Raw genomic sequence first — 144179 nt, 5'->3', positions numbered from 1 at the left:
ATTTCTGGGATGTCCCATTTAAATTGTTAAATAAGCAATTTTTGATATGGGGGAAAGAGACTGGGGCTGGCTATAAAGGTCTTGGGAATACTTACATAGCTATAATAGTTAAACCCATTGGAGCCAATGAGGTTACAGCAAAAGAAAGTATAAATGAGGGGAGGGCTCAGGAAAGAACCCTTGTGAATACCTAAACTTCACATCACAGTTGGGGTATGATGGTTAATGACCCAGTAAAGGAGAATGAGGAACAGTTGGACAGGTAGGAAGTGACCCAGAAAATAGTACTGTCATGAAAACCCAGAAAGGAGAGAGTATGTAGGAGGAGAGGGTGGACAACAGTGTAAAATGCAGTAAAATTCAAATTCTGGTTCTAGCATCTTGGGTAAGCACCTTACCTTCTCACAGTCTCATCTGTTAAATTTGGATAATCATTCTGGCACTACTATCACACAGGGTGGTTTATTTGTTATGTCCAGAGAAGATTTAGAGGGAACATGATATCTGTTTCCAAGTATTGAAAAGTAGCTATGTTGAAGATAGAATAAGCTTATATTTTTTTTGGCCCCAGAGAGAAGAACCATGATTAATGGGGAAAAGTTACAAAGAGATTTCTTTTGTTGCAGAAATATTCCTCAACTTTCTTATTAAATGAATGAAAACAAACATTTGGCACTTCCTGAATTAAATGCTAGAAATACAAATACAAAACTGAGGATGGTTCCTGCCATCAAGGGGCTTAATATTCTGATGCAAGGATATAATACATATAATGTTATAGTGACCAAGGAGGGATATTTTAGTTTGGAAATTTCCAGAAATGGTAAGTAGAGCCATAAGGGAATGGATTGACACACTTTCTGAGATCGGTGCCAGACATGATTTATCTTTCCAGAACTGGAAAGTAGGGGTACCTACATGATAACATGACTGTTCGTGAGACAGCCAAAATGTCAAGTAAAACATGGCAGGAGTTGGTCCTTGATGCAGTGGGTGACTTAAGCAATCAGCAATCATTTCCCAGGGTAAGTTCTGAGAATAAAAGGGTTAGGTGTTCCAGGTCTTATTTTCTCTTCTGGGCAGGATAGCTATTGATGAGATGGCCAGTGAGTGAAGAAAGTATTAATGATCTACAGATATGAGGCTTTGAAGTAGTCTACAAGTCTTTGGTCTTCCCTGTTCATTTCTTGATCCTGAACTATATTTTCCAGGGCAGTTTTTTCCATCCTTCTTTACGTCCATATTCTCACTGAAGTTTCCAGATATCAATATATATATAGAATCAAATAATCTGAAAATTGAAAGAGACCTCAGCTGTCACCTAGTATAAACTGTACCTGAACTAATTCTCTATTACATCTCTATTATATCCCCAACAAGTGGTCAAACAGTCTCTGCTTAAAGAACTCTAATGACAAAGATGTTTTTTTTTCTTTATAACAAACGGAAATCTACCTCTGCAATTTTTCCCCATTAATCTTGGTTCTTCCCTCTGGGCCAAAAAACAAGTCTATTCAGCATGACTACCTTTCCAATACTTGGAAACAGATATCATGTTCCCCCTAAATTTTCTCTTCTTTCTGAAAAACATCCTCAGTTTTTTTCATCAGCCTTCTTCTGGCATGATTTCAAATCCCCTCCCTATCTTGGTCACTCTCTCTTAGACATATGCCAGATTGTTAACATCCTTCCTAAAATAGAGCACCCAGATTAGCTAGATGTAGAGGAGAGAGTCCTGATTTGGAGTCAAAAGACTTCGATTGAGATTCTGACTTTATTCATTATTACCTGTGTGATCAAAAGCAAATTACTTAACTTCTTTGGGCCTCAGTTTCTTCATTTGTGTATTTAAATAGATCATCTTATGATGCAGATGATTTGGCTTAGTTCAGAGAGGATTCTTGTCAAATTTATATAATTTTCCTACTTCATTTTATACAACTGATGTTAGCACATGAGTTACATTGATCAAAATGATCTGTTTGCTTCTATTCATTCTGTAAGATTCCATCAACCTTGGTGCTCTACCTCATCACCACCTTCTGTCTCTTTGACTGGAGGGTGGTGGAGTCATGAACTCCAAAATCTCAATTTAAGGAGGGAGCCCAACTCAGAACATCTCATTTTTTACCTTGTAACCCTACTATGAGACTTCTCCTACTTTCCACCATGCCTTCCTTTTGGTTACCTTTCCCACTTTTTTTTTTTTTTGGTATTTGTATCCCTACTGCTTAACACAGGGCCTGGCACATAGTAAGTGCTTAATAAATGTTTATTGACTGACCAATTCATTGTGTGTACTGCTAGTCCTGATGAGTAACCATCCCATGAAATGATACTTTTTGTTGCATTGCAAACATCATAAAACCAGCTCCATCAATTCCTTTACTCATTTCTCCAAAGAATTCCCTTATGTCTTCTAGGTTGTTTTATCACAAAAAAAAAAATCTATTAAGAGCTTAGGTCTTAAGAGCTATGCATTTCTTAGTGTTCTCTGTCTGCTGTTTCATCATTCTAACATCGTCACTTTAGTTTTAGGAAGAAAAAAAGACTCATAGAAGACTGAGGGCCATTTTGCTGGTTTGGCATTTCCATGAGTGGTATAGACAAACAAACAGAACATCCTCACCTGGTGGTCAGGTACTGGTGATAAGCTTCTCTGAGGAACAGACTCCAAACCTTTGCCACTTGATAGGACTTCATAGAACTTATGCTCTGACATGAGAGAACCAAGGTCACTTCCATACCAGAATAAAAGAAAAGAATGTTTTTATAATATCAAGATAATCACTCCTTCAAGAGTATTTTAAACAAATTTCCCTAAAAGCAATGTTTTCTTTCATTATACCAACCAATTCCAAATCATTTTTAAGACTTAACTGTGATCCTACATGGCAAAATTTTTGTGTTATCTCAAGCCATGTTCTAAATCATCTATAGAAAAAGTAAGATTGGGCAAGAATCTTACTAGAGATTTGACCAAAATTTGACCCTAGCACTCGCCTAAGTTGGAAATGGATGGCCAATAGTATATGGTGCCATCAATGACAATTAGAAAATACCACAGTGAAGATCCTATACAAAAAGTAGGGCTGGGTTAGGGATTGAACTTGCAGTTCCAAGAGTATTTGGAACTCCTGGATGAGAAAACTATCTTTACCAATACACATCAGCACGTCCTCTATAAATTATTGTCTTAGAGTTGCCTATTGCATTAAGACATTAAGTCAGGTCAAGCTAAGAAACATTTATTAAGCACCTACTATGAGCCAGGCACTATGCTAAGTGCTATATAAATGATTTATGCAGGGTCACTCACACAAGCAGTACGTATCAGAGATGTGTCTTGAACCCAGGTCTACTTGTCTTTGAAGTGAGCCCTATTCACTACATTATACTGCTTCTCCATTTACCAAAAATAAGTGTAGAAACTCCAAAGAAAACATTAACCGAAATAAGTCATGTTCATGCTTGAACTCTTACTTCACCTTCCATATCCTTTCTCTATTTTACTCCTTCTTTGCCCAAAAATGTTTTGTTTTGTTTTGTTGTTAGGGCAACTTATTTCCCTCCTATTAAGGCACCTGGACACATACCTGATTTCCCAATGTCAATTCATAACCTGAAGCAGTCAAAATAACTTATTACTAACACCTAGATGAGAGCCACACTGAGTCAATAAGCAGAAAGGCAGGATTGGGAAGGAAGGCAAAAGAGCATGGGACACTGAATTGGTGGACACTTGGGTTGAGCACCAATATGGGGGTCTTGGAGTTGGCCAAAGACAATATGAAGCCCAGTGATCAGCTGGACCTAACACAATGATTCTTCTGTATTGAGTGGAGCCGCTGTGAATACTTAACTCCCATTGCCTTATGCTTTAAATTTTACTGTCTGCACACTGAAAACCAAAAGTAAAATATTGCCTTCTCACATTTGGGGGCTGCTGTAAACTCAAATGTTAAAATTATGAATCTACATTGAGATCTGGGTCCCTACACAGTACTATTAGCCTTTATGGCAGATGTTGGAAATATGTCATGCCAGACTATTACTCTTAGATATTCTGTCAAGGTCTCACAGTTTGCTTTTTAAAGCTTTATGTCTTCATGAGATTGGTCTTAAAACTCCTTGTATTTCCTAAGTGCCAAGCCCATTTCTTCCAGCAGCAGAGCTTTCGATTGTCGGTGTCCTGTCAGCATACATAAGCAAACAGAGGTATATCCACCCACCATGCATTATCAATCCTTCCCCACCCCAGGGCCAACATAACCTCATTTTATATTCCCTCTGCTCCCATGAATTCCCACTGGAATTTGATTGTGAACATCTATTTCCAAAGAAAATTTATGCACATAAGGATTACCAGACCAAAATTGCTGAGTAGACCTGAAATGTAACTGTTCTTTCTACAGGTCATAAGTGGGATGGGCCCAATTCTCAGGGGAACTGTTAAGCAAAATGTGAAACATATGATGACTCAGGGGATGCTTGGTAAACATCTTTTTTCTTTTGCAAACTATGCTGATTTGGGAGAGAAATCTTCCAGTCCTTGGTTAACTACCCACAACATTGGCCAAGAGGTCCTCCTCAATTCTTACTTAACCAGTTATCAGCTAAGAACAAGCTCCTATATTCCACTTTTATGCATTTATTGAAGGGTTGACAGATTCTCCCAAAAATAAGTATTCTGGTATGCTAGGTTCCCAAAAGAACTAAGTCAGCCAGGGCTGAGGGCATACCTACCCGCCTACCTCTTGGAAGGCCTCAAGAAAATAACTCAAACTGAAGAAGAAATAAGGGACTTTTGGAACCTAATGATTTATAGCTTACAGTTGGCTGCACATATTTCTAAAGTTATATCAGTGAATAAACCACACTGTAAATGTATCCAGACTCACAGAACTTTTCCTTTTTTTTAATAAATGCGAACCTTCAAATCTAAATATGTTTTGGTCATTATCATAAAACCCAATTGATTTAATAAAAAAATTATCCAAATTAGATGCCTTAATGAATACCACAGCTCCTCCCAATTGGCACAGTTCTATACTTCAGGGCCTTATGAATATCTCTGTATATTATTTAATCATTTTAATATAAATAATGCTCCTTGAGCTTCAGTAATCTGTCATTTCCATAATAAATGTATTTACTTTTTAGTGAAAACACATTTTCCCATTAGGAATTTTGTTTTAAATGAAGCTTCACCCCTCAAAGAGGAGATAAGAATCTAATAAAAGATTTCTGAAAATTCCTGCATGGTATTTGATCTGGTGGCATATTACCTACTCTTTAGCTCAAAATGCCTGGGAATCTATGAATGAAAATAGAGCTTCTCTTTGCTTGTCACATTTTCAACTTTAATCTCTGCTATTAAAAAAGTGTATTGATAGCCCTTAAAAGCTTCCATTGTGAAGAAGAAATATAATAACCTTTCCTGCTTCTACACCAGGTGTTCTCCCCTAACAAGCCATGGTGATAGAGCGGTGTGTCATCTTTGACAGTAATGCCCTTGCAACATTATTGAGTTGCAGCAAAGACACTTACAGACTCGGGATATAAAACGTATGGGCAAACCATATGAGTTCACAGAATGGAATCACACTATGAATGATTGTGCTATGGAGTCTTTGGAAATACAATAAGTTTGATCCCCCATGTGGGAAAATCCATGGTGTTTAATAGCTTCATAAAGTGGCATGCTTTTGTCCCTATATATAAAGTCAACAGTAAATTCTTGCATTACTGCCATTATAAAACATGGTAACAGAAACTCAAGTCATGCTATATGATCTCCCATAGCAAAGATTAGTGATGAGTCTCTTTCAGTGCCATTCAAGGAGGGTAGAGAGTATCCAAATTCATAACTTTTTCCCAAGAAAATACAATTAGAATGAAATTTAAATAGGCTTTTTTGATTATGATTTTCAAGATTATGCAGAACATGCCTTCATATGATACACACCCAGACCAAAACTGTAACACTTCAAATAGAAAAATGAAAGGAAGGAAAGGATGAAAGGTTAAAGGCAAAATGAGCAGTGTAATCACTTATGTTTATTGGCTTCATGGCACTACTTCAAGAAAGCAAACCATATGTTGTTGCATATGATTATATGATAATGAGAAATGTTCAATTCTCCATTTTGAAAGACCATCATTCTCCTTATAGCTATAATTTAGGCATGTCCCCTGTAGCCTATGATTTGAAGTGGATATGGTCATTTCCATTTAATTACCATGACAATTAATCACAGTAGCCACTTTCATAGATCTGGAGCCTTGCTAGTCGGTCAATCTCATTTTCCAAGCACTCCCAGTGTGCAGAATGATGATATGGTTGGATGAGGCATTGTATCAAAGTGATAACCTAGGACATTTCTGGTGCAATTCCCAGCTCCATCACCGACTTCCACTGTTACCTTGGTTAAACCACCTCATTTTCCAGTCTCAGTTTGTAATTAATAAACAGTGTTAATTACTATGATAATAGACTACCTTACAAAGGGTCTGGGGAGGACTTAGTTTGCCCAGTAAGGTACTATCCATAGAGTCAGGCAATAGGGTGCTATGCTTAGGCAAATATCAGATTGATTTGAGAGTTAGCATATGTGCCATCATTAAGAATTAGTATGTTATAAAATATACTTAATACTAAACCTATGTGGAAAATAATTTCATCTTTATTTGATGATTCAGAAAGTATGTCTGGATTGTTTAGTGCCTCAGGGTCATTATTAGAAATATCAAATATTCTTTTATGGATGAAACTCAAAAATTCTGGTGTTTTTTTTAGTTGAAAGAGAGGTTTACTACAAATATAAAGTTTTAGAGAAGAAAGACTAGACATGTGAAAACATTTTTCTTTTAAAATAAGGACTATGTACTTTGATGAAACTTTATTGTCGTAAAGTGAAATGCTAGACTTGCGCTCTCAAAGCAAGATTGACTGTATCTCTCCCCTTCAGTATTCTAGGGGCACCTCTGTAGAGTCAGGATGTCTTTCTCAAAAGCTCGCAACTTAAGCCTCCATTCTGGTATGTTGTGGTATGTTCCCCCACACCATCATTCCCCATGTTAGCTGACAGCATTTAGTACCCCAGTTCTATCTGACCACTTAATATAAATTAGCATTTATAAAGGGATATTTAGTATGAAGATAAAGCAAGAATAGAAATTGCAAACATTTCTTCCTAATATCTGAGAGCATAATCGTTCCTACATCATCTCAGTTCTGGTAGGAGTGAGCTCAAACTGAATGCAGTTTCTACACAGCATTTGCCCCACCTAGTTCAATTCCAAATGTGGTCTGACCCATAAGTTGGTGAATCTGCATCTGTGCTACTTCTGGACTGTGCCAGGCAGGGTACTCAGCAATTTACTCATTACCCAGTTTTTGCAAAATCTCACAATAAATTCCATTCCTAGACTTCTGATGGCTTGCCATTCTGACCTTCAGAAATTCACAAGGCCATAGTTCTCCCCAATCTCCTTAACCTAAAGTAGGAAAAAATGAAGGCAAAGGAGCCAAGATCAGAGGCCTGTTTCCACCTTGGATGGGAAGGACTCGAGGCCTCTCCTCTTCTACCACTGTTCTTGTCATGGAACATAGCCAGCAAGGGAAAAGACTAAACAAGGGCAAAGTCCTAGCTAACTAGTACACTTTGGATGTTCTCCAGGTTCTACTCCATAATCAATCAAAAAGACTTCTCCTCATCCTGTGGTTAGAAGATAGAATCCAGGTAAAGAATGTAAATTTATGCCCCAAAGTCCATGTGGGCTTTCATTAGCTGAACACTTTTTGCAAGCTGATGAGGATTAGGCCCTTTAAGCCAGGCACCATCATAGTTACAAACAGAAAACTCTTTTTAAAATATCATTTTATTTTCTCAATTAACTAAAATATGTTTTCTCTCTCTCCTGCCTCCTCCTCACCTTTCAGCATCAAGGTTGGACAATTCAAGGAATGTAGGGGACAGTGAGTATGCCAAACTGGATTGTAGGTTGGTGGTCAATAAGATTGGAAAGGAAGATTAGGGTCATGCTGTAGAGGACTATAAATACAAGAATTAGAAGTCTGAAGTCTGCAAGAGTCAGGTTTTGTTGTTGTTGTTTTAGTTGTTGTTGTTGCTGGAGGGTTTTTGAGGGTTATGTTTGAAGAAAGTGACATAATGAGAATGGTGTTTTAATTGGTGTACTCAATAGAGGAAAAGTTGGAAGCCAAGAGAAAAGTTAGAGAGATATTATTGTAATTAAAGCATGAAATTATGAGCCAGAACCAGGGATACAACAGTAAAGAAGTAAGACAGAGATGAGAGACATTTTTAATGCATAAAACTTGGCCAAGAAGAAACGGCACCTTAAGATAACTTGGAAGACTTGCGGTAACCAGGAGAATAGTGGGATCATTAGCAGAAGTAGTGAAGTCAGAAGAAGGAGACAGTTTTAGGGAAAGAAAATAAATAAAACTTTAGATGTGCTGAATTTGAGTACACTCGGACATCCAAATGAAGATGCCCAGCAGATAATTGAAGAAGACTACAGCTCAGAAGAAAGAATTGGGAACATAAACTGGGTAGTCATCAGGACAGAGATTGTAGTTGAATCCCTGTGATGGGATAAATTTGATAAAGGAAAAAGAGGAGAAGAGCCATGGGGAACAGTGAGAGTTAGGAAGAGGGACCAACTAAATAAAAAGAAAGAACAGTCATCAAATTAAAAAAGAAAACCAGAAAAAAGAAAAATTTTTAAGAAGGGGGCAGTAAACAGTGTCAAAAGCTATAGAAAATTAAGGGGAAATTGAGGAATGGAAAAACATGCAATTTTCAGGAAGCAGGGATAGGAAAGAGTGGAAAGACCTGTGTTCCCTATCAATGGCTAAGCTGAGGGATAGGAAATCCAGTCCAGGGAGGAAAGGTAGGGGCAGTAATTAGTAGACATCATCAGCAGGCAAGTTTTGGAGTTTGCTGGTAGAAAGAAAACAGTTCTTTGTCTTCTATTCCATCCCAGAAGACACAAGGAGGCTAGATGATTTGTGTGATCATGGAGCCACAGAAAGTCATTGGTGGCTTTTGAAAGAGCAATTGCCATAGTAACAATGGGTCAGAAGCGGGTTTGATAATTATTGGTGAGTCAAGACAAGATTGTGCTGAGATTTCAGGGATAGGAGTGGTAGGTATGTGCTTCACTTTATTCTACAAGTGTCACAAGAACAGGAAGGAGAGAAATAAAATTATAAGTAGCCAAGGGGACACCAGAAGGTTTTTGCCAGATAAGGGAGAATATGCATATGTGAAGAAAAAAGTTAAGAATCTTGTATAGAAAGAGACTGAAGATTCTGAGGTGGTGGAGAGAGACTGTGTTTTGAACCATTGTAATCCCATTTGGGTCGTTTTAATCCCAAGTGCTTAATGCAGTGACTGGTGCATTATAGACTCTTAATAAATATTTACTTAGTTGAATTGAATAATTGAGAGAGCACGATTCCCTCAATTATTGACATAATAAAAACTGATAAATCAGGGGGATGCTATATAGTTTACCTATAATTTAGCAAAACATCTGATAATGTCCCTGATAATTCTTGATGAAAAGATAGAAAGATGTGTGGACTAGATGATAATACAATGAAATGGATTTGGAACTCTAAAGGACTGAATTAAAAATAAAATCATTAATGATTCCATGTTTAATTTCATAAGTTTCCTAGTAGAGTACCCCAGGAATCTCTACTTGGTTTTGTGCTACTTAAATTTTTGGACAATGATAAAAAGATAAAAAATAAAAAATAAAACATAAAACATAAAAGAATGCATGACATGCTTATCAAATTTAGAAAGGCAACAAGGCTGGAAGGCAGAGCTAACATCCTGGACAACAATGTCAGGATACAAAAAGACATTGACAGGCTAAAGCACTGGGCTGAATATAATAAGGTGCAGTTCAATAAGATAAATGCAAAGTCTTTCACTTGGGTTCAAAAAATCAACTTCACTTGTATAAGATAAAGGAAGCGTGGTTAGAAGTAGGGAAAGGGGACAAATTTTTAAGCAATTACTATATGTCAGGTGCTATACTAACTGATTCACAATCATTATCTCATTTGTTCCTCACAACAATCAAAAAAAGAGCCTGGATAGCATCTTTCAAGAAATCATCAAGGAAAACTGTCCTGAGGTGCTAGAACCAGAATCATCAAAAGAATCCATTGATCACTTCCTGAAAGAGATCCCAAATTGAAAACTCCAAGGAATATTGTACCCAAATTCCGGAAGTAGCAGGTCAAGGAGAAAATACTGCAAGCAGCCAGAAAGAAACAGTTTAAAAATCATGGAACTACAGTCAGGATTACAGAGGACCTTGAAGCTTCTACATTAAAAGATCAGAGGGTTTGGAATATGATATTCTGTAAGGCAAAGGAGCTTGGATTACAACCAAGGATCTCAGCAAAATTTAGCATAAACTTTCAGGGAAGGAGATGGAAATTCAATGAAATAGAGGACTTCCAAACCTTCCGGGATGAAAAGACCAGGGTTCAACAGAAAATTCTATCTCCAAATACATGACTCAAGAGAAGCATAAAAGCAAAAAAAAAAAAAAAAACATGTTATTCAATAATGGTAAACTGTTTACATTCCTACATGATACTTATAACTCTTGAGAACTGTATCTTTATTCCGACATTTAGAAGGGGTATACATAGACAAAGATTGTGGGTATAAGTTGACTTTGATGTGATGACAAAAAATTAATTAAGAGGTGAAAAAAAGGATTGTGATGGGAGAAGAGGAAAGGAGGAGACAGAAAAGGATAAATTGCATCACATGAAATGGCGTAAAGACCTATTACAGTAGAGGGAAGGAAGGGAGGGAGGCAAGTATTGTTTAAACTATGCTCTCCTCAGTTTTGGCTCAAAGATGAAGTAACATGCACACTCACATGGGGATAGAACTCTATCTTACCCTGTAGGAAGGAAGGGTAAGAGGTGGGAAAAGGGAGTGGGGTAGATAGAAGGGAGGGCAGAAGGGAAGGAAGAAGTAGTAAGGGAAAGGGGAAAGAAAAGGTAGGGGGGTGATAGAAGGGAGGGTGGATTAAGGGAGGTGGTAGTCAGAAGCAAAACACTAGGGAGGAGTGAAAGGGAGAAAGGAGAGAGAAAACCATAAATGGGGTGAAAATAGGATGGAGAGAAAGACACAGGTAGAAATCATAACTTTGAATATGAATTAGATGAACTCTCCCATAAACAGAAGCAGAGTGGATTAAAAACTATAATCCTATAATGTGTTGTTTACAAGAAACACATCTGAAGCAGAGAGATACACACAGAACGAAGGTAAAAGGCTTGAGCAGAATATATTATGCTTCAACTGAATTAAAAAAAAAAGCAGGGGTAACAATCCTGATTTCAGACAAAGCAAAGATAAAAATAGATCTAATTAAAAGACATAAGGAACGAAACTACATCCAGCTAAAAGGTACCATAGACAATGAAGTAATATAAATTCTAAACATATATGCACCAAGTAGTATAGCATCCAAATTCTTAGAAGAGAAGTTAACTGAGTTATAGGAAGAAATAGACAGCAAAACTGTATTAGTGGGGGAACTCAACCTCCCCCTCTCAGAACTAGATAAATCTAACCACAAAATAAATTAGAAATAAGTTAAGGAGGTGGATAAAATCTCAGAAAAGTCAGATATGGTTGACCTCTGGAGAAAATTGAATGGAAATAGAAAAGAATATACCTTTTTCTCAGCAGTACATGGCACCTACACAAAAACTGACCATGAGCTAGGGCATAAAAACCTCATAATCCAATGCAGAAAGGCATAAATATTAAATGCATTCTTTTCAGATCATAATGCAATAAAAATTTTATGCAATAAAGGGTCATAGAAAGATAAACTAAAAATTTATTGAAAACTAAATAATCTAATCCTAAAGAATGAGTGGATAAAACAACAAATCATAGAAACAATCAATAACTTCATCCAAGAGAATGACAATGAGACAAAATACCAAAACTTATAAGACGCAGCCAAAGAGTTGGTTAGGGGAAATTTTATATCTCTTAATGCTTACATGAATAAAATAGAGAAAGAGGACATCAACGAAATGGGCATGCAACTAAAAAAACTAGAAAAGAACAAACTAAAAATTCCCAAATAAATACCAAATTAGAAATTCTGAAAACCAAAGGAGACATTAATGAAATTGAAATTAAGAAAAATATTGAACTAATAAAAAAACAAAGGACTGGTTTTATGAAAAGAAACAATAAAATAGATAAACCTACGGTTAATTCAATTTAAAAAAAGAAAGAAGAAAACCAAATTATCAGTATCAAAAATTAAAAGGGTGAGTTCACCAAGGAAGAGGAAATTAAAACAATAATTAGGAGTTATTTTGCCCAACTGTATGCCAATAAATCTGACAATCTTAGAGAAATGGATGAATATCTACAAGAATATAAATTGCCCAGATTAATGGAAGAGGACATAAAATATTTAAACAACCTCATTTCAGAAAAAGAAATTGAACAAGCCATCGATGGACTCCCCAAGAAAAAATCTCTAGGGCCAGATGGATTTACAAGTGAATTCTGTCAAATATTTAAAGAACAACTAATTCCAATACTATATAAACTATTTGGAAAAATAGGTGGAGTCCTACCAAATTCTTTTTATGACACAAATATGGTAAGAGTCAGGAAGAGACAAAACAGAGAAAGAAAATTGTAGGCCAATCCCCCTAATGAATATAGATGCAAAAATTTTAAATAAAATATTAGGAAAGAAATTACTGCAACTTATCACGAGGCTAACACACCATGACCAGGTAAGATTTATACCAGGAATGTAGGACTGGTTCAGTATTAGTAAAACTATCAGTATAATGATCACATTAATAGCAAAATTAACAGAAATTATATGATTATCTCAATAGATGCAGAAAAAGCATTTGACAAAATAAAACACCCATTCCTATTAAAAAACATTAGAGAGCATTGGAATAGAGTACAGAGATACAATTGGATAAATTGATATAAATTGTATAAATGGAGAATAAATTTCTTAAAATGATAAACAGCACCTATCTAAAATCATCAGCAAGCATTATATGTAATGGGGATAAGCTAGAAGCATTTCCAATAAGTTCAGGGGTGAAACAAGGATATCCATTACCACTATATTGTACTAGAAATATTAGCTTTAGCAATAAGAGAAGAAAAAGAAATTGAAGGGATTAGAATGGGCAATGAAGAACAAAGCTATCACTCCTTGCAGTTGATATGATGAGAATTCTAGAAAATCAACTTAAAAACTACTTGAAATAATTGACAATTTTAGCAAAGTTACAGGATATAAAATAAACCCACAAAAATTATCAACATTTCTATATATTACTAAGAAAGCCCAAAAGTAAGAGATAGAGAAATTCCATTTAAAATATTTGTAAACAATATAAAATATTTGGGAGTCTACATACCAAGACAAACCCAGGAAATACTTTTCGCACAAATATAGTCAGATCTAAATAATTGGAAAAAAATGTCAGTTGCTCATAGGTAGGCTGAGCTAATATAATAAAAATGACAATTCTACCTAAATTAATTTACTTACTTAGGGCCATACCACTCAAACTACCAAAAAATTAATTTATGGAACTAGAACAAATAATAACAAAATTCTTCTGGAAGAACAAAAAGTCCAGAATATCAAGTGAATTAATGAAAAGAAATGCAAGGGAAGGTGGTTTAGCCATACTAGATCTTAAATTGTATGATAAAGCAGCAATCATCAAAACTACTTGGTACTGGGTAAGAAATAGAAGGGTGGATCAGGGTTCATAAGACACAATAGCCAATGACAATAATAATTTACTGTTTCATTAATGCAAAGACTCCAGCTTCTGGGATAAGAACTCACTATTTGACAAAAACTGCTGGGAAAACTGGAAAATGGTATGGCAGAAATTACGCATAGACCAATATCTTACACCGTGTACCAAGATAAAGTCAAAATAGATACATGATTTAGACATAAAGGGTGATACTATAAACAAATTAGGAGAGCAAGGAATAGTTTTCTTGTCAGATCTATGGAGAATGGAAGGATTTACGACCAAAGAAGAGATAGAGAACACTATAAAACGCAAAATGGATAATTTTGATTATATTAAATTAAAAAGGTTTTGCATAAACAAAGTTAATGTAACGAAGATTAGAATGGAAGCAGAAAGCTGTGAAATAATTTTTATAGCCAGTGTCTCCGATGAAGGTCTCATTTCCAAAATATAAGAGAACTGAGTCAAATTTATAAGAATACAAGTCATTCCCTAATTGATATGAACAGGCAGTTTTCAGATGAAGAAATTAAAGCTATCTACAGTCATATTAAAAAATGCTCTAAATCACTATTCATTAGAGAAATGCAAATCAAAACAACTCTGAGGTATTACATCACACCTATGGGATTGGCTAATTTGACAAAACAGGAAAATGATAAATGTTCGAGAAGATGTGGGAAAATTGAAAAACTAATGCAATGTTGATGGAGTTGTGAACTGACCCAACCATTCTGGAGAGCAATTTGGAACCATGCCCCAAAGAGCTATAAAATTATGCATACCCTTTGACCCAACAATAGCACTTCTAGGTCTGTATCTTATCGCAAAAATGGGAAAAGGACCCACATGTACAAAAATATTTATAAGCAGCTCTTTTTGTGGTGGCCAACATTTGGAAATTGAAAGGATGCCCATCAATTGGAGAATGGCTAAATAAGTTGTGGTATATGAATGAAATGGATTACTATTATGCTACAAGAAATGATGAGCAGGAGCACTTCAGAAAAACCTGGAAAGACTTTCATAGTTGATGCTGAGTGAAATGAGTAGAACCAGGAAAACATTAATTACTCCATCTTATACCCACTCTGAAGGGCAGGAGTAAAGATTTGAGGGGTAGACTACAATTCCCTTTATGCCTTTATGTTATTCAAAATTTTTGCTCCAGTGAGGTCTTCAGTCCTGGCCATGGCTGTAGAACAGTATCATTAAATTCTAATGGAAACAGGGGCCACTAAACCACATGGAAAGATCCCTGCAGTCTGCATATTAACTTAGAAAACCACATAGAAATGTTATTTATGTTTTACTGTATTTTTGTTGTTGTTGTTGCTAAATGTTTCCCAATTACATTTTAACCTGGTTCGGATCCACTCGGGAATGTTATTGGCCAGGCCAACGGGTCCCGTGTTTGACAACTCTGCTATAGGACATTATAATATTTACCTCGGCTATCTACTCCCCATTAGCTATTTTTGTTCTGTTTTCTCCAGTCCAAAAATCATTTATCTTGACAGAGAAAACTGAAACACTATAGAGGTGATTAACTCTGTCTTCTTTCCTTCATCTGTTATCATCATTCCATCCATATTACCAAGTCATAAGATATTAGGATCATAGATTTAGAGCTGGAAAGGACTTTAGAAATCACAAAACCCAACCCGTCCCAGCCTTCTTCCTCCCATTTGCCCCAGCCCATTGTAACCAACAATACCCTGTTCTTTTTTTTAACCACCTCTATCATCGATCCAAGCCCAAAACAAGCCTGGAAGTGAAACAAAGATTGGAGAATCATTGATGCACTCTTACGAGCTGGGATCAGAAAGAGAGAATAGCAAGGACCAATAATAGGGTTGGAGAAGAAAGCAGGAGTGGGATCCAAATTTTCCATATTCACCATTCATTCTTGTCTCCAAATACAAATACACGTCAGTCTTCATCCAAAGTATCCATATGTGTATGATTATGAGACATCTACTGCAAAAATACCACTGTTGTTTCAACGTTTCCTTTTTCTTGTCTGATTATAATTTGTTTTGAGCTTATTCTGTAGCAGTTACTGAGTGGATTTTTACATTACCACTGGAAATAAAGAAGCATAAAATTCAAAAGCTTTTTCTGAAATGTCCTGGTCTTTTTGTCTTTTTACAGAGCCCCATTAATAGTCACCCTGAAACATTTGCTTCACTTCAAAAGTTATAATTCTGAGAGGAATGTTTTCTAAAAACTAAAATGGCTCATAACATTCAGATTGAGAGGGAAAGTATAAAAACTCTCCCTTCATGGTCCCAGGAGTTAGCCCAACTAAGGTCCAGAGTGACAAATTTGATTGACATCTGAAGGGCTTCAGTGAACCACTCATTCATTCATTCAACAAACATTAAATGACATGCTTAGAATGAAGAGAGGGGGAAAAGATAAATGACTTAGGGTCCTTGCCCTCTGCGTACTTAAAATTTGTGAACCAAATTTGTGGTTTTCATATCAATACTCAAAGACAGTTCTGTGATTCAGTTCAATTTTTTGTTTCCTTTTTTTTTTTTTCCACACTGGTCTGCCTATCTTGGGGCAGCTGGGCATGCAATAGATAGAGTGCCGAGCCTGGAGTCAGGAAGATTCATCTTCCTGAGTTCAAATCTGACCTCAGACACTTACTAACTGTGTGACCCTGGGCAAGTCACTCAACTCTGTTTGCCTCAGTTTCTTCATCTGTGAAGGCTGGCAAAGGAAATGGCAAACCATTCCAGTATCTTTGGCAAGAAAACCCAGGGGTCACAGAGAATAGGACATGACTTAAATGACTGAATAACAACTCCCTGTCTCAGCAGGATGGAAGTATATTGACCACTCTCAGGCCTAATCTCTCTACTAATCAATCTGGGAACTTTGTCCCGCTCTGTTTCTGACTTGGGCTGTTTCAACCCTTGTTAGGCAGTCTATTGGCACATCCCCCACCCCCCCACACACATACACCTTCCCTGGGAACCCACCAAATTGGTGCTGGACTTAGTGTGGACATCCAATCAACTTAGTCCACTGAAGCTCAGATATCCTCAGCGCAAGTGATCCCCTCAGCCTCAGCCTTGCTAGCACAGGTTTAATAGGCATATGCCACCATTCACACTTTAGTTTTAAAGTCTAACATCCTTAAGTCAAAGATGAAGGCAATTCATGCTACAGCCTCATTCAATGTATAAACAGAAGGTTTCAATCAACAGACCTCTCAATCAGTCAGCCTCCATAAGCACAAACTACACTTTTTAAAAAATTTAATTTTATTATCTTTTGCATGTATTACATCACCTACACTTCCCAATGTATCCCTATGCCTACATTTTCCACCTTCCAAAAAACCATCCCTCAAAATTAACAATAAAAAATAGAGGGGAAAAAATTCAGCAAAACTAAGCAACACATTGAAAAATGTTTGGCACGATCTAGTTTCACACACGCACACAGTCTCCAATCTCTGAAGTAGAAGGAGGGAAGTGCTGTCTTCTATGTCTTCTTTGGAGATGTACATTGTCCTTATAACTTCCCACGATTCAACTTCCATGATCTGTTGTTCTTTCCTCCTTCTTTCTTGTAGTCATGTCAAAACAAGTATTTATTAAGCACTTACTGTATATGCTGAGTGTTGGCGATACCAAGAAAGGCAAAAAAACAAGGCACTTGCCCCCAAGAGCTCACATTCTAATATGCAAACCATTGGGGAGGGGGCAGGATATAAATGGGAGGTATTCTCTGAGGGAAGCACTAGTAGTGATGGGGACAAAGAAAAGTCTCCAAAAGATTTGAGCTAGCTCTTAAAGGAAGTCAGGAGGTGGAGGTAAAGAGGGAGAGTATCCAAGGCATGGGAGAAATTTTGATAATAAATCAAAATAAAATCTTTGTGTTGCATATATAGTTTTCTTGGTTCTGCTTACTTTGTAACAGTTCAAAGGGGTCTTTTCATGCTTCACTATCATTTCATATTCATTATTTTTATAGGATAGTAATATTCCCTTCTATTTGTATACCACAACTTTTTTAGTTATTCTTCAATTGATAGAAATCTACTTTGTTTCCAGTTCTTTTGTACTATAAAAAGTGCTACTAAAATGTTTTGGTATGTTTGGAGTCTTTCTTTTTATTATTGACTTCCTTGGGGTATATACCTAACAGTAGAGTCTCTGGAACAAAGAGGATCAATATTTTAGATACTTTCTTTGAATAATTCCAAATTGCTTTCCAGAACGTCTGGACCAATAGTTGCACCAACAGTGCATTCATGTGCCTCTCTATCCACAACTATTTCAACATTAGTCATTCTGATCTTTTATCTCCTTTGTCAATTTGCTGAGTTTGAGATAAAACCTCAGAGTTATTTTAATTTGGTGATTAGGAGCATTCTTTCTTATGATTCTTAATAGTCTGCAATGTATTTTTTGAGAATTGTTTGTTCATATTCTTCGACCAATTATCTACTGGAGAATGGCTTCTAGTCTTATCTATTAAGCTGATCATATACCTTGAATATCAGACTTTTATCACAGATATTTGATACAAAAATATTTTCCCAGTCAACTGCTTTCTTTCATGTCCTAGTAGTATTAATTCTGTTTATACAAAATACCTTCAAAATGTCATGTAAAAAGAATTATTTTATCCCCGTGATAAACTCTGTCCCTTCTTTGATTATGAATTGACCTCTCTTACCCTAGGTGTAAAAGGTACTTGAAGGACTTTTTTGCATCTATTTATACTATCGTGTGGTTTGGGATATTTGTGTTTTAATATAAATATATGCATATGTTTATATTAAATATGGATCACATATCAAAATCTATACATACAAGTATGTGTTTACCATCTTTGTATCTCTGGTATAAATTAAATTTGATGACAGCGAATGATTTTAAAAATAATAATAGCTAACATTTAATAATAGTTATTATGTGCTAGGCACTATACTGATCACTTTTACAATTATTATTTCACTTGCTCCTCACTATACCCCTGAGAAGTAAGTGCCATTTATGTTGCTATGGAAATGTTTTACTCATCTTTCTAAAATATTTTATTCTAAAGTTTTTTAATATTCATTAATGATATTAGGACCAAGGTTTTTTTCTTTAGTAATTCCTTTACAATTAGTTCAATTTTCTTTTCTAAAATTTGAAAGTTTAAGGTATCTATTTGGTATTCTAATAAATTTGAGCATTTATATTGTTGCAGATAATCCTCTCTTTCCTTTGAATTCTTGGTTTTGCTGGCATATAACTGTGGTTAGGAAGTTTTGGTAATTATTTTTCTTTTTGTTGTGATTTCAACTTGTTCATTTTTAATTTAATTAATCTGATTTTATTCTTCCTTATTTACCATGAGGTTGGCTACAGGTTTGTTGATTTTGTTTATTATTATTTTGGGGTATTATTATAGGTTTCTTTTTTGTCTGGTAGAATGATTGGATCTTCTACTTCTGGATTTGCTTGAACTTTTATTACAGGCTCTCATTTTGATTCTCTCTGTGTTTTAGACATGTTTCTTGAATCCAACATATTACAAGGCTTTTATTTTTTAACTGTGCTGCTATTCTTCCTTTTTTTGGCTTGTTTAATCCATTCACATTTAAAATGATAAATGTTAGTTTTACTTTTCTTCATTTCTTTTCATAGTGCTTCCTTTAAAATCCCTTTTCTCTTTTAAATAAATTTCTGAGATTAGTTTTGCCTAATTTTCTCTGATGCTAATCTAGTCTCACAGCCTCTCTCTCACTTCCAGACATTCTCTTTGCTTACTCTTTCCCTAGTTTGGGAAAATCATTTAAATTATTGATTTCTCTTTCCTTTGTCTGTTTAGTTAGTTCTTCTCTGTCTCTTCTCTTCTCTTCCCCTTCTTAATTAACATACTAAAATGCCCTCTTATTTTTCCTGCCCTCCAACTTATTTTATTAGTTCTATTTAATTGTGACTTTTCTAAGTTTTTGTTTATTTTGTTTTCTTTATTAATTCTCTTTCCTTCCCATTTAGTCTGGAATTCTATTCTCTGGTTATTTGTGTATACCTTTATTTACTCTCTCAGTGTTCTTCATGGGTTTAAAACATTTGAAGTACCAGGCTTTTGCTAACTCTTCTAACCAACTTCTATGTCATTGAATTTTATATAACTTGCCCCATTATCCCTTTTCTCAGCTTTCCAAACCTCTGGAAGTATCATTTCCTGAGGGAAACAGTGAAGCAGCTCTGGGTAGTTGAAACTACTCTATGTCCCAAAGCATTCAACCCATCCCTACCTATTACCTTCACCATGATGTCTCCTTCACCCTAACATTGCTATCTCATCTGCAGGTCCATCTCTGCTGCCCCACCCCATCATTCTGGGTGCCAGCTGCCCCTAGAACCTCACATATCCTTTCTTCTGGATCAAGATATTGTATATTGTTTCTCATAGGTTATTTAGAAGGAAGCAAAGACACACAGAAATGTAGATTATCAAAGTTAGAAAGAGCTTCAAAGGCCCCTTAGTTCAACAGGTATATAAGCATGAATGCTCTGCATAATATCTCGAATATGTGGTTATCCAGCTGCTGTGTGAATGTTCCCAGTGAAGCAAAACATGTTATTCCTTAAGTCAGTTCATTATAATTTTTGATAGTTGTAATTATTAGGATGGTTTCCCCAAATCAAACTTGTAGGCAGTGTCCTAGGTTCAAATCCCAGCTCAGATATTTACTTGCTATGTGGAGTCACAGAATCTCATAGTTGGAAGAAACTTTAGAAAACATCTAGTCTGGGGAGTAAGCAGTAGATCACTGTAACTCACCCATATTCGCCTCCAAACAACCAAAAAGTAGTACCCCAAAATAAATCCTAGAACACTAGAATGAGCAAAAAAGCAGGTGAAATAATCTTTTAGCCCCCAAAACTTGGAAGATCTGCAGGAAAAGTCTTTCTCACTCAGGTGAAAGGGGAGCACAGTCCAGGAAAGGAAGTGTCCCAGAAAGCTAGCAGCATGCCCTGCCTCAGCACACCAGTGAGAGAGTCTGAGCCCCAGTGCAGTGGAGCAGGCAAACACCAACACCAGGGCACTAGGGGGCAAAAGCTGCCCATACGCCTCAGCACAGCCAGGGGACTGGGCAGACTCCAGCCCTGAGAACTGCCCCTTGCATCAGCATAGCCCTGGTCAAAGAGGCACCCCACCCCCAGCAGCCAGAGGTGCTTCGGTGTAGCCCCAGGGAAATGCAGAAACACTCTGCCAGTCTCAGCACATGCCAGACACCAGCACTACGACCTCAACTCAGCATCAGGTAAGCTGCCAGCTTCCTATGGCCTCCAGCAGTGTCAGTCACTCCCTACCCCACCCCCTCAGCACAGCACCAGACATGGGTGTCCTCCATGGGCCTCAGGGCAACGTCAGGGCAGCATGAGGTAAACAGCCAGGGCCAGCCAAGCCACCCACTGATAGAAGCCTGAGACAGTGCCCCTTCCACTCCAGGAAGAGAGTTCCAATTTAAAAGAAAAGAAAAAGGCCAAAAAAGAAGAGCAGAAAAACAACAACAAAATAATCTGACCATAGAAAGTTATTATGGTGACAGGGAAGATCAAGCCACAAACTCAGAAGAGGACAATATCAAAACACCTGTGGGCAAAGCCTCAAAAAAAACGAGAAGTGGTCTCAAGCCCAGAAAGAACTCATGGGAGAGCTCAAAAGGGAGCTTAAACATTATATGAGAGGTAGAAGTTAGGAGGGGTCTTGTCCATCTAATCTAGAATCTAGAAAAGATCTTCTGGATTACAAGAATCTAGAATCAAGAATCTCTTGTAATCTAGATCTTTTAGATTACAACCCCCATGAGGATGAGCTTTAGGGTTTGCAGAAACAAAAAGTAGCTCTTCCCCACAAAGATGTAAAAGATACTGTGTTCTATCAAATGTTTTACACGCTCTCCTGTAAAATATAGGTGGTTTAGAGATAGCCATCTTCATATTGACTGACAGACAAAATAGATCTGAAGAAAAAAAATTGCCATTTTGATCTCCAAGAGAATTACAATGAAGGAATGAAGGTGAAAAAGACCTGAGTTCAGATCCTACACTTCCTCTGATTTAGAAGCATAGATATAAAGTTGAAAGGGACCTTAAAAATCATCTATTCCAATTGATACCCACATGAGGATTTTCCTCACCTTAGGACTTGTTTTAAAAAATGCCTGTACTGGTGAAACTTTGGCAGTTTCTCAATATTGCAGGAACCTAGCAAAAACTTCTGAGAGAAGTCTTCCCCATTCTCAATCAAGTGCTCTACAAATGAATTGAATAAAAAATATATGACTTTTTATTTTAATAAAAGAAAGAAAAAAGAACAATTTCCCTATTTTACACAAAAGGCATTTTGAGTAGCTACCATGTTCGTGTTTTAATGCTATTCTAGATAAACTTAATTTCAGAATTAAGAAAAATTCAGGGAAGCCAAGCTCTTTCTTCACAGGATGGCTTCATTAATTCTTAATGAATCTTTTTATAATGATTTTTTTTCAGTTTCTAAGTATAACCTGATCCTTTGGAAAAGGAAATTCTCACCTCATGAGGGGATGGGAAATAAGACAAACATTTAAGTTAAAAGAATTTTAATTCTGAACCTAACAAATATTAAATAAAATGACTACTTCCATTTATAAAGTAGAATAGAAAAAGAGGACCGTACATGGAATTATGAATGTCTATTAGATGCAGCCTACTTTTCCTTTAAGCATATAATAAATTCAACATGTAATCTTCAAAGCTGTCCCGCTTCTCTGTTTCCTTCTGGCTCTCTTTCTGTTCTCTCTTATGCCTTTAAAAAATGCTTTGATGACCTCCTTTTCTATCTTTTCTTATACCAATACGCTCCCTACTTAACCTCCTCCCCATAATATTCCTTGCCAGTATGGAAAAAAATAGAAAAACAAAACCCTCACAACATATGTATAGTCAAGCAAGATAAATGTCTCCATAGCCTACGTTTGAAAACGGACGCCTTATTTTGCATCTTGAGTCTATCACCTCTTTGTCAGAAGGAAGGTCTCATGCTTCATTATTTGATTCTAGCATCATGGTTGGTCATTATGTTACTAACAGTTAAGCCTTTCGGAATTATTTGTATTCATAAGGTTGTTATTATTTGTAAAATTATCTTCCTTGCCCTTTTCACTTCATTCTACATCAATTCATACAAGTCTTTCAAGGTTTCTATGAAATCATCCCTTATGGCACATTAATATTCCATTATATTCATACACCATACTTTGTTCAGCCATTCCTCAACTGATAGGTACTCTTTTTTTCAGGTCTTTGCCATTACAAAAAAAGTTGTTATGAACATTTTATGCACATAGTTCCTTTGCTTCATTCTTTGATCTCTCTGGGGTATGGGCCTAGTAGTGGCTTCTCTGGATTAATCCACTTGGTGCTAAGTTCATTCAAACTGCTCCAGGTATCTCCATAATATCTTTGCTCACAACCTTTCCAGTCGGTGTTGTAGGAGACTGGTGCGGGTGGAGGCTAATTCAAGCCTCCTTGATTCTACCAGTATCCTGGCCTATGTTGTCGGAGAACACAGTCAAGATTTGAAGGAAAAGAAGATATCGATGGGTTAAGAGGAGTACTGTTAAGCGTATATACTCTACTTGCTGCATTAATGTTTCTGCTTTCCTACAAGAAGCATTTAATTTCAAGGTAGTACTTTCCATAGCCCAACTCAAAATAGAGTTGGGATGATTTAAAAAAAAAACATGTGATTTTACATGGCCTGGCCCTGAGAGAGGAAAGGGAACATTGCCAGGCAGCAAGGTGGCACAGTGAATAGAGCACTGGGCACAGAGTTAGCAAGACTTGAGTTCGAATCTGTCCTCAGACACTTAACTGTGTGATCTTGGGCAAGTAACTTAACCTCTTTTCTCCTCATATCCTGAACTGTAAAAAGGGGATGATAATAGCATCTGCCTTCAGGATTATTATGATACAATAATTGTGAGTCACTTAGCACATACTAGGTCTAGTATGCAGTAAGCACTTAATAAATGCTTGTTCCCTTCCCCCTCCCCTTTCTTGTTTTACCTTGTTCCCCAACTCTCAACCAGGCAGGCTAGCATTATCTATTTGACTTTCATCATTACTTTTTCTAGCTGTGATGTTCTTCCATAACCTAATGCCCAGCATCCCTCTACAGAGAATACTGAAGGGTTTCCTCTGTCCCCTTCCTTTCCTCCCTGCCTCTCACAAACATATCACCTTGTTTGCTATTTTCTGATTAACCAAATACATGACAGAGAACTAATAATTAATTGATATGAAAGCCAAGACTGCAGCTGACCTAGAAAGCTGTATCACCCTGTAGCTATTTTGTGAAGGGATATACTATAAAACACTACAGGGGGAACATTTGAGTGAAGTAGAGGTGAAAAGGAGAATAATATAACAGTTAAAAATGAATGACCATGGGCAGCTAGGTGGCATAGGGGATAGAGCACTGGTCCTGAAGTCAGGAGGACCTGAGTTCAAATCTGGCCTCAGACCAAACACTTGTCACTACTAGCTGTGTGACCCTGGGCAAGTCATTTAACCCCAACTGCCTAAAAAAATGAATGAACATTTTATAGATTGAAAAGCTTCTCATAGTTTAACCCTGGGCCTAAGCATGAACTAAGTAATGCTACTTCTCATTCATATTCAAGCTGCTATGCTTTTGAGCTCTAATCTCCACCTTTGACCCAGTACTCAAGCTCCCACCCTGGACTTCTGATTGTCAGGCAGTTACTTTTTGCTGGCCAGACCCAGACCCACCACATGTCCAGGACATCTTCAAAAATACTCTTATTTCAGCTAGGGCATGTCAATCACTTGCCCTTTAGGAAGTCATATTTCTCTCTCCACTCATCCTTCCCCTATTAGAATGGAAACTCCTGAAGAGATTGAGAGTATAGAAGCTGTAATCCTATAAGGAAAATCACCTTTTCAACATGTCCCTGATTCCCAGATTGCCTCCCCAGACCCTTTGGGAAATTCTCCCTTGGGCGATATTTCATCTACTCCCATCTAAGAGCTCATTCACTTTGTGTATTTGCTAGTATATTCTAATTTTTTATTATTTCGCTGATTTCTGTTTGCTATCTGTTGAAACATATTTACTTGCTTAAAAAAAAGGTAAATTCAAAATCAATTCCCCAAGTGTACACACACACACACACACACCATGAATCAGCATCAGTCCCCAAAACTTCACCTGCACATCAGTTCTAAGATCCTGGCTCATTCTTCCAAATGTCTGGTTCCCCAGGACCCAGAGAAGAACTTGATAAAAAGCCAAAAAAACACAAAACAAAACAAAACAAAAATACTGAGTTTTACAAGTTTGGGGTTTGGGCAGTAAATCCTTAATCAGGATCTTAGTAAGACCTAACCTATTCCCACCCTCTTTGACTGCCTCCCTAAATGTGAGCATTCCCTCTCAATAAAGTGGCTTGCTTAACTTTCTGCCAACTCCAGGTTCATGTCTATCCTGTTTACGAACATGTGAACAACATAAGGCAATTAATTCCAAGAGTAATGATGGTGGAAGCACAAATCCATTCCTTGAATTGCCATTTTTATTGCCAGAGTAATGGTCTAGTTCATAAAGCATTTCAGGCATAGTTACTTGGTGAACAGCTTACCATTTAGATCTGTTTCAATGCAAGCTAAAAATATAAAAGAAGAATGTTAATGAAATCAGTGATGCTTGCAAGTAACTTTGAATTTAAAATCAACCCAGGATTAATTTATACTGTTAATGCTATACCAATCGAATTACCAAGAAAATACTTTACAGAGCTTGATAAAATAATAACAAAATTCATTTGGGGGAAAAAAGATCTAGAATATCAAGGGAAATAATGAAAAGAAGTACTAAAAAGAAACAGCACTTCCAGACCTCAAACTATATTATAAAGCAATAGTCTTCAAAACCACCTGGTATTAGTTAAAGAACAGAGAGATAGATCAATGGAACAGAACAGACAAGGGAGATTCAGAAACAATAGAACTCAATAACCCAGAGTTTGATAAAGTGGAAAGCATAAATTACCTAGGGAAAAAAACCCCTATTTTATTAAAAAATGCTAGGAAAACTAGAAAACAGTCTGATAGAAATTAGGCTTAGACCAACACCTTACACCATACTCCACAATGCATTCTAAATGGACACGTGATTAAAGATCATACTACAAAAAAAAAAATTAGAAGAGAAACAGATCATATATCTGTCACAGCTATGAGTAAGAGATATATTCTTAACCAAATAAAAGATAGAGGCACTTACAAAAGATAAAGAGACTACTTGAAATTAAAAAAAAAAAAAACAACATTAATGTACCTAGGAGAAGAAAGGAAGTGGTCAAATGGGAAAAACATTTTTGTATCAAATTTCTCTGATAAGGATTTGGCATTCATATAAGATTCATATATGTATATATGAATTATTTGCGTGTCTTATTCATTGTTCATATATTATATATGTGTATGTATACATAAATGTGTAATTAATAGCCATTCCACTATAAATAAATGGTCAAAGGATATGAACAAAGAATTCTCAAAAAATTTGCAAAGTACAACCATATGAAGAAATACTCCAAATTACTAATAATAGAAATGCAAATCAAAACAACCCTGAGGTTTTATCTCATGCACTGCAAATGGGCAAAAATAACAAAAAATACCAACAGTCAATGTTAGAGAGGTTATGGAAAAATAGGCACACTGGATACATTGTTGGTGAAGTAATAAAGTGTTAGAGCCATGTGGAAAGCAATTGGGAATTATGCAAATAAATGACTAAAATGTCTATACACTTTGAACCAGAAACTCCATTACTGGGCTTATACCCCAAGAAAATCACCAATACGAAAAAAGTTCCTATATACTACAAAATATTTATAGCAGCACTTTTTTTTGAAAGCTAAGAATTAGAAACAAAGTAGATGTCCATCAACTGTGGAATGGTTAAACAAATTGTGGTACGTAAATGTAATGGACTACTATTGTGCTATAAGAAATGATGTTTGTGATGAATGCAAAGTAAAGATCTATATGAACTGAAGCAGAGTGAAGTAAGCAAAGCTAAGAAAATAATATACTGTATACAGTGACTATCACAATGTAAATGGAAAGAATGCTGCACCAAAAAATCAAAATGAAATGAAAATGAAATGAAAAAAATTATGAAGATAAAGTAGAATGCAAATGAATATATATGAGAAGATATCCTCAGCCTAACCCTCTGTGGAGGTGGGACTGCACAGGTGCTAACATACTGCACATGTTTTTGGACTTTTTCTATGTATAAATCAGTTGTGCTGACTTTTTTCCCCTTCTATAAAAAAATACTATTTGTGATATGGGATGGCTCTTGCGGAGGGGTGAAGAGAGGGATACATAGAATGTAAGAAACTTGAAATATCAATAAAAACCATAAAAATAAATAAGAAATAAAATCAACCCAGAAAGAAAATATGAATCATACTCAATCCTACAGGTACCAATATTATTTGCATATATTAAGAGACATCAATGCACTTGACCAGTGAGAATCCTGGTTCAAGGAGCATTTTCCTGATGTAGTTATGTCCTTGAAGTCACATCCAAAGTTTTAACAATGCAAATAGAATTTTATGAAATCCCTGCCTACGTAAGATTTTTTCTTCCAACAAAAGACTTCAAGGTCCAATTGAAATGCTAAAATAAATTACTTTTGTACCTTATAATCCTATAGGGCTCATTCATCCTCCTTATTTTCCTGCTAACCATGGATTAGAGTCAAAACAACCTTAAATGACAGATAGGAGCTATGCAACTCTGGGAAAGTCATATCTCTCATGTTCAGTTTCTTCATCTGTAAAATGGGGAAAATAGTAGCACCTAGTTGGGATTGTTATAAGGATCAAATGAGATAACATGATCCTCCTCAATGTGAGTGCTTTTGTATCTGTTGATTATCTCCAATTTATTCTGTATATATCTTGTTTTCATATTGTCTCCCCATTAGATCGTGAGCTCCTTGAGATCAGGGGCTGATTAGGGAGGAGGCTTTTTTTTGTATCCCCAGGTCTTAACATAGTGCCTGGCAAATAGTAAGTGCTTAATACATTTTTTTTTTCTTTGCAAGGCAATTGGGGTTAAGTGACTTGCCCAGGGTCACACAGCTACTAAGTGTCAAGTGTTTGGTCTGGTCACATTTGAAGTCAGGTCTTCCTGACTCTATCCACTCTGCCACCTAGTTGCCCCTACATTTTTTACTAACATAAGTAACATACCAACTGTAGACTTTTAGGTACTATGTTAAATGCTAGATATTATTATTGTGGTTGTTATTATTGTTATACCTCTAAGCATCTCATATAACTCCATAAGACTCATCTAAAAAATTATAGATGAGTTATTATATGCACTGGTCAGAGTTTCCTTTGTTGATGTCACAGACTCCTCAGTTAGTATGACATTTTTCTATTATCGCCATGATCTTTCTCTCTTGCCTTTTTCTCTATCTCCTTTTTCCTCTCTTCCTTTATCCCCCTCTCTCTTACCTCTCTTTTGCTTCTTCATTCTCTTTTTCTCAGTTCCCTTCCTTCTGTCTTTCTTTCTCTTTCCACTCATCTTTTCCCTTTTCTCACTTTTCCCCTTTCATCCTTTTTCTGAAAACCACTTCTTATTTATATTGTTTCTTCTTCTTTACATGGAATGGTTTTTACATCTAATTCAATTCTGCTCCCTATTTCCTGATGCTTTGGCTTTCTGTTCCTGCGGTTTCTCCAGTGACAGTCAGCGTGAAGGATGTGTCTCAGTAATACATATTTTTGCCGTCTTCAAACCTTAACAAATAATTTTACATTTCATCTTTCCTACTAATTTACATTTCAAAAGCATAATGTATGACAATCTCTCATTACTTTGACACTGAGCTTTAACCCAAAGATCAATACTTTCCTCCTTCATCAAATGCATAATTTAAAGGTCAAAGTTGTAGGACTTGAAGCAACTCTTTTATTCTTCTTTAGATCCACAATCTTTTGTTTGTGACACCCGATTTGCTTACCAGTCAAATCCACCCTCACCAATAGATTTGAAATGTTTCTTAGATCTCTTGGGCTGCAGTTACTATTAGTCCTAGAGCTATTTTTGATCCAACCTTTAAAAAAAATTAACCTAATGGCCAATCCCTACATAATATGGTAAACTCTATTTGATTTCTTAAACTGAGTAAAAACAGTGGGCTAACCATTTCCTGATTTGTCATTTTCACTGCATAAACATTTTGGCATTACTGTCAATCCTCAACTTTCATGGCAGTAGCATTTCTAGAAAACAGCACAAAAGTAAAAAAAAATGGGAATGCTGATGCATTGAATCTATGGTAAATGAGTGGTTAGGTACCCATGTCCACCAGAAACTGTAATTTTTCACTAGAGATTGCTGAAAACACATTTTTCTGCATATAATTCTTCATAACAAAATATTAATTCTGGTAATACTGTACTTTTCCTAACACAGGAACCATGCAATAACCTATAAAATGCAGGAGAGAGAACAGGCATCCCAGAAGAGACAAGAAGGGGCAGAAGCAATAATGTCAGAAGAGCCCCAAGGTGAAAAAGGGAAACGGGCAACCTGCCATCTCTAATCTTCCTTTGACTCAGTGGTTGAACTGATCCCGAATGAAAAGCACGTGCCTCAGGGCGAGTTTCCGCTCCAGGCTGGCCGCGGAGCCCCAGGCTGGCCAGCTGCACAGGCAGCAGGAGAGGCTGGGTGATTGTTTGGCCACCCAAGGGCAGGCATGACCACCATCTCATTTACCCACAAACTTAGCTGCTTTTCCATTTTTTCAATTCCCTCATCCTGCACTTAAGGGGTTACTTTAGCACTTTCTGGGGCAGATTCATGAACACTTTTGTGGAAAGTGGACTCCTAAGGCCCAACCAAAGCAGCTGCAGACATTCCAGCACAAAGTTTATCTAACACCTTTATTTTCTCACTAAGCCACATCACTGACTTTGCAGGCTTGGGCTTAAAAGTCAGAGGATTTACACTAAGCTTTGGGGCCATAACTGCAACACAAAACTTGAGTTTTAAAGGCAAACGGTGAAAATATGTGATGAAGGGACAGGGAGCCTTCACAATGATAGGGTGAACAAGACCACTGAAGCACCTGATAGGAATCAGCCTCTTCACGAACTTGCCCGCATTTTGCCTCTCATTTTTTCCTCTACTATGCACAGCTACAAATGTGCGAGGTTGCCAACGTGAAAGTGAAAATGAGGTTACTAATGGTGAAAGTATTGAAAAGTAAATGCCGAATGTTGAGGATTGACTGCAAATAATTTTCAAAGTCTAATGAATTATCTTCAAGACATAACATAGTACAGTATTTATCACCTCCAACAAATTAGAAAGAACAATGCTTTATAGCCAGGATACCTATATTTGAATGTTGGCTCCAGCACCTGATAGCTATTCCAATTTAGTCAAGGTATTAACCTTCAATATAATCCTGTATGAAATAAGGACAGGAGTAATTTCATAGAATGATAGGTTTAGAGCTAGAAGAGACCCTAGAAGTCATCTGGTCCAACCGCATCAGTATTACAGATGAGGAACTGAGGCTGAAGGTTAAATGACTGCCCAAGGTAGCCCAGGTTGTAAAAAGCAGAGATGGAATTTGAGTGCAGGTGCTCTGTTTTTAAATCTAGCCCTATTACTACTGCACCCCACTGCCTAGCCCTCAGGATTACTGGGAAGAAAGTGTTTTCCAAACTTTAAAACATAGAAATGTGAATTATTATTATAATCATCTAAGGCTACATTGTCTTATATATAGGTTCATGTCTTGATTGGTTGAACATACAGACACATACATACACACATCTATCTAGATATATAGATTAGATAGATAGATAGATAGATAGATAGATAGATAGATAGATGATAGATAGATAGATGTGTGTATATTTCCATTCACAAAATCTCTGGATCCAACCTACCTTTCCAGATTTATTTTACTTATTTAATTTATTTATTTATTAATCCCTTCACACAATCTATATTCTAGTGGAATGGGACTAGTGTCTGTGCCTTGGACTCAGCAATTGATCTTCCACTTTCATACCTTTGCACTTAGTCTTCCCACGCTTAGGATGAATTCCTTTCCACATCACCTCTACCTCTTAGAATCTTTAGCTTGCTTAAAGGTTCAACTTGGGTACTATGGCAAACCCTTCCTGATTCTACCTAACCATCAATGCTCTCCTTGAATTATATTATGTTTACTTATTTTTATATCTCCCAGTAAAATGTTAAATTATTGAGGGCAAAACCTTTCAACTTTTTGCTTTTTAATCCCCCACACTTAACAATAAATCCTTGTACATGTTGTATATGTTGTTTATGTATGTCCTTGTATATGTTGCTTGATAAATGTTAATTGAATTGAATATATATGTGTATATATTGCGTCAGGACTCTCCCCCACCTCCAACACCCAACCATTGGTCTTAGTTCCAACCTCAGCCCTCATGGTCATCATCTGGGGAGACGACTTCTTTGGAGAAGAGGCCAGCCATCCCCACCAACTACAACCCAATTACTACCCACAGAGGAAGCACACCAGCCTAGTTTAAGCAGCAAGGCACCCTGGAGGAGAGACAAGAGGCAGCATGTGCCACACAAATTAGACCACCACTACCACCAACTTGACCACCATTTCCCCTCAGACTCTGGTGGAGACAGTTCAGATTTGAATCAAGATCCTAACCTACAGCAATTCTTCCAGCCATAACCTGCAACCATCCGTAGGAAGCAATCCCTGTTGAGCCACTGCTCCTGTAAACCTGGAAATGAAATCTCCTGCCATTGAAGTCTTTGGCACTGTCAGATGGTTCAACATCAGAAAATATGATTTTTACAGGAGAAATTACACTAAAGAAGAGGCATTAATATCTGCTTTGCCACTGAATCCTAAGGACCACAAGGGTCTTCCATCCTACTTGCAGTAGAATCTTCTATATGTGCTGTCTTACCCCAATTAGGATGTGAGTTTCATCAGAGCAAAGACTGTTTAATTTGTCAATTTGTATCTCTAACATTTAGCAGGGTGTTTGGCATATATTAAGTGCTTAATAAATGTTTTGTTTCACTTATTCACATATATGTATATGTTTATATATACATATATATGTATGTGTATCCACACACACGCACATATTGTTCACCTGGCCAAATTGGGTAACATGGGAAACTTATTAGCACTTCCTAATTAATTTTTAGTCTATGAGTCAATATTTATAATGATGAGACTTTGATTTCAATATCCCTTTGCCTAAGCAATTTATTGCATCTTGGTAGAGATGATATGATCCTGTTGTTAAAATAAAAATAACATATACCCGGAATTATTCCAAAAGTCCTTCTAGGTTCTCCATCCTAATGACCAGTATATGTGAGTGAATGTTTTCATACAGTAGAACCACACCAAGGGTGACAAGTGCTTTGCCCCAGAAAACTGAAATGTAAAGAGTGATAATGACACTTCCTTCAGTAGTATACAAACAACTGAGCCTAGCACCTAGTTATCAGCAATAATTAGTCAATATAGAAAGCTCCTGGGTAGGGGAGAGACTCTCTGCTGCAGATATAGTTCACATGAGATGCAGTCCATCTGATTCCTTCCTGTCAGTCCTACCTTCCCTGCCACAGCTGAATTTGCCTCTAAAAGTTAATTTTGGAATTTATTCAACGCCATTTGACCTGGGTGCAAAAATTGCCAATTCTAGCTCTGATGCATTGGTCTAGATTGGTTTAACACTCAAGAAGCCAGTATGGGTTACAGTGAAAATTCATTCAAATCAAGATTCTAACCCATTGAATGGAAGAGAAAAATGTAATTTGAGTAAGAGAGGAATATAAAGAGGAAAAGGGGCAGCTAGGTTGTACAGTGGATTAAGCGCCAGACCTGGAATCAAGAGGACCCAAGTTCAAATCCAGCCTTAGACACTTACCAGCTGTGTGATCCTGGGCAAGTCACTTAACCCCATTTGCTTCAGTTTCCTCATCTGTAAAATGAGCTGCTAAAGAAAATAGCAAACCACTCCAATATCTTTGCCAAGAAAACCCCAAATGGGGTCACGAAGAGTCAGGCATTATTGAAACAATTTAACAACAACCATAGAAAGGAAAAGAGCTTTTTCTACCTTGGAAAAACAAAGGAAAGGTTACTGAAGGTTTACTAGGAAGAGCTCTGGATACAAGGTCAGAGGCCCTGGGTTCAGAACCTGGCTCTGCTTCTTGCTCCCTGTTTGGACATGGTAACCCACTTCACCTTATTACTATCTCAGTTTCTTCACATCTATAAAATGAGGTATGATCTTGAAGACCCCTAAGAATTCTACACCTAGTGGATCACATAGATATCCAGGCTAACCCCAGTCAAAGTATAATTAGTAACGTGCAGGGGTCACTCAGTCCACTACTCCAAAAGGAATTCCATGTATAACCTATATCAGATTTATTATGGTCTCAGGGAAGGGGGAGGGGAGGGAGGGGTAGAATTTGGAACTCAAAACTTTTTTTTTTTTGAATGGTTAAAAATTGTTTTAACACGTAATTGGGGAAAACTAAAATATTATTTTCTAAAAAAGAAGGAATTCCCTCTATGTACATCATAAATGACACGTGGACACCCAAAGTCCAGCTAAAGACCCAGTGATGAGGAACTCACTCTCTGCCATGACAGCCTATTCCACTTTGGGGCAGTTGCAATTAAGATGTGTTTTTCCTTAAACAGATAATAAATCTAACTTTTAAGCAACTCCATCATTGCTTTTAGTTCTAATTTATGGGGCCAAGTAGAATAAGTCTCATCCTTCCTCTTATTTGATCTCCCTTGAGAACAGCTCTATTCCTTTTTTGCTTTCTTTTATTCCTCTTCCACTCTGGAAAGTTTGCTGCCACATACATATCACCCTCATATAGAACAGATTCTCTATTCTTTCTGGAATATCTGCCAGGGGATCTAATAGATTAATTTTTTGCTAATAAGAAGGCCTTCCCCTTCTCCCAAATAATATGTATATTAAGCACTCAGTTTGAGAGGGGGAGGAGAGGGAGGATGAGGAGGGGAAATGAAGAGAACAGCATGGGGGGAAGGGGGAGGTGGGGCAGGATGGGGGGGGACTGACTGGTCAGGGAAGAAGGCAAGAGGGAGGGGGTAGATGAGGGGAGGAGGATGAGGGGAAGACTTGGTGGGGAGGAAGGAAGGGGGAAGGAGGAGGAGATCATAGTGAGGTACTTTTGGTACTTTGGTAACTAAACATAATTAGATAGATCTAAGATGAATTTGGTATTCTATTGAGTTTTGCTTCTTAAACTCAACTGTTCTATTATGATAGGTTTTGTAGTGTGTATAGATAAAGTCAGTCAATATTGGTAAAGTCATTTCAAACAGACAATGAAATGAAGATGGAGGAGGAAGATGTAAGAAGGGGAGGATGACAGGGAGGAGAATAACTAGATTTTAATAGTGGCAGCCTGGTATAATACATGGAAAGTTAATCTGGAAACCAGGATTATTTGGGTTCAAATCCCACCTATGACACATATTGGCTATGTGACCTGGGCCAAGTAATTTAATCTCTCAATGCTCTAGGCCAGTCTTTAAAACTAAAAGTTTCAGAGGTGCCAACCTGTATCAATAGAGGACATTTCCTCACCAGGATGTTTTCTTCAACAATCAAGTTATTTTAGAGGACGTGGGACCCTGAGGGACATTCTGCAAACATGCTACGTACATATGTGGACCTCAGTTATGCGGGAGCATCCTGGATGCACTTCCACAAAAGTACATGATTCTCCACCCCCATCCCTCATCCGGAATGTGAAACACAATCTTGGTTCTCTACTTACAAATAAGAGGGTTGTGTAGAGCAGATGATTTTGCCTGTCTCATTCTTCTGACCAAAGGAAAATGTTTATATAGCTTATAAGATATTTCCTCATCAGCTTGGTGTTGAAAATGGTCAAGAAAATGTCTGAATCAGCCATAATGCAGAGCTGGCATTTCCAAATGTTAGTCTCCGGAAATTCATAATGAAGCCAAGGAGCACTGGATCTCATAGAACCCAAAGCCAGAGACTATGACAGTGATGAGTCTGCCATTATATTCCTCTAGGAGCTTTCTGGCAACTTTAAGAGTTTGGGTGCTTGTTTTTTTCCCAGTCTTTGCATCAAGACATGAACTTTGATGACAGGAATTACAAACCTATTTGTTAGAAAATATTTCTTTTCCCAATTTAAATGAATCAAGATGATAAAACAAAAAAAAATCTTCCCCCAAAATAGGTAAATCACAAAAACTTGCAAAAAATAAAAAACCCCCTAAAAATCCCCTCTAAAAAAGGTACTGAACAACATGACTAATGTGGAAATATGTTTAATATGATTGTACATATAGCCTATTTCAGATTGCATGCTGTCTTGGGGAGGGCGAAGAGGAGAGACTGGGTTGGGGATTTAGAACTCAAAATCTTATAAAAGTGAATGTTGAAAACTAAAAATAAAATAAATTGAGCCTTTCCCCAAGATATATGAGAAAAGGGGCAAAATGTCCAATAAGTATTTTCCCACGATTGGGGGAGGAAATTATATAGATGTAATTAAAAGTTATGGTATATTTGTGTTCTGAGTAGTAAAAATAGTCGCTGAAGTCAGAACCTTTTAAATGTTATACTGTAAGAAGCAAACAGTTTAAAAATACTTTGTCAGAGCCTGTTTTGTATCACTGGCCTTCTCAAAGTGTCCCCAGTTGGAACCCTCCCTTATAACATAAAAAGTGAAATAAATCCACAGATCAGCCATGTCTGAAAAGATAGTCTATCATGACTCCAGAGGACAAGTGGTAAGACCCGTCTCCTTCATCCTATCAGAGAAGGGGTGGATTAGAGGCGATTATTAGATAGATAGATAGATTAAAAGACTCAGGATAATTCTCGCAATTCTTTAGTCAACATTTACACTCTACCAGTTTTCTAGAGATGGGAGAGGGGGAGGGAGGGAAGAAATGTGGGAGAGACAGAAGGAGGCTTTACTGCAAGGCATTATTAGTCTAAGGCATGGATCAGAGTTCTAATGTCCTTCAGTGTTGTTCTACTTTACATTACTGTGATCATCAGGCAAATTGTTCTCCTGGTTCTTTATACTTTGCCCTTCATCGGTTAATCAAAGTCTTTCCCAGATACTCTATATTCTTCATATTTGTCCTCATTTTATGACACAATGGTATTTATTGCCTTCCCTTATGGAGGATATTTATTCCCCTTATAGTTTTTTTTGCACCACTAGAAAAAGAATTGCTACAGATATTTTTGGGGTATATGAAATTTTTCCCAGTCTTTGACTTTCCTTGATGCATTGAGGCATCTAGGTGGTTGAGGGAATACAGCATTGGATCTAAGGTTAGAAAGACCTGGGTTCAAATCCAGCCTCAGATACTAACTACATGATCCTGCTAAAGTCACTTAACTTTTATCTGCCTCAAGTTCCTCAAGTGTAAAATGGTGGTAACAAACATACCTCCCAGGTTTAATGTGAGGATCAAATAAGATAATATTCTTAAGGACTTAGTGTAGTGCCTGGAACATAATAGGTGCTTAATACTTGTTCCCTTTTCTTCCCCCTTCCTTGAGATGAATACCTATTAGTGGCTTTGTTGGGTCAAAGGGCATGATTATTTTAGTGACTCTTTTCAGTGTAATTCCAAATAGTTTGATACAGTGGTCTGACCATTTTGTGGCTACATTACCAATAAATTAGCGTGCCTACCTTTCTACAGAACCTCCAACATTTATTGTCATTGTGGACAATTGATGAGTATGAAGTAATTTGCACTTCTCTTATTATTAGTGATTTGGAAGATTCTTTCTTATGGCTTTTGATAGTTTTTATAGTTTCTTTTGAAAATTACTTTTCATATTGTCTTATTCTTATATGTGTATGAAATTTGTGTGCGTATGTATCTTGGGGATCAGAACTTTATCAAAAATCCTTAAGCAAATCTTCGACTTTCTTCCTATGGCTTGGGTTCCCAGGAAGGAAACTGTGTCCTCCCATATTTGAATAATTTGATTTCTCCTTTATTACTCAGTTTACATGGTTGGTTTTTATTTTAAGGAAAAAATAGGAAAACCCATTCAGGATGCTTGATGTCTGTCCTGTTGTTCCCACGGGTGCGAGAGTAAGGAGAGAAAAGAAGGAAATTAGCCTGTCACTCCAGGAAAGCAAAGCCTCCTGATAGACTGAGTAGGCTAATATTAGCTTTTCTAAGCAGTTTGCATCAAAGAATAACAAACAGCATGCAGGAAGAATGAAAGAGATTTCTGCTGCAGGTTGGCAGCCAGGAACGTATCCTATTTTGGCCCCGGCATTTCATTGCATCTCAAAAGGGCAGCGATAACTTTTGAGTGAGTTGGAAAAACAAATGAGGGAAATAGAATCATTAATTTGAGTGGGGTTGGAAGGGGTGTTAGGAAGCATCTCATCTAACCCTGTTAATTTTCAGAGAAGGAACCTGAATTCAGTTTTGAACACGGATTTGCATTCCATTTCATAAGGGAATGGCAAGTAGGTTTCACGAGGCATGAATAAGTTGGAAAAATAATACGGTGATATAGAAATATTAAATCTTTGAACTGGAAGGAGCATCTGCTTCTGCCTCCTAATTATGCAGATGGGGCAGCTAAGAGAAGCTGAGGCCATAAACTGAGACTTTTACTAAGTCGCACAACTAGTTAGTACCCGAGGTAGAGCTAGAACTAATGTCTCCTGACTCCTGGTCTGGTGCCGTCCCAATAGCGGGAACAATTATATACAAATATCTATACACACGTATCTATACACACACATATTACAAATGTATGTATATAGATAGAGATAACCATCCACTGGAGTCAAAAAGAACTGAGTTCAAATTCAGCCTCAGATACTTACTAGACACTGGGCAAGTCATTTAACTTCTCAGCCTCAGTTTCCCCAAATGTAAATTGGGGATCATAATAGCACTTAACTCCCAGGGTTGTTGTGATGATTAAATGAAATAATAATTGCAAAGCACTTAGCATAGTGTCTAATACATAGTAGGTGCTGTATAAATGTTTGCTATTATTAGAAGTTATTATTATGTACTAGATGGAAGCTAGATGGCACAGTGAATAGAGGTTAGGATCTAGAGTCAGGAAGCCCCAAGTTTAAATTCTGCTTTAGACACTAGTTGTGTGACCCCGGGAAAGTCATTTAACTTCTATTTGCCTCAGTATTCTTATTTGTAAAGTAGGGGCAATAATAGTACCTATCTACCATAAAACAAGATATTCATAAAGTGTTTTGCAAATATTAAAGCATTGTATAAATATCATTGTTATTATTATTAGATTTCATTTATGTGAAGATCAAGAGACTAGGCAGAAACACTATGAACATCTGAAGGAAGGGAGGACTAAATATGAGGCAGCATTGTCTGGAGGGCTTCTCTGAGATTCAGAAGACCTTGGCGCAGGACCTGGCTTTGCCAATAATAGCAAGTCACAAGTTCTCTGAGTCCTAATTGTTCATTTGTAAATTGGGTACAAGGATATTTACACTGGCTACCTGACAGAGTACATTGCTGTTTAGGCACTTTCAGTCATGTCCAACTCTTTGTGAACCTTTCTGGGATTTTCTTGGCAAAGATACTGGAGTGGTTTGCCGTTTCCTTCTCCAGCTCATTTTATAGATGAGGAAACCGAAGCAAACAGGGTTAAGTGACTTGCCCAAGGTCATACAGCTAGGAAATGTTTGAGGCTGAATTTTGAACTCGGATCTTCCTGACTCCAGACCCAGCGCTCCATCCACTGTGTCACCAAGCTGCCCACAGTGTACATAGAAACACAGAATTCCAAAGTCGAAAGGTACATCAGTGGTCACCTTATCCAATTCATATAGGAAGGGAATTCCCAATATGACATATCTGACAAGGTGTTGCCTACCCTTTGCCTAAAGACCTCCAGTCAAAGGGGGAACCCACTCCCTTTCAAGGCAAGTGAAATCACTTTCAGAGAGTTCTAATCATTAGGAAGGGGCAGCTAGGTGGCATAGAGCATAGTGGGCAGGACCTTAAATTCATTTTCACAGGTTCAAATTCAGCTTCAGACACTAACTGTATGATCCTGGGCAAGTCACTTAATCCTGTTTACCTCAGTTTCCTCATCTGTAAAATGAGCTGGGGAAAGAAATGGCAAACCACTCCACTATTTTTGCCAAGAAAACTCCAAAGGAGTCATGAAGAGTCAGATACAACTGAAAAATGACTGAACAACAAGAGATGGGAAAGGGTAAGAAATTAATTTCTTAAGGAATTAGAAATTAGGACACGTGATATTATGGGAAAGGCAGTGTGATACAATAATAATGATAACACTTACAAAGCACTTAAAGGTTTGCAAAGGATCTTCATATATTACATCATTTGATCCTCACAACAACTCTAGGAGGTTCAATTGTTTTCAGTCATATACAACTCTGTGACCCCATTTGAAGTGGTTTGCCATTTCCTTCTCCTACTCATTTTACAGATGGGGAAACTGAGGCAAACAGGGTTAAGTGACTTGCCCAGGGTCACTGAGCTAGTAAGGGTCTGAGGCCAGATTTGAATGCAAAAAGATGAGTCTTCCTGACTCCAAGCCTAGCACTCTATTCACTTCTCCACCTAGGGAAGTAGGTACTTATTATTATCCCCATTTTACAAATTGAGGATGAAAGGTGTTCAGTGGCTTGACCAGGTTCACAGAGCTAACAAGTGTCTGAATCAGGATTTGAACTCAGGTCTTCTTGATTTGTAGTCCAGTTCTCTACCCACAATGCTGTTTAGCCACCTTGTATTTACCTACCTGGGGGTTAGGCACCATTGTGAATGAACTTACTACTTGCCACCTAAAATAAACTCTCTAAAGTTGAAAGAAAGGTAATCCCATATACCTTAGAGGTCATTATATTGCCACTCAAGCACAAACTAGAGCTAATTATTGTAACAAGAGATTAAAAATTGAAGATCCTGGTGGACTTGGTGTCAGGAAGACTGTAGTTTGAACCAACTTCAGTTTAACTGTGTGACCCTGGGCAAGTTAATAATGTTTCTGAACCTCAGTTTCCTCACTTTTAAAATAAGAATTGTAATCACACCTATTTCTAAGGGTTGTTATGAGGATTTTACACACACACACACACACACACACACACACACACACTTTGAAAACCTTAAAGTGCTCTATAAATGTCAGCTAGAATAATATTGTCTATAGATGTTCTCCGTGATAATCCTTGTGACTCCTTGCTTGGAATTCACCACCACATTTTCCAGTAAAACTCAACCTTTCAAAACCTCATCGTGGGCCTCAGTAAGAATTGCCTCTAGAGGTGAAGAGCAGCAATAAATGACCCCATGTGGCCACCATATTTTAATTTAAATGAAGAATTAAAAACACATTGAGACAAAACACCCATCCCAATGGCACACTAGTGATAATAACCCATTAGGACCATGTGCCATACTGTTGTCATTTCAAACATCAATGATAACCTGCACACATAAACATGTATATATAGGTGTGTGTGTGTATATACATATATATGCATGTATATACACATATATGCATGCATGTTGTCATTTCAAACATCAATGGTAACTTCCACACATAAATATGTGTATATATGTGTGTGTGTGTATATATGTATACATATACATATATATCAGACAAAATATACTACCAATGATCTGAAAGTGTGAGCTGTATTGGAAATCTATCACTTTCATAAGGTCTATACTTTCTTTTATGCATCTGATTAATGTTGGAGAGTGCAAAGGCCAGAATATTTGGCTTCTCTCTGAGATAATTGTTTGGCACTCAAACCGAGAATCCCAGAAGGGGAGAGATATGAAGCAAAGCAGTGAAGAGCATAGAAAACAAGTCTCTGTATTTCAGGTTTCCAAGCCAAATTTTTCCAAACTATTTTTCATAATCCCTCAGTAAAGGAGACCAAATACAGCTGTGTACTTGAGTTGAATAATTGTAAGCCAAGATACTTTTAAATGATCATTTCACAAAGTAAAGATAAATTCATCATCATCATAACTATTGATTATCACAGCAAGGCTCTAATTATCCCTATGTCCAGCCTCACCCTGGTATCTAGGGAGGCCTTTCAACTCTTTCAGGTCCTCCCCGGGCATTAAATGACTGCTTATGTTTCCAAAACCCCAAAGCAACTAGCTAAAATGCAAATATGCTATTATATGGCATCACATCTCTCCCTAGGATTAATTTTTAAAAACTGAATTAAGTTAAACTAGTTTGTAGGTACAGACAAGCCTACAGAGATCAGTCTTCAGCAAAAAAGGAAAACTATTTAATAAAAGGAATTACTTTAAATGATGACTGTACTTTTCTAAGGTCAAGACCATGAGAAACTAAAGCATCATTTTGAACATTCATAAATTTGTTTTCATTTTTTGGCAATAACCTAACTTCCCAATTTTATGAAATAGATTTATAAAACAGAACAAAAAACCTCCCAGGCCATGAAATCTTTTTAAAGATGATTTTAATGTAAACAAATTCCAAACATATGGATTAAATTTTCCTTCAAAAATAAAGGGATTTTTGAGCACTTTGGTTTTTGCTAAACCCAAATCGCACAAAAAGTGCAGTGGACGCACAATGAAGCCAAATTCAAGCCCTCCTTGTTTCAAATGGCCAGGAAAGACATCTCCAAATGTTAATCATAGTTTACCTTCTAGGGCTGGAATAGGTATGGATTGGGAAGTGATTCACCTTCCATAAAGCAATGTATTTAAATATCATGGAATTTGATAGCCTATCCTTGGGGAACATATACGACCTTCTCAAGTGCAATCTATTTTGACTGTTATGATATTTAAGAAAACTTATAGAATGAAACTAATGTTTTCTGGTAAGGATAAAGTTGTTAATTTTTATCAACGATGAAGTTATTATTTTGTTCAGAGTAGCTAAATTATCAGACAAAAGTCATCTGCCATTTAATTACCTTTCAGTGCGTATGTGTATGAATGTGTGTATGAGTATGCATGTAAGTTTACAATTGAAAGGCTAGGTCAATGAAGAAAATTAGTTTTAAAAGGAAAATCTTCCATTTTAAAGGTTTGTTTTTCAGTGATATTGATTTGCGGAAACATAGTTGAAACTAAGCAAATGATCATTGGACTAACAAAGCAAATTATACTCTTCTCTCTGAAATATCTTTCGACTTCATAATGTTGCTTCACATCCAATAACTCCAGTTTACAAATCACTTTCATTTATATTTTATAATTTGACTGTCACTATAATTCATTCTAATAATGTTTATGTAGCACTTTAAGGCAGTAAGGTTGTGCAGGGGATAGAACACTGGGCCTAGAGTAAGAAAGATCTGAGTTCAAATCCAGCCTCAGACTCTTGACTAGCTATGTGACTCTAGGCAAGTCACTTAACCCGTTTGTCTGAGTTCCTCATCCATAAAATGGGGACACATAGGAGAAGAAAATGGCAAACCACTGCCAATATTTTTGCCAAGTAAACCCCAAAGTCCATGGGGTCACCAAGTTGGATACAACTGAACAACAACAGCACTTTATGTGTCATCTCATTTTTTCAGTCTTCATAATAGCCCTGTGAATTAAATATTACTAGCCTCATTTTACAAATAAGAAAAATAAGTCAGAGAAAGGTTAAAGGACTTTCGCAGGATTACACAGCTAGTAAGTGTCTGAGGCCAGATTTGAACTGGGAAAGATGAGTCCTCCTGACTCCAGTGCCCACCATTCTATCCACTGCACTGCCTAGCTGCTCTTGTCTCTGGCTAAGTAATACCTGTTTATTCAGACTAGATACTCCTCCTCCCCTTAGGAAAGGGCACTGGTCATAATGATTTTTAGACCAGCAGTTTTATACCAAACCTTTTGGTCTCAAGACCCTTTAAGCTCTAAAAACCTATCTATAGAGGACACCTCAAAGAGTTTTTGTTTACGTGTGTCTTATCTGTCAATTTTTTTTTTTTGCCATGTTAGAAATGCTCTTAGCCTTAGTATCATAATGAAACTAGTTTTGATATCACGATCCTCCAAAAAGGTCTCAGGGGTCCCTGGACCACTCTTTGAGAACCAATGAATTAGACCATCAGTCTTTTTTTTTTTAATTTTTTTATTAATTTATTTTGATTTATCAACAATTACTTCCATATGCTTTTGAGTTTAGACCATCAGTCTTTTGAGAAATAGATAATGAGTCTAAAAGAAACTGGATAGCATCTGCCTTTTATTTTCATAGGAATCTAAATCTTGAGTCTATAGTATTTGCTCAACACTATCGATGTGCTGAACAGTAAGTAGGAGGAAGTGAGAAAGGCTGTATGTGAAAGATTTGTGAGTAAACAATTCTGCCTTTGCTTTGAACCTATATCTGTTATTGTTGTGCAATATGTGAATCTGGCTGAAATACTGAAGTATAGAGAAATTTTGCTATTTCAAATAAACAATGAAAAAATGATTCTTGGAGAATGTAAGGGGCACCAGAAAGATGAGTCATCAAAAGAAATGTGACTAAGCAGGTAGAGGTGTCAACCTGAGATAGAAAAGGTTCATTCATTCACTAGGCTCAGGCCCTATTAGCCATCTCTGCCCTACAAAGGAGCTAAGAGCTGGAAGAAAGGGCAGAGCGAGAGCTCAGACAGGAATCAGAAACTTAATGAGTAGCTCCAAAATAGAATTGAAGTAGCAAGTGACAGGGACTCTAGATCCAATCATCAGAAAGGACTGATGTAATGATAGTCTTCAGAGAAAGCCATCATCAAGTCTGTGTGTCTGCTATGAAGACCAGACCAAGTTACTAGCCCAAAACTGCAGGGATATAAACATACCTTCACCCAAATGTTAGAAGCAACTCTAACAATGAGCTATTGAAAAAACAATGAGCCAGGAGCAAAAAAGTACTTTCAAAGATTCAGAGCCATAGACATCTCCAGGAGGGAGGATAGAGGAAGGGGAAAGAACGGCTAGATGTTCAGAGGAATAATCTTTGAAAATATATAAGGAAATGCCTTCCTTACTCATAAAGTCATGAGCTGCAACAGAACCCAAGAAGGCTAAGGCAGATGTAGAATAGAAATGACCTGTAAGTTACACAAACTCAAATGTATCTTGGGCTAATAGTCATCTGAATAGCTTGACCTAAAGGTTGCCCTTTTCTGTCCAGCTACGAATGGGGTAAGGAAATAAAAAGTGGAGTCTGTCCAAGCCAATATGGCTAGGATTTTAGTTTATAGGATCATAGGTTTTTGAGTCAAAGGAGGCCTTAGAAATCATCTATTTCTACCCCCTTTTTATAGACAAGAAAATTGAGCTTCAGTGAAAGTAATTTATTATTCAAGGTCTCAAGTGTAGAAGCTTGATTTGAACCCAGGTTTCCTGAGTTCATATCCATTATATCATACTACCTCCCAGTACCATAATACTCAAAATCTACAAAGCCATCATGATATATTCAAAGACTCTTACGATTTACCTTAAATATATGACCAGTAAACAGATTTTGCCATCAAAAGCAGAGAGAGTTCATTGCCAAGATCAGATAACTTGCAAAGCCCATTTGCTATTCCTATAGTCATGGACCATCATAATATGCTCATGGCCTTGCCAATGTGTTTAAAGGTATATTCATTAGAGTATCACAATTAAACTATCAATCCATTTGTACCACACTCTACTTGATGTGATTTAGAAGCCCCCTGATCATTCTTCCAACTTTCTCAAGGACTTAAGGCTTACGTTCTTCAATTCTTCTCCATTCACAATCAATAGGGAAACTCGGAATATGGGGAAGAGGATAAAGATAAGGAGTTCTGTTTTAGACATATGTTGAGTTTGAGATGCTTGTAATCTGCACAGAGATGATAGTTGAAGCTACAGTAGCTGATGTCATCTAAGAGAAGAAAATGGTAATGGTACAGCAAAGGAGACCAAAAAGCAGCAGCCAGACAGGTAGAAAGAGAACTAAGAGAGAAGAGTGTCAGGAAAATCCAGGGAGGGGAGGGTGTCTAGGAGAAGGACATAATCAACAACGTTAAATACTATTGAGAGTTCAAAACAGATGAGGATGGAGAAGTATTTATTGGATTTGGGAATTATGAGATCACTAACTTTGAAAGAGTAATTTTAGTTAAATGATGAGGTCTGAAACCAGTTTGCAAAGGGTTGAGGAGTCAGAAAAAAGTAGAAGTGATAAAAACGGGACTATTTTTATATGTTTGATAATGTGAAGGAGAGATATATATCATGATAGCTTTAGGGGATGGTTGGATCAACTGAATTTTTTAAAGATTGACAGAGATTTGGTCATATTTACAAGCATCAGGGAAGGAGCCAGTAGATAGAGCAAAGATTGAAAAGGGGTGAGAGGTGGTTAAAGGGGGAAGCTTTCAGAGGAGGGATGGGATCAAGGGCACAAGTATGTTGGTTAACATTGGCAAGAAGAAAAGTCACTTTTTCATCAGAGTCTTGAAGAGTAGAGTAGGAAATGATAAGGTGATCTGAAGTATAGAACTGAAGATAAAGAGGAGCTCGCTATAGATGTCCCTAATTTTTTCTAGGGAAGTGCAAGGCTAGATCTCTTATGAGAAAAAGGTATGATCTACTATAGGTGACTTGAAGAGAGAGGTTTTGGAATAGATGCTGTAGATCATAGAATAAAGTTAATCAGAGTAATAGGCTTGCCTTGCAGTACTGAAGGCCCAGCTGAAAAGATAGAACATAAATCAATAATGGTCCCACCACTGTGTGACTTCTTTTTCCAGCATTAAGTATCACGGAAGTAGGAGAGAAGAAGGCAGAGAGTGGGTGTAATCCCCATTCCGGGTTTAGAAATGTATGCATGGTAATAGATAAATGGGGCTAGTGATTAAGGGGCAGAGAAGAGCAAAAAGAAAAAAAAAGTTGAACTATTACCTACCGGGTCAAGATTTTAAATGAATAAATGTAAGGGCAGAACAGAGGTGATAGCTTGTTGACTAAAGGTTACAGAGAAAATGGAAGATTAAAAGAGGTTAGGCATAGGGAGAGATGAAAGGAAAAGACATTATGATCAGAGGAATTTCAGAGTTCTTGGTCATGGAAGTGAACACTTGTGGGGAATGATGAGATCATTTGGTATATGTCCATTTCTGTGTGGGGCTAGAGTGGAGTCAAGGTAATAATAATAATAATAATAGTAATAATAATAATCAAGGTAATAATGGCTGAGGAGTTTGAATGTATCTAAAGGGAAATCAGCCTGTAAATAGAAGTTTTCAGGAATGAGAGTGGGGGGTGACAGTGGAGAAGACTAGGAGCCAGATACTCCTTCAGAAAAGATATTAATAGATTGACTTATTTGAATGGAGTGAGCCTCACAGGAAAGCCTTCTAAGTGACAGCAACAGGGGTAAAGTCAGGAAACATTACTGAGGAACAAGAAACATGTGCTACTCCTTCTGGCTGTTTGTGTGTATGTGGTAGAGGAAGAAGTGGGAATGAATGAAGACACAGTATATTAAAGGGTTGCTAGAAATCCAGTCTTCTTAAGGAAGCCAAAGACTACCATAAAATAGAAAGAGCATGAGAAGAGGTCTAATATAGAGAGCAATTTGTTAATAGGAGAATAGTGTTTCCACAGGGTACAAGGGAAGGGTAGAATAGAACAGGGGCATGAGATAGATAAGACTGATTTGGACAGATATGGTAGACTGGGGAATAGTGGCCAGGGAAGGCAGCTTCAGAGAGAACAGTGGCAAGCTATCCTGAACAACAGATCCCAAGCAAAGAGATAAGACAAGATGTCATTATGCCTTTAAATAGCAATGGTATTATTATTTTGATTATAATTCCTTGATTAAAAGATGGGAAAAGGGTGAGTATGTACAGAATGGTAGGGTAGATGGAAAGTCATAGCCCTACATGATGGTCAAAGGCAGAGGCTGGAAGCTAGATGGCAAATGCTGGGACCTGGGTGGTTATAGGAAGGTCAAGTGTGACTGAGTTGCTGACTTTATGGTCATCAGCCAGGGATGCTCTGCTCCGATATTGAGTAGATTATCCTCTCCTGTATTGGAGGATATCTAAAAGGTCACTCTTCCTGGTTTAACACCCAGTGTGAAGTGGGCAGAGGCATCAGCATGAATGAAATGTCCTTGACTCTGCCTGATGGGGAAAGACTTCAATGCCTAGACATAACCCGATGGTCTGCCAACATTCTAAAATCACTTGCCCTAAGAATTCCGTGTGCTTTATTTCTATAACTCTGTACTTGACCTGTTTTCCCTTAGAATCCTTAAAAGATATTAACCCAGGGGCAGCTAGGTGGTGCAGTGGATAGAGCTCCAGCCTTGGAGTCAGGAGGACCTGAGTTCAAATCCAGCCTCAGACACTTAACGCTTACTAGCTGTGTGACCCTGGGTAAGTCACTTAACCCCGATTGCCATACCAAAAAATAATAATGATAATAATAATAATAATCCAACATTACTGAACTAAGGGGAAAAGGCATATTCCTTACTTCTTATAATAGGAAGGAGAATCTGTGCATTCCCATTGGCCAGATACAATAATAAAATCATTATCCAACCAATTTCAAAGCCAGAAAAAGGAAAATAAAGATGTGACAGAGATGGTATGGGAAATTTGAAGAGCCAGAGCCTGAGTTAGGTATGAATGTTCAACTTGGCTACTCTCTCACAAGGAAGCATTGGTAACTACAGATAGAGCTCATATAAATTTCAGGGCCGGTTAGAATTTGTTAGCCAAATGATTTTTGTAAGGCAGCTTTCTGTTTTATCAACGTGCCCTTGAATCCCTACTTCTCTTGTTCCTCAATATTTGCTATGCTAAGAATTATCCCCAGCCAACACCTTTAAGCTGCTCCAAAGACACCATTTTGATAAATACACAAGTATCAAAACATGGAGACCTTGTTGGAAGTGAGAGTGGAATGCAGGAAATTATTCAATAGACAGGGTTTGGTTTTCTTCCCTCTTTTTCTAAATCCTACACTGACTTTATTCAGGCTGCATCTACATTGAAGCCAAGCCTCCAGATGTTTGAAAACATCCAGATGATTGATGACATTTTTCACTTTTCCTCCAGATGTTGGGTTGCTTGCATACACTTCACCCCTTATTCTCTTGGGTCATTATGCTTTAAGGGTATGCCAGTAACAGTTCTCAGATTGCTCCCCAAGTCCTCAGGTTAAGAGATCTGAGATCTCTCCCCATAATAAATGCCCTGAGGCTATACACTATACTACAGTAAAATACTTTAAAGGTCCATGATTTCAGTGGAGTTGAGACTTTCTCCAACAACAGTGACCACTTAGTCTGTCTTTGTGAGCTGCTGTGGCCATAAAAATGCATCACTTAGTGGCCAACCTTCTGGTGATGTCCTTCTCCAAACTCAGTTTGACGGCTTCTTGGACAACACATATATAGTCTATTGCCAATTCTAGACCCAAATCCTTTCTAGGCTTAGTTAGCCATGCTCAGGCTTGCTCTCTATTAACATTAATGCTGTACTGTGGTATAGTAGTAGGACCTGAGTGGAATAAAATTTCAGTAAAAAAAAAAAATTAAATTGAAGGAGTACAATTGTTGCGATCGTGTTCACTGAGCCTTCCACAAGTCCAATAATGCCCTGAAAATCCAATCACATAAAAGTCACCAAAGACAAATATTTCTCATGAGATCTACCACTTGATCATTTTGAACTTGATCTGTGATGTAATCAGGTTTGGAAAATTTAAGGAACAGAGACACAGACGCATTCACTTTAAATTAACTACAAACTTTATTAGGTAATGGCATCTAAGGCATTAACCAAACTCTTGATCACACAAAAAGGGTACCAAGGTGCATGTTCTCCAAGGCACTTCCCATCCCTAGTTCTCTGATTTGTCCTCAGGCAGGGTAGTGAAGTCACAAATGTAGGTAGCTGAATTTGAGGAAACCAGCTCAATTCAAGACCACTTCTAGATGGCCCATAGATGTTAGTAGGCTATGAGTATTATATTGGGTAGACAAAAGGAACTGGAAGATCCAGTCTAGAGTGAGTAGATTGAATTGTCTTTCAATACCTAGGTTGGATCTAATTAAACACATTTGTCTATACATTCATGCCATACCTCATCCAAGACTAAAGAATCTGATCAAACTGTGATTTCCCAACTAATCTTTTTTTTTCCTGGCCTGGTCACTTGATGCTGGACTTTTTTTCAAGTTTAGAATGACATAAATCAAGATGACCTAACTTCATTTAGAAATCAGTGCTCTGGTCTTTTTTAGTGCCAACAAATCTTGATGCTCAAGTCCAAAGCATTCCATTTCATTTGGGATCAATTCCTACCTTTAAGACTTTTTTTGAGAAGGCCCATGGTAACTTCATTGCCAGCATTCTACTCCCCGAAAAGTATATTTCCTCCAGGGTGGCTGACCCCTCTCTCTTGTCCCCAACACCCATCTCATCCTCAGTTACATAAAAGGTTATAGACTGTAAACTGGTTGGAGGGGACTACAGTCTACTCTCACCATTTTACAAACAAGGAAATTGAGGCTAAGAGATGTTAAGTGGCTTGCCCAAAATCACATAGGTAGACTACAACTTGAACTTGAGTCCTTTGATTCTGAATTCTCTTTCCACTGCATCAAGCTATAAAAATGTCTGCACGTACATAGACCTGCACTTCTGTGGTGGCAACATTATCTACCAAATTAAGATTAACCTTTGATAATTTTGTACCCAGGGCAACCAGGTGGAACAGTGAGATAGAGCCATGCACTTGGAGTCAGAAGATCTGACTTCAAATCTGACATCAGACCTTACTAGCCATATGACCCAGGGCAGGTCATTTAACCTGTCTGCCTCATATTCCTCTACTGTAAAATGGGGACTATAATAACCCTATATCCCAGGGTTGATGTAAGGGTCCAGTAAGATGTTTATAAAGGGCTTATTACAGTGTTCAAGTAAGCACTTAATAAATGCTTATTCTTTCTTTCTTCTCCCTTCATCGATACAAAAAATGAGCTAATCCCATTAATTTCCAGTGCTTAAGATCGGCCTCTGTTATCCACTTATGACTGGGATACTAGATAAATATAACTAGCAACTAGGCCTTTCCAGCTGTTAAAATACTATTCAATTAAGAAAGTCCACTAAATGAGAGGGGTAGATAAACTGGGAGAGAAACAGAAACCTTGTAGATGATTTTTGTCTTCCTTTTCATGTAGATCTAATAAACCCCATGACAAAGAATTTCCGTCCACATTTCCTTTCTGGTCCTACTTCTAAAGAACATGTGCCATATGAACTTTAAAAAAAAATCAAGGGAAATACCGACTGCATTTTTTCCCCCAAAGCCTCTTCTACCTCAGAAAGCTGACCAAATATTTTTCTCTCCTAAAGTGCTTAAAAAATTCTCTTAAAGTTCCATCATTGACTCCTCAACCACATTCACCTGGCAGCAGCATTAAAGAAACAAGTCATACCAAAAAAAATAAAAATCAGAGTAAGAGCCGCCCCCTTTGCTAAGGTTCCATTTGCATTATACTGAGTAAGGCTTTTTTTCAAAATTCAAAGACAGAAATTAGTTTGGAGCCTGGGATGTCAGCAATCTGCAGACTTGAGGTACTGACCTCTCCTAAGAGTTCTGCAAAAGAAACTTGGGCATAGAGCAGATAATTTCCTAGGCCATATCAAAGCCAGATATGAGGACAAACTTCCAAGATCAGAGTGCTTAAGAACAACCTTGTTCTTTTAAAGAATAGTGTAAAGATCAGTTGGGCAAAGCAAGTTAAGAAGTTAAGCCTTGCTTAAGAACAGAATAAGAAAATTTGGGAGGACAGTTTTATCAATCAGCCAGAATGCATTTATTAAGCTTCTACTGTATTCCAGGCACTGTGCTAGGTTCTGGAGATATGAAAACAAAAGGTAAAACTATCCCCTGTTTAAAGTCCGTGAGTTAAAAGATCTGTTTCCACTCAGCCTTTTTAAAACCAAAGGTTTGTATGTACGTGGAGAGAGGGAAAGAGAAGTGGGGAAAGGGATGGGGGAGAGAAAAGCTTAGAGAAAGGGGGAGAAGAAAGAGAGGGAGGAGGAAAGCAGGGGGAGAAGAGAGAGTAGAAGAGGAGAGAGAGGAAGAGAAAAGAGAAACAGGAAGGAAGGGGGTAGAAGGGAGAGGAAGGGGGAAGAGCATCATATATCCAGCATTAAACCAGTCTCCAAAGATAGGTGATAACATCCGAGGTCTTTATCTTTTCTGTTTTTGTCTATTCAACTTTCTCCTGAACTTTAGTAGATATATGTGAGACAATGCGGTACTGTGGTCAGAACACAAATCAGAAAGCTTGGGACCTCCCACTATGTATGAGCTAAATAGATTGAGCAATATCACTGGATTTCTTTGATAGAATGTCAGACAGGGGAGTCAGAGAGACTTGAGTTCAAATCCAGCCTCAGACACTTACTAGCTGCGTAACCAAGGACAAGTTACTAAATCCTGTTTGCCTCAGTTTCTTCATCTGTGAAGCAATCTGGAAAAGGAAATGGCAAACCATTCCAGTATCTTTGCCAAGAAAACCCCAAAAAAGGGGTCACAGAGAGTTGAACACGACTGAAATGACTAAACAACAACTTTATGGAGCAGGCAACCTGGTATGATGGATAGGGAGCCCACCTCAGATTCTGAAAAACACTTATTGTCTGTGTGTGACCCTGGGTAAATTATCTAACCTCTCAGTTTTACCAGGCAACTCTAGGAATATAATTTGCAGAGCCATGCTGATTTGAATTGGCAGGGGGAGTATCTCCCCACACCAATGAAATCACAGGTCTGTTGTTTTATTTTAAAGCAATTTATGAAGTGTTATAGACTCTAGAGCTGTATTAAACCCTGAAATAATAACAATCAACATTCGGTCTAATTCTCCAATGCATAGATCACGGGCTGCACTTTCATATACCCACAGGGGGAAGCCCTCTGTAAATTGAGGGGTAAGGTAAAAGATTGATTTCTCCACATAGTGCTTCTGAGTCCTGTTCCTCAGACTTTGCTGAAAAGACCTGCAAACTCACGTCCCCAAAACCTACCACATTAGATTTTTTTCTCTTGGAGGCAGAAGCCATCAGCCCTGAGCACATCCCAGAGGCAGACTTTGTCGGCCAGAATCCCAAGAAGCTTGCTACTGGGCTCCCCATCCTTGGGTCAGTAATTCTCATAATACCTATGGCTCCTCTCCTTTCCACTAAAGAGGAAAGTGCTTTACCCAGCACGCAGGGGAGAATTTGGCTTACTGTTCTACCTTTATCAACTTAGCTGCATTTTTCCCCCAAATACCATAAAACATACACACTCCCTTTAACTATGGCAGCTGCTTAGGAGCGTTTAGTCAAATTGTCCTCTCCAAATCTCCAGCGGTTAAGAAAACAGTCCAAATGTAAACACCACAGAACTTCACACTTGTGAAGGGTAAACCTTCTCAAGCACTTTATGTCCTGTTTGGGTATGAAGATTACAGGTCCCTTGGGTTATTAGTCCGTTTCTTCCAAACAGCTGAGAGATGCCATGTGGGTTTTTCCAGGGCTGCGACTTCACCATAACTGCGCACACATGTTAGTAGCTCTGATTGCTGTGATCCTAATTCTGCTCTCTCTCAAATGAAGTGATATTTTTGTGGCATTTTTTCTTGAAAGTTGCTGCTGGAAAGGACAATGATCTACCTCCTTTATAGGGAGGTTTTGTGAGGAAAATACTTTGTAAAATGATAAATCACTATATAAATGTGAGCTATTATCTAGTCCAATAACAATTTTATTTTCTTTTTTATTTTGAAGTTAACAACACATAAAATGAGCGATTTCATGTATGTTATGACACAGGGAAGGGTTATATGTGTAACTGTGAATCTGTCATGTTGTTATTATTATTATTACTACTAACATTTTGTAGCACTTCAAGGTTTGTAAAGCATTTACAAATATTCCCTCATCTGATCCTCATAACAACTTTGGGAGGTAAGTATTATTTTGATTCCCATTTTACAGATGAGGAAACTGATGCAGAGGTTAAAAGACATGCCCAAGGTCACACAGCTAGTAAGCATCTTCGGATGAATTTGAATGCAAGTCTTCACTGACTCCAGGCCCCGTGTTCTGTACCACCTACCTGCCTCTAGTTACTACTTATTCTATTAAATACTCCATAAATGTTTTTCTTTTTCCTTCATTCATAATTTGGCTTCTATCACCAACTAGCTACATGAGCTTGGGCAAGTCATTCACCTTCTTTGAAACTTGGTTTTACTTGATCTCTAAGATTCTACTTACTTTGAAAATACTGTGATTTAATAATATTTATGTGACAACCACATTAAGGAAAAAAGAAGAAATAGTATATTTTGTGAACCTTCCATTTCTAGAAAATGCCCATTTGCAACTTGTACCCTATTTTGTTTTGAAAAAGTTACACCATTTTATAGAATTATGGATTTTTAATTTCTTTTTAATGGCACAGTGGATAAAGTGCCAGACCTGGAATCAGGAAGACTCATCTTCCTAAGTTCAAATCTGGCCTCAGACATTTACTAGCTGTGTGACCCTGGGCAAGTCACTTAACCCTGTTTGCCTCAATTTCCTCATCTGTAAAAAGATCTGGAGAAGGAAACAGCAAATCACTCCAGTATCTTTGCGAAGAAAACTCCAAATGGAGTCACAAAGAACTGGACATGACTGAAAATGACTAAACAACTACATCACAATTCCTTGTAGAAAAGAGAGAAGGGGCTATTTTGAGGGAGGAAGAGAGTTTCTTTAGTATTTGTTTTTTAAAGTTTCTCGAAGGCCAAAGTCATGACCCTTGACAAATTCAATTAAGACCTAGTATATCCAAGTCACTCTTACAAAAGTAATTTATGTTGAATCAAAATTAATAAACCAGATTGAAAATAAAATGACTCTCCGTCTGATGGAAACATTATTAAAATAGAATTATAAAGTCATTTCGTTTTGCTCAAAGCATAAGAGATATTTTTAAATAGCCTGAGAGCATCTCTTTGGTCTATGGATGACCTAGCATGTTCCTTTTATATTTGTGTATTTATATGTGTGTATGTAAAATACATATGTATGAGTCTGAACCTTCACAAAAGTCCTTGACATCTGAATAGAGAACACCAGTTTCAACCACTTTCATTTCATTTCATTTCCAGTAAGTCAATAAAATTTAATTTGAGTGGTTATTCTGCAGAAGTTACTCTAGTAGGCAACATTTTTTGCAAATGTTGTCTCCACCTCCCAACCCCCCCAATGCCCAGTAGAGGGTCTTAGAGGACAGGAACTGTTTTGGTTAGTTGGTTTCTGTATCCCCTCATACTGCCACCATCTCTCCATTGTTTTAAGACAGAAACTTCTACTCTTCATCCCAATGGTGCCATTATTCACCTTGTCTCCCACGTTCAAAACCTTTAGATTAACTTCGTTTCTTCTCTCTGCCTCCCACCTCATATGCACAGTCATTAAAATCTGTCAATTCAGTCTCTGCATTCAATCCATGAGATCTCAGGTCCTTCTCCTTTTCATTCTCACTGTGGTCTCACTGCAGCCATTCTAATACAGGTCCTCATTACTACTTTCCTTAACTATTAACAGTAGCAGCTTTAAAATTCTCATATTTTTACTTCACAAACTTTTATTCCATTGAAATAAACTTTAATAAAGTGTTGCCTGGTCCCTGGAAGATATCAATTCCCCAGAAATTCTTTCCAATAGAAAATATTCTTTGTCTTGTTCCTAGTCAGAAAGATTAGGAAGTGGGGACCAAAATGTTTATTGTTCCCCACTGCCACTTGTAGACCATTCCTAGACCACCATCACACTATGACCTTATGTCCTTCCATGTTATCAGACAATCTTTCTTTTTGTTGTTGTTACCCAGTGACCTCCAGGTCACTGTCCCAATTTTCTCAAGGATGCTGGTACCTGACTCACAATCTTGTTCTCTACCTCATTCTCAACTTTACTGCTAACGAATTTCAGTATTAATATCAATCCCCTCCTCCCATTCTATCCTTTATATATCTATAAGAATAACTATTGCTCATAAATCTGGTCATACTTTTTATTTTTAACTTTCAGAAAGGGATATTTCCTTCAAAGATATAGCAAGAAGAAAAATGCAAGCATTTCACCTGATTGGGTGGAGGGTGTGTGGCATGCTCTCTTAGTATCCTAACTTGGTCTCTCAGAAGAGTATGTTCAGACTTAACACAGTTTCCACACAGCAGGAGTCTCACTAAATTCACATCCAGATGCGGCCCACCACTTTTCGACTCAAGACTTTCATGGTAGCTCTTCAGTGACCTAAAATGAAAAATTCAAATTTTTACCTAGAGCTAAAGGTCTTCACTACCTGGCACTATGCTATATTTCCTTGGTTATTATATTACTTATATTTCTCACTTTCCTCCCTGTCATCCATCCCTCATACAGCTATCAGAATAATCCTGTTATATAAAACAGGCTGTTTAATTGAAATGAATTTTAATAAAGTTTTGCCTGGATCTTGGAAGACATCGTATTCATGGATATTCTTTCCAATAAAAAAATCCTCTTTTCCCTATTCCCCATCTAACAGCACCAGGAATAGGGACTGGAATGTTTCTTGTCCCCCACTACCACTTCCAGATCATTCATCAACCACCATCCCATCATCATCTTCTCTCCTTCAGAGTCTATGTGATAGTATTGGACCACTCAATATTGCTTCTTGTTGTTATTATCTGGGCCGCTCTGCCAGCTTCCTCAGAGACATGGGCGCCTAACTCACAACCTTGCTCTCCTCCTCATCCTCTGCCATAGTCTTCAGGAACTTCACTATTTTAGTGAAAGGATTACCTTTCCAACACCCTGACTTCAACCTCCCCTGCACCCACAACCTCTATTTCTCTCCCACTTCAGGCAAACACTCACATGGTCACACATTAGACTTCACAGTCACATGGAACAGCTCATCTTTCAAGATCCTAGCTTCTGAAATATCACTCTACAACTCCTTCCAATTCTTCCAGGTTTCTCTTTTTCTTTCTCTTCCTCTTCCTTACTCACTCTAACCTTGCACTACACCCTAGTGTACAATAGTGATAGAAATAGTAGGTGTAAATTGTTTACCCTCCCCACACTCCCAGGTGTGAATGTTATAGTCAAGAAAACCTCGGGGCAGGCATGCAGTTTGAGTTCACTTAGTCTCCAGGTGGATTAATCTGGGACCCAGCTGTGAGCCCTTTGGATGGAGAATATAAGCGCGCCCCCGCCCCCCACCCCTCCTCTCCCCTCTCTCTCCTGAGACCTCAGGGAATCTTTTTGCTGACTACTTTTAATTTCCTTGAGCAGCTTTTAGTTCTGCGAATTGCTTTTCAACCACTGTGGGAGGAAGAAGGAGGGAGGAGGGAGAGAGAGAAAGGCAGGAAAGAAGGAGAGAGAGAGAAAGAGAGAGAGTGTTATATGTATGTATGCATGCATGTATTTAAGACTGGGACAGCCCTCATTATAATCTCCAGTCCTTTGAACCTCTCCATATTGTCCTAGTCAACCTCCTCCATTCTGCCTTACCGCAAAATGTTTTCTGGACACTATCGCTCCTAGTTCCTGTGCTGTTCCTAATTTTCTAAAACTCAGCTCTGGGTAATCCCATTCTCTGATTCCTCCACTCTTTCTTGCATGCTTGGCATTGCTAGAGAAAAATGGTCAAATCAGGCTGATTTCACTAACTGCATTTATGGTGTATAATCTCAGTTACACCCGCTCTGCTACTTGGCAGTGTTTCCACTAAATTTTCATTGATTGCTTCTCTCGTTACTCACACGGACTATTTCTCACCCCTCACTCCCAACCAGACAGGCTGTTACCCTACCCTCTAGTACACCAAGCAAATGACTTAACCACCTCTATCATTGAGGCTATGGAGGTTATGCAAGTTGAACTCCCTCACTTCCCGTAATGCACATCTGAAAACTTCCAGCTAATATGTGCGAGTGTGTGCGTAGGTATATGTATATGTCCTGTATTTACCTAGGTACTTACGTGGTGTATTTATTTTTTCTCACTTCAGTGTGAACTCCTTGAGGGCAGGAACTCTGCTTTTGCCTTTCTTTGCATCCCAGCACTCAGCAAAGTGCCTGGTTTATAGTTAGCACTTGTTGAAGACGTGTTAGCTTGAATGACTTGAACTGAATGTCTTCACCCATACTCTGCCACTGCCAATACCCAGCTTCTGTCTCTATTAAAAATTATATTTATAATGTTATATTTATTATATTATTTGTTTTATATATATATATACACACCCATAAAAAATTAAAGATTGTTAATCCCTTCTTCCAACTCCTTCAAGACCTTGCTTCATCAACCATTCTATCTCTCTCTTCTTCAATCTTTCCCTTTCCATTGCTTGCTTTCTGTCTTTCCATCATGCTGTTTCCACAATGCTTAAAAAAAATCTTCCCTTCATTCTTCTATTCCACAGAGCTACCATCTTCTTTCTCTTTTCCCATCAAACTATGTAGAAAAAAATCTATACCTTATACCTTTACACAATTTATTTCTTTACCATCTCAACCCCTTGACATCCGTCTTTCACCATTCCCGTGAAAGTATTCCCTCAAAGGTCACCAATAACCTATTGATAAACAACTCTAATGACCCTTTCTCTGTCTTCATCCTCCTCGACTATTCTATAGTTTTTAACTTCTATATTCTCTCCTGCATATGGTCTCTGCCCTCGATTTGTAAGAAAGTATACCCTTCCCCCCATTCTCTTTCTACTTGTCTGATTGCTCCTTCTCTGTCTCTTCTGCCTCCTTCCTGACCCATTATCTTAGTTTTCTGAATATTTTCTGTTTCTGAACATTTCTGAACATCTTCTCTATCTAGGTTATTCGAAATTTTGTTCATTCTCATGACTTCAACTATCCTCTCCAGACAGATGACTTGCAAATATACAGCGCTCACTTTTTTTCCTAAGCTTTGGACCCACATCTCAAAGGCCTACAAGGAATGAACCTGGATGTCCCAAGAGTGACTCAATCTAACATGTCCAAAACCAAATTTTGTTATCTTTTCCTCCAGACTGGTTCCCCCCTTTGACTTCTATTTTTCTCTTAGAGAAGACAAAATCAAACGTCACCCCTTACAGATTCAACTTGGTTATCTTTGATTTTTCTTTCTCCTCATAATCAATTAATTTTCAGGTCCTGTTGTTCCTGCCTAAACAGTCTGCCCTCATACTCAACCCTCATTATCATCTTGGATTGTTGTAATAGCCTCACAACTGGTCTCTCCAACTTAACACTCCCATTCCTCCTATCCACCCTTTACATTGCTGCCAAATTAATCTTTCTTACCCACAGACCTGAGCAGAGGATCATTTAGAGATTTAACAGTGGAAGTAAACATAAGAAACATCTAGTGCAACCCAGTCATTTTACCAATGAGGAAACTGAAGCCCAGAGAGGTTAAGTGACTTTCTCACAAGGTCACAGAGGCAGTAAATAAGAAAAACTGTAGGATTCAAATTCAGATCCTCCAACTCCAAACTAATGTGCTTTCTAACATACTTCTCTAACTTCCCTCGCTACTCCTTCACACAACAACTCTCTACTACTTACTATCAGTGTGGTGTTGAGCAAATCTCAAACTCTATGATACTCAGTTTCCTCAACAAAATGTAAATAATGAACATAGTACTTAAGTCATAAGGATGTTGTAAGGATCAAATGAGATAATGTATGTAAAGTGGTTTGCAAATCTTAAAGCACTACATAAAAATCAGCAATTATATGTCAGCTAGGTGGCAAAGTGAATAGAGCACAGGGCTGAGAAACAAGAAAACTCACCCTCATGAGTTCAAGTCTGACCTCAGACACTGCCTGTGTGACCTTATACAAGTCACTTAACCCTGTTTGCCTCAGTTCCTCATCTATAAAATGAGCTGGAGATGGAAATGACAAACCACTCCAGTATTTTTGCCAAGGAAACCCCAAATGGGGTCAAGAGAATTGGACATGACTGAACAACAATAAATGTTAAATCAGGCTGATGATGTTGATTTTCTACTTAAACCACTTCAACAAGTATTCATCACTTACTAAATAAATTTTACGACATTTAGTATGGCTTTTAAGATTCCCCAATAAATACCCTACTATCATGCTTTTAATATATCTCCCATCTCTGACCCTTTGGATTGGGAGGTCCACATGCCCAGAATGCATTCCTTCCCTCTTTACATGCTTCCTTTCTTATCATTCTTTCCTTTCTTTCTTCTTTCCTTCCTTTCTTCCTTCTGTCCTTCCCATGGCCTCTCTTCCTCTAAGACACAGCTCAAGCACCATCTTCTGCATGAGATCCTTCCTGATCTCCTTCCCCCCAACTTTATAATACCCTTCTCCCAAACTATATAGTTAAAGACTACTTTCTACATTTTTGCATTTATTCATTTTTATATATGCCATACACATTTACATGTATATTTGTTTTCTCTCCTATTAGAATAGCCTCCAGTGGCTTCCTTCTACCTCCAGGAGTAGCCTCCTGAACCCCTTGACTGGAGGGGGGGGAGTACCTTATGAACTTTAAAGGGCCAGAGAATTTGGAGTTTTTCATCAGCATCCTAGCAATGTCTCTCGAACAGCAGCGACTCACACAAGTATTTGTGGTCTGAGGACAAACTAGTTACACTGACTGAGCTTCAAAACTCATATAAGGAACCCAAAAGAAAAGCTACATTGTACCTAAGAAAACTTCCTAAGCACTCCAAAAAGGGGAGAAATAACTCCCGGTAGCCCCGAGCTTTGAGTTACTCTCTAAACCTGATCCCTTTCTTCCCTATAATCTGCATTTTCTTGTTAGAGAATGTCACAGACTTTTAAGGGGGGAGGGGGAATATTTTGTTATCAATTGCCCTTACTATACCATCTTGGCAGATTCTCCTTTCTAAAAGCTAATTAAATCTGGCTGCCTAATTGAAATCAACTAATAAGCACAACTGTGGGGATTCATGAACTATATAACATTAGAAAGACACCTGCAACCCCTCAGGGTCCCTTCCATTCCAAAGGGGAGAAGCAGCAGACAAAGTCTGGGGAATCCACCCGCCAGTGTGAGCCGGGGTTGAGAAGGTAGTACCAGATTAGGGAGGGCCAAATAAATTTGTCTCTATTGACTAGCCTGGAACTGTGCACACAATGTTGCTGTTCTTCAATTGTTTCTCTCATGCCTGACTCTTTGTGACCCCATTTGGGATTTTCTTGGTAAAGATACTGGAGTGGTTTGCCGTTTCCTTTCCCAAATCATTTTACTGATAAGGAAACTGAAACAAACAGGGTTAAGTGACTTGCCCAGGGTCACACAGATAGTAAGTGCTGACTCCAGGCCCAACACTGAGCACCTACCTACCCTTTATACACACAGTACGTTATTAATTAATATTGAGGCTAGAGCTGAAGAGATGTTCAGAATCATAAAACAGGAAGGAATAAGCATTTATATAGTGCCTACTATGTACCAGGCACTGTGCTAAGCACTTTTTATAAATATTACCTTATGTGATCTTCACAACCACCCTGCAAGGTAGATGCTGTTGTTATCCTGATTTTACATATTGAAGAAACTGAGACAAACGGAAGTTAAGTGATTTGCCCAAGGTCACAAAGTAAGTATCTAAGGCCACATTTGGACTCCAAACAATTTAAAAAATGCACCAGACAGAATCCTGATGGAGAAATCCAGAAAGAATCCCTATGAGTCATTTGCCCAGCCCAGATAAGCACAGGGAGACAGACAAGGAGGTCTGAAGCCATTGGGGACAGGCTGGGAGCACGCAGCCAGTAGCACTTAAGTAACCAGGGAGAGACTCTGAGACAGGAGAAGAAAAGGTCCCAGCTATATTCCAGGGCTCTACCAGACCCATACCAGGACACTGCTCCAAGCACAGGTGTGAACTGGAAGCTTTGTCACCTGCTACCCAAACTCAGGGCTAACTACGAAGGGGACCTGCATGTAGGGGTGGCATTACCTGTGGAAGGCCATGTCACAGACTTTTGGGTTGGGGGGTGCATGTTTTGTATCTGTATCAGTTTGCTCTTACTATATTGGTTTAGTAAATATTTCTTTCTAAAAGCAGTGGTAAAACAGATGATATAGTCTCTTTAATGCCATTTTCACAAAGAAAATCATATCCATTTCTTTCTTTTTTTTTTAGGCAATTGGGGTTAAGTGACTTGCCCAGTTTCACACAGCTAGTAAGTGTCAAGTGTTTGGTCTGAGGCTGGATTTGAACTCAGGTCCTCCTGTCATATCCATTCCTGTTGAACAAGTTATGGTATACCTCAAGAGAGAGAGAACTGATGAACTGAGTGCAGATTGAAGTATAATTTTTTTCACTTTCTTTATTTTTCTTGCTTTTTTTGGTAACATGGCTAATATGGAAATATGTTCTTCATGATTTCACATATATAATTGTTATCATATTGCTTGCCTTCTCAATAGATAGGGGAAGGACTTGAGGAAGGGATAAAATTTGGAACTCAATTTCTTACATAAATGTTAAATAAGTAATTTTTTTTTGAAAAAGCGTCTATGGTATATGTATAGGATGGAATACTATTTTACGAAATTATGAAGGGAATGGTGTTTCAAAGAAATGGGAAGATGGGAAGTTTTGTATGAATTGATAAAGAGTGATGTGAACAGAATCAGGAGAATAATTTATCCAATAACAACATCCATGTAAAGACAAACAGCTTGGAAAGACCTCAGATCAACCCAATGACCAATAATGATATCCAGAGGATTCAGGAGACATGCTACCCACCTCCTAAAAGAAAGGTGATATAATCAGAGTGCAAACTGAGAAAAAAAATTTTTTTTTCAGATTTGGCCAATGGAAGAGTTTATTTTGCTGGATTATACATGTTTGTAACATGGTTTTTTTTTCTTTCTTTCTCAATTGGGGGGAGGCATGCAAAGGTGGGAGGGAAAGAAGTATTTTCATTGATTGAAAAAATAAAAAACTGAATTTTTAAAAAAGTAAATGTTGCAAAATTACAAAGCAAGAAGAGCTATAAGCAAGTCACTTTGAAAGGTGAAAAGTCTATCATAGTGGTACACTGCACATATTCTCAGACTTTTTCAATGTATTGATCAAATTTGATGATATTTTTCTCTACTTTTAAATTTTTGTCTTTAAAAATATTGTTATATGGTATGGCTCGGTGTGGGGTGGTAAGGAGATGGACACGGGAAATTTTGGTGATGTTTTAAAAAACAAAAGCTATTAATAAAATTTTCTTTTAATAAATGAATGAATGGATGGATGGCCCACCAGCACCTCAAACTCAATATGTGGGTTGAACTAGAGGGTCTCCAAGTTTCCTTAAGCTCTAAATCAATGACCAGTTATCTAAAACCAAGATCATTTATCTTTCCCTTTAAAAATTCCCCCTTTCAACTTCACAATTTCTGTTAGTGGTACCACCTTTCACCCTGTCTCCTAAATTCAAAACCTTACAATTATCTGACTCTTCTCTCCATTTTATAGCCATAGTTGATGAAATAAAAAACAAGCATTTATTCAGGTCATACAATGAGCCAGGCACTGTGCTAAGTGCTTTAAAAACATTACCTCATTTGATCTTCACAAAAGCCCTGAGACCAGTGCTATTATTATCCCCACTTTACAGTTGAGGAAACTGAGAAAAAACAAAGGTTAAGTGACTTGCCCAGTGTCATGCAGCTAGTAACTGTTTGAGGATGGATTTGAGCTCAGGTCCCCCTGACTCCAGATCTAATGCTCTATCTACTTCAATACTTTAATTCCATCTCTGTAAGGACTTTAACATTTATGTTTTTCTATGACCACACTCACCATCTAAACATATAGGCTGTCGTTTTTTGTGGTTGTTTAGGCTTTCAGTCATGTCTGACTCTTTGTGACCCCTATTTGGGGTTTTCTTTTTTTTTGTTTTGTTTTCTTTGTTTGTTTTTTGTGAGGCAATTGGGGTTAAGTGACTTGCCCAGGGTCACACAGCTAGTGTCAAGTGTCTGAGGTCACATTTGAACTCAGGTCCTCCTGACTCCAAGGCCTCTGTTCTGTCCACTATGCCACCTAGCTGCCCTCATTTGGGGTTTTCTTGGCAATGATATGGAAACTGTTTGCCATTTCCTTCTCCAGCTCATTTTACAGATGAGGAAACTGAGGCAACCAAAGTAAGTGACTTGCCCACAGTCACACAGCTAATAAGTGTCTGAGGCTAGATTTGAGCTCAAGTCTTCCTAACTCCAGGTCTAGTACTCTATCCACTGTGCCACCCAGATGCTTAAGCTATCATTACTACTCACCTGAATTATTTCAACAACATCCTAGCGAGTCTTTGCCTTCCCTTCCCCTCCACCACTACCCCCCCACACACACCCCCAGTTGTCCAATTACTGATGCTTCTTTAGCAAGATATAAAGCCTTCTCTTGCACAATTACATATCAGGGTTAAAATATAAAATACCTCAGGGAACACAGTTATCACAGCCCGGAAATTTAAGTCACACTTTAGTGTCAATAACCAATTTGTCTAGGTGAGGGAGATTATGGGAGAACAGTGGTTCCTGGAATGAAGAGCAGCAGGGGAACCGCTATATGGGAGTAAAGAGGCTGGGGATGATGTTAGAGGCTGGGGACAGGCAGGAGAGGTCAGGGGTCAAGAAGACAAATTTTGCTGACTTCATTATTTTGTTTAAGGGCTACCTATCCCCATAGCTAGAAGTCTATCTCCAGAAAAAGATTCAATTAAAGGAAATCTGGCAGCCAGGTTGTCTAAGAAAGACTGGGCAAGCTGGTGTTGATTTATCTTCCTCATAGGATATCTCACTGACCTCTTCATCTAACTAATAATATGCTTGCCAGCTGAAAATTTTATGGTGTTTTTGACCCTAGAAACATGGGGTATCCCAGATGGTTTATGTTTTGAAAGGAATGGAATTTACAATGCAAAGTCCCAACCCAACATCAAAAGGTTAAAATATTTTAAAACAGCAATTCTTTTATTCTCCCACTTAGTTCTCTTATGTTGGGTGCTACTGTCTTACTATTTAAATACTTGAAAAATACAATCTTCTAATAGTCTCTCTCCCTTAACATTTTATTGGAATATATACATTATAAAAATAGACTGTGGAAAGAAAAGAAAATAATGAGTTCATAAGTTAACATTATAATCTTTTGCTCTATAAAACTATGAAATTCTAAATTAAAATTAGAATCCCAATTTACGGAAAATCCAAGCTCCCTTGTATATTTTTCTTTCAGAATTTAATAAAAATATTAATATGACAAAAATATCTTACATTCATATTACACAGGCTAAAACTTTCATGATGGATATTCTACAGATCCTAACAGTCATAAAACATGTGCTCTGGGTCAGCACTTTTTTCAGCTGGTTTGAAGCAGTACACATGCCAGGCAACCGTTGATGCATAAGGGCAAACTTGACAAAAGTAAGTCACACATCTGCCATTCCACTGTATGCTTTGACCTTAAAGCTCACACTAAGCTTGAGATGAAATGGAATGCGTGTGTCAAACCAGATCAGAAACACAGTCTCTTTCCCTTGACCTTGTTGCAAAAAGTCTCTCTCTCAACCATCGCTAATTCCTTTCAGCAGTGAGCAGGTACAAGTTAGCTTTAAGGTCTATTCCCATGACATGCAATGACGTGTTCAGTTTTTGAACTTTTATTCTGTTTCACATTTTACTCAGTATTGCTTTGTTCCTGCCACATTTTTCCTTACCTTTTATTGGAAGAATTTTGAATTATTTCAAAAATTTTCTAAACAATTGACAGATTTTCTCCTCCACCATTGGAGTACCCACAAATATTTTCAGGAAAAAAAAATGTTGCTGCTTTTTCATAGTACCTATCTTATCATTCAGATGATGGTAATCACATGAGTAATATATGTGCCTCTGTCTATTAAACAGGATTAGCAATTAAATGTTTCCCAGGTGCCTAGAATGCTTCACCCTCCTCAGTTCCACCTACTGATTTCCCTGACTTCCTTTAAGACCCAAATAAATCCCATCTTTTAATGTAAGCCTTCCCCAACTCCTCTTAATTCTAGTAGCGTCCCTTGGTAAATTATTTCCTACTTATTCTGCATTTAGCTAGTTTATTTGTTTGCATCTTGTCTCCCCCATTAGATCGTAAGCTTCTTGAAGGCACGGACTATCTTTTGCCTCTTTTTGTATCCTCAGTGCTTAGCATAGTGCCTGGTACATAGAAGGTGCTTGATAAGTGTTTATTGATTGATTGAATAAAATTATGGTCTTTAAATATTGAGTAGTCAGAAGGCTTGCATTTGCGTCCTGCTTCTCCCACTAAAGTAGCACAGAGCTTGCTACTCCAATTATTGTCACTTAAACACTGAAACACAAACTTAAATACTTTGGCCACATAATGAAAAGACAGAACTTATTGGAAAAGACCCTGATGTTGGGAAAGATTGAAGGCAAAAGGAAAAGGGGATGGCAGAGAATGAGATGGATAGACAGTGTCATGGAATCAAGAAATATTAGCCTAGACAGATTTTGAAAGATGGTGGATGGAAGGACCTGGCATGGTATGGTCTAGTAGGGATGGGGAATCTGCGGCCTTAAGGCCACATGTTTCACACTTGGGGACCTAGAGGGCCACACATGACCTCAAGGCCGCAGATTCCCCATCCCTGGGACTCTTTGGGGTCATGAAGAGTCAGATATGACGATGAGTAAATATCAACAACAAAAGGTCAGATACAAGTGTTATTTTCCCCATTCTGCTGATGAAAATCATAGGAATTTGCACTAGAGGGGACCATAGGACTTTGGTCTAAAAGGGAACTTAGAAACCATTTAGTCCAAACCCTTCATTTAATAGATGAAAGAATTGAAGGTAAGCAAGTTGAAATGACTTGCTCTAGGTCTCAAAGGTAGTAAGAAGCAGAGTTGGGATTTGAAATCATGTCCACTGATTCCAAATGAGTTCTTTCGCTTCACCTTACCTAGTGCTATTGTTCTAAAACTTATGACATAAGTCTCCATTCACTCTATCCATCCACTTTATGTTTCTGTAGACTAACCATAGTCCCTTCCCAGCCTTCATCCTCACAGACTGAATAACTAATTTGTCAGTTGCTTTTTTATTGGTTCTCAACTGAGATCCCTTTTTCCTCCTTTGTTTTTGTGGATAACACCTGCTCCATTGTGTCTGTATTGAGGTATGGAGACAAGAACTCCAACTGGCTTCCTGGACAGTCAATGAAAACAGAGCTGTTAAACCTTTCACCCAAAGGCACATAGTAGTAAGTTACAGAGCCAAGATTCAAACAAGTCTTCTGACTATATATCCAGTCTTCTTCTCACTGAGCCACCCTTCTGTTTAGCCAGAAAAGACAGGTGAAGCTACGTAGGCTTGTGTTTCTTCATCTCTAAAATGAGGAGCTTGGTCTAAATGTCTTCAGAGGTCTTTTCCAGATCTAGATCTTACTACCTTATAACCAAGAAATAAGTAGTTGTTTGTCCTTTGTTTTTAAAGAGGACCAACAACATCACAGGTGATTTCTTAACTTGCCCATGAATTGGATTTAAGAGAGGCAGTTTCATAAAGTCATCAACCTCATTCTCTCTTCCAGAGTCATCAAAGTCCAGCGGCCAGGCAAAAGTCGAGATGACCAGTGATGGTCTAGGATGCAGTGGCTGTTGGATCAAATTGTTCTAATCTACCCATTCTACCTGGGGATGATTTCACATGCTTGGACTAGACACCCCACTGACTCACCAATGGATTTGTGGCCCATGGGTTACCCTCAACTTAATTTAACTCCTCTGTCAAGATGGTTTACAGGGTGTGGCCACTATACATGCCACAGCTTCTTGGAGCCACAGGTGAAAGTTGGGTGCCAGGTGGACACCAAACGTGGATGGGTAGCTCTGAAAAGGACTCAGCAAGCCCTGACACCAGAGGTGCTAGTCCTCCTTGAATGCCCCATACACTGCAATATGGAAAGTAATATTAAATTATAGCCACTGCAGTGTGAGGGGAGGGATGAGAGTGAATAGTTTTATAGATCTTCTACTTCACAGAATTCTGGTTTCTAGGTCAATTTTTTTTTACTGGATCCTGTAAGATTCAATCTTAAAATGCTAGCGACAGCATAATGTTTGGTAAGAATTGTTGTTATTCTTCTCTTCACTAGCTAGTGGATTGAAGATCTAGAAACACAGAAACATATATCATATTTAAGCTGAAATGAGTCACCAAAATCAAGTCCAACTTGCTCATTTTACAGATGAGGAGAATGAAGTCCAAGGAAATGATGCTAGAAGGCTGTAAATAATGATTTTATCTCCATAAAAATGAACCACGCAAATGGAGATGAACTACCTAAACTCTCTCTACCTCACTGTGATTGGTATCAAATGAAAACAATGAAATCTACTCAAGAAAGTTGGAACGAGTGCTCCCATGAGAAAGATGGGGAGTAAGGGGGCATAGAGCAGTATATCCTATTAGAGGCCATGTTGTTGGTTGACTTTGCTTAAATATTTCCCTTTATTATAAGAAAGAAGATTTAAGGGCAAATTGACTATGATTTAAAACACAAAAGACAGTAATAAAACTTTTTTAAAATGTGAAGAGGAAAAGAAAACTGGGAAGCATAACAAATCATCTTTTGAATAATACTGTATAGGATCAACCTTAGGAAAAATTGCAAAATAGTAAAGCTTAGGACTTAGACATTCCCATCCCCTTTTAACCACTTGATACTCTTCCACTCCATTCCTAATAGCTCTTCCTGCCTTCATGACTTTCTTCTTATCCTACTCAGCACAGCCCACAGTGGTGCCACCCTGTATTGTCCCATCATCTCAGCATTTCCAGACAGCTTTCTGCCTCCATTCTCCCCTCCCCACTAAATGTATATTTCCCATTCTCTCAAGATCTTGATGCAAGAAAGGATCCTGTCTGATAAACTGATTCCAATAGATCATCAATCCTCCCAAAGAACTTACTTGTCTTCTAACTAGGATAATTAACCCTTTTTCATTAAAATTCAATTTAATGAGCATTTATTAAATGCCTACTGTATGCAAGGCACTGAACTAGATGTTTGAGTTGCAAAGAGAAAAATGAAAGTCTTTTCTTCCAGTGGTCTAACACTGTACTGGGGGAAAATGTATGTTTGTAGTGGGTAACACACAGCCTGAGTGAAAGAGATTTGAGAACTAAGAGATCAAATGGAACCACTCAAGTTACATTAGTCAGTCTGTCAGTAAGCACTTATTAAAAGCCTATTGTGCTAAGCACTAGGGATACAGAGTTGTCAAGGAGCTCCTAGTCTAATGGGGGAGACAACATGGGAACAACTATACACATGCACGCACACACACACGCATATGCATATGTGTGTGTGTATGTTTGTATAAAAAAAATTTTCCTCCCCCTTTCCTCTCCCAACCTTTGATGTTTCTACCAAGGTTACCATCAACAGAAAAAGTGTTAGTCTTGGAATGAGAAAGATCTGTTGTTGAAATCCCACCTATCAAATACACACTAATCACAAATAGAAACACACATATACACACATGCCTCTTTAAAGCCTATCACATGATATATATATATAGATATATATATATACACTTAATAAATATTTAGATTATTTAAAAAAAAATGATTACTGATGGAGCCAGAGAAGTTTTCTGAACCATTCTGGTATGTCTGGCTGGCAGGAGTCCAAGGTCTCCAGAGCACTCGACCTGAGACCCTGTCCTAGCACAAAGAGAGTGAGAAGGGGAGCTCTAGTCCCACCCTGCTCTGCACCGTCCAGTCCTGCCCCAGCCCAGGTTCATGCTCTTGTCCTCCCCTACTCAGGATCCCCTAGGGCGCCCTCTCCCCTCCACTTCCATCCTGGCTCTTACTGCAACAATACAGAGGAAAGCATGGGGCCAGGCCAGGACCATACACCACCTTAGTGGGTCATGGCAGGGCCAGAGATCAATGTCTCCTTTCTGGCACTGGCCAAGTCCTCCTGCCAAGGGGCGTGGGCTGGGAGCGGCTGTGCCAACAGCTCTGGGGCTCATGGATGCCTGGCTGGTGACCACTCTTCTTCGCTGCTCTCCAGGTAGTGGGGGTGGCGGGCAACTCACTAGTCATCTACTAGTGATCTCTAAGCACAAGCAGATGAGGACCATTACCAACTTCTACATCACCAACTTGACAGCCACAGACATCATCATCCTGGTATGCTGCATGCCCTCCACAGCTATGTTCTATCCCTTTCCCAGCCGGGTCATTGGAGAGTTCATGCTATGTCCGGCAGGTGTCTGTCCAGGCCACCTGTGTCACCTTGACAGCCATGAGTGTGGACAGTTAATACATCACCATGTTTCCCCTGCACTCTCTATGCTACCACACCCTCCAACTGGCCCAGTGCTCAGGCTTGGGTCCTTCCTGGTGTTCATTTGTGTGCCCAGATCCAACTGCCTCTCCAAGGGCTACTGGTTTAGGACACAGACATACTGCATAGAGGTGTTCCCATCTGTGACCTATGAGTGAACCTTCATCTTGTACAACCTTCTGCCTTTCTACCTTCTGCTTTCTCTGTGTCTGCTATGCCGTCATGCTGTACCAGATGGGACGGCCCACTGTTGAGCCAGTGGCTGACAATAACTATTAGATACAGCTGCTAGTAGAATGTTTGGAGGCCATGGGGGCTAAGGTGGCCCACCTGGTGGCTGCTACTATGCTAGGACCCCGTCCAGCACTACATCCTCCTCCAGACCTTTAGCCCTGGCTTCCAGCACTGCTTTGCTGGCTACAGGGTAAAGGTCTGGGCATACTACATGTCTTACAGCAACTCCTCTCTCAGACCTGTGCTTTAAGCCTTCCTGGGAGCCATCTTCTGTAAGGCCTTCCATAAGGTCTGTCCTTTGGCTGGGCATATGGGCAGTGCCAACCTCCACACAGTGCTACATTTTGTGTCCTTTGGGCCCCCAGCTTCGCTCTGCCAGCCCCAGCCGTAGGGAGAGGCCTCCCCACCCCAGTGGTGACAGCCAAATTTCTTGACTTCAAAGAGATCCCAGTCTAGTAAGGAGAGACAAGATTCATTTGTCTGTATATATGATATATACAAGATAAATTGGAGATAATCAATAGAGGAAGGCACTAACATTAAAGAAAATCAGGAAAGGTTTGCTGTAAAAGATGGATTTTAGCTGAGACTTGAAACCTACATAAGCTGAGACGCTTACTAGCTGTGTGACCCTGGGCCATCATTTAGACCTCTGTTTGACTCATCTGTAAAATGGGGATAATATATGTACCTCCCAGGATTGTAATGAGGATCAAATGAGATAACAATTGTAAAATACTTAGCACAGTGCCTGGCACTTAGTAAGTGACATAGAATGACTAGTCCACTGATTGGCGAGTCATGGGACCTGAGTCGAAACCCCAGCTCTGTTACTGTCTACCTGTATGACCTTAAGCAAATCTCCTTCCCTCTTTTGTTGTTCAGTCCTGCCCAACTCTTCATGAGCTCATTTGGGGTTTTCTTGGCAATGGTACTGGAGTGGTTTGCCATTTCCTTCTCCAGATCATTTTACAGATGAGGAAATTCAGTCAGAGTTAAGTGACTTGCCCAGAGTCACACAACTAGTAACTGTCTGGGGCTGCATTTGAACAAAGGTTCTTGACTCTAGGCCCAGCACTCTTATCCACTACACACCTAGCTACCCTTTTCCCTCCCTAGACCTTGTATATGTAGGGTGTGGTTTAGATGACCTCTAGTCTCCTCCAGGCCTCGGTCTTAGAATCCTTCTGCCTACCCATAGGACAGATTCTTTACAACAGTACATAATTTTTAAGTTAGTACCTAACAATATGTTAGCAATGGGCTTTTTTGTTATTGTTCAGTCATTTCAGTTTTGTCCAATTCTTTGTGACCCCATTTGGGGTTTTCTTGGCAAAGATACTAGAATGGTTTGCCCTTTCCTTCTTCAGCTCATTTTACAGATGAGGAAACTGAGGCAAAGAGTTAAGTGACTTGCCCAGGGTCACACAGCTAGTAAGTATCTGAGGTCAGATTTAAACTCAGGTCTTTCTGACCCTGGGCCCACAGCGCTCTATCCACTATGTCACGTCACTGCCCTCTAATTGTTTTTTTAATAGTCACAAAGACAGCAGAGTGCCAGAGTTCTGATCAGCAAATAGACAAATTCAACCAGTTGTTTGCAATCAAGTTATTTGGTTTTTCTATAACCACATTAAATTGAGTAGTTGGCTCTTCTATATGTGGCTTCCCTATCAACTAGCTTAACTATGGGCAGTCTCTTCCAGTATGAGGCCCCAGGGACCTATTGGAATTTAACACCCCTCAGTGGAGGCAATGTAGATTAAAGTATGAGAAGTAATTTTCATACTTTTCCTATGAGCTCTCTCATCCCTATTGCATTCCGAATTCTCACCCCTCTATTTTTCCCCTTCTAATTCTTTACTGATTCCTTGCTGTAACCATTTACAGTAGAAATTTTGCAAGCCAAACTAATTTGAGCTGCTCACATCTTTACATTTCACAGTAAAGAAAATTTCCCATCTGAGCAGTACAACTGTCTGTGCTGGGGAAATCTTCCACCCTTCTACAAGATAATGAATTTCCCCCAGATCTACGGTCTCTCTCTGCCCATTTTTGTGGCCTGTTTTATTTCCCTCTCTGTGGCAGTCCTCCACCTGCTACTCATTGTACCTTGGGGACCCAAAGAGGATTTTCTGTGCAATATTCCTGCATCTGTTGCGCATACATTCTCCCTTTAACATCTCTGTTATTTTATTTTAGGCAATCCTTCGATTTCTTTGACCTTTGGTTTTATTAACAATGGGAAGCTTTCTGCTGTGCTGGCTATATTTCTCTGCTTTCCTTTCATCACAGGCACTTTCCCTGTGCCTCTGTGTGTGCAAAACATACACATAAATATTAGGAGTGGTCAGTGTATACATAAATCTCAGAATTATGGACTTTTATAGCTGGAAAAGATATTAATAACCATCTAGTCCAACCTATACACCCCAAACTAGACCCAATACAACATAAGTTCTATTGACTGACTGAAGACTTCCAATGAGTAGGAAACAAACTATATCCTTAAGGTGCCCACTCCACCTTCAGATGGCTCTCATTCTTAGGAAGTTTTCCCTGTTATCCAGTCTAACTTCACCTCTTTGCAACTTTCACCCAATAGCTCCCGGCTCGGTTCTTTGATGCCAATGAAAACAAGTCTAAATCCATCTTTCCCATTACAACTTGCAAATTCTTAAGATAGACTGTCATGAACTATCACATCACCCCTTTCCCCCTCCCCCAGTTTTCACTTCTCTGGGCGTATCATACCTATTTCATCCAACCAGCACTCATAGGCCAAACTCAAGGCCCTTCACAACATAATTGTCTTCTTCTGAAAGCTATCCAGCTAATCAGCATCATAGGACCATCGATATAGAACAGGAAGGAACCTCAAAGGCCAGCTATTTCAACTCCCTCATTTAACAAATGAGAAAACCAAGGCACAGAGAACTTAAGTAACACACAGATACTAAGCATAAAAGTCAGTGTTCAAACCCAGGTCCTTTAACTCCAGAGCCATCTTTCCACTTTAACTCACCGGTTCTTGCTAAGCTTTGGCATCCACGTCTGAACATAATACTTCAGATGTTTTCTGGCCAGGGCAGAGTTCCATGAGACTACCATTTCCTTACTCCTAGAAGTTGTGCTTTTCTAATTATAGCCAGAAATCTCATTAGCTTTGTTTTTGTTTCATTTTTGCTTTTCTTCTCATTAAACTATAGTGTTGCTGTTGTTTATCCTTTGTTTTCAAAGAGATCCAATGACATCATAGGTGCTGTCTTGACTTGCTCATGAATTGAATTTAAGCAAGGCAGGGTTGTATACAGTTTTCAGCCTCACTCTCACTTCCTGAGAATGTTAGAATATAAATTCCTTGAGGACAAAACTGTTTGTCTTCTTTTTTTGTGAGGCAATTGGGGCTAAGTGACTTGCCCAAGGTCACACAGCTAGTAAGCATTATGTTTCTGAGGCTGGATTTGAACTCAGGTCCTGCTGACTACAGGGCTGGTGCTCTATCCACTGTGCCACCCAGCTGCCCCTGTCTTCTTTTTCATTGATTTATACCAGTGCCTAACATATAATAAGAACTTGATAAATATTTGTTGATTGATTGGCTGCCATGACAGACCGTTGACTCATATTGAGCTTGCAGTCAATGATGAAAATCCACAATTCTTTTTTTTTTTAATACAAACTGCTATATAACCATACATCTCACTTCTTGTACTTGGGAAGTTGATTTCTTGAACACATTGATTCCTATTAAATGTCATCCTATGAGATTCAGGCCAGTTTTCTTGTCATTTGGATCTTTTGGGAACTCAAATTTAACCCTCTTTAACTGTCTTTGGGGCAACTAGTTGGCCAGTAGCTAGAGCGCTGAGCTTAGAGTGAGGAAGACTCCTCTTCCTGAGTTCTAATGTGACCTCAGACACTTAGTAGCTGTGTGACTCTGGACAAGTCACTTAACCTTGTTTGCCTCAGTTTCTTCATCTATAAAATGAGCTGGAGAAGGAAATGGCAAACCACCCCAGTATCTTTGCCAAGAAAACCCCAAACGGGGTCACGAAGAGTCAGACACAACTGAACCAAAAAAGTCTATCTTCTCCACAAAAATACTCTGTTAAAATCTAGGTGACTTATTTCTATAGCATTAATTACCATGATCTATCAGTTGAATAATAATTTTTTAAAAAGAAAATGTCAAAGGACTGGTACAACCTTTATGCAGCTATGTTGTCTCTTTCTAGATGTTCACTAATCATCTCTTCAATTATCCCTTCGAGAATTCTGCCAGAAATCAATCAAGCTCTCCATACTAAAGGATGCAGACACTCCCTCTGCCTTTTTTCCAAAAATCAGGACTTTTGCCCTCAGCCAGTCTTGCGGCGCTTTTTTTCTGTTCTCCTTGATCTCATTTCCAGTATCACTGAGAGTGGCTCCTCAGTCCCAGCTGCTGGTCCTTTCAGGGGCTAAAGATATAACTCATCTGGATCAATTGACTTAAATTCATCAGGGCCAGCTGGGTGCCCTCTTCCTTTCTCCTTACTTACATTGGATTTAAAGTCCCTATTAGCTATTTTTGTTCTTTCCTTTCAAATCTAAAGAGGTGGAAACAGAAGCAAAATTAAACATTTAATGATTCTTTCTTCTCTATGTTGTCACTTATCATCAGGAGCTGCGTGGTGTAGTGGATAGAGCACTGGGCCTAGTGTCAGGAAGACCTGAGTTCAAATCCATCTTCAGACACTTACTAGCTATGTTACCTTGAGCAAGTCACTTGACTTCTTTGCTTCAGTTTCCTCATCTGTAAAATGAGGATAATTTAGCACCTACCTCAGGATTGTTGTGAATATCGAATGAGGCAATAATCATAAAGTACTTAGCACAATGCCTGGCACATAGTAGGTACTATATAAATGTTAGCTATTATTATTATTCCAACCACCCTAAGCATCGTCATCTATATGTCAGAAGCAAAACTTGAACTCAGATCTTTTCAATTTTGGTTCTCTGTTCACTATGCCTGGCTTCTTCCTCATATAATACATATGTAGAACAAACATGCACACCATGTGATAAGTGCATGAGACAAGGAAAAGCGAAGAGCTATAGGAAATCCAAAAGAGAGTTATTTTGCTCACCTTCTAGAGGGAATTTCATTTTCTTTTTGTTTTTCAGCCAAACACAAGGTTTATTAGAACATCTGTCATACTGGCCAGACTCTTAAGGAGTCTGAACATTAGTGAGCTATTGGCTAGATTGTAAGAATCTGAGCAGTGGCTAGATTTTAAGAATCTGAGCCTTTTTTTTTTCTTTTTGCTTTTTGGTGAGGCAATTGGGGTTAAACGACTTGCCTAGGGTTACACAGCTAGTAAGTGTCAAGTATCTGAGGCTGGATTTGAGCTCCAGGTCCTCTTGACTCCAAGGCCAGAGTTCTATCCACTGAGCCACCTAGCTGCCCCAGGAATTTCATTTTCACTGAACATTAAAGGATGGTAGAATTTTAGCAAATGAAGAAGATGGGATAATCATGCCAGGAATAAGAATGCTACCAGGACAATAGCAGCAGTGGACAGGACTAAAACATGGAGTGGTCAGTAGTACATTTTAATTGGACCACAGGCAGCTAGATGGCAGCATGAATAAAGCAGTGTACCTGTAGTCAGGAAGACCAAATTTGGTTTCAGCCACTTATTAGCTATGTGACCCTGGGCAAGTCATTTAACCTGCCTGCCTCAGTTTCCTCAACTGTAAAATGAGCATAATAATAGCACCTACCACCCAGAATTGTTATGAGGATCAAACCAGATATCTGTAAAGCACTTAGCACAGTGCCTGGCATACAGTAGATTCATTCCTTCATTCCCTTCCCATAGTCTACATGAAAGCGAATGATATGACAAAACACCAGAAAGGAAAGAAAAAGCCAGCGAACTCCCAAGCGTACTTATTAAGGTGCTCCAAGTGCATTCTGGAAAGTATAGCAAATTGGTCCCTGTTTTTGAAGTGGAAGCAAATGAGACAGAGAAAAAAGAGTCTCTAATCATAGTACCCAGAATAGTCAGGCATTAAGGCCTATGGAAGTGGTGACAGCACGCTAAATCCCACCCTTCCAGATCCCAATAAACCATCCCTAAGGCAGAGAGAGAGGGAGGTGGTGGGGAAAGAGAGCTATCAACAAGCCCAGAGGCGTGTGCCCCCAGCTATTCTCGGAAGATCTAATTGGAGTCAGCTAACAGCTATCTGCCTCCTCCTCTGCTTTGAAAACAGCTGTACAGCAAGCCAGATCTTGATGATTTGGGTTGATGGTTGAAAGGGTTTACATTTCTGCACGATTTCGATTATCTATACTATGTAATACTCATACCATAAAGTTTACTTGAGAGGGAAGATCTGTATCTTTGGAATTTACTTCTTGTTGAACCAAGTCTAATCTAAGCCTATGTATGCAAAGAGCAGGGTTTAAGGTATATCTTTGTTGAATCAGGACGTTTCCTGATTTGTATAGGACCATCGTCTGGGAGAATCACAGATTATTCATCTAAATCTAGTTTAGCCCTGATTTATGTTCTCTTAACCAGATGCCCAGAGGTTTCAATGATGAAATATAAATCAAGCCATAAATTTGGAAAAAGCAAAAAGCAACTGCAAAGTAGTATTATAACAAAACCAGTTTAAATCTCTGCTCAAAAACATTTTTTTCAATTTTACCCCAAAAGTTCTTTTCTGTGTAAGACCAGTTCAGTCCATTTAGCTGAGGCAGTTTGTAATTGAAGTTGCTGTCCCAAGTAGCTGCTAGGGAGTTGTCAGAGGAACTCAGCTACCAAGAGTTGGTGAATAATTTTCCTATTATTTCATGCAAATGGTTATGGAAGTTTTTGCCATAGAAAGCTAATAAGAGGGTACTAATTAAGAAAACTGCAAAACTCTATTGAAATGGGAAAGATAGAGACACAAGTATTCAGTCACTTATAACACCATACTAGTGATGGGTAGCTTACTTTTTTTCCCTTCTGCCGCAAGTAAAGAAAGGAAGCGGGAACTTTCTGTGGTGTGACATAAAAAGTTTGAGAGACATAATTTCTGGCTAATTAATCATTTTACCAATTATGGTTAGTGAATAATTAATAAAAAGATTTATCATCTGATCATCTCTCATAAACCAAAGGCAGATCATGGCAGCCTACTGATGCTTATATGCCCTTGGAAGAGTGGGTGTGTCTGATAAATGGCAATTGACTCCGAGTGGTTAACAATTTATGAGAAGAATGAATATTATAATGAGAGGTGAACCTATTTTAATGGGGGGGGGGAGTGACGTTGATTATGCCACTTTTACTCCTAGACTACCCCAACCCCTAGAAATCTAGACAAACTCCCCACCAAACCACTGTAGAACTCCATGGGCTTCCCCACTTGGGTAGGGTCTGAACAACATTAAGGAGAAAAATAATCCAATCTCATTACCAGCAATGTCCTTCAGATGTGGGTTGAATAACCCACAAGGGGATGATTTCTGAATGAGGTAATAGAAAGGGGGGGAAACCTTAGTCTTACTTCAATAATTGGTTATTAATATAGGAGAGAAATAATCATTTCTCTCAGCGGGCAAACTTTGACATGAAAAACTAAGACTTTCTTTGTGATTAGCTTAAGTGGACAAGGCCCAACTTCTCTGTGGGGAAGAGCTACTTTTAATTTCTGTAATTCCTTTTTTTATTAATTTATTTTGATTTATCAATAATCACTTCCATATGCTTTTGAGTTTAAAATTTTTCTGCCCCTTTCTCCCCACCACCCTCCCCAAGATGGTGCACAATCTGATATAGGCTACACATTTACATTCATATTAAACATATTTTCACACTAGTGATGTTGTAAGTAAAAAATAAAACCAATAGGAGGAACCATCAGAAAGAGGAAACAAAACTCAACAGAAAAGAAAAAAAATAGCAATTCAACTTTCATAGTTCTTTCTTTGGATGTGGATAGCATTTTCCATCACAAGGCCTCTGGAGATGTCTTAGATTCTTGTATTGCCCGGAAGGGTTAAGTTTATCAATATTAGTCATCACACAATGTGACTGTTATTTTGTACAATGTTCTCTTAGTTCTGCTCACTTCATTCAGCATCAGACCATACGAGTCTTTCTAGGTTTTTCTGAAGTCAGTCTATTCATTATTTCTTATAACACAATAGTATTCCATCACATTCATATACCACAACTTGCTCAGCCATTCCCCAATGGATGGGTATCCTCTCAATTTCCAATTCTTTACCACCACAAAAAGAGCTACCATGAATATTTTTGTACATGTGGGTCCTTTTCCCATTTGTATGATCTCTTTGGGATATAGCCCTTGAAGTGCTATTGCTGGGTCAAAGGGTATGCACATTTTTATAGCCTTTTGGGCATAGATCCAAATTGCTCTCCAAAATGGTTGGATCATTTCACAACTCCACCAATAATGCATTAGTGTTTCAATTTTCCCACATCTTCTCCAACATTTATCATTTTCCTGTTTTGTCATCTTGGCCAATCTGATAGGTACGATGTGGTACCTCAGAGTTGTTTTGATTTGCATTTCTCTAATCAACAGTGGTTAAGAGCATTTTTTTCATGTGACTATAGATGGCTTTAATTTCTTCATCTGAGAACTGTCTGTCCATATCCTTTGACCATTTATCAATTAGGGAATGGGTTGTATTCTTATAAATTTGACTTAATTCTCTATATATTTTAGAAATGAGGCCCTTGTCAGAGAGACTGGTTGTAAAAATTCTTTCCCAATTTTCTACCTTGACACATTGGATATGGGAAATTTCTTCCTTCTTGTCAACCAGTCATCATATTCATAAGAGTCAAGCAAGTGGTATTTGACAGAGTCACAAGGTTTAGTAAATATCATATACTAACATATCTAGCCCCCTTGTGGTAGGATGTGTAGCTTTTCTCACTTGGAAGGAGAGATTGAAAGAATTACAGAAAGTGTGAAGGAGTGGAACCCAAGAACTTTGGGGCATCAGGGAGGACTCAAGGGAGTCCAACGAAAGTCTGAAAGAGAAGGATCCCCATCTACTAAACTGAATTGAATCATGAGCAGTTGAGTGACTTGCCCAGTGCTATTTTCTGCATCACCTACCTACCAATTATTTGTTAAAGGGAAATGCTAACATGAAAATTATTAAGGATAAGAATAATTAGATCAATAGACAAAACAGGGGTTCTTAACCCGGGGTCTATGATTTTTAAAACATATATTTTAATTACATTTCAATACAATTGCTTTGCTTTGTAAACTTGGTGTTTTATTTTACACATTTAAAAACATTCTGAAGAGTCCAGAGGCTTCAACAGATTGCCAAAGGGGTCCATGATATAACCCAGAGATCAATGGATTCCTATAGAGGCAGTGTTCTTTACTAGATATAGTGCTGGTCTGAAATTCAGGAAAACTTGAGTTCAAATCCTGCCTGTGATACTCAGTATTAACTTCTCTGAACCTCAAGCAACTCTAAGTTGTAAGATATTGATGAACAGAGTTCCCACACCAACAAATCAAATTCCCTTCCCTTCCCTTTAGCATAATGATGTATAATAATGATGTTAGTCTTTACCATAATGATGTATAAATTATATTTATATTCACATGCAAATGTTTCTAGAGAGAGGCAGCAAGGTATAGACAGCTAGATTAGAAAATCATTAAGACTCTAAGTACCACCCCCAACACATACTGGCTGTATGACCCCAAGGAAGTCAACCTATCAATGCCCCAGGCAACTCGCTAACATGATAAATCGTTGAATAGTTGCTGATCTCCACTGATGGGGGAGAGTTTCCTCTACTGGCGTTCCTACAACCATGGCATAAAATCATAAGTCTAGTCCTCCTGTGGCCCTTAAAAATTCTAGGTGGAGTTTAGCTTTGGGAGTTTTACATTTATAATAGATTATTGCAAAAATCTATCTATCTATCTATCATCTATCTACCTACCTACCTATCTATTTACTTACCTATCTATGTACCTATCTATCTTTCAGCATTTATTAAACATCATCCTCAAGATCATGCTATAAGTATCAAATGTATATTAAAAGATTTTGGACTATGCTAGGGAAGGTGGCCTAGTCATTCCAGATCTTAAATTGTATTATAAAGCAGCAATTATCAAAATTACTTGGTACTTTATAAGAAATAGAGTGATGAATCAGTGGAATAGGTTAAGTACACAAGACACAGTAGTCACTGACTATAGTAATTTACTGTTTAATAAATCCAAACACTCCAGCTTCTAGGATAAAAACTCACTATTTGGCAAAAACTGATGGGAAAATTGGAAAAGAGTATGACAGAAACTAGGCATAGACCAACATCTTACACCATATACCAAAATAAAGTCAAAATGGGTACACAATTTAGATATAAAGGCTGATACTATAAGCAAACTGAGAGAGCAAGGAGTAGTTTACCTGTCAGATTTATGGAGAACAGAAGAATTTATGACCAAACAAGAGATAGAGAACATTCTGAAATGCAAAATGAATAATTTTGATTACATTAAATTGAAAAGTTTTTTGCACAAACAGAGCCAATGCAACCAAGATTAGGACGGAAGCAGAAAACTGGGAAAGAATTTTTACAACCAGTGTCGCTGATAAGGGACTCATTTCTAAAATATATAGAGAACTAAGTCAAATTTATAAGAATACAAGTTGTTTCCCAATTGATAAATGGTCAAAGGACATGAACAGTTTTCAGATGAAGAAATTAAAGCTATCTATAGTCATATGAAAAAATGCTCTAAATCACTATTGATTAAAGAAATGCAAATCAAAACAACTCTGAGGTCACACCTATCAGATTGGCTAACATGATAAAACGGTAAAATGATAAAAGTTGGAGAAGATGTGGGAAAATTGGAACATTAATGCATTGTTGGTGGAGTTGTGAAGTGATCCAACCATTCTGGAGAACAATTTGGAACTATGCCCAACGGTTATAAAAATGTGCATATCCTTTGACCCAGCAATAGCACTTCTAGGGCTGTATCCCAAAGAGATCATAAAAATGGGAAAAACACCCAACATGTACAAAAATATTTATATATGCTCTTTCTGTGGTAACAAAGAATTGGAAATTGAAGGGATGCCCATCAATTGGGGAATGTCTGAACAAGTTGTGGTATATGAATGTAATGGAATACTATTGTGCTATAAGAAATGATGGACAAGCAGACTTCAGAAAAACCTGGAAAGACTTGTATGGACTTAATGCTGAGTGAAGTGAAGAGAACCAGGGGAACTTTGTACACAGTAACAGCCACATTGTATGATGACTAACTTTGATAGACTTATAGACTTAACTCTTCTCAGCAATGCAAGGATCTAAGATATCTCCAAAAGTCTTAGGATGAAAGATGCTATCCACATCCAAAGAAAAAACTATGGAGTTTGAATGCAGATGGAGGCATGCTATTTGCTCTCCTGTTCCTTTGTTGTTTGGTTGTATTGCTTCATTCTCATGGTTCCTCCCATTAGTTCTAATTGTCCTTTACATGATGACTAATGTGAAAATATGTTTAATAGGAATGCATAGGTAGAGCTTATATCAGATTGTACACTGTCTTGGGGATAGAGGCAGGAAGGGAGGGGAAGAAAATTTAAAACTCAAAAGCTTATGAAAGTGATTGTTGAAAACCAAAAATAATTAATTAATTTAAAAATATATATATTTTGGACTGTCTTGAGAAAAAGATATTTGCCAAGATTTTAAAGTAGTGTTGGAAGCTACTTTCCAGTAGACTAAATTTCCCAAATTAAAAAGTTATCATTTGATTTAATATTCATAACAAACTTGATTTTTAATGGTAAATAACCAGTGTTCTTTATGCCTCCCTGATCACTAATCATTTGGCACCATGTTGATGCTCCATGACATCATCTGAAGACAAAAACATGTGTATACCTCACTCCTAGCTGACTCTCCAACCTTTTGCTCATTCTCCCTGACAACCTTCTCCCCTTGGAGAAACTTCTGTCCTAAAGCCCCACTCTCATGATTGGTGACTGCCTGCTCTAACCACTGTTTTAATAGTGGCCCAACCATGGTTAACTTCACTCCTCACTGGATTCTCCAGTCGCCTTCTCCTCCTCCTTATCAACTGCCTTGTTCTTATGCAGGTACCATCCTGCATACCCTGACTTTCCAGATACCCTTCATGTGTTGTCTTCTCCCATTAGAGAGTCAGAACCTCCAGGGTGCTAGGTGGCACAGTGGCTACAGAGCTGTGCCTGAAGTCAAGAAGATTCATCTTTCTGAGTTCAAATCTGGCCTCAGACACTTACTGTGTAACCCTGGGCAAGTCAGTTAACCCTGTTTGCTCATCTGTAAAATGAGCTGGAGAAGGAAATGACAAATCACTTCAGTATCTCTGCCAAGAAAACTCCAAATGGGGTCGGGAAGAGTTGGATATGACTGAAATGACTTAGCAGCAACAATAACCTTCAGGGTGAGGACTCTTTTATTGCCAGCTTGTATTTTTATTCTTAGCACTTAGCACAGATCCTGGCACATAATAGGTCCTTAATAAATGCTCTGTCTATCCATCTATCATCTCTCTGTATATCTATCATCTCTCTGTATACCTACTATGTGCAAGATACAATGCTAGCTGCTGGAGAGTTAAAAACAAAAAGAAAAATGTATTTATATGTAAATGTTTCTTAAGACAAAAAGTGAACACTGAGATTACTACCTTTCAACGAGGTCTAAGATTCATGGAGTATACATAAAGTATTGTAGAATGAACTTTCGTTGGAAAATTTCACTCATCATTGCTAAAGAGGTTACCAAAAAGGAAATCTGTAAAAATAATATGGCTTTCTGAAAGGCATTAATCAATTCCCTTTGAATATGAATTAATTCCTCATGGTTTCATAAAGAGTTTGAAAATGAATGGAAACAATTACTCCCCACATATCTTCCTCAGGACTCTGATCCCTCCTTCCCCCACCTCCACCAATGGTTCTCTCATTGATTTCAAATGGCACTGAAAATAAGAGCAAAAGGACATGTGAGACCCAACCTTCCCTATGATTTTAATGAACCATTTAATGAACCAGTAGTTTGTAGAAGAGAGCAGAGAAGCAACTGAAAATGACTATAACTTAGCTAAAATGGTAGGCCACCCAGAGATTTGCTTGCCACAAGGAAAGGAAACCCGTGGAGTTAGAGAGACTGCCTGCTGCCCTACCTGGAGAATCAATGAATTTTCTTCTCTCTGTGACTCTGGAAAGAATTATCCTGTTTCTCTTTTAAAAAAAAAAAAAGAAAGAAAAGAAAAGAAAATTTGTGATTGTTTACTATAACATCCTGGAAGAAAGCTATTCTAAAGATACAATGATATTTTGGGGAGAAAACATGAAAGAGCACTGACTTGGAAGTTCAAGGACCTGGATTCAAATCTCAGTTCTAATGCTTCATAATTTAATGGCCTTGGCTACATAGCTTTATCTTCCTGAACCTCTGTTTCCTCATTGGCGAGTGACGGGGTTGGACTGCAAGTCTTCCAAAGCCCCTCCTAGCTCTGAACTATAATACCGTAGTATTATCATCAATAATGCTTGGTACCAATGATGACACAGTGCCCTCAAAAATCTTTCTTCCCAGAGCCATTCTTGACACAGTAGATAGGCCTAGGGGGCACAGAGGATATAAAGTACTAGACTTGGAGTCAGGAAGATTGGAATACAATTCCAGCATTAGTCACTTACTAACGTGTAACCCTGGGCAAACGTTTCACCTCTGTCTGCCTCAGTTTCCTTATCTGTAAAATGGAGATAATAATAGCACCTTCCTCCCAAGATTGTTATAAGGATAAAATGATATAAAATTAGTAAAATGCTTTGCAAATTTTAAAGCACTATATAAATGCTGGTGAGTAAAGGTGGTGATGATGATGGTATTTTCATCATTGAATAACTTTGGTGTTGGAGGGTCTACCAATTTCTTTTTCTTAAAGCATGAGGGAGCAACGGTTGGGTATTTAAAATTAAAAGGGCATAAAGTACAAGTATAAATAATGATTGTTGCTGTTGTGTTGTTTTTCAGTTGTGTCTGATTCTTGATGACCCCATTTAGGATTTCTTTGGCAGAGATACTGGAGTGGTTTGACATTTTCCTTCTATAGCTCATTTTACAGATGAGGAAACTGAGGCAAAAAAGGTTAAGTGACTTGCCCAGGGCCACACGAGTAGTAAGTGTCTGAGGTTAGATTTGAAATCAGGAAAATTAGTGTTCCTGACTCAAAGCCCAGCCCTTTATCCAGCGCACCACCTTATTTCGGATTAATCACAAAAGGCTATTCTAAAAATACAAAACTGTCAAATGAGATAACATACACAAAGTGCTTTGTTATATAAGTAGCAAATATTTAATTATCATTGTTATTATTACTGTTAGTATTATTAAACCTTGGTACTACTAAAAACACATTGCAACCCTCTATAATGTAGTACAAGGGAATACGTTATTATACCAGGTAGTGGCTGAGGGAGGAGGCAGTTAGCAACAAAGTGTTCCCAAGTTAAATACAATTAACATCAGAATGTAGACCCCTGTCACCTTCTCCAGGCTCCTTCTCTGACACTTCTTGGTAAAACATGAAGACCGCTGACCCAATGGCCCTTCCTGATGTTTAAGTGTTAAGTTCTATTGATGGAGGCTGCCACTAAAGTTCATTGTTTACCTGCTTTGACCTGTACAAAAAGGTGAGACTAAAGAAGAAGGTACCGAATGATTTGTTTCAGTTTCTCCACACCATTTAAAGTTGACATTGTTTCTCCCCACCTTGAGGAATATCCCTAGAACTCAAATATGGCAATGAATATATGTTCTCCCAAATGTGAGTATTCTCTCCAGAGACGCAGATTGCAACCTATCCATGACTTCCCATTCTTTCAGTGATACTCTTGTCTATGTTCTCCTATAAATTTGGCACAAAGTTCACCCAACATTGTCAAAATGGCAACTTTTCCACTTACCTTTAAAAGCCTTACCCTGCTATGTCTGCATTTCTTTGTTTAATGCTTTGCCAGGCTTCTTTGTGCTATGCTAATACAAGCTTACATTTACTGTGGCACTATATTTCTGTAGCTTACCTGTTGCTAAAAAAAAAAAAGCGTGTCACATCTATGTATTTTTGTGGCTCATTCAGGCTGAAAATAAACATTGTTTGTTCCACTGTACCATTTTCTTTTCTTTCCTCTCTCTAATCTGAATGAATGAGCCAGCTCTGATGAGCTTAGGATAAGATCAAACATGAAATGGCTCATTGGGCACATGGCTTTCGCTTCAGCGGACAGTGACGATCATCTCATATTTCTAAAGGTCAGACGCTTTCTGATCATTTGGAACAGAGGGAAACTTACCATAAACTTCTTCTTCTGAGTTCTTCACAGGTAGAGTTTCATGTTTCTAGGATCATTTAAGCTTAATTAAAAACAAGAAGGAAAAGAGGGGAACAGAAATGAAAAAGGAAAGGCAATTGGAAAAGGAAAGAAATGCTTAAAGAATTTTTAAAAGTCTCTTAGAATTAAAGACATTTCCACCCTAAAGAAGAGCTCCAAGGGCAGCTAGGTGGGCCAGTGGATAGCGCTCCAGCCCTGGAGTCAAGAGGACCTGAGTTCAAATCCAGCCTCAGACACATAGCACTTACTCGCTGTATGACTCTGGGAAAGTCACTTAACCCCAATTGCCTCACCAAGAAAAAAAAAAGAGCTCTAAATAGCTTATAAAAATGGAAATTCTTTACTTCCCTTTGACTCAAGAGGTGTTCTAAAACTTAGACTCTGCCTTTCTTTGTTGCTATCTTTCTAGTTAGTCTATTTTTTTTTTCCAAATGGTTTGTTCTTCCATAAAGTGGTTTTCCACTTTTATCTGCACTGGAATGCCTTCCTATTCACACTCATGTTTGGTCCCCAGGATGTCAATTACCCCCAGATTTAAGGTATTCTGTGGATCCACACTCCTAAAACTATATTGCTCACACTTGTTTTTTATTCAGTGGTGTCCGACTTTTCGTGACTTCATTTGGGGTTTTCTTGGCAAAGATACTAAAGTTGTTTGCCGTTTCCTTCTCCAGCTCATTTTATAGATGAGAAAACTAAGACAGTGTTAAGTAATTTGCCCAGCTAGTATATGTCTGAGGATGGATTTGAACGCAGGTCTTCCTGACTCCAGGCCCCATGCTCTATCCACTATGCCATCTAGCTGCCCCAGCACCTTCAGTTGTTTTTAGTTGGATTCAGTCATATCTGACTCTTCATGACCCTTTTTGTTTTTGTTTTGTTTTTTGGCAGAGATAGTAAAGTGGTTTGCCATTTCCTTCTCCAGCTCATTTTACTGATGAGGAAACTGAAGCAAATGGGTTTGAATGATTTGTCCAGGGTCATATAGCTAATAAGTATCTGAGACTGGATTTGAACTCAGGTCTTCCTGACTCTAGGCTTGGTGCTGCTAAGCCATCTAGCTATCTTCCACACTAGTGCATTTACCATTAAAAGTTAGTCATTTCATACAATTATCTCAAAGCAAAAGTATATACTGAGGTGGCATAGTATGGACAATAGTGACAGAACATTCTCCCATAAACCTGGGGCACAGTCTTCTGCAACTATACATGGCATCAATAGGATGAATGGGTAGACACTTGGAATACATTAATAGAAAGGCACATGCTTTGGAAACAGAAGAGGCCAAAGCAACTTATTCATCTGGCACAAGTGCCCCCCTGTCTTTTCTTTTCTATTTTCAGTGTCTATTTTTCATAGCTCATCTTCTGATAGCCAGAGCTGGCTCTTCTCTCCACTTACAGAACTTACACTCCTCTGAGCTATCTCAAACCTAGACTGCTTGGCCTGCTCCCTGAAAAGTACAACAACTACTACTGGGTGAGAAACTGTTATAGGACACCATGATCAATTTTGGGGGGAGTTCAGGGAGGAAAGGGCCTAAGGCCATTGGCTTGCCAGGATGGTCCTACACTTTAGCCTCCTCGAAGGCAGCAGGTCTCAAACCCAATGACCTGAAGAAGTAGAACTGGGGAGGCTTCTGCTAGAATAAGGATTCCTGCTCTTTCTGGAAGAATCCACGAGAAGACCAGTAGAAGGATGGCAGCTGAGCTAGCAATAGGCCTCCGGAATCCAACCAAGTGACCCACTCAGCATAAATTGGCTTATACCTTGCCAATTGCCCAGCACAGAAACCATGCCCATTGGGGAACATTCTGAGATCATGAGAGATGATCATCTCTCATGCCAAGACTTCAGTCCTCTGGTAATGGATGCCAGAGTTGGCTTGGCCACATGTGTTTCTTCAATGTCAGCTCCAAGCATTTTCTCTGGCTCTGTCCCATACCTAGAACACTCTCTACCCTCCACTCTAAATACTGACCTCTCTGACTTCCTTTAATTCCCAACTAAAACCCCACCTTCTACAGGAAGCCTTCCCCAACCCCTCTTAATTCCAGTCCTCTTTATACTATATACAATTTACTTTGTATGTATGTATGCATATATACATATATGTGTATGTGCATGTATATGTATACATACATATATGTGTATATGTATGTGTATGTATATGTATACATACATACATGTGTATATGTATGTGTATGTATACATACATATATGTGTATATGTGTGTATGTATACATGCATATATGTGTATATGTATGTGTATGTACACATACATATATGTGTATATGTATGTGTATGTACACATACATGTATGTGTATATGTATGTGTATGTATACATACATATATGTGTATATGTATGTGTATGTATACATACATGTATGTGTGTATGTATACATACATATATGTGTATGTGTATGTATACATACATATATGTGTATGTGTATGTATATGTATACATACATATATGTGTATGTATATGTATACATACATATATGTGTATGTGTATGTATATGTATGCATACATATATAGTCACTCCCATTAGATTGTAAGCTGCTTGAGGGCAGGGACTGTCTTTTTCCTCTTTTGATATCCCTAGGGCTTAGTAGAGTGCCTGGCACATAGTAGGAACTTAATAAATGTTGATTAATTGGTTATACACATTCTTCCCATTAATTTTTATGTGTTCCTAAGGGAGAGTGGATCCCAGATTTATTGGAGGGATGTTTCGTAGCTGTTGTGCTTACAATAATATCTTACTACATGTCTTTTGTTTGAGCTAATAGTCTCCTCTGGCTGACTATTAAAGGTAAATGCACTAGTTGGGACTCATGAATTATGTAGTTTTAGGAATGTAGACCCATAGGACACATTAAATCCAAGGTAGTTGGCCTACTGAGGACCCAACCCATGAGTATGAGTTGAGGGATTCCAAATAGGGAGGGTAACATTACAAAGCTTCTTTCCAGAGTGTTTATAAGTTAAATCATCTTGAAATATCCATTATAGTAGTGGTAGGTACTCCTGATTTGGCTCCTCTGGAGCAAGTAACAAGGCAAAATAAAAGCTCTGCATTAGCTCTAGAGTTTATTTCAAACCCTATTATCTTTTTTTAACCATGGTGCTCTCAAGGCAATAGGAGGCCATAGAATTTCCTTTAAATAAATGCAACTAGAATGTAAATCTACAAAAGTAGGTAAGCTGCTTTTGTCTTTATGTCCTATAGTACCTAGCACAGGGCCTTTTTCATAGTAGGTTTCCTTTCATAGTAAGTTTCCTTAATAAGGAAATAAACACCTACTATGTATCAGCCACTTTTCAAATATCTCACCTCACTTGATCTTCACAACAAACCTGGACAGTCTGTGCTATCATTTTCCTTATTTTACAATTGAGGAAACTGAGGCAGACAGAAGTCAAGTGACTTGACCAGGGTCACAGAACTAATAAGTGTCTAAGGCCAAATTTGAACTCTAGTCTTCCTGACTCCAGGCCCAGTGGTCTATCCACTGTACCACCTTTACTTACAACTAGATTTTAATATACCTAATTTCTACTAGAAATCTAGGTGATTAGTTGTCTTATAGCTGCAAGCCCTCCCATCATCAAATATTTTGTGATATATGTTTTTCCACATAAATTATTTGCATATTTCCCTGTTATAGATTGTAATCAATAAAGACTTCATTATATATAAAGGTTTAAAGAAGAAAGCAGAGGTAATAGATATTTTCAAAATACTTGAAATAAATGGATATTAAAGGTTTTTTTTAGTTTTATATTGGGACAGGAGGGTTTGAGTGATTTTCTTTTATGATGTGTTACTCATTGTTTCTAATTATTGCACAAACACCCCCAGCAACTCAGCATGGCAAATAGTGAAAACAGCTATAAAATTGCTGGCTGTATTTTTTGAAAGGAAATTTAATCATAATAGACATTCAATACTAAACATGTTATCCCTCAAGCCTTCCCAATATAATACATCAGACAAAACACATCAATTAAAATACTGTAACAAAACACAGAGGAAAAGTGGGAAAGGCAAAATTACCTACAATCCTTCAGAAGTGCCGCAAGCACTAGACATTTCCCAGAGGATTTCCCGTATGGTAAAAAAATTCACAAAGATTTAACATGCTTTACATCTGGAAAGCCCCCAATCCAGAGGCTGATTAAGTGGGCTGAGGTTCTAGCTCTTTAAATAAAATGCCAGGTGTTTACCTAACAGATTGCTTAGAAGAGACATATAAAATTGGACCCCTAGAAATGAGAATGAAGGAGCTTGAATACCAAGTTAAAAAAAAAAAAAAGGTAAATCAAGATTGAATTGGTGGCTAAAATACATGGGAATCTAATTATGATTTCTTATTGGGCACAACCATACATATGATACTCACTTGATGCTATTAAGTGCACCATAGGTTGGTGCTTGTACTAAGTAAAAACAAAAAACCTAACACTATTGCCCCATATGGAATGTTTATGATGTACTTTGAGACAATCAACCAGCAAGCATTTATTAAAGTATGCACGAGGCAGTGTGCAAATTTCTGGGGATGCAACAATAAGCAAAATAGTCCCTCTTCATGAGGATTCTAATGGAAGAAAAGAAAACTCTGAAAAATTTTGACTATGGCAAGATTCTCTTTTATTTTAAGAGAATTTTTTTTTTTAATTTCTCTATAGGATAATTTAAGAGGAATTTAATCAAGTCATGATTAAGGCTCTTTTTCAAGTCTAATCTATTATCCCATGACCACTTCCAGGTGCTATCCCTACATGCTTAGCACCCTCCTCTCCATTGTCCTATAATTTGTCACCATCACTACAAAAGCAGAACAGGGACCATAAAGATCAATGGCCCTGTTGTGTGCTTTCTTTATTTCAATGTCTAACCAATAAAGACCTTGGAAGAAAAATGAGAGCGAGATGTCATGAACAAAATGAATGACATGAAGAGAAGATAGGCTGGTGAAGAGGCTGACAGATTGACAGAATGCTCCCACTGGCAGCCTTGCAATGTCAGAGTGATCAGCCTATTGGTGGTGAACATTTTCGTGCTTAACTAGGCAGCTAGGTGGCAAAGTGTATAGAGCTGGAATCAGGAAGACCTGAGTTCAAATCCAGCCTCAGACATTTACTGGCTGTGTGTCTGGACAAGTCACTTAGCTCTTCTGTTTGCCCCAACCATAAAATGAGGATAATAATAGCACCTACCTCTCAGGGTTGTGGTGAGGATCAAATAAGATAATATTTGTAAAGCGCTTAGCATAGGGCCTAGCTCACAATAGGTTTTATATAAATGCTAGCTATTATTACATTATTATTACTAGGTTGGTTGCTGGAAATCAGACACAGTCTTTCCAACATGAAACAACTTGCCAGAGCTTGCCTTTCACTGGCATAGCCATTAAAAATCCATCTGGGTCAGATCCAGACCATAATAATCTAAACCTAGCAAGAATTTTGTGGTGCATCAAATAACATCACAAAAAATGAAATTGGTTATATTTTAACAGAGAGGAAATGCCTGGCTACCAATGTGGTAGTCATTTCTGAATCAGCCGTCTGTGCATAGTTAGACCACCAACTGAAGAAAGCAAAGATCAAATCAATACCAAATCATGTGGTGCAGCAGAGGAAACTGCTGAATTTGGAGTAAGAAGACTCAAGTTTGAATCCCAGCTCTCCCCGTTTATTTCCTGTGTTGGTAGTATTAACTGAGCTTCAGTTTCCTCATCAGCAAAATGGGGGATTGGACTAGATGACTTTGGGGGTCCCTTCCTGGACTAAATCCAGTATTCTATGAAACCCACATCATTTCTTTTGTTCACTAAAATAAGTTAGATTAAATAAAGTTTAATTAATTAATTTAACAGCTTGTGTCCTCAAGCAAAATTTGATGTTATTCAATCTTGTCCAACACTGTGACCCTGTTTGAGTTTTTCTTGGCGGAGATACTGGAGTAGTTTGTCATTTCCTCCTCCAGCTCATTTTACAGATGAGGAAACTGAGGCAAACAGGCTGAAGTAACTTGCCCAGGATCACACAGCTAGTCGGTGTCTGAGGCCAGACTCGAACTCATAAAGATGAGTCTTCCTGACTCCAGGCTCAGAATTCTATCCACTGTGAGACCTTTGTTGTTGTTTTTCATTCAGTCCTGTCCAACTCTTTGTGACATCTTTTAGGGTTTCCTTGGCAAAGATTCTAAAGTGGTTTGCTATTTCCTTCTCTAGCTCATATTACAGGAGGAAGCTGAGACACAAGGTTAAATGACTTGCCCAGGGTTACCCAGCTAGTACGTGTGTGAGGCCAGATTTGAACTCCAGAAGAGGAGTCTTCAGACTCCAGGCCTGATGGTCTGTTCGCTGTTCCACCCAGCTGCCCCCAAAATTAGTCAGGTGCTTGATTCTTTAATTGCTCCACTCTTCCTTCCTCAAAGTATGTATAAACAGGGACTGGACTTGTGATTTCATTGGTATTGGGTACTCTCAGATGAGGAAATTCCCTACTCCAATGCAGGTTAGCACCTTTTCCACACATTATAGCCTCAGAAAGTTTCTTCCAGTAACTAAAGGGTTAAAGGATTGGTCCAGGGTCACAAAAACAGGACTTGAACTAATGACTTCAACACCAGCTCTCTATTCACTTTACTCTGCCTCCTCTCATATATAACACGTACCTGAAGAAAATGTGGTTGAATTATAGGAGGTGACATTGAAAAGGCTAAAGAAATAAAAATAGCTAGACCTTAGCCTGGTTCTCCACATTGTCTTTTAATACGGCGGCAGTTACTTAAATAATGAAAGTAGTCACGTTGGTGTCTACCTGTGTCAATGATGTCACAATATCCCCAGCCCCTAGAGCAGCACCTTGCACCAAATAAATGCTTAACAATTGAATTGGATCTATAAGGGATGGAGAATTTTGATCAGTGGCATAGTCAATCTGGCCAGCCATGTAGAAATCAGACTTTATTACAGATAGAGGCTCTTGAAATGACAAAATTACTATGAATTCAATTATTGTATTATAGACACAGACTCAATATAATGTCTCAAACGTCAGATAAATTCCCTGCTGACTACTAACCAGAACACTATTTAGTTCCAAAAGAAAGGCTAAGCTATCTTTGAGGGGCAAGTGGAAAAAGAGGGACTGAGATTTTTCTTTCAAAGGATGGGGCATAGTTGTGGTTTAATATCTTAGAATATTATAGGCCAAAAATATTGATGTTAAGACACTTCTTACTCTTTTACTTTTCTCTTTATGAAATTTAGCTTCCTTTGAACAAAGACTTCTTAGAATGCTTGGAATAATATCTTTTCAGGAAACAGAAAAAAAAAGGGAGGAGGTAGAGCCAAGATGGTGAAGTAAAGGCACGGACTCGCCTTAATTCTCCCACAAACCCCTCCAAACACCTTTAAAAATGACTCTAAACAAATTCTAGAGCAGCAAAACCCACAAAAGATGGAGTGAAACAAATTTCCAGCCCAAGACAACTTGGAAGATCAACAGAAAGGTCTTCTGCACAAGGATGAGAGAAGAACACAGTCCAGCACAGGCCATACCAGCGCAGACCAGACCCTAGCAGCCCAGAACAGGCCTCAGGGTGACTTAGTCACTGGCAGTAGTGGTGGTTTCCAGAACTCTCAGACCACAGACACCAAAGGCAACTTGGAAAGTCAGCAGGAAAGGTCTGTCACACCCGGCTGAGAGTGGAGCACAGGCCAGCACTGGCTGGGACCAGCACAGCCCAGGCCCCAGCAAACCAGGAGGATGTCTTGGGAGTTATTGAATTAGTGGTTGCGGGCAGTAGCTGTTTCTGGACCTCTCAGCCCACAGCAGGTAAGGGGTCAAACAACTGGTCAGAAGGAGATTACAGAGATCTTTTTGCTAGCACTGTGGCAGGACTCTGTTGCTTTGCCCATACTGGGATCCGGGCTCCTGAATGGCAGTCCCAGGGCAAGGAGGAGCACTAGCAAAGTAGAGTTTGTGACCACAGTGGAGGGAGGACTCCTCACAGTTTGGGGGCAAAGGAGCTTGTGGTTGCTCACAGACCAGAGCACAGGCCAGGAGAGGAGTAAACACCTCTCCTTAGATCATACCTCCTTGGAAGAACTGAAAACTTATAGGTCCCTAGAAGCATCTCTGAAAACAGCTGCACAAAACCCCTGAAACTTGGGACAGTGTACCCTCTACCGAGGAAGCAGAACTCTACCTTAAGAAACAGTTAAAAGTCAACTAATAGACTGGGAAAATGAGCAAACAATAGAAAAAAAACTCTGAGTACTGAAAATTACTGTGGTAACAAGGAAGATTATACTCAGAAGAAGACAACAAAGTCAAAGCTCCTACATCCAAAGCCTCCAAATAAAATATGAATTGGTCAAAGGCCATGAAAGAGCTCAAAAAGGATTTTCAAAATCAAGTAAGAGAGGTAGAGGAAAAGTTGGGAAAAGAAATTAGCATGATGCTAGAAAATAATGAAAAAAAAAGTCAACAGTTGGGTAAAGGAGACACAAAGAAATACCGAAGAAAATAACACCTTAAAAAAACAGACTATGACAAATGGTAAAAAAGGGTCCAAAAAGCCAATGAGGTAAAGAATGCCTTAAAAAGCAGAATTGGCCAAATGAAAAAAGAGGTCCAAAGGTTCACTTAAGAAAATGATTCCTTAAAATTAGAATGGACCAAATGAAAGCTAATGACTCTATGAGAAATCAATAAATTATAAAATAAAACCAAAAGAACGAAAAAGTAGAAGACGATGGAAAATATCTCAATGGAAAAACAACTGACCTGGAAAATAGATCCAGGAGAGATAATTTAAAAATTATTGGACTACCTGAAAGCCATGATCAAAAAAAGAGCCTAGAAATCATCTTTCAAGAAATTATCAAGGAAAACTGCCCTGACATTGTAGAACCAAAGAATAAAACAGAAATTGAAAGACTCCACTGATCACCTCCTGAAAGAGATCCCAAAATGAATACTGCCAGAAATATTACAGTCAAATTCCAGAGTTCCCAGGTCAAGGATAAAATATTGGAAACAGACAGAAAGAAATAATTCAAGCCACAGTGAGTATAATACAAGATTTAGCAGCTTCTTCATTAAAGTATCAGAGGACTTGGAATATGATATTCTGGAGGGCAAAGGAGTTAGGATTACAACCAAGAATTACCTACCCAGAAAAACTGAGTTTAATCTGTCAGGGGGAAAAAATGGACATCCAATAAGATAGAGGACTTTCAAGCATTCTTGATGAAAAGACCAGAACTGAATAGAAAATATGACTTTCAAACTTAAGACTCAAGAGAAGCATAAAAAGGTAAACAGGAAAGCGAAATCATAAAGGACTTAATGAGGTAAAACTGTTTACATTCCTACATGGGAAGATGATATTTGTAACTCATAAGACCTTTCTCATTATTCGTTAGAAGGAGCATATAGACAGAGGGCACAGGAGTGAGTTGAATATGAAGGGATATCTAAAAATATGAAATTAAGAGGTGAGAGAAGAATGTACTGGGAGAAAGAAAAAGGGACTGGTAGAATGGGGTAAGTTATCTTATATAAAAGAGGCAAGAAAAAGCTTTCACAGTGGAGGGGAAGAGGAGGCAAGTAAGGTGATGTGAGTGAACCTTACTTTCATCAGAACTGACTCGAAGAGGGAATAACATACACACAAAATTGGGTATAGAAATTTATCTTACCCTAGAGGAAAGTAGGAGGCAAAGGGGATAAGAGAAGGTGGGTGGTGATAGAAAGGAAAGCAGATTTGGGGAGGGGGTAGTCAGAAGCAAAACACTTTTGAGGAAGGACAGGGTGAAAGGAGAAAGAAAATAGAATAAATGGGGGGAATAGGATGGAGGGAAATACAGTTAGCAATTGTAACTGTGAAAAAAAATTTTGAAGCAAGTTTCTCTGATAAAGGTCTCATTTCTCAAACATATAGAGAACTGAGTCAAATTTATAAAAATAAGAGCCATTCCCCAATTGATAAATGATCAAATGATACGATAATTTTTAGATGAAGTAATCAAAGCTATCTATAGCCATATGAAAAAATACTCTAATTCATTATTGATTAAAGAAATGCAAATTAAAACAATTCTGAGGTACTACCTCATACCTATTAGATTGGTTAATAGGACAGAAAAGGTAAATGACATATGTTGGAGGGGATTTGGGGAAAATGAGACTTTAATGCACTGTTCGCAGAGTTGTGAACTGATTCAACCAGTCTGTAGAACAATTTGGAACTATGCCCAAACAGTTATAAAACCATACATACCCTTTGACACAGCAATACCACTACTAGGTCTATATCTGAAAATAAAGAAAAAAAAACAAAAAGGAAAAGGATCTATATGTACAACAATATTATAGCAGCTCTTTTCTGGGGGCAAAGAATTAAAAGTTGAGAGGAAGCTCATCAATTGGGGAATGGCTGAACAAGTTGTGGTATGTAATTATGATGGAATACTGTTGTACTATAAGAAATGATAAGCAGGATCCTCTCAGAGAAACCTGGAAAGACTTACATAGGCTGATGCAAAGTGAAATGTACTGTGTACAAAGTAACAGTAAGATGATCAGCTGTGAATGACTTAGCTATTGTCAACAATACAACAATCCAAGATAACTCTGAAAAACTTATGAAAAATGCTATCTATCCCCAGAGAAAGAACTGATGGTGTCTGAATACAGATTTAAGCATGCTTTTTTTTCTTCTTTCTTTATTTACCCCTCCCTTCCTCTTATCCCATTCCCCTTTTACTTTCCTGTAGGATAAGATAGATTCCTATACCCAATTAAGTGTATATGTTATTCCCTCTTATTCTTATTATTAATCTTATGTCCCCATCATGTTTTTTTTATGTTTTGCATGACTACATACATGTAACCTATTGTAACCTATGTGTAATTGAATTGCTTGCCTTTTCAATGGGAGGGGGGTGAGAAGGGAGGAAGGGAGAGAATTTGGAACTCAAAGTTTTAAAAACAAATGTTAAAAATTGTTTTTTGCATGTAACTGGGGAAAATAAAATACTAAATAATCATTTTGAACTTAAAAAAATAAATGTTTGGAGTCATTAAAAAAAAAGAAAAAGAAATGGCAGTAACATGAGATGTTTCTAAATAGCATCACCACAGTTATTTAAAATGTGAACGATTATCTCAATCAGTTATTTAGTGGTTTTGTCTCAAGTGATTGATCAGTTTAGGAAAAGTTGACCCTGGAAGCAGAGTAGGCATTTTTTTTTTTTACTGGTACGATCTGAGGTATAGTATAAAAAAAAAAAAAAGCCTACACAGAAACATCCTTCCACAGTTCCACCACAGTAAGTCACGGGTATTTGATTGTGTCTGACCCTCACTCCCATGTCATTTTTCCTTGCTTTGATTCAGTTCTCTGTTTCCTACCTAAATAGCCCTGTTCCCTGTGTGGCAGATAGTATTTCCCAGTCTGAGGAAAGTATATAATAACAGAGAACAGCATGTATGTAGCGAACAACACCATACAATTACTGAGTGCAGACAAAAATTAAATATTTTATGTTACCTGTGTATTAAATGCCTATTATGGATGTGGAGTGAGGAGATGGTATCAAAATAGGGATGATAATGAACAAATAGCTAGAGTCAGGGAGGTCGTGAAGCTAGACCTCCCTGAAGGATTAACCATCTCCATGGAGACCAGGGCAAATGGACTGTTACCTCAGCCTCCTTATATGGTTAAAGGGAGGTATGACTGACAGGTGGAGAGAGTATAAATAGAGGGAGTGAAGATAAAGCAAGTAAACCCCACGGGGAAAGTGCTCCCTTTCCTGTGATGCCCTGTACCCAGTGGGCAGGCATCGACTGGAGGAGAGCAAAGGCTCATTTTCCCATGATGCCTCACTGGGTGCAGGGCAACAGCAATGAATGGAGAAGAGCAAAAACAGCTGATGGGGACATGAAAGAAGCTACAAATACAGAGACACAAAAGGTGCCTGAAAGTCCTGCCAACAACCAGGAATGTGGGGGTGATAAGGGAACCAGCTGTGGCGCTAATGCTGAAGAATACCTGAGGAGAGCAGAAAATATAGAATCTACAACTTCACTCAGGCGACGGAGGCTGTCAGGACCACAGCCCAGGTAAATCTGGTGTTTGGAGGCTTGAGGAAGACAGGACTGGAGCTGAAAAGGGATGCAGAATATATGCAGTCTTTTTCCATATTTCTCCAACTCTACCCATGATACCCTATTGTCACAAGTTTTGTTCCTTACTACTGGGACTTGATTCAAATTTTCTTCATGTCCTTAATTGCTTTGTAATAAATGTGATTTATGTTCAAGTTGGATTGTTTTGTAGTTTTGGGGTGGGGGGGATAGATTTGGTTGCTGGCACATTCTTAGTTGTTTTGTAATCAGTATGATTTATGTTCAAATTTTTTGTTTGCTGTATCAGATGAAATAACTACTCAATAAGTGAGTTAAATTCTGGATGGATCTTGGGGTGTGTGGGGGGAATCATCCTGCTAAGGGATGGCTTCGGGCTGGAGGGTGGAGAAGGTACTGTAATACAGGAATCTGGGTCTGCTTTAAATTTCCCATTGCTTCTAATGGAGAACAGAAATTTCCATTATAATTCCTCTTATTGTTTCTCTTGTTCTTGAGGGGGCACAGTATATCATATAGTGGATCAGAAATTACTAATTTAGTCTCTGAACTTAAAGTATTTGGTAGAGACATAGGGAGAAACTTACAGACTTTTAAAAAAATTTTTATAGAGTGAGTTGGTCACTTCCCTGAAGTAATATTTCTGATGATTTAACTTTTTTATTTATTACCTTTGAACAATGATCTCTCATTTGATACTTTATGTAAGTCACAAGAGAAACCTGAAAGCAGCAGGCTAAGAAGCACCTTTTTAAAACTCTCCAATTTCTATCCCCATTTTGCCTCTATTTTTACCTTTTCCTGCTGTCCCAGAACAATAGAAAGCCAGATGAGAAAATCAGACAAAAGATATAATAATAACATTTATGTAGTGCTTACGATGTGCCAGGTGCAGTGCTAAGTGCTTTAAAATGATCTTATTTGATCCTAACAACAACCTTGGGAGGTAAGTGCTAATTATTATCCCCATTTTACAGATGAAAAAACTGAGGCAAAAAGAGGTTAAGATTTGCCCAGGGTCAATCAGGTAGTCTGACTGATTCCAGGCCCAGGAGTCTAATAAACACACTTGTACCTTATGACATTATAGATTATGAGATTGAAAATATTTGGGGCTCTTATTTTTAAATGTGGGATTTCCTTAAATTTTAACTGTAAAAGCACAGTTTTGGCTGTTATTTTCTTTTTAAAAAAATTACTTAATTAAAGGTTACAATTTTATCACAATCACCTCTTGCATTCTTGGTTATTGTATTCCTCTAATTCCACTTTATGCATTTCTAGGACATCATGACGCACAGATTTATATTATTGTATCTTAAGTTTGCTCAAAGATGCTCACTTCACACAGATCATAATATGTTTGAATGCCTTCTTTAGTAAGTTGCTAATGTAGCAGGCACTCCAGAAATATTGTGGGACCACCTTTCTATCTTCAAAATAATGCAAGTCTTAGAAGATTTAAAAAAACCCTCCTAAGTCATCTACTTTTCTTTCAGTCATAAACTTCCGGAATCATTTGGGTCATCAGGTCACCTTTCCTACTCCGGAAAGTTGACACAGTCATGGAGTAAATCTGTTCTGTCAGTTCCTGTATTCTTCTAGCAACCCAAAACAGAACGTGAGCAATCTGGCTTACAACCATGTAGGAACCCAGCCCATTGTCCATCTGCATTATCTGGTCAAGACATATAAAATGATAGAACAGCTGTTTAATAGACTTTGATCCATCCAACTACATAACATAGTCTAGACCAGGGGTTAGCAAACTAGCTGCCTGTTTTTGTATAGTCTTCTGAGTAAGTTAGCTAAGAATGTTTTTTACATTTTTAAATAAAGTTTTATTGTATTTTAAAATGTAAAAACCATTCTAAGCTTGTGCCATACAAAAGCAGGCCAGATTTTTCCCTCAGGCCATAGTTTGCCAACTGACCCCTGGCCTAGATAATAGGGGCATTCTTCCTCCACTTGGTTTTTCTTCCGTGTGCTGTTAGGCTAAACTCTTCTGAGAAAATGTGTGTCTCAATTAGGTGTGTTCTAAAATCTTAAATCAAACCCTAACTAAAGTCTGGGAAAAACATCCAGATCAATTCAGAAAAACCTATACTTAGCAATGTTCTTGGTTTAAAACACAATCTACAGCTATAGCCTACAAAACAAACAAAAAAACCCAAACACCTTTACAACTTCCATTCTCTCCCACACTCTACTGAATGTAGCTATGCCAGCTTGGAATCAGACCTTATTTATGCTCATGTATTTTTCATCTCCAAGCCTGCATAAAAAAACTTCACCCTCCCTCCATATACTTTTTGTTGGCATCATGGAATACACACAAATACACCATTCCCAACATGGATGCAGACTTGGCGTAAATGAGAGAGCAATGGAATCATAGATCCTAGAACTGGAAAGGGAGGGATCTCAAAGACAAGTTTGGGGGGAGAGGGGGTGAGGAATGGAGCCTGCAGAGGAAAAGGTGTTCCATGACTTGCCCTCCAAGCTTATACAAGTCAAGTTAGTCAATAAACACTAAGCACCTACCAATGTGCCTTGAAAGCACTTAGGTGGTACAGTGGATATGAGTGCCAGGCCTGGAGTCAGAAAGACAGATAAGTCTTCCTAAGTTCAAATATGTCCTCAAACACTGACTAAGCTTGTGTTGACCCTGGGCAAGTCACTTAACCTTTTGCCTCAGTTTCCTCATAAAATGAGCTGGAGAAAGAAGTGGCAAACCACTTCAGTATCTTTGCCAAGAAAATCCCCAATGGGGTCACAAAGAGTTGGACATGTCTGAAAATGACTGAACAATAAATATGCACCATATTGTGCTATGTGTTTAAGGGATAAGAAAGGCAAAGACAGGCCTCACCTCAAGGAGCTCACAGTCTAATTGGGGTGACAATATGCAAACAACTGCGAACAAACAAGCTAAATGTATATATAGGATAAATAGGACATCAACAGAGGCAGGGTCGTAATATACAAGAATTAAGAAGGATTGGGAAAGGATTCTCATAGAAGGTAGGGTTTTAGCTGAGATGAAGAGGCAGAGTCAGGAGGGAAAACATTCCATGCATGAGGGGAAAAACCCCAGAGTTGGGAGATGAAGTTTCTTGTTTAAGAAACAAGTAAGACGGGGCAGCTAGGTGGTACAATGAATAGAGCACCAGCCCTGAAGTCAGGAGGACCCGAGTTCAAATCCAGCTTCAGACCAATTGACACTAGCTGTGTGACTCTGGGCAAGTCACTTAACCCCAATTGCCTAAAAAAAAGAAGAAAAAAAAGAAGAGGACAGTGTCTCTAGATCAAAGAGTACAGAGAGGAGCAAAATTTCAAAATACTGAAGGGGGTGGGGGCTGGTCATTGAAGGGCTTTAAAAACCAAAGAGGATTTTATATTTGATCCTGGAAGTGATAGACAGCCAATGGAGCTTATTGACACTGTGACATTATCCTGATAGCAATGGAGAAGATTATGAGTTCAGTTTTGGACATACATGTTAAGTTTAAGATGTTTACAGCAGTGGTGTCAAACTAATAGAAACTAGGGGACACTAAATTATATAGAAGGATCCCTGTAGGCCACATTGACTTAGAAAACTACATTTATCTATGTTCCTATTCCATTTTTATTTATTCCTCAATTACATTTTAATCTGATTCAGGCAGCACTCCAGCAGCCTGCTGGTCCATTCACATGCTTGACAACCTCTAGTTTGTCCACTGGGACATCCACGTATGATCAGAAGCAAAGATATTTGAATGCAGGGACTTTTGATTCTGGTCCTCTAATATCGCTCTTTTTTTCCCCAGTATTACCACTTGTAGACAAGCCTCTAATTATTTAAAAGCAAACTTGACTTACATACCAAACTAATTTGGCCTCTCTGAAACTTGGATTAATAATTCATTCTCTCTTTATAACCTGATTCCTCTCTATTCCCTTGGCCAACCCTTGAACATCTATGATACGTCTTTCCTCCCCCAGGGCCCCAGTAGCTTTATACCATGACATCTACTATTCAAACAATGTACTTAAACATTTCCTCAATAGAACGCACACTTCTTGAGAGCAGGGACAGTTTTTAGTTTCTTTGTTTTTATCATTCACCTGGTGACAGTGCCTGAGAGCCTGGTAAAAACCTACTTGGTGGATCGCTTTAATGTGTTTTGTTGTTTGATTTAATAACACTATTTCCTGGTTTGTTTCTTCCACACTTTTTTCAGCTTCTTGGGCTCCTTTTTCATCTTCTCCTTTGGATAAGTGTCAAGACTTTTTGTTGTTGTTGCTGCTGCTGCTGCTATTGCTATTGTTGTTTTCCCTCAGAAGTTTTAAAATATCTAGATTAATTTACATACAGTACTGACTATCCTTATCACTGAAACTCTGAACTGGAAGGGTTAAACACTTTAATCCTATCATACCCAAAAGTAACAAACTCTTTCCAATGTGTGTATAATACACATTTATCTAGCTTTTTTGCTGAAAGACCTACAGTAGTTGGCATCTCACAGCTCCTAAAGTGTTCCCATTTTTAGAGAGCTATAATTTTGTTTAGGAACTTTTTTTCTTTCTAGTCAAAACCATCCTCCATACAATTTCCACCCCACTAATTCTGTTCTCTGGGGTCAAACAAAACAAATCTTCCACATGACAGATGTTCACATACTTGAAAATATTTCTAATGTTTTTCCTGTCTCCTTGCTTCTTCCACCCACCACCAAGTCTTCTTTTCTCCTACAGCCTCATGCCCAGTTCCTTCACCTTTCCCCAGATCTCTCTCACCATCCTTGAAGGGTACACTGCATCCACTTTATCAAGCTTCTTTTGAATGTGATGGTCATCTAGAAATGAACACAATATTTTAGACAATCTGGTCTCTTGCCTTGTTCTAGAAGAACACACAGGTTCTGGACTCATCTTTTAATATTCCAACTTTTCAAGGACATGCTATCTTATCTGTGTCACCTCAAATTTGACATATGCAAAACTAAATCAACAACTATTTTCTGGACCATTTTTATTAGATTTAGAGTCAGCTGGAAGGGACCTCAGAAGACTAGTCCAAGATCAGAGATATTTATTATTTATATAGTAGAGCCAATTTGGACCCAAGTCCTCTAAAATCAATTTGTAACTTACTCAACTTCTTCATTTTATGAGACACCATGTGCTATAAATGCTATGAAGTCATATATTATATTATGACAATAAAAACTAAAATTCAATTAAACGGATTTATTTAAGTGCCAACTTACAGGCTCTTTCTACAGACTCCATAGAAATGAAGAAAAGAGCAAAATGAAATAGTGCTTACTCTTAAGAAAAGGATTTATTTCTCTTATGGGTAAGATTGGAATGTTAGAAGATTAATTTAACTAGTCTATAACATTTTAATGAATTTGTTGAATGTTTGGGGGTCAAGATTAATGTTCCAAAATTAGTTAGTGCTAGAAAATGATACTATGTGTGTTTTAACCAATAGCAATTATTATAATAATGTCACAACACAAACTTACTTATATAGGACATATCTTTACTTGGGAAATCCCACAATAATTAACATTTATATAGCACCTACTATGTTGCCAGGCACGGTACTAAAATTGCTTTCATCTCATTTTATCCTTCATGCTGTATGAGGTCAGATTTGAACTAAGGTCTTCCTAACTCCCTGAAGGACTAGTCCTTTATCCACTACGCCACCTAGGCACCTCTTAGCATTCTATAGGTTCTTTATTATAATTGGAATCAAACACTAATTGTCTATCTTGGAATTCAAAGCCCTCTATTATTTGGTCTTACCTTACCCAACTACTCCTCTCCTTACTACTCTTTGTATTTATATACTCTAGTCAGGCCAATTTTCTGTTACCCATTCCCATTCCTACACCCTTCTGACATGGTGAGTGACTGTGATCCCATATGGCTTTCATTCTTTCATCACTATTGTCCAAGTCTCCATGGATGGTGATTCTTCCTCACCTCTTTCATAAATGCCTCCATGGCAAAATTCCCCTCACCTTTTTGATAGCACTTAATCCATACTATATATATATATATATGTGTGTGTGTGTGTGTGTGTGTGTGTGTGTGTGTGTAAAAATGCAGACAATAATGCCTCTGATGATAGTCAGAAATGTTAATCCATCTCATATTTGAAAGAAGCGCCATATACATAGATATGATCAAAACCAGCATTCAGCCTTTAAATAGTACATCAACACATAAGATAGTTGAGCAACTTTGTAGTTCTCCTCTAAGTAACCTCCTCTCCCAATCCTACTGACTTCCTTTGAGTATTGAGAGGCTAGGTGTAGGTAGAAATACTAAGAAAGCACTTTTAAATTATCCTAGTCTACAACCATATTTTTTTTTTAGAAAAGTGTGTGAAAGGTTAAAAAGAAAGCCAAGGTCCAGGAAAATGCATTAAGAGTGGTAATCATGACTTAGTTCAGGAAATACCTTTCCTTTTAGTTCCTTGGGACCATGCACTGAAGAGATTAGGGTAATGATCAGAAGGAAGAAGGTTCTTTGATTACCTGAGTTGATGGAAGTACCTCTGAGTCCACCTTTCTCAAACTGGAAAGAAGAAACCTTGAAGGGGGAGTAGTCAAAGAGAGATCGAATAAACCGTTTGGTTTGAAAATGATTTTCCAAACTCAAAATCTTGTGGAAGTAAATGTTGAAAACAAAGAAATAAATAAAAATTACCATTAAAAAATTAAAAGAAAAAAGAAAAAAAAGAAAAAAAGGAATGTGTTCCCTACGTCTGAGCCTCTTCATATGTGGTCCTTATGTGTATCTATTCCTTCCACTGACAGTGTATGTATTCGTGGGGTAGTGTTCCATAGGTTTAATAAGGGAATGTTTTATTGTTGCTTTTCCTGTTACACCATTTCATTAAATGCCTATGCATTGAGGAAAAAAGAAAAAAATGATTTTCCAAGAATGTACCTAAAGTTTTAAGTTATTGTTATTTGGTTGATGTAAACTATTAATTGAACATATCTAAATTCTGTACAAATTGCCTGATCGTGACTGATTATTTTTTGTTTAAAGATCTGATAAATTGGGACTTCAAAATGAAATGTTAGAGAGATATCTGTCTGTGGGTACTGGGTACTCTGTCAGTTCTCATTCTAAGCCAGGGGAAAAAAATGCTTAGAATAATTTTAAATAACAAAATTGAGGCAGTTAGATGGCTCAGTATTGAGTGCCATACCTGCCAGAGTCAGGAAGACTTGAATTCAAAATCTGGCCTCAGACACTCACTAGTTGTATGAGCCTGGGCAAGACACTTAACCTCTGTTTGCCCACAGAAGGAAATGGAAAAAATTACTCCAGTCGTTTTTGACTCCAGTCTTTGCCAAGAAAACCTATATGGGGTCACGAAGCATCAGTCGCAGCTGAATGACTGAACCAGAACAAAAATTAACAAAATTGTTTCTGACAGACCTACAGAGAGGCCTGCAACAGAGTTACGGAACTTTCTTCCATACCTGGGTTCAAATTCTACTCAGACCTCTTAAACCATTTCTATGTAACTCTAGGCAAGTTACTTAACTGTTTTCATTTCCCAACTCTAAATCACTTAAAGTTACAATTTCTTTTTTCAAGAAGCATGTCCAAGCACCCAACCATAAATACAGTGCTCACCACCTTTGTAATCAGTATCTCACTGGACTACAACTATTATTCCACCATTAAAATCATTAAAACAGTTAAACAATTCTGGGACCAAATCCCAATTAAGTTATTTCAGACATCCATGAGGCTAAGCTCTGAGCACCATATTTTACAAAGGTAATAGCTAAGAAAGATTCCTTGTTACTATTTTTACCATTTTATATGGATTTGAAAGATGCAAAGGCGAAAAATAAAATACCCTGGCAAGAATATTGTTGTTAAACTCAAGAATAGGGTCACCCTGCTTTCAGGCTCAGGACAAAGCAAGCCATGTAGATGAAAAAAAAAAAAAAAGTTTCTCCTTCCCTTGTTTTGCTAGCCAAGGCTCTGTTACAGTGGTGGATCACAGTGATCTAAACAGCGGCTGCAGCTACACTGTGAAAGTAAAATACCTTTTTTAAAATGTGTCCAAAATGACAAACTCTTTAAAATGGTGGGTAAGCCCTGGGGAAGCATAATTTTGTTGTGCCATTTTGGGCTCAACCTTTGGCAATGGGACTGGACACTTTGGACGCAACATTTTGACAGTGCGTAATTCCTTCTGTGCCCAAAACCAGCATCATCCCGTTCTATCCAGGAAACGTTTGGATACTTAGAGATTTGACAGCTTTTCAAATTCCTATAATAGGGTCATTACATACTTTTAACACTTGAAAAGGCCAAGTGCCTCCAAGTTTGCTGTTAGGACACAAAGAACTGGCAGAATTTGGGTGAATTGTTCACATTTGGGTTTTATATGTATAATTTTTATAAATATGAAAGCTAAAATAAGGTGCAAAAACCCTTCATAAAAGGCCCCATATGCTGCAAAGTAAAATATTGTTATCATGTGTGAAAATTTGACTGTGTAGTTAAGAGGGGAAATCAGAGGGCACTCAGAGTTAAAAAAGGATCACATGTTTCAATAAACTCCCTTTCTTATTTTGTCTCCTCCAGTTCATTCCAGCACAAACTACACACAGCAGATCCTCAGTTGTCTGCAAATGTGACACTGGACAAAACATTTGTTTTTAATCACGATAAACTTGATTCCCATTCATTTAAAGGATGGAGTAACCGCTAACTTATGTGTGAGTTCAGAATGAGGCTAGAGATGCCCTCGTCCCACCTCCTGGTGCATGTGATTGGTCTGTCATTTAGTGGAATTGCTTTCACCTGTATATTGTCCCTCTTGCAAAGGATGACTAAACTTTTGGCCAGCTGGCACTAAGAGATGCTGAGCAGCTACTTGAAGTAAGCTAAGAAATTTTTTGAGCTGTGGTGTCCTGGTTCTTTCTGCCCTCTTCATACTTTCTGAGCTAAAGGATTGCTGCCTCACACAACCTGAATTGCATAGGGTATGATACAAATATTCAGCCCACATGAGTATTTTTTAATTATTTGTTTTACATCGCTATTCCCTTGTCTAGAAAACAGTGAAGTGAGAAATTTTTTATAGGCTACATAACTTCATTGAGCACAACGATACACTTTCCCCCCATATTTATCCTAGGGTTTCATTTGCCTATTAAGTTTTGTTCTAGCATTCCTAGTGCAAAGTTTCTTCTCCTTGCAAGACCAAAGCAGAAGCAACACAAGAGTTGAATAGCATGTGTGATATGTGCAAAGCTTGATAAATTTGGAATCATAGGACATGGGTTCGAATCTTGACATCTAATTAATTATACCCGGGCAACTTTGAACAATGCTTAACTTCACCGGGTTTGTTTCCTCATTTGTAAGAAGCTTGATCCAGATATATGACCTGGTCCCTTCCAACTCAAACTTATGATCCGTTGATCCCAGTTAATGATTTCCCACTTTGTCTATTATCAAATGTATGTTTTAATCTTTAAGTAACCAATTCTTCCTTGGACATAACTCAAGTACCTCTCTCCCTTGTTACTTAGTAGATGTTTTGAAGGAAAAAAAAAACCTTTTTTTCATTAAGCAAATCAGGACTTTCTCAACTAACTCTCCTTTTGACAGTTTCCAATTTGAATAATTTTGAACAATTGAAGTCCCAATTTGTCATGTTTCCTTGACAAGTTTGTGATATGTCAATCTGTTTCTTCCTTCTGTCTAGATGGAACATGATAATATTGCTTTTCTCCCTCTACCATGTTTCTTCCTGAATTTTCCCTCATATACTCAGTCTGGGTAATCCTATCACTGGCTCCTCTCAAATCTATCTCCTGATCTGTCCAATTCCACAACACAAACATGCCTATTGACATCTCCACCTGAATGTCCCATAAGCATCTCTGATTCAACATGTGTAAAATGAAACCTTCATCTCATCATCCCTAAACCTGCCATTTTCCCATACTCTCCTACTTCTGTCAAAGCAGAACCATCACTGCCAAGCTTCCCAGGTTCATGACCTTGGCCGTCGATCAGCCTTTCACTTCTCTTTCCCACTCATTGCCAAATCTTGCCAACTCTACCTCCACATTATATATCACATCTAACCCATTCATTCTTCCTTCATGGAGATCAATCGGTCATTAAATATTTATTAAGCACCTATAATATGCCAGGTGCTGTGCTATAAGTACTAGTGATACAAAAAGTGACAAAAGATAGTACCTGTCTTCAAGGAGCTCACAATCTAAAGGGAGAGAAAACAAGTAAACATATATGTACAAATTGTGTGTGTGTGAAAAATAGGAAATAATTAAAAAGAAGGAAAGTACTAGAATTAAGAGGGGTTGGGAAAGGTCTCTTATAGAAGATAGAATTTTATTTGTGATAGTCAGGAAGACAGGGAATCCAGTCGGCAGAGTTGAAGAGAGAAAGTGTTCCATGGATGGGAGATGGCCAGAGAAAATGATGTTTACAATAATGAAGCCCTTGAGAATACCATATCCAGTTTTAAACTGATTTTTTTCAGGAATTTTCTCCTATACCTTAAAGACTACCTAGAACAAGAATTATATCCTGTTGCTTACCAACTAAAAGATGCAGAAAAGCTATACTTATTAAATGAGTCGAGTCAGTATGATATGAGATGAGAAAATTAAATCTTTAGATGAGCTTTCAGTCTATGTGAAGCTAAATTAGAGTCTCTAGTCTCCAAAATGGTGACTATCATACTGAATATTATACAGAAATAATTTACATATTCATCTATATAAATTGCAAATGCCATCTACCCCAGGAGAATGTAAACTTCTTCAGGCCAAGGACAAAAGTTTCATTTTTATCTTTGTATCACATGTTTATAGATACATAATATGTGTATGTAATGCATATGTGCATATATGTGAAGACATACAACACATGCATGTGTATGTAATATTGTTTTCTATATGTATTTTCTACATACATGTGTGATAATATGCATGTGTATATACACATGCACATGTACTGCTGTGTATATATGCGTATGTGATACATTCGTGTATATACACACATGTGTTATATAAAATGCATATGTATAGATATACATTGATGTCTTCACTTATACTGTGTACATATACACGTGTACAATAATGTACAATACAATATGTACACTCACATATGTGTAAATACATGCATATATTCACATGCACAATATGTGAGTGTGTGTGTATATGTATGTGCATAAATTTGTATGGACCAGACCTGTGATTCCACTGGTATAAGAAACTAGTGTGGAAGCTCCATTTACCAAATTGGTAGGCCAACCCCTACTCTTCAGTTTATACTCTTAGAGAGTCATTTATACTTAATACTTAAAGTAATTTATACTTTATACTTAAAGTAGTTGAGAGACCTGCCCATGGTCATATATCTAGTATATGTCAGAGATAGGACTAGAACCCAGATCTTCCTGACTCCTAGGCCAGCTCTATCCATCACAAAACAGCTCTTTTTGCATATGCTAACTTTATAGCTAACTTAGTCTACCTTAATAACTGCTTATCAAATAGAATGAATAAAAAAATCCTATTCTACCATCCCATTTTGTCTAATCTCTTCCTTTTTTTAATAAGGTATGTTATTCTAGAGCCATATTCTAAAAGTCATGACTCTGATTTCATCAAGTCTCATTGATACCTATGAGGAGACAATATTTCTGTGTCGTCGTTGTTGTTGTTTTCTAGATGTCATTGATTCCTCTCATTAGTGATGACAACTGTAAATCCACTTCCTTCTGGCATAAGAAGCTATTTCCTCCTCAGAGGATCCAGCTCCATCCTTCCACCTCACCTCCTCCTCTGTCCTCACAGAAGGAAACTTATACCTTAGGAAGAATACCTCCACATTTTCCCAACATTGTTAATTCCCCCAAGAGGTCTTATTTGCTTTTTTCTTTGTTTCTTCTTTAAAGCTCTCCTTCCACCCTATCATTCTCCCTAATAACCTGGAATTCCTCCAGTCCTTTCATCTTCTCCATTAAGGTAACCATCAAAAACTTTCTGTATATATCACTGTTATTTAGTGATGGCAGAAAGAAAAGCATCATGCATACCTCACAGAAATGTACCTTGGTCTTCATACTTTCTAGAAGAGGGATTGTTAGTTCTCAATCATTCTTGTGATTCTCTGCTAACCAAGATGCAAAATGTCATGTTAAGTTGGGTGATTAAACATTGGGCACTATGATCAGGCAAGATCCAGACCTAGAGCCTTGCAAACTGGGTTTGAAAATTCTGACACTAAAAAAAAATTCTGGACTAAAATCCGGAGCCTTTTTTCCAGAATCATCTATGTAGAAAGAAGCAGAGCCAAATCTACTTTCTCAAAGGCTAATCATTCTTACCACTCACACACACACACACACACACACACACACACACACACACACACACACCTATTTTTTGCCATCAATGTAAGACAGATAGTCTCAGTCATAGTCAGTCAACTAGCACTCAATAAGCACTTACTATAAGAATATGTATATGTATAAAGAAAGAGGGGAAAGACAACACACATAAAAGAAAACTGAAAGGAGTAAAGTAGGGGACAAAGTACCAGGAGAGTCAAGAGAATAGTAGAGAAAATCAAGAGTGCAGCCTGGAGAGGAATGAGACATGGCTGGCCTGGGTGATCTCCTTAAATGGAAGTTCTGTAAGGAGCCATCCAAACAAATGGAGAGTGGAGGTTGGAGGGGAAAAGGACACTTCCGATGTGTGAATTCTAGTGTTAAAGTGAGGCATCAGAATGAAGAGTTGGGACATGGCAGAGATGGTCTAAAGCATAACCTGGAGAGGGATATTATTATATTTGTATGTAGAGGTGGTGCAAAAATGGAGTCAAACCTTCAAAGATCATTCTTGGTTCTGGGCTAGCTTCTTCACTTGTTTCTACCTTAGTACCTCAAGACTTGAACCTCTGGTCTCTTTGGATGACTAGTGGTCACCAACCCTTTCTTTCTTCTAGGGGCTTTCAGAAACTCTCTGAAAAAATAAAGTGACACAGGCTTCCAACTTTTTGCTTTCTAGCTGGGAAATATATGCAGATCTTTTCTTTTAAGCCTGTTAAGAGTTTTTACTGCTAGTTACAGTGAAACAGACAGTTAAAAATAACAAAAGGGAGAAAGTTATAATGTTAAAGGAACTCTTAAAAACAAACCTTAGTCTTTAGGAAAATGTGAATGCAACTAGACTCTAAATTTTCTTAGCTTCTGCTTCTTTGGCATCCTTTGGTTATTAGCTCTTGAAATTAGGGCCCTCACTTGGTCTGTGTTGGATTCTGGTTTAAGCTCACAGGCAACTACAGTCCAAAAAATATTTAAGCAGGCAAGGCTATTAGAATGCTCCCTCCCTTCTAGAATCTGCTTCTCAGTCTGATCTACCAGCAGATGATCCCTGTTTGAAGATAACACAACTCTAATTGTCCCATCCTGATACCTCCATTTTTTTTCCACTCAGTCCAGGCCATTCTGTATTAACCTTAAGTTAATCTTGGTCTTTCCTGGAAATTTCAGTGGCTCTGACTCTTGGAATTAGGGATTTCTTGATGCAATCTTTTCTTAAGGCAATTTCTTGAGGCATTCTTGGACCTGTTTGTCCTTGTTCTTGTAATAACTGAAATAAATAGACTTTATTTCTGATGACAGAAACCTGTGATTTGGTTGGGTTGCAAGGCCATATAACACCCTATTCATTGACTAATGGTTGACTACTTTCACAGGACAATTGAAGAGCTGAGTTCTTATGTCATTGTCTCTAAAGGACTATAGGGTAACAACCAACTCATCCTTTCAAACATTGAACTTTTTTCTATTTGTTGACACAATTTACGCTACATTTATACGATATTCTTATTAGAGCAAATAAATTCCCAGTGATGATCCAAGTCAAGCAAGGGTTTACATAGGTGCCTGAAATAAATAGACTTTCTGGTTCTTAAAGCTGGGTCAACACTTGTTACTATAAGTGTTTAAGGCTGGTTTCTGGATCCAGTGGTTTTGTGCCTCAAAAATCATGTGTCAGGATAGCAAGTGAATTTGCATCCTGTAATCTGCCTTTACAATAATATCTCTCTCCAAAGACCTCGCGACAAAACTAACTTTTCTTCCTGTTTCAAAATCTGTCTCCTGTATTCTGATATTCTGCTTCCCCATTTTGATGACTCATCTAGAATCTTAAACCTAGAAGGGACAGTAGGGTTCATCTCAGAGAAGTGACTTACTCAAGGTCACACTCAGCAAGTTGGTGGCAGAACCAAGACTAGAAGAAGGTCTTCTGTCCTAATGTAGTTTCTTTCTAACACAATATTGTTATCCCTCTCAGCATCCTTGTGACCTCCTAGAACTCTGCCTCTACCAGGTGCCTCTTCTGAGCCTTTCAGGTAAGGAGGGAAGTACCTGCCAGGGAAGGAGGGAGGGTCCTACCCTATAATAGCCTCTTGTTTAGCCATCCTATTGTGGCCCCTCCTAGCTTTCTACTCTGAATCCAAACTACTAGGGATGATGATAACCTACCTGAATTTATTTCTCAATGATTAAGAAACTCCCACTCTGTCATGCTTTCCCTGTCTTAATGATTCTGAACCCCTTGCCGTCACTGCTCAAACCATGTTCTCTGACCCCCACTGACCACTCCCTTATTTCCATCCCTGGCAACTGAAACCTCTCCCCACCTTCCCTGACCCACTCTAAAGCTACCCATCCTCTTCTATTGTATTCTTTGGAATATCTGCTGGATGAGTAACAAACTTGTTTTCATCTAAAATCTTTTTCTTTCTCACTCCTTCCTGCCCTTAATGATACTTGGTTCCATTCTGATTACAGATTCCCTGGCCATCTTTTCCAGCACTGGTTGTATTTGCATTCATATCCCCCAATTCACGAGTCAAGGTGAAGAAACTGAAAATACTCCTTGTTTCCCACTGGCACTTCCAGGCTCTCCCTACCATCTTGACTCATAACCTATCCTCCTTTGAGGTTCACTCAATCCAGATTTACCACCTAATTAAGATTCTGGTAGCTGAGAACTACCAACCAAGATATTATGACACTCTCCTTTCATCAATGAGTTCAGTGCCTGGCTCCTAGTCTTAACTCTTGGCCTCATACTAGGAGATTTTAACATATCTATTGAGAATCCCTCAGACACCCTAACCTATTCATTTTCATGACCCACTCCTCTACAACATCTCAGCTACATACAAAATGGTCATATCCTTGATCATGTCATCACCCACAAATATTCCATTTTCATGTTTAGGAATGATAAAATTACTTTATCTGATCACAATCTGTTTTCATTCCACCTCTCTCCCCCTGCCTTGCAACTCCTAGTTCTAAGTTCTTTGCCTGCATCATGACTTCTAATACCTCTATCCCTCCATGTCCAAAAGCAAATTCATTATCTTTCATCTAAGCCCACCCCTCTTCCTAACCTCCCTAGTTTTGTCAAAGACATTACCATCACCTCAGTCACATAGATTCACAACTGGGGTGTTATTCTTAACTCCTCACATTCAAGTGGTCAAATAACCATCATTTCTACCTTCATAACATCTCTCCAATGCACCTCCTTCTTTCTTCTAACACTGCCATCACCCTGGTGCTGTCCTTCATGGCTTCATGCCTGGGCTATCACAATAGCTTTTTGGTTGATTTCCCTGTCTTAATTACTCTCTCCCCACTCTAGTCCACCCTCAAGTCAGCTGTCAAATTGATCTTTCTAAAGCACAGGTCTGATCATGCCACTACCCTGTTCAGTAAATTCCAGTGGCTCCCTATTATCTTCAAGATTAAATATAAGTCCTCTGACTTTTAAAAATCTTTGTAATCTGAACCTTTCCTACTTCTCCAGTCTTCTTTTTAAAAAATATGTTTTTATTGATATCTTTTCTTTATCACCATAATTTCCCCCAGTACCTCATCCCTTTCTACATCATATATAACAAATGATATTTTGTTAAAGGAAAAAAAGAAAGAAAAAGAAGAGGGAGAAAATTAGCATGATTGTTTAATACATGGAAAAACTGTAAAACTGTATGCAATGCACACTTGTGGACCTCCCACCTCTATAAAGGGGTAAAGTAGGGATGTGTTCTCATATCTTGTCATTAAAGATATGCTTATTATTTGTAATTTTACAACATTCACTTTTCATCTTTCCACTTTCATTGTTGAATTAATGATAGTGTGTATATATATATACATATATAATGTCACATATTATATATATATGTATATATATAATATAAGTATATTGGGGGTTTTTTGGTTCTGCTTATTTCAGTTTGCATCAATTCAAGTAGATCTTTCTGTATGCCTCTGTATTTATCACATTTGTCTTTCTTATTGCATAGTAATATGCATTTTGTTGCCATTCTCCAATGGAAGGGTATATGCTTTGTTTCCAATTATTTGTTCTTGCTAAAATTGCTACTATAAATATTATGGTGCATGAGGGGACTTTTTTCTTATCAATGGCTTCCACGGTGTATAAGCTGAGTAAAAAAAAAATCTCTGGATCAAAGGGTATGGACAATATTAGTGATTTAGAGAACTCTTTCATATGGTTAATAGTTTGCAATTCTCCTTTTGAGAACTTATCCTTTGGCCACTTATCTATTTGATCTTATCTGTTAGCTGTTTATATATCTTGAAAACTCAACCTTTTTCAAATATATTTAATATAGGTTTTTTCATACCCCACTGCTTTCCTTTCTTATCTTATCAATTTTGCTTGTGCAGAAGCTTTTCAGCTTCATATAATCAAAGTTATCTATTATATCTTCTATAACTGCCTCCATCCTTTGTTTGGTTATAAATACATCTCCTACTTGGATCTATGAAAGGTGCATAATATACTTCTCTTCTAAGTTTTTGTATTATAATCTTTAATACTAAGATCACATATTCTTTTTAGAATGTATTATGAAATATGGTGTAAGATGTTGGTCTAGGCCTAATTTCTGCCATACTGCTTTCTAATTTTTCCAGCAGTTTTTACTAAACATGTGTCTTTTGAGGACACTCATGGTAAATGCCTATTTCTACATTTACTGTCAAGACAACCAAACCTATGTAAACCCTTGCTTGCCTCGGACCCATCACTGGGAATTCATTTGCTCTAATAAGATTATTGTATAAATATAGCGTAAATTGTGTCAACAAATAGAAAAAGTTCAATGTTTGAAAGGATGAGTCAGTTGTTTACCCTATAAGCCTTTAGAGGCAATGACATAAGAGCTCAGCTCTTCAACTGTCCAGTGAAAGTATTCAACCAATGGTCAATGAGTAGGGTATTCCATGGCCTTGCAACCCAACCAAATCACAGGTTTCTGTCATCTTCAGAAACGAGCAAATTAGAATTAGGGCAAGCTGTATAAGAGTGTTCCAGCTGATTACCAAACAAGTAACATCAACTTAGACCTGAGTGGATTCAACTCTAGCAGAAAGATTACTGAGACCAGAGAAGATTTGTGTTTGCATCATGACTCGCCTTGCCCAAGTCACGTAACTTTTATGACCTCAGCGTCCACATCATTAAAATGAAAACTTACACTAGATGACCTCTAAGGTCCCTCCTAGTTCTAAATCTAGGATTCTTTCTAGTAAGGTACATATTTCTTCCTCTTGGTCCTAAATCACTAGGCAAACAGAAGCATTTGCTTACAACAAACACACTCAGATTAAATATAAAACTTATATTTTTACAATTCATTAGAACTGCAAAGAATCTTTTACAGTTGTCATCTTATTGGATCTTCACCACTACTCTGGTAAAAAGCAAGTATTTCCTCATTTAACAGATGAGGAATTTGATGTTCTGAAAGGTTAGGGGAATGGCCTAAGGTTACATGGTAGTGAATGGTAGAGTTTGGACTTAAACCTGTGTTTTGTCACTTTAACTCAGAAGACCTACCAGACTCTTTCCTCTCCCAGTTCTGTTTGTGAGTCTCCAGACTTCACCACCATTCCAGCCTTCTCAACTTGGAACATCTTTTTGCCAGCCAGACCCCCATTTCCAATAGATTAATTCTTCCTTGGAACCTCCATTTGGAGGAAAGGCCTACGCTTACTCTCCCAGATTTATTTCTAATTCTGGACTTCACTACCATGCACATCCCCTATCCAACTTTTTTTTTCATCAGCTTCCTTTTGTGTATTCTCTTCCCACATTAGAATGTAAGCTCCTTCATGTCAGGGACTATCTTTTTGCTTGTATTTATATCTCCAGCACCTAGCACAATATGTGACACACATAGTAAGCACTCAATAAATGCTTTTTGGCCTGACTTGAGTCTAAGTTTAATGTTCTTCCTGCTATATTCTGATTATATACAACTACAAAATTGACCTTTTTTCTTTTGATTTTTTCACATGCATATTTATGCAACTGAGCAGCTTATCTATGCTGAAATCCAAGTCAACTCTTATCATAACCCAAAACACCAATTCACCATTTTGATAATTTTTTCCTTATTATACAGTCATTTTTCATCTCTCTCACTGATTACTAGGAAAACCTAACAAAAGGACAAGTCTACATGAAATTATCCACATCCTTAATATCACCATCAAAAGCATTTGGGAACTTGACTAGATGACAAAGTGAATTAAAGTTCCTATCCTCTGAGATTTTACAAACTTGAGTAAGAGATGACTTATTTGTGGTCAGATATCAATAATTCATTTCACAGCTATTTTTGTCTCAATTACCCAGGACATTTCAGGAAAAGGAAAGATTTATAAAGATTCAACTTACTTCACTAGTTGTAACGATGTATACATCACCTTTGGCAAGCAGATAAATTTGAGGATTTTTTTTTTGCCCTGAAATGCATTCACTGAAATATTCTAATGTTTTGTGATCTTGAGCTACTTAAAAAAAAGGATCTGGTCCTTGGCTATGAATACTATTGTAAATTGGAGTGGGCGATGGGGCCCTGGAGTCCACTCTTACTTCTGGCAAAGACTGCAAGCCACTAATCTCTCTTCTTCCCTACACCAATTTGATGTCCCCCCCACCCTCCAAAAAAAAAAGCCAAAATTGAGAAACCCAGGAAAATCATTTCAAAGATACCATTTTTCAGGCACCAAACACCATCAGGAAAACCCATCACCATTACTTGCAAAAACCCATAAAGATAGGAATATTTTGGTCTGTGTATTGGGGGCAGGAAGTTCTTTCTTCTTTTTTTATTTGTTTGTTCCCCCAAATGCAACATAATTCATAAATAAAAACCCACCACAGAACACAAATGGCTAAACGTGCATAGAACCTGTAATATTTTGTCCTACAAACTACCTTCCTGTTGCAACTACAATGAAGTTATAATTTAAAGTTTGAAATGACCCCAGAGGTCACCTAGCATAGCCCTGAAAGGTAGTAACTTCCCAGAGGTCCCAGAAGCAGTCTGTGGCACAGTTTGAACTACTGAAGATCTCATTCCACCCTCTTCTTAAATTTCTCCTGCTTTGTTCTCAGTCGCATACTCTCTTCAAGAGGGAGATTTTTCCCAAGGTTGATTGGCTTCTACCATTCACAGTTTCATTCATTCATCATTCATTCATTCATTCAATAAATGTTTCTTGAGTGCCTACTATGCCCAAAGTACTATGCTAAGTGTTGTTTTAGGCCTTCATGGCAAGAGCCTAAAAGGGGTCCTGAGAGCTGAAATCAGGAATATTGATTGTCTCAGGTCATTAACATATATAAGTTTCTAACATTGAAAGTACTGGGTAGACTCTCTTTGAATTTTAAAAGCATCTACTTTAGACTCAAAAAGATAGTAGATGGGCTTGAAGAAAACAAGCGTGTTGCCCAAGCAGGGCTAAAAAATTAGAGCACTTCAAACATAGCTTAGAGAAAAATACCAGGTGGCACTGAAAGAATTTGTTATTGCTGTTTAGTCATTTTAAGTGAGTTCAACTCTTCATGACATCATTTGGGGTTTTCTTGGCAAAGATACTAGAGTAGTTTTCCATTTCCTTCTCTAGTTCATTTTACAGATGAAGAAACTGAGGTAGACAGGGTTAAGTGACTTGCACAGAGCTATGTGTCTGAGTCTAGATTTGAACTTAGGTCTTCCTAACTCCAGGCTGCTCTAAACATTGTGCCATCTAGATGCCCCACTCATACCAGTCACATTATCTAAGAATATCAGAGTTGGAAAGTATCTCAAGGCAATCCTGTTTAACCCATAACTAAACAAGAATCCTCTCAACAATATTCCTGGTTAGCAATCATTCAGCCCTTACTTGGAGACAACCTGCAAGGTGGAGATAACCAATGTCACCTGAGGCAGCCCTTTCCACTTTGGGATACATTCAATTATGAGTCCACCCCGCCCCCCCACGACCTTACATCTGGCCTGGATTTGTCTCAGCATCCTAGGAGCAGCATTGGTTCTAGATCTGAGGGTAAGCAGAACAAGATTAATTAATCCCTCTTCTATATAACATATCTTCAAAAACATAAAGTCAGCTATCATAACTTTCTCCTAAATCTTCTCTTCTTTATGATAAACAATATCTATATTCTTTAAACAACCCTCAGCATGATCTGAAACAACTTCACCATTCTTGTTATTGTCTTCTGGGTTCTTTCCAGATAATCAATGTCCATCCTAAAATGTAGAACCCAAAACTCAATACAGTGCTCCAGATGTGATCCGACCAGGGTACAGAGCACTGTGGAACTATTAGAGCCCTAGTACTGAAAACTCTCTCTTTTAATGCAGCTTAAGAAGGCAACAACTTCTTTCACTGCTAAATCAAGTCAATAATCATTTATTAAGTGCCTACTGTGTGGTAGACACTGTATCATAACTCTATTGATTCATATTGAAATTGCTGCCCACTAGAATTCTTAGATTTTTTCCAGATAAATTGCTATCTAATCCTGCCTTCACATTTTGTGTTTGTGAAGTTGATTTTTTTAATCCAACATGCAATAGTATATTTTATCATTATTAAATTTCTTTTTACTAGCAATGGTCTCTTTGGATCATGAATGTTATCCAATATGTTAACTACTCCTTGTAGACTTCTGTCTTTTGCAAATTTGATAAGCATGCTTTCTAGGTTTTTATTCTCGTCATTGATACAACTTTAAATAGCACAGAGCCAACCATAGAGTCCTGTGGTATTCCACTGAGGACCTCATTCCAAGCTGACACTCCTTGAATCAATTGCCTGTTAAAAGTACCTTAGCAGTAATGTGAAGAGCATTGTGTGTACTGGAAACCTATAGTTTTGCCGACTCAATACAGTTACCTAGGACAAGAAGGTTAAAACAAAATTTGTACCAGTCAAATAGAACTCTCTGGTCACTTTAGTAATACTGCATCACCCCTCTCTCTTTACAAAGATAAAGCTATTGTCAGGATACATAAAGATCTGTTACAGTCCTTCTGGCAAGGCTTGGATTTAAGGCTTTCTTGAAAAATAGCCAGCACCAATCTTGCCAGAAGGATTATCATGTTCATAAAGCAGCAGAGTATCTATTATTCCAGGGGTCTTGGGAGTAGCAAAATTGGAAGCCTAGCTTTGGGGTCCTAGCCATGAATTTAACACTGATAGAGCCCCCGAAATAGTTATGAGGCACATAAAAACCTAAGTAATTGGGGGATAGAAGGAGAGATATTTCCATCTGGGGCTCAGACATCTCCACAGGGGCAATGCCCCCAAATACCACAGTGGTCATGGCTCTGCCTGACTTCCTGAAAGGATTAGATCTTGAAAAGAGAGACTCCGATTTCAGTCCTGATTTCATTTGTGACACAGACTCTCTCAGTGGATCAGTTTCTGAAGTCTTAAACAAAGAGTGAGATTCTTTGAGAAGGAGATAAGTGAGAAAGAGGGCATATCTGACACAGAGACCAAGGTTCAAGTCCTGCTCTGATACATCCTGGCTGTGTGACCCTGGATAAGTTACTTAACCTCTCAGTGTTCTAAGCATGTCATTAAGACTCTAAGCTGCAGAGACATAAGCATTGTTGGTAGAGTATATTTCTCTCTGAGAGTTCTTCCATCAATGAAATCACAAGTCTGGATAACTCTGTGTGTGTGTGTGTGTGTGTGTGTGTGTCTGTGTAGAATATATGTCTAGAAACTTCATAACATCATATATAAATACAAACATCATTAGTAACATAAAAAATCCTGCATATAAGAAGCAACAGAGGGTGGGGAAGAAGGATAGTGGGATGGGGAACAGGAATGGCAGGAAAGAAAGAAATATTCCTTTAAACCTATATTGCTCTAAATAAAGGTAAATAAGATAACTTTTTTCAGTATCCCAATGAGGTTAAAAGTAAGTGACCTTGGTTTTTGGAGCCAAGATGGCAGAGTAAAAAATAAGTTGCTCTCACCCTCCCTCATTGACCTCTGAAAGTCCAGAAAATATCAACCCAGGAAAAACCCTGAGCCAGAAAAAAAAAAAACCAGAACACAGCAGTCTTGTACCTCAGGAAGCTTGGGAAATTAACAGAAAAGGCCCCTCTCGCTCTGAGGGAAGGGGAGCAGTACAGGACTGGAGGTGTCCCAGCAAGCCAGTGGCAAGCCCCACTTCAGCATGCCAGGGGGAGATCCTGAGACTCAAGTTGGTGGAGCAGGCAAGTGCCAACACCACGACCCCTCTCCCCCAGCCTCCAGAACCTCAATACAGGAAGGAGAACTGGTAGACACCAGCTCATAAAACTGCCATGGGTGATGGCATTCTCCAGCAGCAAAATCACCCAGTGCCTCAACAGAACTGTGGGAAACACAAATACAGAAGGCAAAGCTCCAGGCTGACAGAAATCCACCAGCATCAAAACATCCCTGTGCAAAGCCAGCAGGAGCCAAACATTCAAGTGCAAGGCCCTGGTGATCAGGAAAAGAAGCTTGGCTAAGTGCCTCCTTCCCTCCAGCAGGAGAACTCAACATTTTTTTTTAAAGTCATGAAATAGGCAAACTCCATGAACAAAAAGCAGAAAGTGAAAATGACCATAGATTCTTATTTTGGGGAAAGAGAAGATCAAGGCACACATTTAGAAGAGGACAACATTGTTAATATGTCCACATCCAAAACCTCAAAGGGGAATACGAACTGGTCTCAAGCTCAAAAAGCCTTCTTGGAAGAGCTCAAGAACAGTTTTGAAAGTCAAATAAAAGAGGTAGAAGAAAAATTGGGAAAAGAAATGAGAGGTACGCAAGAGAGAGTCAATAGCTTAGAAAAGGAAGGACAAAAATTAACTGTAGAAAACAAGTTCCTTAAAAAGTAAAATTGGCCAAATAGAAAAGGAAACACAAAAATTCATTGAAGAGAGAACTCCTTAAGAAGTAAAATGGGTCAGACGGAAAAGGAGATACAAAATCTAATGGAAGAAAACAAGTCCTTAAAAATTAGATGGGGTAAGTGGAAGCTAATGACTCAATGAGAGAGTAAGAATCAGTCAAACAGAAACAAAAGAATGAAAAAAAATAAAAGAAAACATAAAATATCGCATTGGTACAACAACTGACCAGGAAAATAGATCCAGGAGAGACAATTTAAAAAGTATTGGTCTAACTGAAAACTATGATGAAAAAAAGATCCTGGTTGACATGCTTCAGGAAATCATCAAAGAAAACTGCCCAGAGTTCCTAGAACCAGAGGGTAAATTAGTCATCAAAAGAATCCATGAATCATTTCCTGAATGAGATCCCAAATTGAAAACACCAAGGAATATGATAGCTAAATTCCAAAATTACCAGATCAAAGAGAAAATACTACAAGCAGGCAGAAATAAACAATTTAAATATCATGGAGCCACAGTCAGGATTATGCAGGACCTTGCAGCTTCTACATTAAAAGATTGGAGGGAATGGAATATGATATTCTATAAGGCAAAGGAACTTGGATTACAACCAAGGATCAGTTACCCATCAAAACTGAATGTAATCTTTTAGGGGAGGAGATGATCATTCAACAAAATAGGGGGCTTCTAAACCTTTCTGATGAAAAGACCAGAGCTCAACAGAAAATATGACCTTCAAATACAAGACTCAAGAGAGGCATAAAAAGCTAAACAGGAAAGAAAAAACAACAACAACATATTATTAACAAGAGCAAACTGCTCACATCCCTACAATGGAAGATGACGCTTGTAACTCATTTGTAATGTCATTATGACATTTAAAAGGGGATATATTTAGACAGAGGGCATAGGTTTAAGTTGACTTTGATGTGATGGTAAAAAAAAAATCTAATTAAGCGGTGAAAAGGGATTGTACTGGGAGAAGAAGAAAGGAGGAGGCAGAAAAGGATAAATTACATCACATGAAAAGGCACAAAACCAAATACACTAGAGAAAAGAAGGGAAGGAGATGAGCATTGTTTGAATCTTATTCTTTTTCATCTACCTTTGGTGTTCACATTCATCCAACTATTATCTATGACTCTAGGAAGCTGTAGCATATACAACAGCCACACCCTGGTAAAACCATCTTGGCAGACAGGAAGAAATAAACAGCAAAACTGTACTAGTGGGGGATCTCAACTTCCCCCTCTCAGAACTAGATAGATCTAACCATAAAATAAGAAAGAAGTTAAGGAGATCAGTAGAATCTTAGAAAAGTTAAATATAGTTGACCTCTGGAGAAAACTGAATGGGAACAGAAAGGAATATACCCTTTTCCTGGTGGTACATGGCACCTACACAAAAATTGACCATGTACTAGGGCATAAAAACCTCACAATCAAATGCAGAAAGGCAGAAATATTAAATGCATCTTTTTCAGATCATGATGCAATAAGAATTACATGTAATAGAGGGCCATGGAAAGATACACTAAAAATTAATTGGAAACTAAATAATCTAATCCTAAAGAATGAGTGGGTCAAACAACAAATCATAGAAACAATCAATAACTTCATTTAAGAGAATGACAATAATGAGACAACATACCAAAACTTATGGGATGCAGCTCAAGCAGTCCTTAGGGGAAGTTTTATTATCTCTAAGTTCTTATTTGAATAAAATAGAAAAAGAAGAGATCAATGAATTGGGCATGCAACTAAAAAAGCTAGAAAAAGAACAAATTGAAAATCCCCAATTAAATACCAAATTAGAAATTCTCAAAACCAAAGGAGACATTAATAAAATTGAAATTAAGAAAACTATTGAACTAATAAATAGTTTACTAAGAGCTGGTTTTATGAAAAAACAATAAAATAGATAAACTTCTGGTTAATTTGGTTAAAAAGAAAGGAGAAAACCAAATTACCAGCATCGAAAATGAAAAGGGTGAATTCATCACCAAGGAAGATGAAATCAGAATAATAATCAGGAGCTATTTTACCCAACTATATGCCAATAAATTGACAATTTTAGTGAAATAGATGAATATTTATAAAAATTTAAATTGCCCAGGTTAACAGAAGAGGAAATAACATACTTAAACAATCCCATTTTAGAAAAAGAAATTGAACAAGCCATCAATGAACTGCCTAAGAAAAAATCTCCAGGGCCAGATGGTTTTACAAGTGAATTCTATCAAACATTTAAAGAACAACTAATTCCAATACTATATAAACTCTTTGGGAAAATAGGTGAAGGAGTCCTACCAAATTTTTTTTGTATGGTACAAATATGGTGGTGATACCTAAACCAAGAGGAGCCAAACAGAGAAAGAAAATTATAGACCAATTTCCCTACCGAATATAGATGCAAAAATTTTAAATAAAATATTAGCAAAGATATTATAATAACTTATGGAGGATAATACACTATGACCAGGTAGGATTTATACCAGGAATGCAGGGGTGGTTCAATGTCAGGAAAACTATCAGTATAATTGACCACATCAACAATAAAACTAACAGAAATCATATAATTATTTCAATGGATGCAGAAAAAGGATTTGACAAAATACAACACCCATTCCTATTAAAAACACTAGAGAGCATAGGAATAAATGGAGTCTTCATTAAAATGACAGATAGCATCTATCAAAAACCATCAGCAAGCATTATATACAATGGGGATAAGCTAGAAGCATTTCCAGTAAGACCAGGGGTGAAACAAGGATGTCCGTTATCACCACTGTCATTCAAAATTGTGCTAGGAATGTTAGCTCTAGCAATTAGAGAAGAAAAAGAAATTGAAGGATTTAGAATAGGCAAAGAAGAAACAAAGCTATCACTCTTTGCAGATGATATGATGGTATATTTAGAGAATTCTAGAGAAACAAGTAAAAAATTAATTGAAATACTGAACAAATTTAGCAGAGTTGCAGGATATAAAATAAACCCACACAAATCATCAGAATTTCTATATATTACTAACAAAGTCCAGCAGCAAGAGACAGAAAGAGAAACTCCATTTAAAATTACTGTAGACACTATAAAACCAGGAACTATATGAACACAATTACAAAACACTTTTCATACAAATAAAGTCAGATCTAAATAATTGGGAAAATATCAGTTGCTCATGGGTAGGCCAAGCTAATAGAATAAAAATGACAATTCTACCTAAATTAATTTAATTATTCAGTGCCATACCAAACTACCAATAATTATTTTATAGAGCTAGAAAAAACAATAACAAAATTCATCTGGAAGAACAAAAAGTCCAGAATATCAAGGGAATTAATGAAAAAAAAGGGAAAGTGGCCCAGCTATACCACACCTAAATTGTATTATAAAACATCAATTGGGAGCAGCAAGGTGGCGCAGTGCACCAGCCCTAGAGTCAGGAGGACCTGAATTCAAATCCGGCCTCAGACACATGACACTTACTAGCTGTATGACCCTGAGCCAGTCACTTAACCCCGATTGCCTCATCAAAAAAAAAAAAAAGGCAAAACAAAACAAAACAAAAAAAAAAATCAATCATCAAAACTACTTGGTACTGACTAAGAAATACAGTAGTGGATCAGTGGAATAGATTAGGTATGCAAAACACAACAATCAATGACTATACTAATCTACTATTTGATAAACCCAAAGACTCTAGCTTCTGGGATAAGAACTAACTATTTAGCAAAAGCTGCTGAGAAAACTGGAAAAATGTTAGGCAGAAACTCAACTATAAAATTGTGCATACCCTTTGACCCAACAATACCACTTCTAGGTCTGTATCCCAAAGAGATCATAAAAACAGGAAAAGAATCCACATGTACAAAAATATTTATAGCAGCTCTTTTTGTGGTGGCAAAGAATTGGAAATTGAGGGGATGCCTGTCAATTGGGAAATGGCTGAACAAGTTGTTGTATATGAATATTATTGTGGTATAAGAAATGATGAGCAGGCAGACTTCAAAAAACTTGGAAAGATTTACATGAACTGATGCAGAGAAAATGAACAGAACCAGGAGAACATTGTACACAGTAATAACCACATTATGGGATGACTGACTTTGATAGACTTGGCTCTTCACAACAATACAAGAATCTAAGACAACTCCAAAAAGACTCATGACGGAAATTGCTATCCACACCCAGAGAAAGAAATATGGAATCTGAATGCAGATGGAAGTATACTGTTTGCTTTCCTTTTTCTTTGTTGTTTTGTTTTGTTGCTTCATTCTTGGGGTTCCTCCCATTAGTTCTAATTGTTCTTTACATCATGACTAATGGGAAAATATGCTTAACATGAATGTATATGTGGAGCCTATATCAGATTGTACATTGCCTTGGGGGGGGTGGGAGTGGGAAGGGGATAAAATTTAAAACTCAAGATCTTACGGAAGTAAATGTTCAAAACTAAAAATAAATTAATTATCCAAAATTTTAAAAATTTAAAATGAAATTTGTAAAAAAGTACGTCACCTCATCCTGTCTGCCAAGATGGTTTTACCAGGGTGTGGCTGCTGTATATGCTACAGCTTTTCAGAGCCATAGGTAAGAGTTGGATGAAGGTGAACACCAAAGGTGGATGAAAAAGCCTATAAAGGGCTCAGCAAGCTCTCACACCAAAGATGCTAGTCCTCCCTGAACATCCTATACACCCCAAATTTGGATATAAATTTATGTTAAATTCAATAAACTGTTCCTGCCAGACTTGAGCCTTAAAAAAGTGATCTCGTTACGGCTTTAGACTATGACAAATATTTTAGTTTTTTACAATGAGTCTCTCTTCTTTTCTTTCTCTTTGTCTCTCCTTTTCTCTTTCTCCTTTTCTCCCCCCCTTTTCTCTTTCCCCCCCCTCTGTGTCTGTCTCATCTCTTCTTTTCCTTTGTTTTGTCTCTCCTTTTCTCTGTCTCTTTTTGTTCCTCTCTGTGTCTCCATCTCTCTGTCCCGCTATTAGACACACACACACACACACACACACCACACACATGAAGAATCAAATTCATGACTAACTTGAGAAGAACCAATCTTGCAGTCAGCCTTCACTGGCCAGCTGAGTGGTAGAAGAAGCATTAATGAGGTGTCTGTGAGATGCTGTCCCTGGGGCAGCGCAAGTGCCCAGACCCTGGTCAGCTTCTGTGTTGTGGATGCAGTCATGCAGACATCTGCCTCCCTGGTTTCCCTTATTACCCTGTTCCCTCTGAATTCTTAAACTGCCCTGCTAGGCTCCTAGATGACATATTAGCTTGATAAATCAATGGGTGGCAAGAGCCCTAGTTGAAGGGTTTGGTTCTTTTTTGGTCATCGTTTTCTGCATTTGAATAAAAGCCAGAGAATAAAGCAAAACGATGGGGGATTACTGTGTTCTTTTCTTAGCACAGACTAGAATACAATTGTTTGAGTAAAATGATACCACATCTGGAGCAGTGGGTTCAGTAATGGGTGCCACATTTTAGCACAAGCATTGACAAGTGGGAGTGCATCCAGAGAAGGCAATGTAGATGATAAAGGGCTTGATCCCACGTTACACAAAGATTGGTGGGAGCAGAACAAAAACAGGGATGATTAGCTATGATGTTTCTAGACATAAAGCCCAGAAATACCATCCATACTTATAGCAAGTTCCCCTTTCAGGTAAGAATATCAGGAGAAATTCAACAAGTAAAACTATCCATAGAACATCCTGTTGTTTGTTAAATGTGCAAAGCTAGCAATAAGTACAAAGGAAGTGCCGAAGTCTTAATAAATTGTGGGAATAGGACCCACTCTCCAGATGTTTTCTATTGTTTAGACAGCATGAGATCATTTTGTGAGTGCTGATTTGAGAGTCAAAGGATTCTGGGTTCAAATATCAGTTCTGCCACTCAGTACCTTTGTGACCTTGGGCAAGTCACATGTCTAGACCTCAGCTTCCTCATCTGTAAAAACAAGGGAGTTGGGCAAGATAATCTCCAAGGATCCTTGAAATTCTATGAACCTGGGACAGCAAGGTGGCACAGTAGATACAGCACCAGCCCTGGAGTCAGGAGGACCTCAGTTCAAATGTGACCTCAGACACTTAACACTAGCTATGTGACCCTAGGCAAGTCATTTAACCCAAATTGCCTCAAAAAAAAGAAAGAAAGAAAAGAAAAGAAATTCTATGAACCTTTGTACTTTGCTCCTTTTATATGTAGTCTACGGAGGGTGAACAAACCTAATTAGATATACAACAAACTTGACATTAGAAGGCAATATGACATAGTTGGTAGAGTTTAGGGCAGTATAGGTTCAAATCCTACCTTAGGCTCTTACTAACTTGTGACCCCGGGCAAGTCACTAAATCTCTGTAAGCCTCATTTTCTTCATCTAGAAAACGGGGCTAATTATAGCACCTACCTCAAAGATTTGTTGTGGGCTATTTCACTATATGTGTGTGTGTATACACACACACATACATATATATATATATATATATATATCACTATGCCGCACTGTCTTCCTAATATCAATGCTCTCTCTCTGTGTCTCTCCCCCTTCTCTTTCTCTCTCTCCTCTATGTCTCTCTCTATCTCTCTGATTCTGTCTCTGCCTCTGTCTCTCTCTCTCACATACATAAACACATATGTATTGTTGTCTAATATCCCTCCAATATTTAGAAATCAGGTGAGAAGTTTGGATGAAAGATGATCTAGATTCAAGTTCTGCCTCTGACATACTAGCTATGTGACCTTAGGCAACTCAGTAACCTCTCAGCATTCTTGGCAACTCTCTAAGACAGTTATTATAAGTTGCAGAAAAGGTACTGACCTGCATTGGTAGAGGGAGTTTCCTTATCTAAGGGTTCCTTACAATAGATAAATGTTATAAGGCAGCTAAATGGTACAGTGCTTAGAATACTGGATTTGGTTAGAGTCAGAAAGACCTGAGTTCAAATCCTGCCTCAGACACTTACTAACTGGGTGACCTTGGGCAAGTCACTCAACTTCTGTTTGCTTCAGTTTCCTCATCTGTAAAATGTGGATAACAGTAGCACCTACCTCAAAGTATTGCTGGGAGGATCAAATGAGGTAACATATGTACAGTATTTCATATACCTTAAAGTGCTAAGTAAATGTTAGTTAATATGAAGAAGGAGGAGAAGGAGGAGATGAATCATGGATTTTATGATAAATTTGTCCTTATCTCCAAAATATAAACTAGATATGGGGATTTATTTGTGGTCAGTACAGAAGATGAACCAAAAATTGAGAAAAATGAGTGAAGCGTCCAGTTCAATTTAATAACCATTTATTAATCTCTTTTTTTCTATTGCCTATATAGAAGTCTTGGAGTGGAAGTTATATACTATTCTAGGCACTAAGGATGAAAATCAGGACCTGATCCAGTCTATCAGGCCCATACTGTTTCAGTTTCTTCTTTTTTTTTTTTAATGCAATTATAGGTCATAGGCAATTATGTGGAAGGTCAGACAAAAAAAAGCCATTGAACAACCAGCAAGGATAGCCTGGAAAGAAATTTCAATGAAACCCTGCAGCACAAATACACAAGTCTGTTTATGATAACCTTGGAATGTTTGATAATAAACAGAAGATGTTTTTGCTTTGAGCAAGTGTCCTTGGCCTCCTCACCCTACTCGCCAGCCAACTCCTCGCACACCCTTATGCTCCTGCTCTCTGTCTCTTTGTCTGCTTCTCTGTCTCTGCATCACTCTCTGTTTCTCCTGTCTTTGTGTCTGTCTGTCACTCTCTTTCTCTCCTCCATCACCACCACCCTCCCCCATTTCCTAAGGATGCATACAGCCTTTGTGAATAGAAGCCTGGCCATGTCTCTTAATATTAGACTCTGAGAGAAGGACCCTAGAGCTATTTAGGCTCCTGGAGATTTGAAAGATTTACATTCCACAGGCTTCTGCCCTTTTGGAGTTTTCTCTTTTGTCACTGCTTCTGAAACACTATTATCACATCATCATCATCATCATCATTATTAAACTATCTAGGGAATTAGGATTGAATAAAGCCCAAGATCACCATCTTTGCCACTGATGCTAACCAGATGAGCCTCCAGGCAACAACTATTGTCCAAGTAGTGTGACATTTGGGATTTATTCACCTCAAACCAATCAGGTTTTGTAGGTTGAAAAGTACTGACATCCAACCCCACCATGTGGGGCACTGGCCACTGCCTAGAAGAGATGAATGGGAAAAGGGAACAGAATGTAAGGATACTACACAGAAGTAATGACCATTAAACCATTTAAGCTGCATTTCAAAAAGACTTTTCATCCACACATGAACTGAGCAGACTCAGAGAAAAGAAAGGCTGGGGTGGAGGTGAAGGGAAAGAGAGAAGAGAAGATATAAAAATGAACAATCTTTGAAGCTTCTAAAAATCATGCCATTCTTCCTTCACTTCTCATGTTTTTGAAAACCAAATGCATTAAAATCAGATCTTGTACAATCTTCTGGAAAAGGGGGGAACCAGAAGTCCCCTGACAGATGTAGCTGTCAGCCAAATAAAAGAACTGAGGAATCTTTTAGGTTTTCCCCTCCCTACTTTCCCTTTATAAAATGAATGACTTTAGAAAAAAGAAAAAGCAGAATGTGGATATCACACATCACCCTGGTATCCTTGGAAACACCATTGTTTAGAGTAATAGTATATAAATATTTTCCTAGAATATTTCTGGAAAAAAGATAAAATATCCAAGGTAAACTAGATGGTAAATAAAGCATGTATTTATTTCATAGCTGAGTCCTGCAGATGAGAAGTCTAGGGGAAAAAAGATAAACAATTTTGGGGAAGCCTGGAAGGCAACTAAATGGGAGAGGACTAGTAATAGATTGAAAAATATACATTAGGAACAGATTGTCACTGCTGAGTTTTTGCTAGAGTATGTCTTTGCAACATGCACAGCAATGCTATTCTGACCAACCATTCAAGGGCCAACTCAAATGATGCTGCTGTTGTTATTCAGTTGTTTTCAGTTGTATCTTATTCTTCATGACCTCATTTGGGTCAATAGTAAGGAATTATGATGATAATAACCAAAAAAAAAGGCTTGTCTACTCAACAACCCAAAACATACTTCATTTGATTATGTTAATTTTCACTCGTACTTTAAAAATATAGACTTCAGACCCAAAGCAGAAAATGCTTATGTAGTCAACTCTCTTTTCATTAACTGGAAATCTGCATGAGCCAAAATTGCCATACCTTAACAATGCTATGATAATCAATGTTCATGATTACTGCAAGACACTATAAAGTCCTGAAGTATCTTCTATATCACCAAAGATTAAATTCTATACTACTATACGTCCAGTCACTCAGTTTCTCAGCCTTGGAGTAATCCTCAACTCCTCACTCTCACCTCCCCACCCCAACCCATATCCAATCTGTTGCCAAAGTCTGTCGATTTCACCTTCATCATATCTTTCATCTATGTTCACTTCTTTTCTCTGATACTGGTGCAGGCATTCAAAACCTCACCCCTAGGCTATTGCAACAGCCTGCTAGTTGAACTGCCTACCAAAGCCTCTCCCCAATCTCGTTCATCCTTCATTCAACTGTCAAAGTGATCTTCCTAAAGCCAGAATCTGGGGAAAACTGGAAAACTATTTGCCAGAAACTAGGCACAGACCAACATCTCACACCATATGCCAACACAAAGTCAAAATGGATAAATGATTTAGACATAAATCATAAGTAAATTAAAGGAACATGGGAAAATGTACCTGCTAGGTCTATGGATAAGGTAAGCATTTATGACTAAATGAGACAGAAAGAATCACAGGAATTAAATGGATAATTTCGATGACATGAAATTAAAAAGCTTTTACAAAAACAAAACTTACGCAAAACTACTAAAAAATTAGAAGGAAAACAGGAAACTTGGGGGTATGGATTTTACAGCAAGTTTCTCTGATAACAGACTCATTTCTCAAAGGATTTGAAAAGGTAGTTTTCAAAAGAAGAATTCAAAGCTATCAATAGTTACATGAAAAAATACTCTAAATCATCATTGATTAGAGAAATGCAAATTAAAACAACTCTGAGATACCACCTCACACCTATTAGATTGCCTAATATGACAGAGAAGAAAAATTACAATGTTGAAGGGGATGTAGAAAAATTGGGACACTGATGCACTGTTGGTGGAATTGTAAACTAGTCCAACCATTCCAGGGAACAATTTGGAACTACACCCAAAGAACTATCAAACTGTGCATATCTTTTGACCCAGCAACACACCACTAGATCTATATCCCAAAGAGATTAAAGAAAAGGAGAAAGGACCTAATTGTACAAAAATCTTTATAGCAGCTTTTTTTTGTAATGGCAAAGAACTAGAAATCGAAGGAATGCTCATCTATCAGGGAATGACTGAACAAGTCATGGTATATGACTGTAATGGTATATTATTGTGCTATTAAAAATGACAAGTAGTGAGCAAATTAGTGGCAATTCAAGGATTAAGAACCCAGGAATAAGAACCCATTAACCCCCAGACCAGTTCTCTTACCCTGTGCCTGATTGTGTCCCTCTTCTTTACATATGGAATACTTTTGTTAATAATAAAACAGTCTGTGGAATGAAATAAGCTGCTTGATTCTGGTCTGTGCCTTAGATATAAAAGTGTCTTCTAGACTCAAAGTCCTACCAGAAAAAAAAAAAGGAGGAAAAAAAAGAAAAACCTGGGAAGACTTATATGAACTGATGCAAAGTGAAGTGAACAGAACCAGGAGAACATCATGTACAGTAGCAACAGTGTAATGATGATGAATTGTAAAAGACTTAGCTACTATGATCAAGACATGATCAAGAATGATCCAAGGCAATTCCAAAGGAGATGAAAAATGCTATACACCTCTAGAGGGAGAACCAATGAACTCTGAATATAGATTGAAGCATACCTTTTTTTAACTTTTTTTATCCTTTTTTTCTTTTGCAACATGGCTAATATGGAAACGTGCTTTGCATAACTTCACATGTATAATCAGCATCAAAATACTTGCCTTCTAAAAGAGGGGGAAGGGCAGAAGGGAAGGAGATAATTTGAACTGAATTGTTTTAAAAAAATTAATGTTTAGAAAATTTACATATAACTGGGAAATATTTAACAAAATAAATAAAAATTATATTTTTCAAAAGCCCAAACCTGATCATGTCACCTTCCTACTCAATAAACTCCAGGGGCTCTCTATCATCTCCAGGCTCAAATATAAAATCCTCTTTATAAGCTCTTTATAACCTCGCCCAGCCTCACCTTTGTCATCTTCACACACCTTACACAAACACACACACACACACACACACTCCAATCCCATGTACTACTTGATCCAGTTATACTGGTCTCCCTACTATTCTTCAAACAACACATCTATCTCCCAGCTCCAGAAAGTTTCACTGATTTTCCCCATGCCTGGAATGGTCTCCCTCCTCATCTCCACTTCCTGGCTTCTCTGGCTTCCTTCAAGACAAAGCTAAAATTCCACACACTATAGGAAGCCTTTCCCAATCTCTCTTAATTCCAGTATTGTTTCTCTGTTGATTATTTCCCATTTACCTGTTTGTAGCTTGTTTGAACATAGTTGTTTGCATCTTGTATCTCCCATTAGATTGTGAGTTACTTGAAGCCAAAGATTGTCTTTTATATTTCTTTGTATCCTCAGCACTTCGCACAGTGCCTGGTACATAGTAGGTACTTAAAAAAATGTTTATTGAGTAGCTATTTGAAAAAAAAATAGGAAAAGAATGGATCCTACCCAATTTCTTCTTTGATGCAAATATGATCTTGATACCTAAACCAGAAGGTGGGACCAAGGGAAGAAAGGAGAGAGAGAGAGAGAGAGTTATAGACTAATGTCTGTGATGAGCAAATTAATTTAAATGTTAAATTATGGAATAAAATGTTAGCAAAGAGGTTGCAGAAACATATTAAAAAGAATCATACATTAAGACCAAGCTGGATTCATACTAAGTATTCAGAATGCTGCAATATTAAGAAAACTCTTAGCATAATAGGTTATATCAATAAAAAACACAATAAAATTACATGATTATATTAGATTCAGAAAAGGATTTTGATTTTAAAATTACCCATGCATGCTTAAAACATTTTTAAAAGCCATAAGACTAAATGCAAATCTTCTTAATATGACCAACAGCAACTATCTAAAACCAAGAACCCCAGTGCTAGAAGGATTTCCAATAAGCCCAGTGGTACAGAAAGATTGTCCATTATTACCACCATTACTTGGTATAGCTCTAGAAATGCTACCCATAGCAGTAAGACAAGAAAAAGAAATTAAGGAAATAAACATGGTCAAGAAGAAACAAAATTATCACTTTGGGCAAACGATATGATGGCTTATTTAAATAACCTCCAAGATTCAATTAAAGTTAATTGAAATGATTAATAACTTTAACAAAGTAGGAGGAGATAAAATAAACCTAGACCAACTATCAGCCTTTTAGCAGGAAGAAATAGAGAAATTATATCCAAAATAACTGCAGAATGTATAAAAATTTGGGATTCCATCTACCAAACACATACACATACACACACACATACACACACACATGAACTACATGAATACAACTACAAAAAGCTCTTAAAGGAAAGAAAAAATCTTAAATAATTGGAAAGATTATTTTTATGGTTGGGACATGCTAACATAATAAAAATTATAATATTACTCGAATCTACAAATCCAGTGTCATACCAATCAAATGACCAAAAGTCTACGTTATGGAATTAAAAAATAATAATAACATAGTTCATATGGAAGAACAAAAGGTAAAAAAATCTCCAGGGAAATAATGGGGGGGGGGGGAGGAATGCAAAGGATAGGGTCTGGCAATACCAGATTTCAAACTATACTACAAAACAGCAATTATCAAAACTATTTATTAAAATAATTTCTCTGTTTTTTGAAAAGTAAAAAAGTGGAGACAGCTATGTGGCACAGTAGATAGAGCACTGGTCCTGGAGTCAGGAGGTCCTGAGTTCAAATCCAGCCTCAGACACATAACACTTACTAGCTGTGTGACTCTGGGCAAGTCACTTAACCCCAATTGCCTCACACAAAAAAATAATAAAAAATTTTAAAGTTAATCAGTACAACAGATTAGGTACACATCATCCAAAAGCAAATATATGTATTGTAACATAATGTTCAATAAACCCAAAGACCGTAACAAGTTGGGTAAGGTACTTTTTATTTGATGAAAACTGCTAGGAAAATTGGAAAGTACCCTGGAAGAAAACAGATTTATACTATTATCTCACACCTATGCCACAATAAATTCCAAACTTAGATATGAAAGGTTATAACATAAACAAATCAGATGATTATGGAATGAGATGCCTTTCACAACTGAGAATGATAGAAGAGTTATTGACCAAATAAGGGATAAAGAGAAAAAATGGATTTTAAGTACATAAAATTGAAAAGGTTTTGTATAAACAAAATCAATACAGTTAAAATAAAAGGTTAAAACAGTTGAGAAATCTTTACAATAAGTTTCTCTGATAAAAATCTGATATCAAAGATATAGACATATAATTCAAATGTATTAAAAGAAGATTCATTAAGTGCTCAAATGATATGAAAAGGCAGTTATCAAAGGAAGAAAAGCAAGCTGTCAACAACCATATAAAAATATTCCAAATCACTAATCATGAGAACCATACAAGTTAGAATAACTCTTACACTCATCAGATTGGCAAATATAATTACTTAAAAGGGGAAATGATAATTTTTGTGGGGAATCTGGAAAAAAACAGCCACATCGATCCAATATTGGTAGGGTTGTGAATTGGTCTAGCTGTCTTGAAAAACAATTTGGAACTATACCCAAAATATCTTTCAGTGCGAGGAAAGGAGACCTAGTAATAGAAATATAGAGAAAAGAAAGAAAAGAGCATCACTAAGACATCTGAAAATGCACAGAAGAAAACAGAAGGAAGATCAGAGGTATATACAGAAAAGCAAGATAGCTTCAGGATTAACATGTTATAGTCTTTTTTAAAAAATCAAGCTAAATATAATAGATACATGTTTCCATATGCAATTCTTTTTTTCTTTGTATACAGTAATATTCATATTTGTTATTGTTAAATTCATAATAACAAAAAAATAAATTCATGGGCGAGGGGAGGGGGAGAGAAGTAAGACAGGTCTCTTCCAAGAGCTTACAATATAGTGGGTGGTAAAATGTGTATACATATATACACACATATACATGCATACAGAGGTATACATAAATATATATATATATCTTAAAATTTAGAGTATAATAATCGTAAGGGAAGGACAAAGTATTATGAAATCAGATATGGGAAAGATAACTTTCCAGCTGGGGGAAAACAGGAAAGACTTCACAGAAGAGATTGTTTTTAATTAGGGCTGTGATTACATGCAGATATGTTGGCAGAATGCTGAAATAATGTATTCTGCCCCTAGTTTTAATAAGATTGTTTGGTTTATCCATGGGTGGTTTGGGCATTTCATCAATTGCTAAAGGCTGTTGTTTTTTTTTTTTCAATAACATATACACCTGAGGTATGATAGAGAGCAGAATTTAACAAAATAAAGCCTGCAGGACAAGTCTGGTCCCAAAGCTCTTTTGGTCCAAAGCTTATTACTAATAATAATACTGTATTAATAATAATAACATGTGCAATCAGCCCTGAGCACAGCGGAAGAAGGAAACGTGGTAAAAGAAAAAAAGGAAACCTGACAACATTGATACTGATCACAGAATCACAGAACAGTGAAGCTGAAAGGGAATTCAGTGGCCATCTAATCCAAATGTTTCCTGAGCAAGAATCCCCTTATTCCCAGACACTAATGCACTGATGGTGGAGTTGTGAACTGATCCAACCATTCTGGAGAGCAATTTGGAAGTATGCCCAAAGGACTATAAAGCTGTGCATACTCTTTGATCCAGCAATACCACTGCTAGGTCTATATCCCAAAGACATACAAAAGAAAGAAAGGAAGGAAGAGAGAAAGAAAGAAAGAAAGGAAGAAAGAAAGAAAGGAAGAAAGGAAGAAAGGAAGAAAGGAAGAAAAGGAAGGAAGGAAGGAAGGAAGGAAGGAAGGAAGGAAGGAAGGAAGGAAGGAAGGAAGGAAGAAAGGAAGAAAGGAAGAAAGGAAGAAAGGAAGAAAGGAAGAAAGGAAGAAAGGAAGAAAGGAAGAAGAAAGAAAGAAGAAAGAAAGAAGAAAGAAAGAAGAAAGAAAGAAAGAAAGAAAGAAAGAAAGAAAGAAAGAAAGAAAGAAAGAAAGAAAGAAAAGACATATTTGTACAAAAATATTTATAGCAGTTCTTTTTATAGTGGTTAAGAATTGGAAATCCAAGGGATGCCCATCAATTGGAGAATGGCTAAACAAGCTATAGTATATGATTGCAATGGAATATTATTGTGCTATAAGAAACGACAAGCAGGATAATTTCAGAAAAACCTGGAAAGACTTACATGAACTGATGCATAGTGAAGGCGAACATTGTACACAATAACAGCAATATTGTTCAATGAAGAACTGTGAATGTCTTAGGCATTCTCAGGAATACAATGACAAGATAATCCCCAAGGACTAATGTTGAAGCATACCATCTGCCTCCAGAGAAAGAACTGATATTGTTTGAATACAGACTGAAGCATGCTATTTTTCTCTTTCTTTCTTTAATTTTTTTATTCGAGTTTTCTTGTACAAAATGACTAATATGGAGATGTTTTACATGATTGCACATGTATAACCTATATCTGATTGCTTACCATCTCAGGAAGAGATAGAATTTGAAACTCAAAGCCTCAAATAAAAATGTTTTTAAAAAGTTTTTAAATATCCCCAACAAGTGGTTATCAAGTATTTGCCTGAAGACCTCCATCCAAAAGAAACTCACTGCTTTCCATCCAAGCAAGGCAACCCAGTCCACTCTTAGTTCTAATAGTTAAGAAGTTCTTCCTTTCACCAAATATAAATTTCCTTTTTAAAAAATCCACCCTTTTTTCCTAGTTCTTTAGAGCCCAGAAAAAGTCCGTTCTCTCTTCCACGTGATCGATAATTAAATATTTGAAGAAAAATATTCTTCCCCCCAACCCCCCCAGCCAAACTCATCCTCTTCAGGCTGAACATCCTTAGCTCCTTCAACAGTCCCTCATTTAGCAGGATTTCAAGTGCCTTCACATCCTGGTTCCTCTAAACAGAACACTTTCCAGCTTATCAGTATCCTTCTTATGTGATTCACAGACTTGAATACCATACTTTATCATGGAACTAACTTAGTTCCTTTATCCTGTACACTATTAATCTTCATGAGGTAGCTAGGTGGGGCAATGGATAGAGTACCGTGCCCAGCGTCAGGAATACTCATTTTTCTAAGTTCAAATCTGGTTTCAGATAACTTGCTTGCTGTGTGACCATGGGCAAGTCACTTAACTCTGTTTTCTTCATGTGTAAAATGAGCTGAAGAAGAAATGGCAAACCACTCCAGTATCTTTGCCAGGAAAACCCAAAATGGGGTAATGAAGAGTCAGAAATGACTAAAACAACTGAACAACAAAAATCACTCAATGGAATCTAAGAGAGCATTAGCGTTTTGTCTTTTTGTTGTTGCTGGGTTTTTTTTTTTTAACTCTGATAGCATGTTGTTGACTTATAATAAGATTGCATTCCATGAAATTCCCCAGGGAAGCAACATAGAAGAGTAATGTCCAGAGAATTAAAAGCCGAACTAAGTTAGAATTGAACATGACGTGGGGCAGCTAGGTGGCGTAGTAGATACAGCTCAGGCCTTGGAGTCAGGAGGACCTGAGTTCAAATCTGGCCTCAGACACATGACACTAGCTGTCACTTAACTCTGATTGCCTCGCCAAAAAAAAAAAAGAAAGAAAGAAAGAAAGAGAAAGAAAGAAAGAAAAAGAAAAGAATTGAGCATGACAGGCATGGGCATTCCCTCCAATGAAGGTTCTGTAGAGGAATTCACCAATAAGAAAAGAAGCCCACATGGATGGAGGTAGAAGGTAGAAGAGTACAAAGAGTACAATTGAGCTGGTTCTTTTACAAGTTCTAATCTAGGCCAGTGAAGAAATTAAGAACCCAGAAACATTTTAGACATTTGATGTCATTCAACTGCAGCAACCCTGAGACAGGAGTCTGAGGCAGGCCCCTCTCAATCAATCAATCAATCAACAAGAATTTAGTCTGCATCTGTGAAATATAAAGAAAATACAGAGTAGTTAAAATAATAATCACTAACATTCCTAGAGTAGTACTTTTAAAAAAAATCTTAAATTAAAAGATATTAAATGGCTGGGCAAAGAATTTCAAGAGATTTTCTCTACTTGAAGTATTAGTATAGAATATCAGAGTTGGACAAGAATATACCACATGGAGCGCCAAGTTCCTTTCCCATGAAACATGTGGCTCAATGTTAAATAGTCTTAGTACTTGGTATAATACAGGCTAGTCCCTTGGTCCTTCACCCCATAATGGCGGAAAGCGAAGGGAGGCTATATTAAAGAGGAAAGGCCACTAAGTCAGAGGGAATGACCCACTCAGTGAACCTTAAAAGGGAGTGGCCTCTAGAAGACTCTTCCCTCCTGCCTCTGAAATATGTGTGGCATGCACTCTCTCCAGGTTAAGAGGATGGGGAGGTTAAGAGGTGGCACCTCCCCCACCTCACCAGGAAGGGTGAACTGCTTTCACATGGCAGACAGTGTCTACACTGGCCAAAGTAAGCTTGAGATTGAATCTCAAAACCCTAATTGTTTCTTCTGCTGTGTTTTTCTTTCCTGAGTATAGGTGACTGAACAGTAATCCCAAGATGCATATTTCCAGTCTTGGAGGCAACTCTGTTAATTCAAGAAGTTACAAGCTCCTGGATTGTAACTATCAGTGTTGGATGAATTTTGGAAGGAGCCCTAGACCTGCTCCAGTACTTCTGAGAGATGACTACCAGGAGGCGATGACCCAAACCCCTGGTTAGGCTGACAGAAAATATGGGCCTAGAGGGATTTGTGTAGACAGTGCAGAGCAAACTGCTTCATCTTTGATGTATTAACATCAATTTCTTGAGGGAGCATAACAGAGGCTATCATTTATAATTGGTACTTCTTTAAGTCCATTAACACACACTTTGTGAGTCTCTTATATGGTAAACATTTATTTTGTGTGAAGGAAATAAATACCTATCCCATACCTGATTTACATTGCATAATGAGTACCTTTTTAGACATTAGTAAAACCTAAACTTTAAATGATTCACCCAGGGCTCAGGATTGGATCCAAAAAGAGCTAGAGAGTTTGAGAAGGAACCTAACCCCTCTCTTTAGAGTCCAAGGTCCTCCAGGCCTGAACCTAGTCAGTGCATGCATAGGTCAAAGCAGAGGGGCTTCAGTGGAAAGGAAGAGGGTAAACACCCCAGTATCCTTGAGTTCATTTGTGGGTTAAAATCGTTACAATAGAAGCATAAATTTGTGATTTGGTGTCCTCCTGGAAGGGACTTTGGAGATTATCTAGTCCAACTCACATTTTAAAACTGAGAAAAATAATTCCCACTGAGGTCAAATGTCTCACCCAAGGCCACACATCTAATAAGTGGCATAACCAGGATTCAAACTTAGTTTATAGAATCATAGATTTTTAGAGTAGGAAGGTATCTTAGAGGTCATCTAATACAATCCTTTATTTTTATGTATTATCACCAAGGAGTGCTATGACTATTAGCCAAGTTGCTTATTCCCCCTCAGAATTATGAGGGTAAAAATGAGGTCATCATTTACCCACTCTTCTCCCTGTGTTATCTTATACTAGCTTCTAATATCATGTAGTTTATTAAATAAATATAGTTTAGATCAACTATATTTGCTTTTTTCTCTACTTTGTAGCCACTCCCATGTCTAATGACTATAAATGTTTATTGACTGACTCCCTTCTTCCCTTCATAGCTGTAAATCAAATGCATTTATGCTCGTATCATTATCTTAGTAAATAATTTAATTGAACTTAACTAAAAAGGTAATAAAATGTCAAAACATTACCCACATGTAATATAGACTTTATATCCCCCCAAAAAAACCTGGAGCTGAATACTGATAACTAATTCATAATTCATTCAATGTTAATGCTGTTATTAAGAGAGCACTGTGAATGCTTTTTGGTGATTCTTGTGATTGCAAATTTTAATAGCTGTGACTCAGTGACCCTAAGTTCCCTAACTTCCCTGATTTCCGTGATTTCCTCCTCCAGTGTAACCGGAATGGTCCCAGCTCTCCTGACCCAGCTTCCTGGCCCTGGGAGCATAAAAGCCTCCTGATCAGTGCCACTTATACCATGTTGGTCATCATTCACTGATGGAGACAAGGGAGGCTGCATCCAGAGAAGCTAACTGTATCCTTACTAGATATCCTTACTTGGTTTGAACAAATAAACCTCCTTAGTTCAATGACTCACAAGTGCCTCATTTCATCCAAACATTGAACCTGCACTAAGAGAATGTTGACTTCAGAGCCATGCCTACAACCTAGATGCATGAGTATGTAAAATAACAAAATGCCAGAACCAGGGTCTCAGGATCTCTGAGAAAGTTTCAATTACTGGCTAGCTGGCAGGAATTTTCTCACCCATATAATGACCATAGCTGTAAATACTGGCTGGCTTCTGTTGTTACTACTGCTAGAGTAGGAAGCTTATATGCTGAAGATTTTAGGACAAGGCAAGGAGAAAGAGCAGCCCTGATGCTGCTTCTGCTCTCCTTACTTTTACCTTGAAGGTACCTTTATAACAGTCCCCATCAGTCTCTAAATTTAGAGACCATTTAGGCAGCAGCATCAATTTTTTTTACCCCTGGCAACACTATCCAGTTGAGAAGTATAGTCACACAACCTTTATGTCCTGTACCACAACCACCCCCCTCCTGTAAAGAATTTGCAATCCCTGCAAAGAGTCACTGAGATATCTGTAAACATATTCTAAACATACATAAATGAACAAATAGCACAGTTACATATAACTATCCCTGCTCACAGTATAGAACATGGCATTCACATTAAAACTGCATTAGCATATGCAACAATATAATACATAGCATATGATCAAAAATATATATGGCAACATTACATACTTTCAACTAAGAGCCTAAGTATAATGCAAAATGTTACAGAGTTGTGTGTAGGAACCAAGCACACAAGCCTTATACAAAAACTTGGTATATGCAAATAGAGCCTCTATTGATTATTTAAAATTTATCCTGTATAGATCTTGTTTTTAATATAGTTGTTTGCATGTTCTCCCCCATTAGACCGTGAACTTCTCGAGAGCAGAGTCTTTTACCCTTCTGTGTATCTTCAGCACTTAGCACAGAGCCTGACACATAGTAGGTATGTAATAAATGTTTATTGACTTAGAGCACTAATCTACCCATAGCAATGGCATCTTAATATATGTAGCAAAGAGGTATAATGTGCAACAAAAACATGTTGCATAAGCAACAAATGGGTCATAAACCACACATAACAACATTTGTTGTGGTTACATACAAAAAATACATTGCATGCACTCCATCAATGAACACCATCTGGCTGTATCAGTCCCACTCTTCCAGTTGCCCTTACTGAGAAATTGATTTGCTCAGTGTCACACAGTTATTAAGTGATAGAGGTAGGTTTTCTCCTTCTCTCTTTCTCCAAATCCAGCACTCCTTCTGTTGCCCAAATCCATATTGTCCAGAGCATGAAGCTACCTATTCAGTAGCTTCTATCTATCCTGTCTTTGACCAATCCCTTGTTTTTCTTTTTATGTTGGATATAATTTGAAAGGACTGTCTTTGGGACATATTAGGAGTCTAGAGGAAATCCTGCTCAGTGCTTTGAATAATACCGAGCCTATTTCTTTTTGGTAAATATACTAAAAGAAAATTTCCCCAGACTTTCCTGGGAGGTTTCATGAAACCATTTCTGCTATAGAGTAAATTTATGGATTCCAGGCACTTCTGCAGTATCTTTGATCAAGGGCTACTCCAGAAACTGCATTCTCAATGCATTATGCATGTTCTAATTTTCTTTCACCTGGTCCATTTCCTTAAATTCTTCATGCGTACACATTCTCTCTAGCCTGACTTATTAACTCTCTGATTAACCTCCTTCAGCTTTGCTTTTAACCAGATTCTTTGAAGCTATTTTTTAACCTCTTTTAAGTAGCAGAGATTTGTTAGTACTAGTCTGTAAGTCATTTTTCCAAGGGCATATAGGAGGTCATAAGTGTTGGTAGTTTTTCAAAACCCCCTAGAGAATTTTTAACAGACTCAGTATTCTGTATTAGCCATTACTAGGCTAATGGCATAGTGCATTAAGAATGAATACAGATGTGGTTGTGAGATATTAACATTCCCATTAACATCACAGATTAGCCTATAGGTAAGGTATCACTAACTCGTGTCAGAGAAAATAAATTATTAAGCATGAAGACATCATAGACTTGGAATGATCAACTTGAAATGAGCTATCTGCAAGATCATTATAAAAGCAAATTACGCAGAAAAAGCCAACAGTCAATTGACCAGGCTGTCAGTAACTAAAGGAAATTTAAGCATATCTTGAAATATATAATTCAGAAATATCAACCACACTGTGAATTTTATGTTGCAGTAACTATGAGTATTGCATATTCAATCTTAGAGGTAAGGGCTTAAGGGGTCAATGATTTCATTGGTGTGAGGAACTCCCAGTATAGAAATCCCTCCCCCACCAATGCAGATTGACAACTCATGCGAAACTTATAATCTAAGAGAGTTGCCCAGGGTGCTAAGAGTTTGGGATTTATCCATGGTCCCAGGCAGTATGTGTCAAAGGAAAGACTTGAAACTGGGAAATCTTGACTCTAAGACTAACCCTCTATCCACTATTCCATGCTGCCTCTCACAAAGGTATAAATGTTTATATTATAGGAAAAATTTTTATGAAGAATGAATATTTACCCTAGATATCAAACTCCATACATATATCTAGGTTTGATGGAATGATAAGGTCTATACTGAGATAATTCAATGGATCTATGGTCTTATAGATGCAAATATTCCCTCAAATGTTACATGCCAGTGGTATCAAACTCAAATAGAAACCGGATTACTGCCAGCTGTATATTGACTTAGAAAACCACAAATTAACATTGTCTATGTTGTAATGCATTTCTATTTATTTTATTAAACATTGCCTGATTACTTTTTAATTTGGTTATCCCAAGTTTGACACCCTTGCTGGAGACCACAACCCATCCCCCATTCCTTAACCTGTCCAATTCTCATCCTTGCCCTCCAAGAAATCCTCCAGAGACAATCTTCACAACACACTGGAGGCCTATAGGTCTCCCTCCAGATCTCTAAATACCGTATGGGCACCACTATAACACTCAGACTTCTGTTGTTCCTCACTCTCAGCATATGAACAGTCCCTCTTTTCTGAGCATGGATTTCTTTAGTGACATCCCTAACATTCTCATGTGTAAGTCAGTAATAATAGGTTGTAGTTTACTTACTATACCTTGCCCCTGTCCCATAATTCTTTCCATTGCCTTTTGGTGCACCCAAACTTTAGTTCTTCAGAGATCATTGGTCTGAACTCATGTTGTATCATTGAAGAATATTGGATGGACTTTTATAGCAAAGAACAGTTTGGGATTATTGAAAGAACTTTTCAATTTCCCAAATATAATTGAGCCTGTGTTCTTAATCCTGGTCAATTTTGGGCCCAGCTCATTGTCTGTCTGGAATGCTGTCCAAAACATATGCACTGGTGATCTAATGCAAAAGACCAATTTTCAAAATATTCAATTTGACAAACATTTGTTAAATACCTACTATGTTGAAGGCATCATGCTAGGTGATGAGGATGCAAAGGCAAAAAAGGAAACGGTCCCTGCCCTTAAGGGATCTACATTCCACTAAAGGGAAATAATATACACACAGATAAATACTTGAAGAGGGAGAATGTGATCCTCTTTAAAAACACTGAGATGAGTTAGGGAACCATCTTGAGGTAAGTGAATTGATTGCAAGGGGTGGCCAGCTGAGAGAAGCATTAATGAATTTGAAAATGTATAAATAGTAGCTCTTCTCAGCAATGCAATGATGCAAGACAATCCCAAAGTACTAATGATGAAGCATATTATCCATCTCCAGAGAAAGAACTGATATTGTTTGTATGTAGAATGAATCATGCTGTTTTTCACTCTTTCATTATTTTTCTTTTAGTTGAGTCTTCTTGTGGAAAAATGGCTAATATAGAAATGTTTCACATGATTGCACATGTATAACCTATATCTGATTGTTTACTGTCTCAGGGAGCAGGGAGGATAAGGATAGAGCAAAGGATAGAATTTGGAACTCAAAACTTTAAAAAAAATGTTAAAATTGTTTTAACATTTAATTAGGG

The 144179-nt window shown here is 37.8% G+C and overlaps 1 pseudogene; it reads left to right on the top strand.

Annotated features, from left to right (window-relative positions):
* The first annotated feature begins 29558 nt into the window (after nt 1-29558).
* On the top strand, nt 29559-70116 carry LOC114022887 (annotated as a pseudogene).
* The last annotated feature ends 74063 nt before the right edge of the window (nt 70117-144179 follow it).

Source organism: Vombatus ursinus, unplaced genomic scaffold, assembly GCF_900497805.2.
Source record: "Vombatus ursinus unplaced genomic scaffold, bare-nosed wombat genome assembly UNPS02014814.1, whole genome shotgun sequence".
NCBI lineage: Eukaryota > Metazoa > Chordata > Mammalia > Diprotodontia > Vombatidae > Vombatus > Vombatus ursinus.
This window is presented reverse-complemented; position numbering and strand designations above follow the sequence as displayed.